The following is a 144,179-nucleotide window of genomic DNA, read 5'->3' on the forward strand; positions in this document are numbered from 1 at the left end:
AAAAAAAGGGGATACTTCATGGTTGATTTCTAAGTTTTCATTGCAATGGGATAAGTTGTTTTAGGCTAAGATTCGAAAAAAGCTATACTTCTAGACTTTAAAATCAAAATTACTCTTGTTATAATGACTCTTTGATTTAAGTTTGCATTTTTAAAGTTTTTTTAGTCATATATTTGGTCCATAATGCCATGTTTGAAATATGTTAAAAACTTAAGGTAATTTATAGTCATGGTATTGGGTTTTTAATTCCATAGTTGAAAAATGTCAAAATTTTAAGTTTTTTCGAAGCCATGATATTTTATCTTTAACAACATAGTTGAAAACAATTAGAATTATAAGGATTTTCAGAGTCATAATATTTTATCTTTAACGGGCATGGCTGAAAATTATTAGAATTTTTAGTTTTTTAAGAGTCATGACATTTTATCTTTAACGTCATGGTTGAAAATTGTTGGAAATTCAAGGTTTCTCAAAGTCAATATATTTTATCTTTAACGCCATTGCTAAACAATGTTGGAATTTTAACTTGAAAAAGAAGGGTGTTGATGCAACATCAACACTTTCATTTTTAGAGTGTTTTTCATGTTATTTGCACACAAAAAATTTGGTTTTTATTGCCATTGCTAAAAAAAAATGAAATTTTTACCTCAAATAATAATAATAATAATGATAAAAACATTGATGCAACATTGACATTTTTCGTTTTCAGGGCGCTTTTTCATGTTTTTTGCGCAAAATGATTCGTAAACTGTCCTAGATATTCCACTGGATAGTGCATCACAACAAATCTGATAACAATATATTAAAAAATATTGTATTTTTGCACTATTATAGCTTTATTTAAATTCTAGATCTAATGATTTTACTGTAATTAGTGCAGGCATGTCAATGGAAATTATGCAGAAAAATAGAGAACGACAAAATAAACTCATACACACATAAGACACAAGATATGCTATCTGGGAAACCCTTTCGGGAGAAAACCCAATTGGAAGGTGAGCTGGCTTCGCTCTCTTTCTCTGTTTGGAAGGATGGCTGCAAGTACAAAAAAGTAATGTATGTGTCCCATGGGCTGCTATAGTGCACAAATCCTCTCTGTGTGCCCTACCTCCTATCTCTCTTGGCTATCTTTGCTTAGCTATGGAACAAAATGTTCTCGAAATAATGACATGCCTCTTCCTCCTAGTGGCTTGGTTATAACACAACCTGATAACTTACTAGTGGTTAAGTTTGACTACATCAACTCTTAACTAGAGTTAAAAAATAGTCTTTTACATCACAAACACGTGAATAATTTTTTTTCCATAAATAATGGGGGCTGACACAACATCTTCCCGAACTATTGGTGTGAAAATAGGAAGGTCAACTTCTAAGTGGCATAACTTTTGCATACAGATTTTGATTGACGTGCTTCTTGTGTCGTTGGAAATGTCTTTGTGTGTAGAATAGCATGAAAAGTTGTTGCACCAAAGCGCCAAAGTTTTACCCCCAATAAATGTCGTTTGATGCCTCAAAACGCTCTCGGAAGGCTTCAGACCCTATTTCGCCAAATTGGGTCCCGCCGATAAAAATGGCCCCGTGAGATGATTCCTCCACTTTTTCCACTCCAAATGCATCAATATGGATGAAAAAAAATATAAAGATCCAATTCGGATCACAAAAATAGGGTATTTTTGGGCTAGAGTTCTCGTTTTGATGTAACAATTTTCATTAAGTTGGTAACTTTGTTCTAGTATAAGGCTTTCCTTGACAATAATCATGAGGAGATATAATATAGTGATTCTACCACCTCTTTGCTCCTCAAGTTTTATCACATATGTCCATAAGGGTGTGAATGAACCTTTTCCACCTTTATGACCCTCTTCAACCCCTTCCCTTTAAAAACCCTTCTCCATCATCATACATTGGGTCACTATCAGTGTGACCACTATCCTCTTCTTCCATTTCTCCCCTTCGATGTTTATTCCTCATTAACACCATGAGATCCAAAATTGGAATGATAAACAACACAAACACCATTTTTTTCAAATCTTAAAAATGAAGAAATTGCAATAAAATGAAAGAGAAGAAGGAATGGGAAACAATAGGAGAAGAGAAAAAATACCACAAACAAAGAATACAAGGAAAGGAGGGAGTTGGGATTTGCACATGAGGTCACCACTTAGTCAACCTATGTAATAGTATCTATGTTCACGGGATATTTAAAAATACCTCAAATCTCACTAGATATAGATAAAAGCCACCCAAAATCCTTTTGTTGAAACGCCTCCCAATACATCTTTCTAATAAAAATAACCCTTATTTTTAATAGATATCCCATATTTTTATTGAATATCCCTTTTTATATCCACCAATACCTATAATTCCCCCCTACCTCACATCCACGCACCCCAATACCTACAAGATATTGACTATATTTTTCACAATTACAAAACCCCCTTTATGAATGAACGTGGTAAGATATTGGCTAGCAAGGTGAACCCCTCGTGGGTTTGCACTTACCTCTTAAACTTGAGAAGTGAAAATAGATGAAAGCCTCTGTTATCTCCTTCAAGCTCCTCTTTCTTCACTCCTCCAAGCTCTCCTTCGCTTTCTCCTCAAAGCTCTCACAAATCTGCCCTAAAAAATCTGCCCTCTCCTTCACTCTATCCTCCAAGCTCAAGCAAACAAGATGAAAGAATGAGGAAAAAAAAGGGGAAGAGGTGTTTTAATCTCATCCTTACTTTTCTCTCAACCCTAAACTACCTTGAATTCAACCTCCACTCAAAAATTAGGAAAAAAAATTTAAAGTATTTTGAGTTATGTGTGGAAGTGTCTAACTGGTTGAGGTAGCACATGGGGGGCATGGCCAGAGAATGTAGAGAGTGTGAGCCCAGCACTTGCAAGTATTTTGGGAGTGTGAAAGTTTCGATTTGGAAAGGAGCATGGTTTTCAAAGCCAAAGTGTACTCCCAGGGGCATTCCCTAAGTGCTCCCACTCAAAACACAGTTCCAAGGCCAAAGCGAGGGGGTTGAGGGTGCTTCATACAACTACCATATTTCTTTTGCCAACTTCATGAAACTTTAACCCAATGTTACTTGGGAGCGGGAGCGGAAGCGGGGAGCGGGAGCGGAAGCGGGAGCGGGAGCGACCATTTTCAGAAGCTCCCGGTTTGGGAGCGAATCCCGGAGCGATTTTTTAAAAATATATATATTTTTTATATTTTTTAATTTTTGATACATATATGTCAACAAAAACATGTAGAATGATGAATTAGATATAAAAAACATAAAAAAGCATAGATTGAACCATATAACAACAATCATCTAGAAGTTATAATCTTCATCAACCACGTCCGCAAGTTAGTAACATAGTAACATACAACATATTGAGTCTCATGATTCATCAATCTTAAAGTTTCAAGCTTTCAAAATTCAATATATAACATTTATCATCATTGATCACCAAAGTTGTACTTGTAAGCTAAGTGTAACCATTACAACAAATAATATCTAACATGAAATGAAATGTTATAAAATAAATTGAAATGAAACAACTTTCAACTTTCATGAAGCATCATATTCATAATTCATTACTAATGAGTTATAATTGCCAACTTCAAACTTAAATTGTCATATATTGTTTAAAAAAATATCATAATAAATATGAAAGAGTCAATAGTTATAAAAGCTATTAGAAACTAGAGAAGAGAAGTAAATCTATTATCTATTTCTTATGCTTGGGCCTCTTCCCACCACGAGAAATGTCTAATTTTTTAGTCTTGTTGCAAAATCAGGATCTTTGTCATTAATATCACCCTCCAAGCATTAATATCCAGAGGTATCTTTGTCATTACCTTTGTATCTGTATAGGGATCTTTGTCATTAATATCACCCTCTAAGCATTAACATAAGATAGAAAAAGCATAGCATGTCAAGTCAAGATTTTGTTTGAGTGATGCGTACATTTTTAGAAGGGTCATGATAGAGGAGTTCGACAACCAATGTCACTAACATCAAGGTACATAGAGGGATTGGTACTCTTGATTAAATATGAGTTCCATACCCTAATACATGACAAAATTCAATGGAAACATTGCAATCCCCCAATCCTGAAAAACTGATAAGTCTGCTGGATTTTGAATGAAATCTAAAATTCTACTTTCTCCATATGAAATCCAATGAGGACGAAACCACTCTCAAACATCCTGAGTCATTTCATGGTAATGTTAAAAATTTAAGTAAAAGGATGAAAATGAAAATTAAAGAAAATGTCACTTTTACTTTAAGAATTTAACATTACCATGAATAGCATATCAATACTAGGGCCTAGACTTGATCATTAAGTTGCTCCACTCAAAAACTATTTGTTTCTTTCAAAAAAAATTGCATTTCGAACATTACTACAAAAAAAAAATGCAAAAAAGGCAAAACGCTCCCGAAAAGGCAGGGAGCGAATTTTTTTTTAGGGAGCGCGCTCCCGAAATCGGGAGCGATTTTGGGAGCGCGCTCCCGACCCGCTCCCGCCCGGAGCGCGGATCGGGAGCGGGAGCGAGGGGGGGGGGCGCTCCCCCGCAACACTGCTTTAACCTAACTCTTCCTTGGCCATATAAGATTGGGATATACTCTTTGGAATTTTCTATGTTTCTTTTTCCTTTTAAAATTAAACATACAACGAAAGAAAAAATCCACTAAAGCTCACATACCAACTTGCGGCAATCATGTAACCCAATGGAGTGATTACTTTGATAGAAATGGAAAAAAAATAATAATAACAAAATATAAGCAAAAATACAATGGGAGCATTTGTACATACAAGGTTGGATTGCACCTAGAAATTTAATTAACAAAGGAATAAGTATCCAACATGATGAACTAGTGGTTTGTATTGATAAAATAATAGAGATACATCTGAGAGTGGGGAACCCCTATTTGTACCCATAGAGGCAAAACCCCTAATAAAAACCTAACTTAACTTTAGAACTTTAGACTTCGTCACTAACAAAGTCATTAGGCCCTTATTATATTTTTTTTTTAATGAGTGTTGCATTTGAAACATTGCCAAACTCAGCTAATAAATTAATGTCCAAGGCTCTATGTCATTTAAGGTTTGAACCTGGGTCTCAAGTATGGTGAGGGTCTCAAGTATGGTCAGGTCCCATCTGAAATACAAGATCACAACCCAACAGAGGCCTCAACCAATGGATCACAGCCCAATAGACTAGATCCTTGTTATAGTAATGTGGTATTTCTACAAATATAACAGTATTACTAAATCACGAGCTTATGCACAAAATGGCTTGTGTACATAAAGTCTAATACCTAGAATGGATGTTGTGATTACATATACAACACAATGGTGGTCCATTTTAAAATATGGTCATCATCTCTTCTGAAAATTGAACTTGCTTATCGATATACAAAACAAGAGTGCAAAGAAGACAGGGAAGATCACCAAGACTGCAGCCACAACACCCAAGAAGTCACGTTCAAATCCAAAATGATCCTTCAAGAAGTCTGCAATTGCTTGCTGAGGTTTGCCATCAATACTAATTTGCTTTCTGATATCTCCATACTGAGAAGTCATGAGACCGTTCAGTGTCCAGGCTGAAGGGCAAATCCAATAGTACCACACCCACCAACCTGGGAGTTGCTGCAACAATTTTTTCCCATGAATTTATCATCAATTAAATAACCTTGAAAATATCCTATTGCATGAAAACCTAGTTGTCCATATAAAAATTATTTTGCATATCTTTAGCTCATTCAATATCATGCATTTAAGATTTAGTACACTCACAGGTCTTGTTATGAGGAAGCCGGAAAAAAGAATGAAGATCGAATAAAACACAGATGCAATTGCAGCTGCAAATTGAGCATTTGGACTGATTGCTACTGTCAGCATCCCATAGTAAGTGTAGTAGAGGGAAGTGCAGAAAGTAACAAAGATGTACCAAAAGAATTTATCCACAGACCAATGGTAACCTATCATTGAGTATGTCATAAATCCATATAGAATTGTTTGGAAAAGTGTATATGGGAGTTCTATCACTACCTGCAGCATATACAAAACCACAATAGAAAATCTCGTTACATATAATAGTCTTTTTGGTTTGTCAAATTTGTTATTGAATATAATTATCAGTGATCAACCATTTTGAAATATATTAGAATATGAACTTAGAATGAGCATATGCATCCTCGTGCCCAGAGATAAAAATATTCTTCTATTCATGGCTCTAAGCCCAACAAATTTGTTGTAAGCTTCTATGGAAAATTGAGATATGCTAAAAATGTGCAAAATTAGGAGAAAAGAATCCAACAAAGACTGAATATTCTTCAGGTCACTTTCAATAAAACCTTCGACTTCTTACCTGTGCCAAAGCGTATACGATTGCAGAATACATCCTAGCTTCTTTTTCTCTACAAAAAACCTGGCGTTCCACATCAAGGAACGTTTGAACAGAGGAGCAATTATTAATTCCTATAAACAAAATGGCAACATACATGGCCCCCATCATCTTGAGCAGGTCTTCTTGGTCATTTCTGTTGCAAAGAAGCTAACAATGTAAATTCTCTTCATTTGCTTGCCGGTACTGACTTATGTGAAAATTCAAGAAATATAGATTTAAAAATCAACGGTCAGCACAGATGTCTTTCACTATCGGGTAATTCTGCATTCAATATCAGATGGCCCTAATTAAAAATTTAGAAGTTCTAGATTGTAGAGTGAACAGATAAAAATATGTTCCAGGATGCAACAAATTAGCTTACATTCTTGTCCCTTGTTTCCAATAGATAGTGCCAAAGAGCAATGCAGTAAGAAAACTGAAGGATAACCGCACTAGATTATAACCAGGACTTCGCCAATATGCCCAAAACTGTTTCCATAGGCACGTTGTGAATTGCTTCCAAGCACGCTGTGCATAGACAGATGGAGAATAAATGTCCTTGGCATCTGGAGCCGGGGTAGATAACTCCTGAACAAGTTTGTTGTTTTTCCTTAACAGAATGAGATTTATCAGTATTTCAGAAATAATTGAAAAGACAGAATTTACTGGTGTGTAAGATCCAAAAGGGTTTAGAAATGTATTGGTTCCAGGGCCTTGCCCTGTACTCACCGAAAAAGAGTTGACTCTTTATAGATCTGAGCAAAGTCTATACCAAGGTGCTGCTCAGAACCCATAGAGCTGACCTCTAACATCCATGTTGCTGGATTCTGCGTGTCCTTTATCTTGGGCACACCTGGAATAGCCTATAGAGGAAATTGAAGAAAAGCATTATTACATAAACTTCCCTTCAGGCTTGATCTCTCAGGCAACAAACCAAATTGTCCTCGTACAACCAAAAATACATAGTAGCAGGTCTTGATTTTCTACCTCAAAATACTTGATAACATTTTTTGAATGGTGACCCAATGCACCAGCATAAATGATTTCACCTCCCTTCTTCATTAGCAGTAACTGTAACCAGTCAAAGTGCACCCAAGCCAGACAGCATAAATGCATCAATCATGCCAAACAAATATATCAGGCTTTTTAATATTAAGTAATAGTCCTTCAAAATATATATTCACTAAATCTACCTCATCAAATGATTCAAAAATGTCAATACTTGGCTGACTAACAGTGCAAACTAGAGTCCTTCCCGTGTCCACTATATTCCGCACTGCCCGCATTACTATAGCAGCAGCACGTGCATCTAAACATGAGGTGGGCTCATCCATGAATATGATAGAAGGATTTGTGACAAGCTCTACTGCAATTGTCAATCTTTTGCGTTGCTCAGCAGATAAACCACTAACACCAGGAATGCCCACTAGAGCATCTTTCAGACCATCTAATTCAAGCAGCTGCATGACTTCACTTACAAAATGCTGTAGAAGGAAAACTCAATGTTAGCAAAGTATCCCATGCTGCTATCAGAAACAGAAGAGAAACAAGATGAAATTTGTGTATCCATTAACAGTAGTAGTATTGTGCTGAGGGACTCATTTGCATAGGTCACCTTCTTGATCTTTGAATCTATTTCAGGTGCAAGGCGTAACCAACAAGAATAAAGCAGAGACTCGTGGACAGTAAGTTGTGGAGAATGTATGTCATTTTGCTCGCAGTAACCTAAAATTCGGGCAAATGTTTCTTGGACCTTTGGGAAGCCTGAGATTCGTACATCTCCCTCAATATGACCGCAAGTCTTTCTTCCAGCAAGAACATCAATCAGTGTCGTCTTTCCAGCTCCACTGACACCCATTAAAGCTGTCAAAACACCTGGCCTGAAAGCGCCCGTAATATCTTTCAGGAGGTAAGGTCTCTTCTCTGTCACTCCCTGCCTTTTCATTCCCTGCCGCAAAACAAATTAGATCATTTTATTAAGACACAAAAACACTACACAGTTCAATCACACAAGGAATGACTTCACGGAGATTCAGCTAAGAATGACTTCAGGAGGTTCAGCTAAAGGATTACCATAGGCATGTCCACAAAATACTGGATATTTTGGAAAGAAATTGCCAATGGCTGGAAAGGTAATATCAGTCCGCCTTTTCCACCTAGTAGCATGGCAGAATTAGAGCCTTTGCAAAATCTTTTCTCTCTTGTTGCAGGGGTGAAATCATGTAGCTGCAGTTGAGCTGTAAAATAAACATAAGATAAATAGATTTATGCACTTGCCAAATAGAATTCAAGTAATAGATATGTTAGTTATCAAATGATGCATTTATTTTTTATTGGCATCTCACATTAGTGATGCAAGAATATTTCTATTCAACAGTGAATGTAAATCAGTCAGAAAGCTTGGGTGTTCACTGTTAACCAACGTAGTAACAGCAAGATTGGCAATTTGTTTTGTGCATGCACAAGTCACAATGTTCAAATGGAATAGGTAGATGTTGAAGTTGACAATTAGGGCCAAATTCCACTTTCGACGGCTTATTTGATGAAGACAACTATTGCATTGAATTTCTCTTTTTGAGAGGACCAAAATTGACCTAAAGATCACTGAATTTGGATAAGGAGAAACATGTCTCTGAAGCTCACACATGTGCAATTTGTCAAGGTTGGCTTGGGGTCTAATTGGAAAATTTGAGCCCCTCTCCATCTCATATAAATAGAAGTGATCTCCAACCTGTTTTGGGTGAACATATTTGTCTCTTGCAGGGCCGAGAGCTACAGGTAGGCAGCCGCAGGCTTCAGGGAAGTTTAGAAGGTATGCTGGGGCTGTTTTGTGTGGGATCTCTCTTCTACAGGTGGGCGGCAACGCTAGGAGGCTAATTCAGGAAGGCCGCACACCTAAAAGAGCTTGGACAGGGGACTGAAAGGGTAAGGAACAGCCCAGGTAGGCCGCAGATCTTATCATATGGAAGCAGGTGGATCTTGAGGTAAGTTTTAGGGCTGGAATTACCCCAGATCAGCCTAGAAGAGTGGACAGAATTGCTAGAAGGGAGGCCACGGCCCTTGAGGGAGGTCTGGAGGAGAGAAAAGGAGTTGTTGCAGTGAACTAAGAAGCTCTAACCAGAATTCAGATGTGCAGCTAGAAGTCTCCAGCCCTTGATGACATAAGGTATGTATGTTTGAGATGTATGCTAGGCGGATGAGGGTCCAGGTTGGACAGTTTGGGAGATCTGTTGACAGTGAAAAGGAAGAGTAACCTAGGTGGTTGGATGCTCTAACCAGTGGGCAGATGCTACAGAAGTTGGTTGAGCCCAGATTTGTTATCAAAGGGCAGCATTCTCATAGCTCTAGATCAAGCCTAGTTTGGATGATGTGTGAGCAGTATTGCAGAGTTGACTGGGCTGTTTCATTGACATTTGAACAGTGATATTGATCATCAAATTGGCAAGTCAATTTTGACCTTGACTTTGCACTATTGTACTCTTTCTCTGCTGAACATTTGATATTTGATAATAAGAAGAATTGATCAAAGGTTTTCCCATCTTGGAGTTTTTCCCTGGCTTGAGCCAAATTTTTGTGTTCTCTAGTCTTGGCTTGTCTTCTGCATTTATTGTTTATGTTCTTTCTACAATTACTGTCAATGTGAAAATGGTTTATATGATTGCTAATGGAAATGAAGTGGAATTGTAAATGGGCTAATATGGAACATTGAAGTGATTGTCCTAAGCAAAGAACATGTTCACCAAAATTAATTGTAAATTTCTGATAAAAAGTCAATAGAAAATGGCACAAAGATTTTGAGTGGTTCTACTTGCATCTATAAACTATAGCATGTTGCTTATCACATAAAAATATTAGGTGACAACCAAGATGGTCACCTTCCCCTGCAGAAAATTTAGTGGTGCTCAAGATGCCACTTTTAATCAAACCAAAAGTATTGATAGTGTTAGCTTTGGTTGCTACGAAAGTGTTTTTACCTAGCTAGGGGAGCCCTTCATGTGATGTGGAGAGATTGTGGTCCTCTAGCCCCTTTGTTGTATTTTGGCTGACTTAAATTTGGAGAGACGAGTGGGTGTATCTTGGGATTAGTGTTATGGGAGGTCACATCTTTATGTGGTATTTGACATGCATATGGGTGGTTTGACATCTTATATAATGGCTTTCTCCTTGAGGAGGATGGGCATTTAGGACATCCGGAGTAACCACTTTGGAGGAAGTCATTTTGCACTTGGAGGCTGGCAATGGATCGCCATGAGAATTGGAGCTACCCTGCACATATGTCGAGGAGGAGCACTCACGTTGAGGAGCCATTTTTGGAGGAGACACTATCTTGCTCTAGAGGAGTGGTTGACATGTGGACACCTAGACTTGGGGTGTGCACCACTTTGGGGTTTGTACAAACCCTATAATGCCGCATGGCATTCATGCTTAGTGTAGCACTCCACTTGAGGCTTTGTTGTCAACTTAACCTAGTGTTTAGTTGTGCACTTGGTTCATGTATTGTTGGTCTCCCTCACCTAATCATATATAAGGGCGGAGAGTATTTTTGTTATAACTTGCATTGTGCCTTAGGGATGTGATTAATGGTGTAATATTACTTGTTGAAGGATATTGGAAGAACAATATTTAGTCTTGTAACAAGGCTAGTGCTTGCAAGAGGCATGTACTAAGGTTCCTTGGCTTGTGTGATGCAAGTGAAGAGAGAAATTTGTGAGATGCAAGAATGGCTGAAGGGTTGGATAGTTGGCATGATGTTAACTTCCTGTTGAACTCTTGGAGTGGCTACTATAGCTTTGTGGAATGCTCTACTAGGTCTTGTTTTTGTTGGTTAGATTTTGCAGTAATTATGGATGCCCTAGCTAGGCTTTTGGGAATCTTTGGAAAAGTCCTCTCTTGGGATAAAGTGGAAGGACTTGATGTACTAGCTTTGGCAAAGTTGAGGTATTGTACTTTATCTCAATCTACTGGTCAAGACACTTTGTGTTAGTTTCTGTAGCATCGGATGTGTTCTAGCCACGAAATTCGCTAGAGAGGCTAGAATGCCTGAGATCTTCAAAACCTAGAAATCGTTTCTGGAAATTCCACCTCGATATGACTTAATTAGATTATTAACCTATTTTTTAATATTTCATAAGTCTAAACTTAGGAAAATTGGTTTATTAATCATAATTAATTAAGTCAAGGTGAGAATAGTCTAGAAACTCACACAGATCGATCCAAAAATTATCTGAGCCATCAATAAAAATTTAATCTTGGCCATTAGAGTCCCAACAGGAAGTTATAAGAAGGGATCGATGTGGTAATGTAGAAGACACTTTTGTAGTTTGATTTGCTTGGAAGATCGATTTCCAGAGAGCAACAACAGTTTTCGAAGAGCCAGAGATCGGAGCAGAGTCAATGAGGGGCAGAGACAGTGATCCAAAGGAAGTTTTCTAGATCCGGAGAGGCTGCAGCAAGGGGTCTAGTTATTCCCAATGAGGCAGCACAGAGGACTGTGTAGTTGCTTTAGAAAAGCAATTCGATTTGGCTAGAGGAAAAATCGATTCATCTTCCAAAGGGTCGAAGAATCAATTTCCTCAGTAGAGACAAACATAACGACTTCATTAGAGGTAGTTTCTGTAGAAATTCCCACTGTAGATCAACAGATTATGCAATATACTAAAGCAAAATACAAGATCTACTTCTACAACAAACTTGAGGAAGCTTAATTGATTTTGAGCAAGATCAAATAGAACACATATAACTGATAATGAGAAAGCAATCACACATGAACACAGAAGAATACTTTGGGGAAAGCCTCAACTAAAAACCCTGATCTCTGTATTATCATACAAGTGGAAATATGTCCGGATTACACAAAGCTTTAGCTCACAAGCTATCCAGCTCTCAGTACAATCCAACAATACAGCTCACAGACTAAATAGACACAACATATGCCTTCCCTCAGCCCTCCAAGCCTCCTATTTCCTTGCGCAGTTTCTCTTGGGGTCCAATGCTGCCACCTGTGTGAATTGGCCTCATCACACACTCATCAAACTCAAAAGTAACTGCGCAATCTCCAAGGAATGAATTCCTTCTGCATGCAAGAGATATCCTCCATGGAATATTCCTGCAACTGATAGTACACTGTCCCATCATCTGATCTCAACTGGGTTTGTGACTGAACTGACATGCATGAGTTATTTATGAGAGAATATTCAGTTATCTGAAGTGCAAAAGTTAGATGCATGCATGCATTAAATAACTGAACTCACAATTAGTTCAACAAATTGTTTGAACTAATCTAACTGGACTTAACTCAGTTAACTGAGCTAACTAATTACAACTCAAAGTACAACTCATCCTGATCTCCTTTAATCAAGGGATAACTTCCTCAATCAATGGAGAAACTATTGCATGTCTTCACATAGACTTCATGTTTGATTTCCTACAACTAAATTAACTCAAGATGATTTAATTAATTATTTTACAAATAGTTGCTAAGATCAAATTCAAATTTTAGTTCTCAATTTTAGTTTAGGGACTAACTAAAATTGGAATGTATCCCGAAATGCTATTTATAGCAGTGCTATTTTTAGCATTTCTTGTTGCTATTTTCAACACTCCCTCTCAACAAGAAAGGTATTATCAGTCACCCCAATCCTGTCTCTATGGAACTCGAACTTGCATTTTGACAATGCCTTAGTCAAAATATCTGCATCCTGTTCCTCGGTCGAAACATACAACAACAACATGATCCTCTTCACCACACAGTCTCAAAGATGATGGTACCGGATATCGATGTGCTTGGACCTGTCATGAAATACTGGATTCTCAGAGAAATTGATACAACTTTGATTATCGCAGTAGATCACAGTTGGATCTATCCTCTGACCAAACAATCCCACTAGAATCTTCCGCATCCAAATAGCCTTGCATGCTGCCTGATTGGCAACCATGTATTCACCCTCTGCTGAGCTAAATGCAACTGACCTCTGTTTCATGTTGTACCAGGAAACTGCAGCTGAACCAAGGTTGAAGATTCCTCCAAAAGTGCTCTTCTGGTCTGATGGACTCCCTGCCCAATCTGCATCTGTGAAGCCTTGAAGCTTCACTCCCTCTGTCCATCTGTACCACAATCCATACTGAGATGTGCCTTTGAGGTATCTCAACACATGCTTCGCTGCCTTCCAAAACAGCTTGGTAGGCTAAACCATAGCTTGACTCAGCTGGTTCACCGCAAAGCATAAGTCTGGTCGTGTGTTCACTAGATACATTAGTGAACCCACAAGCTACTGATAAATAGTAGCAGCTACTACCTCACCTGAAGTAGCATCCTCCTTCCTCTAGTTACCAACTAGAGGAGTCTGCATGGGCTTGCACTTCTCCATGTGGAACCGCCTAAGTATCTCATTGGCATCCTTGAGACACAAACACTTCCCCATCCTTTTGCCACACTTCCATGCCTAGAAAGTAGTGCATAAGACCCATGTCTTTCATCTCGAACTCTCTTGCAAGGTCCTCCTTGCAAGACTTGATCAACTGATCATCACCTATCAAAATCAGATCATCCACATAAAGAACAATGATCAATGGCTTACCTTCTACCATGATGTGGTAAAGGTTCGCATCTACTTCACTCTTGGTGAAGCCCAACCCAGTGAAATAGCTATCGATCCTGGTGTACCAAGCACGAGGTGCTTGCTTCAGCCCATACAAAGCCCTCTTGAGTCGGCACACATGAAACTCATGATCGAAGGTCTCAAAACGTTCCAACTGCTCAATGTACACCTCTTCCTCAATCTTCCCGAGGAACGTTGCCTTCGCATCCATCTAATGGATCTTCCAACCCATCTGAGCTGATAGTGCCAACATCGATCTGATAGATGAATACCTTGCTACAGGAGCAAAGGTCTCCTCGTAGTCAATCCCCTCGACCTGTGAGAAACCACGGGCAACAATCCTTGCCTTATGTTTCTCAACACTGCCATCAATTGCCTGCTTTACCTTGTAAAGCCATCGGGAACTCACCACAAACTTGTCCTGAGGTCTTTGGACAACATCTCATACACTGTTCCGAATGATATAGTCATACTACTCTAACATTGCATCAACCCAGACTAGTTGCTGCACTGCTTCCTTGAAAGAAGAAGGTTCAGACTCTACACACTCCCCAACCAGTGTACCACTCGGGTGACCTCCTCTGTCTGCGTTGAGAAGATGGTTGTCCCACATTCTCTCGCGCATCCAGCATCAACCTGTCAGCTTCCCTTGAGTGTTTCCACCCATCTCTGGAAGACTCAGCATGAGTGGATGTCTCCACTCCCGAATCCTCTACATGCAGCTGCTCCGCATCAATCTGAGGCTCCTCCTCCTTAGGAACTGAAAGTTCCTCCTTTGCATGCAACTTGAGCTCCCTCTCAAGTGATACTCGCATGGCTTTCTTCTCGTCGAACTTCAGATCTCTGCATACCACTGTCCTCTGACTGGTAGGCAGGAACACCCGATAGTTGTGGGGTGTATCAGTGTACCCCACAAGTATCCCCAACTCAGCTATTGGATCTAGCTTCTTCCAAGCATCTTTGGTCACATGGAAATAAATCGATGACCCAAAGATCATGAAGTGACTCACATCTGGTCGCTTCCCAGAAAAGGCCTCCATAGGTGTCTTCATTCCCATTATATGGTGCAGGCTTCTGTTCTACAAGTATACTGCTGTATTGCATGCCTCAACCCACAAATGAAGTGGTAGGCTTTGGTCATGCAACATCGCTCGAGCTGCTCCCATAATCGATCTGTTCTTCCTTTCGACCACCCCATTCTGCGGTGGGTTATGGGGTGCGGTCAACTCCCGTTTAATTCCTTCTGCAGCGTAGAAGTCCTTAAACTGTTGGGAGACATACTCTCCACCATTGTCGCTACGCAAGGCCCTTAGTTTCTTTCCAGATTCTTTCTCTGCCAAGGCTTTAAACTCACAAAACCTCAAGAAGGTCTGATCCTTCATTTGCATAAAGTAGATCCAACATCTACGAGAAAAATCATCAATAAAAATAACACAGTACCTTTGTTTAGCGGTGGAGGCTATAGAGAATGGTCCACAAACATTTGTGTGAACTCTCTCCAGCATTGCTCCAGCTCTACTGTCTCAATCCTGAAAGAAAGATTTCGCATACTTACCCAAGGTACAACCTTTGCATGTATCCATCTGCTCCAGTTTTCCCTTAGGAAGTCCGGTAGAAATCTGTTGCATGATCTTCAAGGCCCCATGGTGCAAGTGGCCCAACTTTCTATGCCATAGCTCGCCAACATCTTGGCTTTGCACCACCTCTGCTTTGTAACTCAATGCAACACAGTGATTTACCTCTAGCTTGTAGAGATTCTTTACTCGAATCCCAATCCTCTTGGTCTGTCCAGTACCGATATGCCTCAGGAATACCTTTCCTTTACTAAAGACTACATCATAGCCTTTGTCTTCTAGCATAGCGATAGACACAAGATTCTTCTTCAGACCCGATAAATACTTTACATCAGTCAGGGTGAAAGGAGCTCCATGCTCTCTCTGAAACACAACCTTACCTTCACCTGAAACACGGTACTTTCCATCATCGCCCATCTCAATCCGCATCTAGAGATCCTTCTCCTCCAGGGTACTGAAAATATTCTTGTCGCCAGACATGTGGAAAGAGGCTCCACTGTCCAGGTACCAAACACATCCCACCATGGATGAAACCATGCATGCGATGAGAGAGAAATCCAATTCAAACTGTGAGGCCAATGCCTCACCATCTGATCCCTTCGAGGATCCCTTCTTGGATTTCTTTTGTGGACAATTCGTAGCATAATGGCCCACCTCATGACAATGAAAGCATCGCACTTTCGATTTTTCAAACTTCTTCCCACCATGGGAAGAACTGGATTTGGAATGGAACGCCTTCCTTTTCTCTTTCCTCACCTTACTCGCTAAGGTTAGATTTTCTTCATCATCTTGCTTTGATGAAAATCCATCTCTAGTGCTTCTTCTTATCTCCTCCTGCATCAGATCCGACCAAAGTCGTTCCCAATCTGGCAGTTTCTCTCTTCCATTTACCAAGTCTGAGTAGCTATGCCAGCTCTTAGGAAGACCGAGGAGAGCAAGACTCACTATGTCACCATCAGTTGTTGTGATCCCTACACTTTCAAGTTCATTCCTACAGGTGATGAGCTTGTTCAGATATGTAGAGATCGTGTCGCCCTTTTCACACTTGATTTTCCGAAGCTTGTCTTTTAGCGCCAGCTTCCTCTGATCGTTGTTGTTCTGATAGATCTTTCAATGTTTTCCACATTGAAAATGGTGTCTCCTTCCCATGGAGGCTCAAGATAATGTGATCTCGAACTCCCTCCAAGAGGATTCTCCTCGCTCTAGCCACACATTTCTTCAATTCCACCAATTCTGTAGCATTAGTCGCTGCTGGCTTGGGGACTTCTTGATCAATGAAGTCATTTAGACCGTTGTCCTCTAATACTGCTTCCATGCGATCCTTCCAGGCTATATAATTTGAGCTGCCATCAAGGGCATACTCGAGTCTTAAACCATTGAACGCCATTGGTGAAATTTGAGATGTGATAAGAATTCGAATTCTATAATCAGGAACTTGAAACTTCGAAATTCTCCCTTCTTTGTATACTATTCTTCGCTTTGATCACCTTTGCTCTGATACCATGTAGAAATTCCCACTGTAGATCAACAAATTATGCAATATACTAAAGCAAAATACAAGATCTACTTCTACAACAAACTTGCGGAAGCTTAATCGATTTTGAGCAAGATCAAATAGAACACATATAACTGAGAATGAGAAAGAAATCACACATGAACACAGAAGAATACTCTAGGGAAAGCCTCAGCTAAAAACCCGATCTCTGTATTATCATACAAGTTGAAATATGTCCGGATTACACAAAGCTTTAGCTCACAAGCTATCTAGCTCTCAGTACAATTCAACAATATAGCTCACAGACTAAATAGACACAACATATGCCTTCCCTCAGACCTCCAAGCCTCCTATTTCCTTTTGCAGTTTCTCTTGGGGTCCAATGCTGCCACCTGTGTGAATTGGCCTCATCACACACTCATCAAACTCAAAAGTAACTACGCAATCTCCAAGGAATGAATTCCTTCTACATGCAAGAGATATCCTCCATGGAATATTCCTGCAACTGATAGTACATTGTCCCATCATCTGATCTCAATTGGGTCTCTGACTGAACTGACATGCATGAGTTATTTATGAGAGAATATTCATTTATCTGAAGTGCAGCAGTTACATGCATGCATGCATTAACTAACTGAACTCACAATCAATTCAACAAACTATTTGAACTAATCTAACTGGACTTAACTCAGTTAACTAAGCTAACTAATTACAACTCAAAGTTCAACTCATCATGATCTCCTTTAATCAAGGGATAACTTCCTCAATCAATGGAGAAACTGTTGCATGTCTTCACATAGACTTCATGTTTGATTTCCTACAACTAATTAACTCAAGATGAATTAATTAATTATTTTACAAACAGCTGCTAAGATCAAATTCGAATTTTAATTCTCAATTTTAGTTTAGGGACTAAGTAAAATTGGAATGTATCCCGAAATGCTATTTTTAGCATTTCTTGTTGCTATTTTCAACAGTTTCAGGCTTAGACGTCCAAGGGTTTGCACAAGCACTGTGCAGAAGCTAATGCAGAGGGTCCAGGAGGACGAGTTTTCTGAAGGAAAGTTCTGTCGAGGTTGCTTGTGGAGGAAAGGAAATTCCCTTAGGTAATTTTGGCCAGATTTACTTGCTGTTTGGATTGCCAATTGGGCATCCATAGATTGTACTCAGATTTCACTACTGCATAATAATAAAACCCTCATTTGTTGCACCGACTTTCCCAAGTTGGTTTTTTTCCGGGGACATTTGTCCAAAAATAACAATATCATTTTTATATGTGTGTGCTAGATTTTCTCAGATTCCATCACTATTTTCTTCCGCAATTTATTTGTGAAAATTGTAGTAGAGAATTATTTGTTGTTTGTATGGGCAAATAAATTGTTAAATTAAATTAGCAATTAGAAGAATAATTTACAATTGCTGCAACAGACGAAATTTTCACACTTTGGTACGTCCACTTATTTTAATATCTTGAAATTATTTTTTGATTAAGTCTCTGTGAAAACATCAAGGACACCGATGGAGTTGCTAAAAAGTATCCTCTTCTTATTTCTAAAAAAATGTTGATGTGGGCCACAAATAAACCATTATTTGTCACAGAGGCACAATCTTTGAGGAGAGATCTATTCTCAATGATCTATGATTGTGTTGATTGATTGTTGGTTCTAAAAAGAGCACTTCCTTTCCTTTTTCCCTAACCCATAATGCAAAGGGGCATAGTTTCGATGCATATAAGATTAGGTGGGAGAAAAGGTTTATTCCTTCCATGAAGAATGCGTAAATATATCCTTCAAGAAGCAGGACAGCTCATCATAAGAGGTGATCAAGGATATGTGGAGTTTTTTATCGATGAGTAAACATACATGTTGTCGCGAAATCTAGCAGGTCTTGTAGAGGGGTACCCTACAGGCTACAAGGCTCATTCATTCCTCTCATCGTCACATGGATTGGATTAGTATCTCTTGAGAGATTTTCGCATTTGTTTCAGGGAGGAAATTTAGGAGTTTCTTTATGCACTCTGATGTTTGGATCTTCGCTATTGTCTTTGGAACTTCTTTCCAATGTGAAGTTGATGAATGGATATACTCTCTCTCTCATGTAAGTAAAATTTTAATGTTATTCTTGTTATCTTACTTGTTTAATGCATGGTGTTGTTATCATTATTCTTGTATGGGTTAAAGTAATGCAAAATTCTTCTGGAAACCTTGAATAAATGATTTAATGCATGCGTTGCACTTTGAGGGATGGGTGAATGTTCCTAGAGGCACCTCATAGATTGAAAGACCTCAAAACTTCATCTCCTTTGTAAATTTGAAGTATAAAACCCTAATGACCTTGTTGTTGCACCTTGAACGGCTAACGAAAGTCATCTAGGGCCCCTTAGCATATAAAAAATCTCGATCTAAGTGATCTTGACTCCATTAAGCCCAAGAAACAAGGCATTGATCCTCGTATCCTTTGGTGGTCAAAATTACCCCTCTTTTTCTCGTTTCTTCCAATTCTATGCCTAAGTCTAGTAGGTCACCTAGGGCATCAAGCGAAATCTTTTGTAACCATCCAAATCCCTTAATTTCGGTCCACTACTGCGCTGGGATTTTCTCAAGAGGTCCTTCAAGTTTGAGGCAAATCCGATAGTGGAATTCCGAGATATAGCAAGCCCTAGCCATAAGACCATTTCTTTCCCTAGGTTGATTTGGGATAGTGTCCTCACTTGGATCATTGCACTTAAAATTCAAAAGAGAATTTGTCCTTTGATCCTATTCTCCTCCCTAAACAGGTCAAGCCCCTCTAGTGTTGATCAACTCCAAACCTAGGCTTAAGTATCCTCGTAGCCCTTCCAAGAGAGCCCATCACCTTGCTTCTTAACCAAGTAAGCCATTTAATTGACTCTCTCTTGTGAGTAGGTTCTAGGAATCACTCTCCACCCATTTATTGATCTAATCCCTGTCATTCCTCTTATATCGGGTCTCCTCCCATCGATGAAAGTATGTAAAGAGTAGGGAGCTATAGTTGAGGTGACAGTGGACTATTGCTCCATTATTGCCCCTTGACCTAGTAGTTGCTCTATAGGATCCCTTCCTAGAGGCTAGGACCCCTTCTATTTTGAGTAGTAATAGTCCCAAAAAACAGTTGCAACACAACAAGGGGTCCCCATGGGTCTCCAACTGCTCATAATATCCATGTCTGCTCCAGAGTTGAGTACTTTCTAGGTGCACTAGTCCTCCCATGTCTCTGAAGGTGAGACCATCCTCATCTGGTCCCTAGAGTAGCAACTATCCTTCATATGGTGCTAAGGCCCGCCTGGGGGCATGTTGGGTCCAAGTGTATCATCTTGAAGAGTCATCAAATGTAATGCAAAGTGGCAGAACATCCTGGGTGGAAGAGTTGTCCAGGGTCATATGTGATGTGCTACTATTGCTCAGAGGCCCAAGGTTCTCAACGCTTCATCTTTGAGTGCCAAGATACTTCTCTGATGGTCTGGGTTCCTATGGGTAAGGTGCCTAGGACATGGGTTGAACCACCTAACAATCACAACATAAAGTCTAGTGAAAGCAACCAGTCATTAGGGACAATAATCATTATTGCATCTAAGTGAACCAAACTTGAATGTAATGGGATATTTAATACTTCAAATAAGGATTCCCTTCCAAAATCAAGGCCTTGAGCTCGCAATGGTGTTTTCTCCCTAGGTAGGAGTGGCTAAAGGACAACCCTATTAGGTGTTTCCAACCCCTAAGGGGAAGTAACATTTCCTCAGTCCACTCTTCAATTGATAGTGTTAGTGAATAATAATGATGGTATGGAGGGGAGAAGACTTCATGGGCAAGTACCATGGTCAAAGGGACTAGCATGATGAGGATCCACATCCTGAGTGTATAATGTGAGCAGGGAGCAATCGTGAATGCATGTGCTACCAACTTGGCCCTTGTTTTTCCACCCCTCTTGTGCGTTTTTTGCTTGATTTTTCTTTGTATTACTACTCGTAGCTCAAAGGGTTATAGCTTTCTTTGAATGATAGTGCAATTGTTTTACCCCTTAAGGATGAGTCACTTCATTTCTCATCGAGGTTGGGACATGCAAGGGTTCCTTTTATGATGTAAGGGAGAAACATGTGCATAGGAACTGGGTGATGGCCATAATGAGTGAGGTAGAGCTCATGCTAGGCTTTTTCCCACATGCTAATTTGTATGTCCTGACCATCTTCTGCATTTTGATATTCTTTTCTTTTGATTTTGTTTTGTGGCCATAATATGCTCTTTCCTTTTCCTTTAGTTGCATCAACCTCCTTGGGCAATGTTCTAGGCCCTACCTAGGTATTTGGAAGTATGGGATTGTAATGTATGATGGAAAGTGGTAAGTATGGAATTCGGATAGATGGAACTATGTTATCGCAATCAGGGTTTCCCAAGTAGTGCCCCTCTACCCATTGGGCCATTAACGGAGGTCCCACGAGACTAGGATTGAAAATTAACTCCTCATTTAATGTGAGAGAACAAGATCACAATAAAAACACCTTCCAGTTCACCCCATAATCCATATCAAATGCCCAAATACAAAAAAGCATAAGCACCCAATTGCAAAATGAATAAAGTACCTTTTGATCGGAAGCCCACCTTTCTCCATGTTCTCTTGCCGAATGGGTGAAAAGTATATGGTTGATGCAAATGGTAGAGATATAATGGCACATCATCAACTAGTGGTGGCTATCAAGGGTTGCATGGCTAGCCGAATAGATGTGAAGAATAGGAGAAAAAAATTCTCCTATAGGGTTACCCAATTTGGTGGGTAACAATACCTAAATCTGAAACAAAAAATTCCACTATTATTTGCTCATATTTTAAGAAGGCCACATCTAAAGGGATAGTTGTAACAAATGTTAACCATTCATGCACATGGATCCATGCTAGATCCACCATTTAATGGCTTAGCTACTACCATGAATGAAGGAGCGTCCTAAGACGTAAAATTTCCAATGGTAATCATGGAGAATTCCTTAGGAAAAGAAAGCAAAAATAGAAATTATATCTGGTTTTAATGCATATTTTGTGGCATTGTTTGGTCAAACAACCAATAGAAGGTTGGAAAATGGACCACTTATCACACATCCTATTTTGAGAAGGCTTACTTGGTCCACATTATGGAGCGTCCATATGCTCCACTTAGTGTGGTTTCTTGCACATTTATTGAGGACTATTAGTAGGCTAAAATTTTCTTCAAGGCGTTGTGGAGGTCATTGGAATTATGGCATGTTACCACGAAATCTAGTAGACCTTGGAAAGGGAAACCCTACAAGACTAATATCTAGACTAAGTGCTAACAATGGGATAGCGGCCCACTATCACAACAACCAAGGTCCCCTGCTCTTTACGAACTTTCACCGATGGGAGGAGTCTCGGAAGGAAGGAGATCACTTACAATAGATATGCTAGGCATAGGGAACGGAGTGATCAAGCTAGAGCTCATTCAAGAGAGATGCTCAATAATGGTTCAAGACTTCAAATAAGCAACAATGTTCTCAAAGAAAATCTCAAGAAAAGGAGGCTCAAGGCCTTGGGTTTTGAGATTTTTGATGGTGATAGGTATTCACTGTAGGAATTTACAGGGTAAGTTCCTCAGACAAAACACCAAAGGACACCGCTCACACACAGATCACAGATCAATACATCAGTATTTTGATGTGGTTAAAACCCTCAAAGAGGGAAACAGTTCACGGCCTGAGCCAACACGGCCACTTCAGGCAATTTATTAATAAAAGAATGAAAATTTACATAAGCTTCTCTCATGGACAGTTAACCTACAAATGACCCTCCATGCTCTTTAAATAGAGATCATGGACCAATCAGGTGTTAAGCCACGGATCAAGTGTCAGTAATACCTAGGAGAGAATGAACCATCAGATCACTACATATCGTGACCGTCGGATTGTAAGTTACAAAATGTACATAGTAAAGAAACACACTTTACCTAACTCTATACTAGACCAAGTTATACTTAACTATTTCCTATATGTCGGAATATCCTAACATCCCCCCTTAAGAACAACTTGGGATAGGATTGAACGATTTACAAATATGACACAATAGGAGAAGGAAGGAGGCACTAGAGCCTATCTCCCCTTAGTGACAGCTTCCTGAACTCCAACCATAAATCGAAGTTTAGTGAACTTCGCCTCTGTGAGAGCCTTTGTAAAGATGTCTGCAACTTGATCATCTGTTGAATAATATTGCACTTCAAGAACATGGTCGTGGATGAGCTTTCTGATGAAGTGCATGTGCAGTTCAATGTGTTTGCTGCGCTGATGTTGGACTGGATCTTTGCATAGTTGAATGGCACTTTGATTATCACACCAAAGTGTAGTCGGATGTTGCTGCTGAAAGTCAAACTCTGCAGGATCTGACGAAGCCACAAGGCTTCCTTACTAGCTTCTACGGCACCACGATATTCTGCTTCTGCTGAAGAAAGAGAAATGGCACCTTGTTTCTTGCAAGCCCATGTAATAGGTCCTGAACCAAGAGTGAACACATAACCTGCAGTAGAATTCCGATCATCAGGGTCACCAGCCCAATCGGAATCAGTGAAACCAACCAATAGAGGAGATGCTTCGGCACTGTAATGAATCCCAAACTGAACTGTACCTCGAACATAACGAAGTATTCTTTTAGCTGCTTTCCAATGACTTTCACGTGGGTTTTGCATAAACCGAGCAAAAAGGCCAACAACAAAGGAAAGGTCAGGACGAGTATCGGTTAGATAGAAAAGTTTTCCTACAAGTTGACGGTATAAGGTAGCATCAACTTCAGGAAAAGTACAAGTGACTGAAAGTTTGACTCCAGACTGAAAGGGAGAAGGGGCTGGCTTACAGTCTTCCATGTGAAAATGGCGCAGAATATCACAAGCATACTTGGACTGGGAAAGGGAAATACCTTCCTTGGATTGCAAGACTTGAAGACCAAGAAAATAATGTAAGTGTCCTAAGTCTATCATTTCAAACTTCCTTTTAAGGCTAGACTTCACATGGTTTATGAGGTTAGGATCACTACCAGTCAGGATAAGATCATCAACATAAAGAACAAGAATGATAAGAGACTTGCCCACTTTCTTGGTGTAGACATTATTGTCAGAATGACACCTAGAAAAGCCATTTTCTAAAAGAAAGTTATCCATTTTGGCATACCAAGCTCGAGGAGCTTGCTTGAGACCATAAAGGGATATCTTTAGCCGACATACAAGGCTGGAGTCTGTTTGTATAAAGCCAATAGGTTGTTCCATATAGATTTCTTCATGCAAGTCCCCATGCAAGAAAGCAAATTTAACATCCATCTGATGGACTTCCCATTTGAAAGAGGCAGCAAGAGAAAGAACAAGGCGGATAGAGTTCATTTTGGCAATAGGGGAGAAGGTTTCAGTGTAGTCAATGCCTTCAACTTGTGAAAAACCCTTAGCAACAAGACGAGCTTTATGTTTATCAACTTTCCCATCTGGTCCATACTTGGTTCTATAAACCCATTTGCATCTAACAAGTTTTCGTCCCTTTGGTAGAGGAACAAGATCCCATGTATCATTTGCCAATAATAAATGATATTCTTCATTCATAGCTGCTTCCCAATCTGGATGGCCTAAAGCTTCTGCAAAGGTGTCAGGATCATAATTCACTGAAGCTTGATCCAGTAAAGAAGAGGCTCTCTCTAACTGAGAATGTGTACGTCGCTGATCTGTAGGATCACCGGCAAGATCACCTGCTGCATCCCGAGTAGCACGGACCCATTTTGGAAGCTGAGGAGCTGAAGGAGGATCCTGAGAAGGTGGGGGAGGATTGTCATCCTCGCTTGCATCATCTGAAGAAGAAATATTTTCAAAAGTAGAAGAGATAGGAAGAGGTGGCACATCCGCCGAACTAGGCTCGTAGGCCGATATATTTTCAGCAAACTTTACATCTCTTCTAATGACAACATTCTTGGACTTAAGTGGAATAAGTCTATATCCTTTGACATCTTCAGAATATCCAACAAAAATACATTTTTCACTCTTAGGTTCTAAAGCTTTATGTTTCTCATCTGGAATATGGGCCCATGCTTCACTTCCAAAAACATGAAAGTGACTTACATCTGGTTTAATTGAGCTCCATGCTTCTTCTGGAGTGATCTTCTTTAAAACCTTAGTAGGAGTGCGATTTATTATGTAATTTGCACAGTTAATTGCTTCTGCCCAATAATTAAGACTAAGTCCTTTAGATTGAAGCATACAATTAGCCATTTCCTTTAAGGTGCGATTCTTCCTTTCAGCTACCCCATTTTGTTGTGGAGTATATGGAACAGTATGTTGCATTTGAATTCCATGCTCAATGCAAAAGTTGATGAAGTTGTTTTTAACATATTCTCCGCCATTATCAGATCTTAGCTTAAGAATTTGATGTCCAGATTGTTTTTCAACAAAGGCCTTAAAGGCCAAGAACATGTTAAATACTTCACTCTTGAGTTTTAAGAAGTATACCCAAGTGCATCTGGAGAAATCATCAATGAAAGTTAAGAAATACTTGTAGCCAGAGAAGGAAACAACTGGAAGTGGACCAAATAAATCACTATGCACAAGCTGTAAAGGCGCTGAGGCATGCCAAGAGGCACGTTTTTGAAAACTGTCCCGATGATGTTTTCCGAGTACACATCCGGAACAAACACCATCTCTGCAAGATACCATTGGAAGACCTGTCACCATATTTTCTTTACATAGATTCTGAAGAGAGCGATAGTTTAAGTGACCAAATCGCTCATGCCAAAGTTTGCTCACTTCATCATTATGAGCAACAAATACTGAGGGAAGATTTGATGACCCAAAGTTGTGAAACTTATACAACCTTGTAGAATCATCAGCAATGCCAGTAGCTAAAATCTGTCTAGGATATCTTAGGTCCTTAATTACAACATCGTGAGGTGAAAATTCAACGATTTTACCTTCACCTGAATGGGTTATCTGATATACAGATAGAAGGTTGCAGGATAAGGTTGGAACACATAATACATCATTAAACCGACCATTGTCTATATGAACAGTTCCAATCCCTACAACACTAAGAGATCTATCATCACCAACATATATATTTTTGGTGTTACAATCATTTAAAGAAGAAAACATGGCTTTGTTTTTGGCCATGTGATAAGAAGCTCCAGAATCAATGAGCCACTCATTAGAATGAGAAGAAGAAGATACATTTAGTGCATAGCTAGACCGAGATGCTTGACAACCACATGCAGAAAGTGTCATTCCTGAAGATGAAGTTGAAGTTGAAGAGTGTTCCAAATGGATGTTATGCTTCTTCATTGCTGCTTCCAAGGCTTCCATCTTCTTAAAGCATTTGTATTCTAAGTGGCCATATTGATTACAAAAGTTGCAATGTCTATCAGTCTTCTTCCCTTTGTTTTCATTTGTCTTATCATTTTGTTGAAATGATTTTTCATTTTGAGGCTAAGATTGCTTAGGACCCTTGTTTGGTTTAGGACCATTCTTTTTAGGATACAACTTCTTAGGATTCTTTGGATTTGGTTGTTGTTGGGCGGCTAACGCTTTCTTAGAAGAGTTTCCAAGATTAAAAAGACAGAGGTGTAAGAGTTTTTCTTGTTCTCTTATTAAAGAATCACAAAAAGAATCAAAGGAAGGGGACTTGTAGTCTTGTCCTTGAGAAATGAAGGCTTCTCTTGTAGAATGGAAGGTGGAAACAAACACAGAGTAGGCTGGTCCCAACTTAGTAAGAATGGAATATATAAGGTTACTATCTTCTTTCTTAACCATAACACCTTCCAAGAGAAGTCTAAGGGTCTTGAACTTGGACAAAAAATCTTCAATGCAAGAAAAATTATTGGGGTCCAATGTAAGCAACTCATTTTCAAGTTGATGGACTCTAAGTTCATTTTTAATTCCAAAGACTTTAGTAATCTGTTTCATTGCTTCATCAGGAGTATCAAGTTCTGCAATATGGAATCTAAGATCTGAAGAAATAGACATCCCTATCAACCCACGTGCTTGATCTTGCCTATTTTCCCATTTAGCTGCCTTATCTTCATCTTTCGGTTTGGTTTCTTGGCCTGTGGCCATTCTCTAGAGACCTTTACTTCTAAGTAAATCCACAATGTAGGACTACCATTGGAAGTAGTTGGTGCTGTCAAGAATAACTTGGCATGGACTTTCCATTTTAACAGAAACTGAAGCTATAGATGCTGAAACTAAATATTCCAATGGAAAGATCTCGAAAAATTAGGCTGTTTAAAAAAAACGGTTCTGAAAACGGCTTCCAGATGAAGAAGTTATGGCTTTTTGAAAAAAAATTGATGGAGTCGCCGACGAAGTGCGGGAATGTGCGGAAATGAAAAATCCGCCCCAACAAAAAGGAGACTTGAACTCAAGACCTCTACTCTCATAAATTAGCTTTGAACCAAGTGAGCTATACAAAAAGTTTGAGAGAGAGAGGGGGGGGTTGAAGCTTTGGGTTGCGTGCTTGCTTTGAGAAAGCTCTTTTTCCCTACAAAACAAAAAACACAAAACCCAACACGGACATACAAAAAAAACGAACCTTGCAGCTCGAAGTTAGCTTTAGCCGGAAACTAAATATTTTCCTCAATGTTTTTGATTTTCCGAGATCACACTAAGGCGCAGCGGAAAAGAGCATATGCATGAGAAAAATCCTTCCTTTCTGTTTCTGATTTGCCCAGATCGCACAAAGTCGCGGGGCAAAGAGCATACGCAGAAATGAAAGGTATAGATCCGGTAACAAAAAAGGCTAAATAAACTGAAACCGAAATAAACAGAGAGAAAATAACTGTAAACTGCAAATAAACACTGTATACCTCCAGATCTTAAAAATGACGCAGCTAGGGCTACCGGAAACCTTTTTGCGTGAAACGAAAGGGGTTCCTCACTGGAACAGATTCTCCCAACACAATAGAGTAGTCCTCTCGGCCCGAAAGCAGTCAGAAACAGTAGATCTAGGAAACGGTAGTCGGATGCAATTCTATCGGCTTTAGATTTGGGTCACCAACGAACGCGGCCCTCAAATAGCTCTAATACCATGTAGGAATTTACAGGGTAAGTTCCTCAGACAAAACACCAAAGGACACCGCTCACACACAGATCACAAATCAATACACCAGTATTTTGACGTGGTTAAAACCCTCAAAGAGGGAAACAGTCCACGGCCTGAGCCAACGCGACCACTTCAGGCAATTTATTAATAAAAGAATGAAAATTTACATAAGCTTCTCTCATGGACGGTTAACCTACAAATGACCCTCCATGCTCTTTAAATAGAGATCATGGACCAATCGGGTGTTAAGCCACGGATCAAGTGTCGGTAATACCGAGGAGAGAATGAACCGTCGGATCACTACATATCGTCACCGTCGGATTGTAAGTTACAAAATGTACATAGTAAAGAAACACACTTTACCTAACTCTATACTAGACCAAGTTATACTTAACTATTTCCTATGTGTCGAAATATCCTAACATTCACAAGGTCAAGGCCTAAGAGAAACGACTTCTTATGCTCTACTTCAACAAGTACTAAGCTTATACAACCTTCAAGGAAGTCCTCAAGTTGGCGGGAAAAGAACTAGGGTTTCTCTCTTGGAGCAACACCTAGGTCAAGAGATTTTATGGATGAAATTTGAGTGGATGCCCACCAAACTGGGAGAACATGTAGTGTAGACCCTAAGCTTGATGTTTTGGCTCTCAAATCACCAAAAGGACTCCTCCCAAAAATTTCGCTACAAGCCCTAGATTTTCATCCTATACTTAGAAGGACTGAATTTAGAGGAGAAAATTTAGGATTGATCACCAGTGACTTGGACTAGTGCCTTTTCCTTTTGGCATATGGAGTTAAGAATGAAATAGATAAGCTAGATCCTTTCTAAGGAGACTAAAAATTGATGTTGTAGGTATCAACTTTTAGCATTTACCCACTTCAAAAGAAAATGGAGTTTGACGGAGAGATTAAATATTTCCTCCACTAGGAACATTCATTACATGTTGTACAATGAATAACATGTGCAATACTCCACTAGATAGCCTTTCAAAATTAATTTTCAACAATTAGGGCACAAAATAACATAACCTAAAAGCAACAATTCCATACATTAGACAATTTCAAGATAGAAAATATTCAGCAATAAGCACTTACAAGACAACATGTAGCCTAAGTCACCTGACACGGGGATTCAAAATTCATAGGATACGGGGATTCGAGAGTTGGATTCAGACACGTTGACCCCCCATAACAAAACACCTAGGATTCGTTATATATTATTTAATTAATATATATATATATATATATATATATTAAAAATTAGATATTTCTTACACAAATTCTCATTAATGATACAAATTTATTTTTTATTTGCCATCCTTCATGTCTTTTTACCAAATTTTTGTTTAATTTGACATCCTACATATCTTTTTACATTCAGTTAAAATCGTTGTCAAACAAAAGATAATGATACTGGGAAATCATTATATTTTCTCTTAGAATTATATTTTAGTTAACCACCTTCAAAATTCCAAATTCCATGATGACATCATTTTTTCTGAAGATTATCTTTACTAAATTTGCCTAAATACTATTGTTGAACTCAGCACACAATTGAAAATGCATATATTTGTGAACGGATCGACCAAACTTGTTCCAAAACATTTCTCATGTACAAGAGGCATAGAGTTTAGGCACACATTCATTTTCAAATAACATATAAATGGGGCTCTCTAATGTAACAAGCATAAAATGTGAGCTGGATAAAACATGGTAATTTATCACAAAATTTCCAAGCAGATGACCCAGAGATACCAGATTAATAAAGATTCATTAACAAATGTTCCCCAATGTGCAAACTCATCTAGATTCTACCATTGGAAACCTATATTGTGCAACTGTATCTCAATAAACAACAATTGTCACCATTATATCAATATGCAGTTGCCAGTAACACTCACCATTAAAACACACTGAAATATGAAGGTGAAATTTACATATTCTCTAAATAGCAATTGTGACCATTATCTCAATAGGTAGTAATAGTCACCATTAAAACCACACCTTGAAATTTAAGAATTCTCTAAATGGAAATGTCATTATTATCTCAATGCAGTTATAGTAGCCATTAAAACCACACCTAAAGAATGCAAACTGAGTTGGTAAAAACTCTCTACAACAACCCACACAAGAATGTACTTAAAAAATTGGTAAATGCTTCAGACCTTTAGTGACACTTTGGAAAAAGAAATCCATGGGATAGTTATGCCTCATATATGAATAGCCCCATCTGTCATAAAAAAAACCCACACGAGAATGAACTCAAAAAATTGGTAAAAGCTCCAGACCATTGGGATTTGAATCCCAAAATCGGGACACGTTGTGACCTAACGGGACACGACCGAGATTCGATAGTGTCCCGTTAGGACACGACGTGTCCCATTTTGGGATTCGAATCTCCAACAAATCGTGTCCAATTCGTGGGATTCGGACGCGTTAGGTAGTTTGAGCGAATCCGGTTTCATAGCATGTAGCATACCCATCCATTATCCAAAGAAATAGTTCCAAAGACTGTCAAAAATAGCTTCCATAAATCGAAATGTAGCCAATAGATCTCCAATAGCCAAGAAGGAAAAAGTGAAAACATCCTTTAAGAGGTCGAATTCCAAGTGTGATGATGATGAGAGAATAAATGAGGTCTCTCATATTTATAAATGTCCAATCAAGTCTAATTTTAGCCTAAATACCCTCTTAGTTGTCAAATGGAGGGCAAAAACTAATCATGGTTACAAGCCAACCATATAGCCAATGTGAAATCATAAAAATTAACCCACAAGAGGGTCGAAACATTGACGTCATCACTATGTGGGCCTCTTGGAGGCATGCATTGAGCTCCCTTGGTGCCAAATTGAGTCAAGAGGGCTCCAAAAATCATCCTCTAGGGGTTGGCCCCTAGATATCCATGCATCATGTGGACCCCAACTTTGTGTTTGGGGCACAAAATGGGTCTCATGGGTCTCCCGGTGATCAAATAACCTAGATCTGCTCCACCATTGAGGGCTCGGAAATGGTGTTAGGCCTCCCAAGCCTTGAAGGGTGAGACAAACCTCATCTGGGCCTCGAATCAACTGCCAAACCATAGGTGCACTACTAAGTCGGCTGGGGGCATACTAGTCCAAGTGCATCATCTCATGAATAATGTGGGGCAAAACATAGACTGTTGTGGTGTTGTAGGTGCCCATGGAATGGAATGATGATGCTCTACAAGTAACAAGAGTCCCATGGCTCAACGCTTCACCTGGAGGGTGTCATATGCTCCTTTGGTGGACTCAGGGCCCTAGGTAGGAGTAGTTAATAAACAATCATATCAGGTGTTCCCAACACCTAAGGGAAAAGACAGGTCCCTGGTACATCCTTCAATTAATAGGTGGCATGTGAATGATGATGAAATGGATGGGGCATCGTGGTCTTAAGGCCAAATGCCATGGGTACAAGGATAGCAATGATGAAGGATGTCCACATATTGGGCATACATATGTGGGGAGGGAGCAATCATGGTTACATGAGTTACCCAAGCCTTTGTTTTTCCACCCCTCTTTACTTGCCTTTTGTTTTATTTATTTATTTTTCTTTGTATTACTATTCGAAGCTCCAGAGAATGAGAGCATGTTGCGAATGATGTAAAGCAGTTATTACCCCCTTAAGGTGGGGTAGTTCATCGCCCACTAAGGGTTGGGACATGCAAGGGTTCCTTTAATGATGTGGGGGCACTCATGGGCCCTAGGAACTAGGGTGATGGCCATAATGATAAGGGGTAGAGCTCATGTTTGGCTTTTGCCCACGTGCTATATCAAATGTCCCAACCATCTTTTGCATTTTATGATCTTTTTCTTTTGTTTCTTGCTTGTGGCCATGATATGCTTTTAACTTTATTTTAGCTGCATCAACCTCCGGGGCCACATTTCCAGGCCTAACCTAGATATGCAAACAAGGGGAGGGGGTTGTACCAGTGCCTTGTGGACCCAAATATTGCCCTTCCTAAATCGACAGGCCAATAAGGGAGATCCCACAAGACTAGGATTGAATATTAACCCCCCATTTAAGGTGACAGAACATAACCACAGTCAAAGCCCTTCCTTCTTCCAAGTTACCAAATAATCCAAGCCCAAAATGCCCAAATGAAAAACAAGCATAAGCACCCAATTGCAAAATGAAAAACATAACTTTTGGGTTGGATTGCCCACCTTCTAACATATGCTCTCAACAAATGGGCGACGAAACATACAACTGATGCAGGAAGCAAAGATAAAGTGACACATCACATCGGCTAGAAGATTGCTATCAGAGGTTGTTGGTTGCCGACTGGAAGAAGATGAATAGGAGGAAAGCTCTCCTTGGGGTACCCACTTTTGGTGGGAAACATGGCCCACTTACTCATGCTTCTAGGTAGACGTTGGAGTAGTTTGACATGATCTACTACCTTGGAGAAGTTGCATAACTAACCAACTCCATTATTCTAATATTGTTTGACTTATCTCATTGAGCTGGTTACGAGGATACCAATGTATTGTTTTTCCTTGGATATATTTTATTGTTTCTTCTTGGAGGAGAAAGGGGATCTCATTACCTATTCCTATATTTATTGAGGGAGTTTTTTAGGAGGTTTGGATTATAATATTTTGTTGTACTCCTTAGAGAGATTAGCGGATCTATTTTAAATAGTTCATAGTTTATTGTAAAAGGAGATGGAGCCAAGAGCCTATAAAAGGCCTACTTTTCTCCTTCATTGTCATAGTTGAATATGTGGAGAAATACCATGGAGCCTAATTGAAGATTTATTGGATGTGTTACCGCACTGTTTAGTAGGTTGTTGAAGATCCTATACAACCTGCTATGGCTGGCAGCCTGGCACACAGTCCACTATCACTTCAGCCTAAGTCCCCACTCTTTAAGCCCAAATCCTACCAAAAATGTCTATAGTAGGCTTCCCCTAAATGACTTTGTCCAACCACTACAAGACTAGTGCCTTATAATGGTTTCAAATGGCTAAAATGGAGGAGTTTTCATTGTCGTCGTGTTGTTCTACTATAACATTCTGTGTAAAACACACTCAAACAGCAAGTACACCAAATACTAACAAGATATATTGTGCTAGTATAATTTTATATGCACAAAATATACTAACCAAATCTATAATTATTTCTATGATTTCTCACCTGGTTAGAGGAGTTACTATATAAAATTGTTTGTTGTCTTGTTTTGACAGGTTTGCAATTTCTACAAATAACACTAAAAAAACAAGCAAAAGACGCTCAAACTTCATTAAATATAGCATGTGAATATTCAAATTTGGTGGACAAAAAATAGGCTAACCAAATATACAAATATTTCTATGAACAAATACTTGTTTAGGGGGGTGTTGTGTAAAACAACTTGCTTCTTTGTTTTTACAAGACTGTAATTTCTGCAGGAAATGCGGAAATCAGCAAACCAATCTCTTGAGAATTCACTCAAAAGTGCCTAGACATTTTTAGATCTTGGATCTAGTGGTGGGGAGGTTGAAAGGTAGAAGTTTGGCCTATCACACCACTTCTAAGCCTTTAGACATCCAATAAAGGAATTTGTAGCAAGCTGGAAATTTAGATTATGAGCTCTTAGGGTCAAAGTCCCCTGCGTACACAACCCATAAATTTATTTCACCTACTACTTACACTTTTAAATGTTGAAATAAGTAAAATTAAACTACATATTTTAAGACACATACTATAAAAACAAATATGAACTAATAATATATATGGCAAAAACAAAGGTACTTGTAAAATGGATCCTTGTTAGGTGAAAATCTGTAAATGAAAGTTAGGTGCATGTAGTGCCCTGAATTCGATCTTACAGTAAACAGATAACACTCATATGAAAATTTGAAAACAGTAATACATAAAACTGTAAGCTGCACCTACCTGTACTGCTGGCTGAACTCCGATGCTGCTGCTGAACTAGCAATTCTGAACTGTTGGCTAATTTGATCCAATTTCGGGATGGCCAATACCACCCTACCAGACAGAGCAACCTGGTTGCTCGATCCAGAGAAGCTCTCCACAGAGGCTCTCTGTCCCTCCGTGCCCAGAACTCAGATCACTCAAAACTCTGCCATTTCAAGTTTACTTCTCCTGTTTTTGCTGATCAATTCTCAATCCTCTCCGGTTTTTCTCCCCCTGCTCCCGGGTCAGGCTGCTGTTATAAATATCCCCCCTGCCTGGCGGTGGCCGCCCTCCCACTTGCAGCCACCGCCCCTCAGCATTGAAGTTCCTCCGCGATATTTCTTGCAATCAATTTTCAGTAGGTAGGGGTAGTCTTTATTAGCTCAGATATTTTGTTTATACGACCCATTATATGTGATATATATATATTGTGATTGACATCCCTGTTGTCACGTTATGGCTTAAGTTCATAACTTTAGCTTATATTTATGTATATGCATGACTGTTCTTTAATACATAGTTTAACTTTAATGATATTTCTTATAACATTTTATTTAATATAATTTACAAACATTAAATGTTTTCACTTATAACATTTTATCAAGTATCTGCTATAATTATTTAATGATGTATATATATACTTATAACATTTCAAAATATGTTATAATCTTTTAATGATATATATATTTTTATTAAATGCTATTTGTAAAGTCTAACTATATATACCATAAATTTAATGTATATATATATAGATATATTCATATATTATAAAGTTTAACATTTTAATTAATGGGTCAATTAGATGGGTTGTTACATACATTCCCCCTTCTGAAAACTTCGTCCCGAAGTTAGAGCTTTAGGTTCAAGGTTTTAACGGTCATACCCTTTTCTATCCCGGTCCCCGAGCTATTCAAAACTCATCCTATCCTCCCTAATCTCTTCTGCTCCCATCCTATCCGTCCTCTACTAAAGTATGCCATGGCGTCAATTTATTGACCTAACCATTCATAACACAAAGGTAACAGCGTCGGCTATACCGACCTGATTCCCAGTAGGCATCCGGCAGTCATCATCACACGTCTAGGGGAGCGTGACTCGCACAGTCTTCCCATGACTCCAGGTTTTGGAGGATAAACGGTGGGTAACACCTCCACCCCTCCAGTAGCACCAGGGTTACTACCCTATCAAAGAATCACTTTGAGCTTTAACTGATCTGAGTTTTGTCATCACGTGGTCATCTCGAAAATTGGATCAATTATCTGCAATCGTAGTTTATCTGCAAGTTTACCTGCAATCTTATACTTACCCAGCATTTGTAAGATGTGCATCAACATATTCGTAATAACTTATGTATTATCTATATATAACAGATTTTTGTTTATTTTCTCATGCATGTATTCTAACTTCTCTATAGGATGTATTCACTTCCTGTCTTTTATTTCAGTTGCTCGTTTTGACATGCATAAAATAAAATAGATTTATATTGTTCAATTTCTACCAGAAGTAAATACATTTGACGGTCTTAATCTTTACTTCAACATTTATAATTGAGTAATATAATCACATATATTGTTTTGGTATCCATGTACCAGCAGGAATTAAACCTATATTATTATGCCGCAAAGTTTCATGTTTATCACTAATCATTCAAATGTTTTTGGTTCTCTGACAGAGGTGAAGTAAATATATATACTAAACATAGCGTAGTTCTTCAAAATGGACATAAACTAGGGTATCTCTGACATATGTCCTCTGTATCCTCCCAAGTCGCTGACCCAGGACTATACTTGTCCCACTGGACCTTAACTTGGTCCACCAGGCGGTTCCTCAGCTGTCGAACTCTACGTTCCAGGATACGTAACGGTTCGACCGTTATGACTCCCTCGTCCGAAACCTGCAATTCTTTCCACTGGATGTTATGAGATAGATCAGCTACATAATGTCTTAATACAGAAACATGAAATACATTATGAATTCTATGCAGGTGGGATGGCAGGGCAAGACGATAGGCAACAGATCCAACTCTTTCCACGATTTTAAACGGTCCTATAAATCGGGGTGATAACTTTGTCCCTTTCCCGAATCGAATAGTACTTTTGTTTGGTTTGATGCGGACGAAGACCTGGTCCCCTACTTCATACCTCCTATCAGATCGGCGGGCGTCAGCATAACTCTTTTGTCTATCCTGGGCTTCCTTTAATCGCTGTCTAATCTGTCTGACCTGCGCTTCCATTTCATGGATTAATTCTGGTCCTATTATCACTCGGTCTTCTAACCTGTCCCAACTTAACGGAGTTCTGCAAGGTCTGCCATATAAAGCTTCAAATGGAGGCATCCCAATTGAACTGTGATAACTGTTGTTGTAAGCGAATTCAACCAAGGGTAAATACTTTTCCCAGTGGGATTGCTGATCCATTACATACATCCGCAACATGTCTTCAAGTACTTGATTTACTCTTTCAGTCTGGCCATCAGTTTCAGGATGGTAAGCCGTGCTTAAATTTAGCTGAGTACCTAAGGCTGTCTGCATGCACGTCCAGAATCTGGAAGTGAATCGCGAATCTCTATCGGATATAATCTTCTTAGGTACTCCATGATATCTGATAATCTCGTTTATGAATACTCGAGCCACGTCAGCAACATCATAAGTATCTCTTACCGGAATAAAATGGGCGCTTTTTGTTAATTTATCCACCACTACCAGAATGGCATTGTGTCTTTGAGAAGTAAGAGGTAGTCCAGTGATAAAATCCATAGAGATGGTCTCCCATTTAGACATAGGAATGTCGTGGGGCTGTAAGAGACCTGCTGGGTGACAATGATCTGCCTTTACCTGCTGACATTCCAAACATTTTGCAACAAATTGAGTGATATCCCGCTTCATGCCTGCCCAAAAGAAGAGTTTCTTGATATCCGCATACATTTTTCCTACTCCAGGATGAGCACAATATACGGCTTTGTGAGCTTCCCTGAGGATGGTATCTCGGAGATCTTTATCATCAGGAATGTACATCCTTCCATGGAATCGCAAGATCCCATCGCTTTCTAATTCATAACCCTCGAACTTAGATTCTTTCGCCTTAATCCCCTCAAGACTTGCCCTCACTTTTAAATACCAGCTGTCTTTTATAAGGTGATCCCGCACTCGCTGTCTTAAGTCCACCTTAATGGGTATGAGAGAAAATATCCGGGGTCTCCTGCTTAAGGCATCGGCTACCACATTTTCCTTTCCCTTAATATATGATATTCCGAAGTCATACTCACTTAGGAATTCACTCCATCGCCTTTGCCTGGCATTTAAGTCTCTTTGGGTGAACAAATACTGTAGACTTTGATGGTCGCTTTTAAGTGTAAACCTTCGTCCTACCAAATAGTGTCTCCAGATCTTTAAAGCTAGCATCACAGCGGCCAATTCTAGATCGTGAGTAGCATAGAGTTCTTCATGAGGTTTTAGCTTTCTGGAAGCATAAGCTATCACTCCCCTATCCTGCATCAATACTGCACCCAGCCCTTGCTTGGATGCATCAGTACATACTGTAAAGTCTTTGCCCATATCAGGGACTCTTAGGATTGGTGCGCTGGTGAGTAGTCTTTTGAGTTCAGAGAATGCATTATTACATTCCTCGGTCCACTCATACTTAACACCTTTACGCTGGAGAGTTGTGATTGGCTTCGCGATTTTGGAGAACCCTTCCACAAATCTCCGGTAATAACCAGCTAAGCCCATAAAGCTTCGTATCTCATGTGCATTTCTCGGTATTGGCCAATCCATGATCGCTTTTACCTTCTCAGGATCTACTGAGATTCCTTCACCTGATATGATGTGACCCAAATAATGAATCTTTTCCTGAAAGAAGGAACACTTGGACAGTTTTCCATATAACTGACGTTCTCTAAGGCAGGACAATACTAACCGCAAATGCTCCTTATGCTCTTCTTCATTCTTGGAATAGATGAGAATATCATCTAAAAAGACTTGTACAAATTTATCAAGATACTGACGGAAAACACTGTTCATAAGATTCATGAATACGGCTGGCGCATTTGTTAACCCAAATGGTACCACAGTAAATTCATAGTGCCCAAAACGTGTCCGGAATGCTGTCTTAGAGATATCATTTTCAGAAATCCTTAGCTGATGATATCCTGATCGAAGATCAATTTTTGAGAAGACAGAGGCTCCTTTCATTTGATCGAAAAGATCATCGATCCGCGGCATAGGGTATTGATTCTTTACTGTAGCGCGATTCAAGTCCCGATAGTCTATGCATAATCTTAAGGATCCATCTTTCTTCTTCACAAAAATTACAGGAGCGCCCCAAGGTGAGGTACTGGGTCGAATAAGCCCTATATCGAGTAGTTCCTTCAACTGGATTTGTAATTCCTGAAGTTCTGGAGCTGTCATTCTATAAGGCGTTTTAGAGATCGGTTGGGTACCTGGCTTTAATTCAATAGTGAGATCCAATTCTCTGACCGGGGGTAATCCTGGTAGTTCCTTTGGAAATACATCCGGGAACTCGGCTAACACCGGATATTGTTCTAAGGACGGTCCCTTTTCCTGGCTTACTTCGTGAATTGCATAAGCCTGACAACCCTTCCTTAAACAACGCTTCACCTGCATTGCCGAAATGTAGCGTAAAGAGATTTCTCTCTTAATTCCTTGAATTTGGATTACTTCTCCCTCATCATTTAAGCCCAAAATCCTTTTTCCATAACAATCTACCCACGCTTGGTGAGCTTCCAGCCAATCCATACCTATGATAAGGTCATACGTCCCTAGGGCGGTAACGTACACTTTTAGTTTAGTCGAACAGACCCCTAGGTCAATTTTGCATTGATCCACACTCAAGCCCACGGTTTGGAGTTCTCCTGAGGCCATTTCCATGGTGGAAATCATTTTGTCTACGAGCTGCCAGCCCACATTTGTTTAATGCATATGACGAAATGAAACTATCTGTGGCACCAGTATCAAATAAGATTTTGAGTTTTACACCATTGATAATACCTGATGATTCCACTACAGTGGATTGATGGGCTGCTTGGTCGTGGTTGACTACTGCATGAATTCTATGATTACTTCGCTTGGCTGATATCGGCTCCCTCCCGGTGCTTTGCAATATGTCCGATGACGCTTCTGGGCAGTTACGCTGGAAATGCGGCCCCCCACATCCCCAACAATTGAGCTGCGCTGGTCCTCTTGAATTAAGGTGTGAGTTTCTAGAGAACGAGCCGCGTCCTCCCATGCTGGTTCCTCTCGCACCCCTTCCTCTGCCGGTAGTCCCTCGCGATGCCCATGGTCTGGTGCTGGACGATTCTGCAGCTATAGTGTTTACCGCCATGGGAACTCTTGTCCCCATACCTGGGGTATACCTGCTACTGTAAGGTGGCCTCGAGCTACCTCCTCTGAAAAAGTTCCGGGGAGCCTTCCCTGGGAGTCCTGATTGTAAAGGCCCTGCTGGCCCTATATCCTTTTTGATTCCAAGGTGCTCTTCTGCATAACGGCTACATTCGACTGCCTCGGCTACCGATGATGGTTTCCACATACTTACCAAGGCTCTGATGCGGGGGTTTAACCCAAATATGAAACGTTCAGCTTGACGTTCATCAGAGTCTAAGTAGGGAATGTATTTTACCAGCTCCATAAACCTTATTTCGTACTCTTCCACCGTTTTACTCCCCTGAATTAGTGTATGAAAGGCTCTGGCTTGCTGTTGTTGAAAATATGGGGGTAAATACTTCGCTCGGAACCTTTCCTCGAACAGATCCCAAGGAACGTTGTCTGATGTAAGGTGTAGCTGCTTTTCCAGGTTTCCCCACCAAATCAGGGCACTTTCCTTTAGTTGAAACACGGCAATTTTTGTCTTTGCTGAAGGCGAATATTCTCTTAACCTAAAGCACCGGTTCATCCCTTCCAGCCATGCCTCAGCGCGTTCACCAGCTCGACCTCCCGAAAATTCTGGGAGTCTAATTTTCTGAAGCTCTCTAGAGATGTCTTCTCTCGATCCTCTGGGCTCCAAATTATGTGGTTCCGCTGAACTGGTGGCTGCATGCTGAGATTCCTCTTTGTTTTTAGCCTTAGTTGATTCCTTTAATGTTTCCAACAAGGCCTGCAAAGAGTTCATTATCACAGCCAACTCTGGCGCTTGAGCGTTTGATGTTGACTGCTGCCTTGGTGGTGACGAGGGTGAGGGGGATGGCGACGGTGGCGGTGGCGATGGCGACGGTGGCGGCATTAATGGTGATGATGCTGCCTGGTCACGTCGTCGTCGCTCATACGTCTTTACCATCGTAATGGTCCCTGAACACAAATAAAATGTATATAAATATAAAAATATGGGCGGATAACCGAATTTTAACACACCAATTTCCTTGCAACTTCACATTTTAAAACGGGTATAGTTTTGCTATTTTACCCGCTAGGCGGATCTTACTGGTACCGAGGTCAAGGAGGGTGGCCACGCGACCTCCTTGTCCTAATGCAGGGTTTTCTAAAAATGAAAATGAATAATGCAGAAGTGTATGGTTATTTATTCCCTAAGGTAAGACATCCAAATTCGTTTCTTGAATGGCATCTGATGTTCACTATTTTAATGTATATCTGATCTACTGGTACGATTAAAAATTCCCCTGATTCATCTACTTCAAATTATCACGGTTCCTCTAATGGTTTGAAAATAAACTTCAACATTTTGTTATGGTCAATGAGTTGTAGTTGGCTCTCTTAAAAATTTAAGAGGCCTTAACACTCTTTGTTCTGCAGAATTGACCAGAACTCTAGTGTTTACACGGTCATTGTAAACATAGTGTCTTTAAAAATCTAGATGGCAAGGCGCATATATATATATATATATATTTTTGTTATTCTGAAATTCAAAAGTAATTTAACCCATGCCATTGTCATTGCTTTCAGGTTATCTACGGTCAACTGGTAATGATATCATTAAAGACATTTTATAGCCATTTATTTAGGAAGTATGCTGCTATTTCCCAGTAGTTTTGATCTGGAAATTTATGAGAGTTTGACAAATTGTCTCCAGAGTCCTTTTTACCTTTTAGATTATTGGCCACATAGGGTTTCTAGGGATGAATTAAGAAACTTGAAAATGTTGAATAATAAAACTATTAAACCAACATTCTCTCAAGGTTCAGCCAAGGTATTGTTGATGGGTCCCCATGCAAGTGGAGACTATTTTTAGAGGTCCCTTGATTCCTTAATTTCTCAAATAATGCAATGAACTGGTTCAGTCTATACCCCCATATAAAGTATTATTAATTTATTTTATGAAAGAACAAATTCATTTAAGGGAGTGCCACCGACACATTCGGAGTTTGAATAATCATATCACAAGCCGTTCATTGGGAAATAAATTGAAATTGAAATTTGTATTAATGTCCACAGAGTCTAAAAGTCAAAGGGACTAGTGGCTATAACCAGTAATGATAACCAAGCAAAAGAGGCAACAGACACCTTGGGAAACTGTGTAAGGGCTTGTCCCAAAATAAAAGAAAAATGCAGGAACAACCACATATGGGACAACTGGGTGTGCATTTTTGCACACAGTGCACACCTTCATCCAATCATCCTCAAGGGGATGGTTGTGTGCATTTAAAAAAATATTTACTATCATTATTTATCCCTAAACTCTGGCAATGATTGGTAAATGCCATTTCAAATACTTTATAATGCAAAGCAATTGAAAGAAAAATTAGCAAACACAGAGCAACATAGCAAATTTGAAAACAACAAGCTGCTTCCAAAGGAGATCAAACCAACTAAATTGAAGTTAATTCAAACAAAATGATACTCCACCAATGGTAAAATAGTATGATTTATGGGAGCTTAAGCTGAAGACAAAAGGATGCAAAAAGGTAAATTAAAACAATATCGGCATTCTCTGTTCTGGATTTCTGGAACAATTGGGCATTCTGTTCGTAGGCTCTACAAATTCATAAACCAAGTATGTGTTTTGGAACAGTCAACTAGGCATCGTTGAGAAAATGAGTACGTCGTTATTTCATTCATGTCTTCGTTGCCTCTGCCTTCCAAAGGCTCCCTACAGTTGCATTATACATTATATTTTCTTTATAGACGAAAAAGCTTTCCTGCTTTAATTTAACCAGAGGAATCTGAATGGATGTACCATTATAAAATGCTTGAAATCCAATCATGAAAAAAAGAATAAATGTCAAAATGATTACTTTTACAAAATAAAGTTTGGTTGAAAAGGAGCCTCTAACAAAACGAACATGATAAATGGATTGTAAAATCGATATTGCAAATAGACAAAGGAGATTGAAAAAAAAATGACGATCAACCATAAGAGCACAACATAAATTCTCCATAGTGGATTTTGGAATAGAAACTAAATAATTTCGTTGTCCCATTAACCAAGGATTTAAATCAACTACAAATTATGATTCTATTCGTCAATGAACTTCAGAAAATTTGTCTACTAAAGCTCTACATATATAACCTTTATGTAGAGTTATAAATCAGCTTGAATCAGCCTTGACAAAATTTGATAAATTATGAAGCATTTCAATCTTTTCATCGGTAAGTTCTGAAATAAGAATGAAATTTGAACAACATAATAATAAACAATAAACCAAAACCCCGATTTCTAACTGAATTATTTCGATTGACTCGATAATGGGAAAGATCACTGCCAACATTGCACCGCCTTCACCAACGAATTCCATCTCTCCTAGCGATACTTATCAAATCCGTTGTCTTTGGAATAAGAGCGAACGCACTGTCGGCAACAATTAAGACCATATTTCCTAATCAAGCCATGTGGATTGCCACACACCCGACAGGTGCGGGAACCGGGCCCATATTTCTTGGGATGAGAATTCCAGACTGCGGAGTGAGGCATCTTCGATCAAAAAAAAATAACCAAATTCGACCTCGCAACCTCGTATTAACTGGTATGACTTCGCTCCTTCCTCGCCCTGCCGCTCCTTCTACTTCGCTCCGTTGTATGCAACACTGGATTGTCTTCAAACCCTAATGTAAGTATATGAAGGATGCTCCAACTATTAGGACGCGTTTTATTCCACTTTCACGTCCGCAAAAGCCCTAACTTGGTGTCGTTGCCCCAATCGTAAAAATCGGCAATAGACACCGTGGGGTTGGGTGATCGAATCACACCCCTTCCACCATTCCGCCTTAACCAACAGGCCAACACCATTTTCACTACCAATGTGCCACAACGACATTGTTTGACGCTTTTATCCGTAACTGTGAATATGATTTAAAGTTCCAGCTGACTATACCATTAAATAAAAGTCACAAAAAGATTAAGAAATTCAATCCTGTCTTTCGAACGGGTAATTTAAAACATGGATATTTGGATATTACTACACTACAAAACCGGGTATGGCAACCGGTGGGGAAAACACTGATAAAACATTGTGTTAGCTGAGATTTTGAGTATGCTATCATCAAACCTACGAATGCGGTGATATGTAAGAACCGCCAAAAACGCAGCTATCCTATAACTACCAGAAACACAGCTATATAAACCAGGACCGCAACAGTATGCTGGTGGAATGAATTCTTGGTTGATAAAGGAAACCTTAGAGGGTTTAAGAGCCTGCGGTTGCATAATCCAACAGAACAAAAGCTATTAAAGAGAATTAAATCACAGCGCACAGGAGCGTAGGGTTGGGAGGTCCGAAGGTTTGAACAGGGCTCTGATACCATGTGTAGTGCCCTGAATTCGAACTTACAGTAAACAGATAACACTCATATGAAAATTTGAAAACAGTAATACATAAAACTGTAAGCTGCACCTACCTGTACTGCTGGCTGACCTCCGATGCTGCTGCTGAACTAGCAATTCTGAACTGCTGGCTAATTTGATCCAATTTCGGGATGGCCAATACCACCCTACCAGACAGAGCAACCTGGTTGCTCGATCCAGAGAAGCTCTCCACAGAGGCTCTCTGTCCCTCCGTGCCCAGAACTCAGATCACTCAAAACTCTGCCATTTCAAGTTTACTTCTCCTGTTTTTGCTGATCAATTCTCAATCCTCTCCGGTTTTTCTCCCCCTGCTCCCGGGTCAGGCTGCTGTTATAAATATCCCCCCTGCCTGGCGGTGGCCGCCCTCCCACTTGCAGCCACCGCCCCTCAGCATTGAAGTTCCTCCGCGATATTTCTTGCAATCAATTTTCAGTAGGTAGGGGTAGTCTTTATTAGCTCAGATATTTTGTTTATACGACCCATTATATGTGATATATATATATTGTGATTGACATCCCTGTTGTCACGTTATGGCTTAAGTTCATAACTTTAGCTTATATTTATGTATATGCATGACTGTTCTTTAATACATAGTTTAACTTTAATGATATTTCTTATAACATTTTATTTAATATAATTTACAAACATTAAATGTTTTCACTTATAACATTTTATCAAGTATCTGCTATAATTATTTAATGATGTATATATATACTTATAACATTTCAAAATATGTTATAATCTTTTAATGATATATATATTTTTATTAAATGCTATTTGTAAAGTCTAACTATATATACCATAAATTTAATGTATATATATATAGATATATTCATATATTATAAAGTTTAACATTTTAATTAATGGGTCAATTAGATGGGTTGTTACAGTGCAACTATAGCTTCCTACAGATCTGCACACATAAACTAGACATACCCTTGTAAAATGTGGAAAAATAAACTCAAAAAACAGAAATATTAATTTCTTGGTTATGATAAAATTTTAAGCACTTTTTCTCCAATGCTACTAGCTATATATGATAAGAAAATTGCAATAAGCCAGAAATAGAAAAAAGGGAAAAAATTATAATTTTTAAATAATGATATGGTTTGAAGAGTGAGGTTTTACTTTTTCCTTTTAAGCTTATCGATTTGCAAAGTTGCAATCACAACCCTTTCTTTATCAATTTTTCTTTTGAGACTAGAGATGAGTAGGGAGTTGGAGGTGAAAATATCACACTCTTCGCCTTCAACAAACTGTAAATAAATTCACCCTCACTAGGAGGATCTACTCCATTGAGATGCCTCAATTATAGCAGAAATAATAGTTTCAATAGTCCATAATTCCGGATAGAGATTCCCCTAGAGGGCTTGTCCAACACTTAGAAAAGTGTATTTTTGGCTAGTAGCAAAGAGTGATGTGAAGGATTGGACCTTGATATCTCCTTCCGTGTGACTATTTATCCCTCAAAGGATCACTATAGTAGTCTTCTGATAACTGAAGTATACAATTTAGTTCTTAAAAGCACAATGGAAAAATCAAGAAGAAAAAGCATATAAGATCAACTCAATACACGAGAGTATTTTTTAAAATAGTTTCTTTGTGTTATGGCATAAAAATGATCTCACAATCAACAACCTCAAAAGGGAGAAGGAACTAGCAATGCATAATTTTCATTGCTAATTAGCTAGTTTTCTCCTTCCATTAAAATAATAATAACTTGACTTGTCATCCACAATAATTTTGGAGACTAAGTCGACTCGAGAAAATTAGTATTTTATTATAATGAGTTTTCTCACATAGGTGGGTCAAATTGACTCTTACACACAAATCAATTCAACACTCTGCTTGCTAAGGGTCCAAAAGGTCAACAAATGAAGAATAGTAGTCATATCCCCCCCAACATTCTTCTTGAAGCCTCCAATGTCCACCTCCATAACTCGACTTGGCTTGGGAATTAGCTTGATCACTTTGGGAATTCATACCACTTGAAGAAGAGTAATCACTTGACTTTGAAACAAATACTTTTTGTCCTTATCTTCTCAATAATAGACACCTCCAATGGCTGGTTTGAATTTTCCAACAACTATTTCAGCTCTGACTTGCATTTTCCATGCATAGTAGGTCGAAATCACCACCATTCTCTCTTGCTCCAATGCCCTTCCTTACTTGGTCAAGTGTTCCACTAAAATAGATACTATTTTCCACATCATGCCCTATAGTATGACCTGTTAGATCCAAAATTCCACAATGTTGCCACATAAGCTTGGTCAAACCCCATAAATCATGGTCAAACTAAGGATTTCCAATGCCCTTGAAGAAGTGCAAAAACCAAGACATGGGTTTTGTTCCTCTGATTACTTAAACCACTTTAGATGTAATGCATGTCCAAAACACTTCAACAGTTCACCTGCTTTTCCCCTGTAAATTTGCACAACCTGTTTGACAAACTTGGACTAGTCACTAGACATATCTTGAGTATTCTTTCTTTGATTGGAAAAATTCCACATGTCATGTTATCCTCTCATTGAATTGAACAATCTAAGACGATGTTGAATTTTTTACTTTTGGGACCACTTTGCATTGGGAAACATGAACTACTTTGGGAAACATGAAATGTCACTAATTGTGACACTACCATGTCTGAGAAACATTTGAGGATACTAAATCAAATCCAAGGCCACCTACAGACTCAATAGATTCATAACCATGTCGAAAGACATAGGTGCATTGGACTGGCCCCTACACTAGTGATCACCCCTACAAAGCAAGGCTTCTCTAAACTATGCGTCCTCATAAAAACCCATCCAAGGTCCTCCAATCCTATCTAGGACATAAGGCACAGTGACCAAATCAAAGGGACTAGCCATGGTCTAACCGACAAGGTCTAGGATACCTGATACCTATGTCATAGGGTTCGACGAATTCAAACTGAGGTTCGAAATTCTGTGAAGCTCGGAAAAAAATTCAAGTTCATTCAGGTTCCTTGAACTTGAACACCAAATCTAAACGCAGGATCCAACAAACTCAAAGTATGCCTGGCTAAAAAACCCTCAGTCACTCTAGTTCTTTCCATATTGGCACCAGAGGTTCACCCAAACTTCAACAAACTCGAAGTACAGTTGGCTACAAATAAAGAAAAAACCCATGCACTGGTTTATTCAATCAAGCCATCGGCATCTAACCCATTCTTCAAATAGCTTTTTGTTAGAAAATCAAAGGTGAAGTAGATTTTCTTTATTGGTAATTACTTGTGAGAGTTAATATTATTTTTTTCTTCTTCATCAAGCAATTACACAAACTATTCTTCCAAGATCACAAAGAAGTAAAGGACACAGAAATTTCGGATTTCAAGCCACAGCGAAACCCCTCAAAAAGGGAAAACCCAACAATCCTCTTCTTATTGAATCAATTCAAAATGAGATATCCAACCCAAGTCCAAAGACTTCCTCCAAGTCAGCCCTCCTCCCAAGTTATGGTATCCTTGCTAAAAGATATAGCATTTAAACAATTTTATTTCTTTCAAGCATGTCTTGACAAAATCTATCACCGTATTATTCTACTTTTCTGTGATAAATTAATAATTACCATAATTTATGAGAAATCTTCTTATCTAATTATTATATTGTTTTAATTGCATCTTATACATGCATGGTCACAAACCTTATTTTTTGTCCTAAGAGTCGTGATCAAATGCTGTGTTTATAGTAACTGTATCGAGATTTCATACACAAGGGTTTTATTCCCTTATTTTATATTCTGAGTTTCCTCCCCTTTTTTCCTATATTGTGGCAATATAAAGCAGAAAGTCGTTACCATGGTATTCCCTGCGTTGTTCCTCTTGTATAATTTGAGTATTTGAGATATTTCAGAAACTTTCTATTTAGTTGATAAAGGTATTTTCATTGTGGCTCTACTTATATTGGTCATTTGGTGAGAATAAATACGATAATTTGGTTGACCTACAAATTAATTTAGCCCAACTTCCAAAGGGAAAAGGGTAATAAATGCCAAATGGAATTGACGGTGTAAGTTTCAGCTGCATGGGAGGTTTCTTGATGGCCATATTCAGATGGCTTATCACCACTATCATAATAGTAACTCGGTGCATTTACACGCTAGCCCCGAGTGGAAGCTGTTTTTAAGAATGTTTTCAGGTACAAGAAGAAAAATACATAACAGGCAATATATTTTCAATATCAAAAATCCATAAAAGCCTGCCTGCTTTCATTCTAGTTCTCCCAATATGAGGAATAAGTTATACCAAGTTTTTGTTTGATAAGGGATCTTAGGATAATAGGGTCAAACAATTAAACCTGACATGGAAAGCTTCCCTTAACTGAATTCATTCATTCAATTACTTGTTCTTTATATGAAAAACCATGGTAACTAATTCATCTTAAATCCTAAACAATATATTGAAAAGTATATGGTATTTTCCTTAACAATAATGTTGAATGGCCAAAAATAAGTAGAACGCTCTGACCCATCCTCAAAAATAGATTTCAAAAAGAAGCATTAAATCCTTACCCATACTTTTTACTTCTGTGCTTGATACTGAACGATGTGTACATAACATTATGTTTGATTTAGCATGCATATCAAAAATAGTATCTTCTTGACCATCTTGGATTTTAGCTAGCTTTTCCAGAGAAGTTACAGCTTGGGACTTGCTGATTGCTGTTTATATCATAACGATTTCATCAAATAATTAGATTGATAAAGTATTTCATTAGGAGAATTTTGAGGTCTAAAATGGGCTTTCTAGGGAAAATAATAAAATAATTGCAAAAATATTAAAGAAGAGTTATGAATTTTGGAGGCAAAAGAAAGAAAACTACTTTCTTTAATTGTAATTTCAACTTATCTCCTTATAGGTTTACTCAAATATTAAGTGTGAACATTCGTAATTGCAAAATTAATAAAGAAGAGGAATGAATTTTGGAGGAAAAAGAAAGAAAACTACTTCTTTAATCATATTTTTGACTTATCTCCTTATAGGTTTACTCAAATTTCAAGTGTGAGCACTACAAGTGTCCACGCTTGATATAAAAAGATAAATAAAAAATATGATTAAAGAAAATAGCTTTCTTTCTTTTCTCTCCAAAATATTTTACCCATCGGGATGATATCATCATATTAAATACTATTGGTTCTTTTAAAAATGATTTTGTTATTACATTTTTCATTTTGTGACCCATTTTTTACCTCAAAATTCCCTTAATGCTCCATCAATTGTGTCAAAATCCATAACTATTGCACTTTCCTCATCAAAACATAACTTTGACATGCATAATCTATCCTGTTTGACTAAATGATACATACGGTTTAAATATGTTAAAGCAAGAGTGTATCCAAGGTTGAATAGTAATGTAAATCCAATCAAACTTCCAAGACCTATCCAATAGAAGTAGCCTTCATGGAAAAGCCCACGACTCTCGAGCACCTGTACACCAAGACTGGTGTTTTGAGGAGTCATCTGCCATCACAGAAGAAAATACAACTAATTATGCACAGCGTCATTTTGTAATAACTAATAAAGCCCATTGTATCAACTGCAAACATTTGTGTTGAGTTACAATATAGAGTAGCATAAACATGCCTCGCTACAGATTGTCTTGGGAAGTCAACGACTTTCATACACATATCTAAATCACATTGGTGCATTAACTAGGAAGAAAAGACATATTTGGCAAAAAGTCATGATGCAATTAAAACAAGATTCTCAACAGTGCGTAGAATCCACCTCACTTGCCAAGCACAATGGCATTAAGTGCCAATAATACAGATTTGGAATAATCCTCTTGCCAAATAATAACAAATAATAATATTAGAACCAGTCCAGTCTTTATAATGAAAGCTAATGGAAACAGGAATAAAATAATAATACATATGCTTTTATGCACTACCTTTCTCCACCGTGGAGCAAGGAACTCATTGACTGTAATTGCAGTTTCCCCATAAGACAAAGGTGAGATCCAGCATCCCCATTGCCACCATTTTGGAACTGAAGCTGTAAGCCAAAACATCATCAACACATCCAATTCATTTTGTAATGTACTCACACGGAAAAATGTTGCTGACCTTAACAAACTCGTACAGTGGACCAATTCAGTTAATTCTCAAAGACATAACATGTCTTAAGAAAAGAATGGACTTACATCGTGGGATGAGGAATCCGCTAAATACCACAACCATCAGTGTTGCCAAACAACCTCCAGCGTTGGCAATAACTATGCTTCGACAAACTCCAGCTATTGCACGGAATAGTGCAGTTGCCATTTGACTCATAGCAAAGAAGACAAGAAATTGACGAAAAAACCTAAGGATCAGATTCACAAACACTAAACTTCAGTTCATATCAACATGGCATTTCAATGCTTAGAACTTATCTTTTCTTCCATGCAAAGAAAGAGTGAAAAAAATGGAGGGAGCAACTGGTTGACTTGTTCCCCGCCTTTGAACACACAATAAAAACATTACACAACCAATTTGTATAACCATTGAGCAATTTTAATTAGTGTTATTATTAACGTTTTACCATGAGAGAGTATATAAAAATTCAAAATAAAAAGAAGATACTAAAGAGCACTTTAGGCATAACAACATGAAACTTTGTAAAGTCTTTTATTGGAGAATTACACCCTTGTTAACCATTTGCATGGATCAACTAAATATTCTATCTGCATTATGCTTAACTAGAGGAATATTAACTTTCACGACCATGCTACACTTCCTACAAAGCTAAACCATAATAATTGGTTAGGTCTTTTATTCACCTTAGAAAATGGCTCATACTCACATTGGTTGCGAAAATTGGATTTTGGAATAAATGCGCAGGGGTCAAAAAGTCAGACTGGAGAAAAACTCAAGAAAAATTGGATTCATGAAAAAATGCAACAGTATTTTATTTTTTAATATTTTCTTTTTCTGTTTTATTGACATTTTTTTCTTGCTAGCGATTTTTTTAAACCATATCTTTCAATGAACTGTGAATTTTTCTATTTCTCAAAGAATTACATGTTTTTTCCCTCAGATTTCTCATTTCACAAATAACTTGGCACAAAAATGGCCAGAAATCAATGGTTTTTGCAACTCTAAAAAGTACAAGATGTCCATCATCATCCTTTGCCTATAATAAGAATCTCAAAATCTTTAAAAAAAATCGTAAATACTTCTTAACATCCTGCTAACATTAAATGCTACTAAACTGGCACTATAATACGCTTCAAAAGTGTCCAACCATCTCTTCTGATTTTGATTGAAAACCACGCATCAGTTGGAAGTGCTAACGTCAAATGATCATCCCTTTGATCTCCCTGCAAATCATCATTCAATGGCCCTATAAATATGCATATACACTAGCAAAAACCACAAGAGGTTATTACCGAGTGCGTTTCTCCGCAAAGAAGAAACAGATTAACCGCCTTTATAACAGCATTTGAAATATGTGAGGACACTGGCAGAGACTATCGGCCAATCATATGGACGTGCAGGTATTGGAACAAGGTACAGATATAGCTACGAACAAGCTAGGAAGGACAATCGTAGGTAGAATAGTAGGTATAATCCATGCGGGTACAACAATAGGCAGAGATGCACAGGAAAGGAATGAGCAAGTACAGCATTAAGAAAGGAAGTCTTACAGCTGGTCATGCAATTGATGGAAATTCCTATTTCCACCTCTATAGGAAAGTTAATGCACCCTGACATGCAAGGGGAATAGTGGGTGCCTTGCATTTATATTTCTGCCAAAGTTGACTTTGGCATGTTAGCAGCAAGGCATCCACTATTCCCCTTGCATGTCAGGGTGCATTAACTTTCCTATAGAGGTGGAAATAGGAGTTTCCTGCAATTGATGCGCAATCTTTTGAATCACCTGCACAAGGCAGTCATACGGTAGGGCAGCCAAGGCAAACTGGAGTTGAGCAGATTTTTCCAAGGACAAAGCTCGGGGTTTTGTTGGGGCAGGGGCAATGTTTACTGGGGCAAAGTAAATATAGGAAGCATTCTCCTCTGAAATACAATGCCCTCAATTGTTCTAATAGTGATGGTCCATGTGAGCAGTGGTCAAATCTCTGAATGCCAAGTTTTCAAGAGCTAGGGTTTCCAGTTTGAACAAGTACAAGAATTATTGGTCTCCCCTTCCCAAAATGGGGAATTTGTCTCCATAAAGGAAGAGTTTGTTGTGGTCTTAAGCGCAGACATGGATGTAATGGGTGTAGAGTCTAGAGCACACACCTAGCCTCCAGAAGCCTACCAAGGGCTCATTTTCATCCACAAAATCAGCAGGTACAATCTCCAAATGTCCTCCAAAGTGGAAAAGTGAGCTTCCAAATAAGTGTTTCAGCCTTCATGTCACCATCCAAAGTGGGCATTCTAGTCTTACAATGCACATCTGTCCCCACAAAACTGAGTAACAAACACTCAAACAAGGGAGATCCCCTTCAAGACAGCTCCTAATGTGCAACATCCAGCTTCCAAAGGCTCTCCAACAGTATGCCTTCTCCATAAGCCACACACATAATGCATCCAAGTGTCTTGCTTCAGGTTGGCTCAGGAAGGTCTCCATATGCTTAGGTCAGCCCTAATCCTTATTCAAATTAACCCGATATAAGCGCTAGTTAATCATCTCCAAGGCTGAAACTTATATAGGAGCGCTTCTTCAAGGTCTGAAACAAGGCTCTAAGGCCTGCTGTGCAGTGTGTACACAATATACATTGTATCTGAACACATGACGCCAACAACTCCCCTGTCACCCGATATTTGAGCAGATCCCTTGCATGTGATTCATCTTGGCCTCAACAGTTCCATTCCGTCACAGATAGATACTGCATATCTGTTTTGTTCTGACCCTAGTGTGGGTTCATTCAATTGTTTCTTATAAGATTGAACAGGTTGCACACAGTCGGCACTTTGACTTGCATATCCAATTTGAGAAGTGATACTACTGCCAATATGAGTTCTCACATTTTCTTTGAGAAAAATCTGATCAGAAACCTATGGGCCGCCAAATAAATTTAATCGTCAAATGTGACCAATGAACTGAGTCAAAACCTTAGGATGGATTTCAGTAGCTTCCACTCGATTTTTTTCAGCCTCTGGGTCTTGACCGATTGCATTATCACAAACACAAGCTTGAATGCCACAGAATTTCCAAAAAGAAACAATTTATCTTGCTTCTTGTCTCCCAAAGAACACTCAACAACATGGTGTTGGGAGGAAACTCTCATGTCTGTAATCTGAAAGTCAAACCACCTCCAAGAATTACCAGCACTTTGTCTATTCCCTTTCTAAACTCACCATCTACTTCTTTCAAATCATGTCCAACAAAATTTCCCCTAGAAATATGTATCTCTCAGTTCTGAAAAACAAACGATAACGCATCTACAGGACACATGATGGAGACTCCAGAAACTGTACAGCTGACAGCTTCTAACAAAGCTTGTTTCATTAGTGTGAGAGAAGTGCATTGATCCCTACGAACAGACGACTACATTGTGATTTTAAAGGGCTTCACCAATGGGACGGGTTTACTTTCAGGCTTGTTTTCCAGTAGCACAACCACATTCTCTACCTTCAGGTAAGCATTTCTTCCAACTTGTTCATGCCCTGTGCCGACATTGCATTCTGGAGAACAAGTTAAGTTTAATCATTCGTCAAACACGCCAAACCACGCCTTTTAAAAGCATAGAATGGCAAAGCAAGTAATGGTCAGCCAGTAGATGCAGAGTAATAATCTTTCCAGATTCCAATGGATTCTCCAATATAAAACCACTGACCCATAATAAAAGGATGTGTTTGAAAATCCCTAGTATAAAACAACCACCCTGGTGAAATCATGGCTACCATTATCCCAGGGCAACACAAGGTAATAGTCCTTTGAAAATCCCCAGAAGGTTTTTATCATTCCATGGAGCTTGAAACCTGTTAAGTTTTGTATAACAGTTTCGAATATGAAGAATAACTTTGCAATTTTTCAACATCAGTAGAAGGATACCCAACTCCTGAGGCATATCCTATGATATAGATTAGTGGATAACATTACCAAGATGTAACCATATTGAAAAAAATTGGACAGTGAGCATTTCATCTGCACCTTTTAGCATCCTCTAGAATTTCATTAGCATACAAAAGTATTCATGGGAATAAGTGTGTAGAAGAAACAAAGTTGCAGAAAATGTGCCCCCCACCTCCAATTTCCATGCCTAAAATGTTTTGAAACAGGAAAATATTTTGAAACAGCCTAAAACACCCCAAAATATTTCAAGGGGCATCTTGCCATTTGGCAATGTGCCCCGAAACCCAAGCCTGTGTTCCAATCACATTTCTGCCCAAAAAGCACATGTATCAGGCCCAATAATTCACTTGAATGGTTCACCAAACCGCAAAAAACATAGAACAGAGTGGGAATAACAATAACATTAATAATAGGGGAGGAAATAATGATATTAACGATAATAATAAAAATAATATTTACGATAATAATAATAATAATAAGGTGTATGATATAGAACAGAGTTTGAATAATAATAACATTAATAATAGGGGAGGAAATAATGATATTAATGATAATATTAATATCGATGAAAATAATAATAATAAGGTGTACGATATAGAACAGAATTTTAATAATGATAATAATAATATAGGAGGAAATTATAATATTAATAATAACATTAATATCGTTAATAATTATAATAATAATAATAACCTTGATCCGGGGAGTAATTCTCACCCTCTACCCCCCAGCAATAAGGTGATCAATCTCTCTAGCTTTTCCTTTCCCCCGTCTGTTTTTAGTCTCTTAAGTAAGGGTCTTAATTTTGCCTTAGCTCCGAAGAAAATTCCAGTTGAAGACATCATCTGCAGTGTAGAATTTGGTATTAAGAGCCTTCCGGATAAAACTAAGGACACGATTAGGCAAGATTGTGCCGTGGCCCTTAGGAAGGCAAAACCGCCCCGTAGTAATATCAGCAAAGCTGAGTTTGAGGCTCTAAAAACCTTAAACCAAAATCGCAATATTGTTGTCCTAAAAGCCGATAAAGGTGGGGCAGCAGTCATCCTTAACAAGGATGATTACCGATCCAAGATGTTGGATCATCTTAACAATAGTGGAAGTTACAAAAAGCTGTCCAGGAATCCTTTAAAGAAGGTTTCAAAGGCAGTTGCTCTTGCTATCAAGTCCTGTAATTTTACTGATTCTTTTTCCCAGAGGCTCATAAAAAGCAACCCCATCACCCCTAGGATCTATGGCCTTCCAAAGATCCACAAAGAAGGGGTTCCCTTAAGACCTATTGTCAATATCATCAGTGGTCCTACTTACCTTCTTGCAAAATTCCTTGCCTTAAAGCTTAGACCATTGGTTGGTTGCACAAAGTCCTTCGTAAAAGACTCTGCGTCATTTGTTGATGATCTTAAGAAGGTGAAGCTTGACCCGGATGATATTCTAGTGAGTTTCGACGTAGTCTCCCTTTATACTTGTATTCCCATCAATGAGGCCATGGAAGTTATCAATAGGCTCACTGACCCTGATATCGCTCAGTTAGTTGAGTTATGTCTTACTTCCACCTTTTTTAGCTTCGAAGGAGAGTTCTATGAGCAAACTTGTGGGGTGGCCATGGGCTCCTCCTATCCCCAGTCGTTGCAAATCTTTTTATGGAAGATTTCCAATCCAGAGCTTTGTCCTCGACCCGTCTCTTGCCAAAGCTTTGGAAGAGGTTTGTAGATGACACTGGTATCGTTTGGTCTCATGGTCATGATGAGTTGGATCTCTTCTTCCGTCATCTCAATGAACAATCCTCCGCCATTAAGTTCACTATGGAAAAAGAAGTCAACAGTTGCCTTCCCTTCCTGGATGTTCTCATCTCAAAGAATATTGATGGTTCCTTCTCCCACCAAGTCTTTTGAAAAAGGACTCACGCCGACCAATATCTCCATGCCAGCTCTCATCATTTCCCTGCTCAGAAGTTAGGCGTTCTCAACACGTTGGCTACTCGTGCATTAAGAATATCTGATGAGAAAAACTTAGCGAAGGAGAAGGCTCATCTCCTGGATGTCTTCGTTAAAAATGATTACAGTAGACACCTAGGTCAAAAAGCCTTCCTCAAGGCCTGGAAGGAGCCCTCTGTCCAAAAAGATCCTAAAGACTGGATCCTTGGTGTACACCTCCCCTACATCCAAGGAACCACTGATAGGATCGCTAGGATTCTTAAGAGGCATAATATCCCCTCGACCTTTAGACCTCTTAACACCATTCGTAGCTCGTTGAGATCTGTTAAAGATCCTGTCGACCCTAAAGACATGAAAGGGGTCTATGTCATTCCCTGTTCCTGCGGGGCCCCATACATTGGTGAAACTGGTCGCTCAATTAATCAAAGGATCAGTGAGCATGCAGCAGACTTGAGGCATGGTAGGGCCAAGTCCTCAGCCCTTGCTGAGCATGCCGAGAAAACTAAACATCAAGTCTGTATCGAAGAGGCTCAAGTTATCGCAAGAGTGGCGCAATTTCACCATCGTAAATTGAGGGAAGCCCTTGAGATTGGGAAAAGACCTCTGAATCTCAATAGGGATGACGACTGTAAGATTAGTAGGTGTTGGATCCCAACCCTTTTACCTTAGCCTCTTCTTCGCGTGACTCCTCTCTGTTTGTTTAGCTGGTCATTGTTTTCTCTTGATATCATTGGTTTAGTAATAGTAATATCACCCTTTTAATTATTCACCCTAGACCTGGATTATTAATAATTAACTATTGCAATTTTATTCATTTCACTCATATATTAAAAAAATAATAATAATAATAAACAAATAAAAATTAAAATAATAATAATTTTACCTGAGACTAATATTATTAATATTAATTGGAAATTAACATTATAATATTAGCTTGGAGTTAATCTTATAATATTACTAAAGGTTATTACAATAATATTACTATTAATGACAACAATTTAATAATTTGATATAAAAATAAAAATAATAATTAATAATAATAATAATAAATAAATAAATAAAAATTAATAATAATAATAATAATAGAATATAAAAATAAAACATAAATTACCCTAATATATTATTGATAATAATATTCAAAAATGTTAATTTAAAATTAATATAGTAATATTAGCTTGAGCTTAATAAAATACAATAATATTAGTGTAAATAAATAATTAATTAATTAATAATAATAACTAAAATAATAAATATATATTTATATTTATATATTATAACCGTTAAAGGACTTTTTAACCGTTGCCTGTTCATATAGCCGTTTATATAGCCGTTGAAAGACCTGCATACTCTATTTAACGGATCGCTATTAGCCTATTTGTACCTCAACTTGTCCTGACGATGAACCACACTAGTTGGTTCGACGATGAACCACACTAGTTGGTTCGAAACGCGTCGACAAATGATTCTCTATGTGATTTTGCTGAAATCTCTAACAATCAAGAAATTGTCCTCTCTGAAATTTTCATTAATTTTTTATCTTAAATTAGTAATTAATTTTATCTATCTTAATGTTGATATTTACCTTTATTACATTTTACTATCATTGACTTCAATGTTATTGTTAAAGGCTAAAGTGGGACCTCCATTTAAGGTTGTTTGATGGTAGAATCAGAGAAATTGAACCTCATGTGAAGAAGATAGAAATGAGGATTCTTTTTTCAGCTTTCAACACACTTAACAGTTTTTCCACCATTCCAACATGTATTTAAAGCAGAACCCTGTACCTCTTTCTCCTACTCTCTTTGAGCTAGGAAGTGGGTGGTTCTGATATTGAAGCCTACAAGGATAATAAGCTACTCAATGGTGCCAATTAAGCGAAACCTTTATGCTGCCGAATGACAAATTAACACTAACATCATTCTTACTAAATTATCATTTATGTCTATTATTTTAATTTTTAATTTTCTTGATCCTTTTATTCCAATTTTCATGATAACGTACTATATAAAGAAAAAGGAAAAAATTATTTTTTCTGAAATACTTATATTTTTGTATTTTTCAATGTTGTATTCCCCCATTTCAAAATTTTTGGGAGGACATCTTTTCTTGTCATACCTATTTTGGAAATTCGTACCCATTTCCATGTTCTGTGAAACTTAAAGTGAAACATGCAAAAGCTCAAATGCAGCTTAGTTTTCTACAGAAAGGATGGGATCAAGCAATATTCTTAATAGTGAAACTAAATACAGACCTGCCAGCTTCAGGGGAGTACCCAATCCCATAGTAAGTAATTGAGGTCCAAATAAGTGAATCAAACAATGAATGTGGAATCTTCAGAAGAAATCCTGAAAGAGTGTATGCCCATGCTGGGTAGAAGTAAAGGTCCCTTTGTCTGAAGAACACTGGAAGTCGTCTAACTGTCATCACTAGCTCTGGAATGCCAATGAAGATCATGATCATGAGGGAGAAGAATAGAGAGGCAAGATAATAACGTCCATGCTCAAGGTCAACGCGCATGTGTGACCGGAAGAACAGTGTCATTGCAATAAATGCAACTGCAGAAAGCTGCAATGAAGGATTGAGGCATACCTGAGTTAGTTATAAATAATACTGCTCTGGTGATCACTTAGATAATCAGGACAAGTTAAAATACCTGTGCTTCCTTGATGACATAAACAAATGAGTTTCTCTTCATAAGTAGCCACTCTCGATCAAAACATGCTTTGAACAAATCCCATTTTTTAAGTGAGTACTTGCTGAAAGACAGGGAAGCTCTGTGGCCTTCGGACTTATCAAAAGGTTTAGAAAGTTCTTTTGCCAACTTCTGGCCAACATAAAACTGTTTGAATTTCTGAGAAAACTTCTCTGTTGAAATGTATCTATACGGCTTTTCCTTGTCCTCCCAATACTGTTCTTGACCCTTTCTAGAGGTAACCTGCACCATGTCATCAAAAGATGTAAGACAATTAAATCTCATTCCAAATCACAAAAGGAAAATGGAGATAGCTCTATATTTACCTCCTGCAGAAAGTCTGCAATGCCCTTACGCTTTGGACACTTGAAGCCACAAAACTCAAAAAACTCAAGAACATGATCACGGGGCCCATGGTAAACTATCTGTCCTTCTGACATTATAATGATATCATCAAAGAGATCGAATGTCTCAGGTGTTGGCTGAAGAAGTGAGATGACTATAGTAGCTTGCCTAATGTGCGCAAACTGTTGAAGACACTTAACAATCTGAAAAGTAGTGGAGCTGTCCAAGCCAGTAAATATCTCATCCATGAAAAGAGTTTTCATTGATGACACAATCATTTCCCCTGCAGAAAGAATGAATACCACTGATTCTTATTCAAAAGTAAACGAAACTTGAACTTCCAAAGATTGATACACAGACAAAATAAGCCATTACCAATTGTCACTTTTTTTCTCTGCCCACCAGAAATTCCTTTTATCATGGCATTACCAATTACAGTGTCTGCACAAATATCCAGACCAAGGATCTACAACAGTAACACACAGGCAATAAAAGAAAAGAATTGGAACTTGGCAGAGAACAACACCACAAACATGAAAAAAATGTAACATGCATGACAGAGCAAAGATAGCTATCAGACCAGTTAAAAAAATCTAAATACCAAGAATTTAAGATCTAGAACATAACATAGTAATGATTCCCCATGAATGAAGTACAGTGGATGTAAGAGCTCTTTACCTTCAAAATATAATCTGTTTGAAGACTCCCTTTCAACCCCTCAATTGCAGTGGCCTGGAAACAAAAGGGGGAAGATGTCAATAATCAAATTACAGAAAGAAAACCAACAGTAAATTTTATATATAACCATTGGGGGGATGCACCATGCATTATGAGCTGAGTGACTCTAGGTTCCTTTCATGCTCTAACTGCCAGATCTCAACAGTCACAGAGAAAAGGCAGCCAACGCCAGCATCGTGTTGGCCAGGTTGTCAGGGAGTGAAAGGAATGCTGCCTCAGCTGGCCACAGTCCTCCCATGTGGCCATTAAATGATAGAGTTCCTACATTTACTTTGGCAATCTCAGAATACAAAAAAGCAGCAGGAGAATGATGGCTGGAAAATTGGTATCCCTGAGCTTGAGCTCCAGAATGAGGAGTTGGAAGACCACCAGAGAATGACAAAGATAACATGTCCAACTTGGGCCTGATACTACATGCAACTTAATATTTATTTCATTGTTATCATCGATGCAGCCTTTATGGCATATTAATCCTGGACTCTAATTTTGCTAATGATAACCAAGTGGTGATATCTTGCATTTAGCTGCTCTAGGGCGATTTCCAGTCTTTAATGGTATGTATTGCCTTTTTCTTGTGCCTGTGCTTGTGGTGCCAATATGGTGGCCTAAGTTTTTTGTGAAAAATTTCCTATTTGTAAATAATCCTTTCCATCCGATTCAGGACTTCAGGGTATCGTATTAAATCTCTCTTAGCTATGAGATGACTATGCTCCCTCCCTGAGAGGATCTTCCTGGACACTGACCTCAAAAGATCCAAATTGATAGAACTCAAGCAATGTAGGGTATAGATTATGGCAAGTTATGGGAGGCACGTTCTACAACTTGGGGAACCTCATAATATTTTCCTCCTTTATGTTGTTCCATGCTACTCAAGCTTAGTGCACTTCACATGCTTCCCTTACAGCAGTGGAACAAGTGTGGTCGACTATGTCTTGGCCAACAAGGAGCTACTCCCACACATTTAGCACTTTACAGTCTCTCCTCTTTCCCATCCCATGTGCTCCACGCACTACTATCCTCTTTGACAAGATGTCAACTCCCACACCACTTACATTTAACAATTGCTTCCTCCAGTACCCTATTTCTCATCCCACGAGACAATCTCAATGAAACGCCAGTTGTTGCATGATAACTTCAAATATTGTTCTCAACTCATACCCCCATTCCACCCACTAGTCCACCTATGGCCCTATTATCTTTCAGACACTTCCTGAAGGAAAAGTCCAACCTTACTCAAGGGGAAGCCTAAGGATACTATCTAGTGAACCATTGTCTATCACCTATGTGATTAACTCCACTCTTTAGGCTAGGGAAACCAAGCCAAGGGGGAATCCCTAAATCAAATCCTAAGTTTGATCATTGATGTAGGGAAGAAATTTATCCTAGGATTAGTGCACTCAAATAATTCAAAGGTGCAAGTCCTAAAATCTTGGCAGCAAGAAAATTTTCCAAAGGGAAAGCCCAGAACACAAATGGATAATGTATATAAGAGTGTTAGTGTTGTTAAGTTGTTAACAACCCATGTGAGTGAACCCTAGGAGAAAATTTGTCTCCTGATGTTTTAACTCGCTAGTCATCAGCCCTATCATGATCCACAAGTAGCTAGCTCAAATGACTCTCATCCATTTTCCGATCAGTGCTTTGTTGATATATCCTACCCACCCAATAAAGGTGGGACATCAAATATGAGGTACATTAACCATTTTTGTATTAAAGTCTTTTCATTTAATGTTTTAAGGGCATTCTAGTATGGATCAAAGGCTGAATTGGATAATAGACCGCATTTGATTTTACATCTATTCCCTTGCTTCACCTTGGTGGTTATTAGTTGCCCATAGTCTAGTGTGACCTTCCATGAGGCCTTTCTTTCACTATCTAAAAGGGGCATGTTACCGCAAATTCTAGCATTTTAGTGAAAACCTCACAAAGCACCCAAGGTTAAGGGAAACAATGGGATCAGCCACCATTGTCACCTCAATAGTTGTTCCCCTACTACTCTGTGGATAGCTATTATCCCCAAAAGAGAGGCTTTCCTAGTAGATCTCAAGATTAGGTATCCCAAGAATTACAAAGCTAAATACCCTCCAAGGATTCTACTAAATAAACACCCAAGGATATTATTCAATGAAATAGGGCTCCGGGTGAGATGAGGTAATGAGTTCAAATAACCTATGGCTAAATCTAGAGGGCTTGGAAAGTCTTGGAGATGCTCAAATAGATCTAAAACACATATTACCTTGAAAGTAATGGTTGTTATAAATTAGGTTTTTTTAATAAGCACACTTTACAACATGCAAAATTTATAACAGCAATAACAAAACAACCTATAATTAATGATAAATAATAAATAAGCAAGGCTATTGAATGAGTAAACAAAGGAAAAGGTTGCAACAATTTTCTAATGGCTGAAAATGCATAAAACAGCTACAAAACCCTAGATGCCAGCCCTAAAAAGGTGGCTAAAATTTGCATATAAAATGATATTTTGCTTTTTCAATCTAATAGATGCAAAGCCTAAGCCTAGGAATATGATATCCAAGATATTTTATGTTATTTAATGCATATTTTTCTATAACCTAACCATAATTTCCTCTAGAAAAATAAAAATAATAAATAGGATTTTATCTTTTTTAATAAGGATTGACACACTAAATAGACTAGCATCTTTCTCAATCCTTGGGAATATGGAGTCAAAGGGCAAGGTCTATGGCAGAATACTTGATTCGATCAAGTTATGAGAAGGAAAATCTCCCCACGAAAACCCTAGTGACTTTCAATCAACTGAAGATTTAAGAGAAAGGAAGTTATAGTAATGTTGCTTGATGGGAACTTGGTGATAATTTTGTTAAAGCATATGTTAGAGCCATAAAAGATCCAATACATGAAGATAAAAAATTTAGTGAAACCCTAATTCTACAACATTTGCAAAATGAAAAAAGATTACTCAATAAATTTGCACAAATCGCCATACAATCACTTCATCAACTTAAAGAGAAAAATCCCTACAAGGATAATATCCTCCCCAAGACAATTCACCATATCAATGCTCCATTGCATCCAAGAGAAAAAAAGAACTAGTGTTCACTCTCTCAAATGAGTAATGAGTATGTGTGACAATGATCCAACCTAAATCGAATTTCCTTTATTTATATAAGGGCAACAAAACCTATTGAGTCCAATATTTGCATAAAATCCCTAAAAGTAATAAATTAATTGATTACAAGTTAAGTAGGTCACAAGCCGACCTAAAAGATAGTTATCTCGATAATAAAACATAACAAAAGCCCTCTTTTTAGCCCAAAACATGTGAACAAAAGGCCCTCCAATGGTGATACTGTCCTCTAAAGGTGAATATCTCCGTAAAAATGCACCCACGGATGGGTAAAAAAAGTGCTTCTCATTCAAAGGCCATCTCCTCATCAACGAGGTGTCCACTATTCAAATGTGTAGCAAATATAACCATTCAAAATGCACCAAAAGTACATGATATGAAAGATGAGATAATTAGCAACTTAGGAAATAAAATTCAGCAACTTGGTTCAAGTAGCTCATGAATGCAATTTAAATCATGACGTCATCCCTAAAAAAATGCAGAAAATTGAATGAAAAACATGGATTTTTCTTCTCCAATGCAATAAAATTGACTTTACACCATAGGACATACATGAAAGATCATTATTAAACCAGTAGACACATTCTAGGTGAAATCTATCCCCAATACCAAGGCAATTAAATAAAATAGGAATTATAATTAAAACTAGGGTTTTGCACAATTAACATAAAATTCAAAACCTATCTACTAGATGAAAGAAACTAGTGTCTTCTCCACCTAGGGTAATGGAATCCAGGTTATAAACCAAACCTAGGGCAATCTAAAAGGGGAAACTCTAATTCCAACACATTAGGGAAAATTAACTATGTTCCTTAGGGTTTAAATTAGGGTTCTCAATTTTCTATAACAAGGGAGAAGAATTAAACTACTCTACTCAAATCTTTAAAAATTGGGGACAAATTCAACAAGGGACAAGCACACAAATGCCAAATTAACCTACTTAACAAGAGTAGCAACAATTCTCGTGAAAATATCCAAGTATAGCAAATAAGCCAACTTACAATGCATGCAAGATCCAAGATTCACCATGAAAAATCCTTGAGAAGAGCTCAATCCACCAAGAGAAAAACCCTAGGTCTAGTCACTCAACTAGGCCTCCATTGCACACTAGTACAAGAGATTTCAAGAGAAAAGAATGAATTTGTTGTGTTATGATCCAAGAATGAAAACAACTCACCTATTTCTACAAGCATGGGGTGAGTCAAGGCTCAATTCAATCTAAAATTGGCTAAAAAGCCCTTAAATGCAAGTAATCCACGTAATATGGTGATAACGTCACATGCCAACCAACATAATATCCATCTTAACTCAAAAACATAATAAAATGCCTTTATTTATCCCACACGTGTGAGTAATAAGGCCAAATGGGATGATGTCATCCTCCAAATGAGCTTCTCTCTCATGAAAAAGTGCAAGGGTCACCTACAAATGTGCTAATCATCAACAAGTCATCTCCATGGTCCAAAAAGGTGCTCCATCATCAAGAAGCCACGACTAGCATCAAGTGGTCCATTCGTCACATTTGAAGCTCTAAAATGATGACACCATGTGTCCAAAGGCAACATCCTTAGTCTACAAGGTGTACAAGACCTTCCAAAGGGGTTCCAGTAACTAACTATAATCAAATCATCACCCACAAGGCAACATCCATCAAGTAGGGTACAAAGCCAGTTTGGGGGTGCCTTGCAGGATGAAGGGTCCTGGGGTTCATCATCTGTGGAGGCAACATCCCAACTCTAACGCTCAAGACCCAAGGTGCTAGAGGAAGAGGATGACGTGCTCTATTTTGTCAAATCATCACATGGCCCAATGTTCCTCAAAAAATGTGCAATGACCTGCGTAGAAGATCTCTGGTGGAGTCATATATGGGTTGGTCGTTCTTTCTAAAATGAAAAAGAAGCATTCTCTGATCCCTCAAGGGATGGCCATTGAAACCTAGAGGAATCACCTAACACAACTCATGGAATCAAGTGAGATCATCATTAAAGGTAACAAAAACCATAAATGTATCAGAGTGGGCCATATTTAATGGAACAAGGCATTAAAGTACATCACACAAGCCTCATTCTCAAACGTTTTTCTAGCCTAAGAGTTATAAAGAAGTTACTGTACATAAGTATGGGAGGGTTATCAATGGGCGCTATTAGGTGCTTCCAACCTCAAGGAGAGGAATAGTTCCTAGGTTGACCCATCAATTAGAAGGTGTAAACGAAAGAGTGAAATGGTTTAGGGTTTGACTTCATGGAAGATCCTATTTTGGTGTACCATCTATGCAACCAATGTCTTTTGAGTAATATGATATGAAGAGGGAGCAATCGTGGAACCAAATTTGCCCCTTTCATCATCCTATTTTTACCACCCATCAAGTGTGCCTTTTCTTCAATAATATTATTTTTTTTGTATGGATTGCTTAGGTTACAAGCTTCAAAAGATGTATCAAATACCCCTTTAAGATGAAGTGGTTAATTATTTACTAGGATTGGGACATTCAAAATTTCCTTTTATTTAGATAGATCATGATATGCTAGGAACTAGGGAAGGGCTAATGAGGGGGTAGATCTCAGGTCAGGATTTTGTCCACACACATTCATTTTATCCCAGCCATCTTTTTCCTTTTAAAATTTTTCTTTCAATGTGGCTGCATAGGATTTAATCATTCTTTCAACTACATCAACCTCTTAGTGCCAAGTATCTAGGCCCTTACTCAAAGACATGGCACACAGGAGAAGCCAAGGACTGTGAACAGTAAGAAATCAACGCAGCGAGGGGAGATTGGACAAGGGAAAGGGCCGAAAGTGGTAATTATGGATTAGCATGGACATGCAACATCGATCAAGGCCTCCCATTTGTTCCCCTCCTAGATAGTGGAAAGAAAGACCTCAAGGAGGGGTACACTAGACTAGGGGTAAGGGATGACCACCAAGGTGAAGTAGGGGAATGAGGATATAGTCTAAAGCAGTCAATCATCTAATTTGACCCATGATCCACCCTAGAATTCCTCAATCCACTAAATGAAAGCACTTGATACAAAAATGGTTAGTGTACCTCATATTTGAAGACCCACCTTCAACGGGTTAACTTGCTAGATGAAAAAAATGACTAATCGGAGAGCAGCTGGGAGGCAACTGAGATTGCCAATCTGTGCATCAAAGCAGGGTTGTTGGCTGGCAAGCTGGATCAAAAGGGGAAATTTTTTCCCTTGGGGGTTACTCTCAGGCTTGTGAGTAATAGGCAAGAAGCATTGAAATCATTTCATCAGATGAAGGTCACAGGAATCAAACTTAATCAGGTTGCCATTGCATGTGTTTTGTCAGCATGTGCTCACCTGGAAGATCTGCAGCAGGGCAAGCATGTCCGCGATTACATCATTACTACTGGATTCAAGTCAGGCATCAGTGTAAGTGAAAAGGATTTTATTTTATGGAATACAATGATTGCAAGTTATACCTTGAATGGCCATTCTGAGGAGGCAATCAAGCTTTTCTGAAAAAATGCAGCTTGCCAATGAAACATCTAACTCCATTACCATCACAAGTGTTCTTCCTGCTTTTGCCTGCTGATCCATGGCTATATAATCAGAAGAGGATTTGAGTTAGATGTTAGTGTAGGGAGTTACCTTTCAGATATGTATGGAAAGCTACAGGAAATGGGGCAGTACGGTGAAGAACAAGGCAGTAAGAAGGAATATGTTTCATTGTCTAAATGCCATATTCTTTTGTTGAATGAACCTATAAATCACTTAGATGTGCAATGTACTGATGCATTGGGAGAGGTATTAGAAGACATTCTTGTCACGGGAAAGGGAAGGATCAATAATAAAAAGCAGAATATTAGAATAAAAAGATTGGCGGCCCTGGTGGGGGAAGTTTGCAAATATTATATGAACCAAGAATTTAAAAGAAATTGTACTAGATTAGACCACATTTGTCATATTTTGGATAAGCATGCTGTCAGTCCTAAGGTTTAGAAAAGAAATATCAGTGGCAACTTTCCACATTTTGCTGAAGACAAGTCCTTTTGAAAAGGATGATGAGCAGGTTATGCCTTTTGATGAATAAAATGAAACGATTTGGTGGATTGTAGATTTTAGTACAACTGAACGGTATGCTGATCTTAAACGGAGATTTATAGATGCATGGTTCAGGTTGTATAAGGAAGCAAAACCAGAAAAAAGTGCATTACATTTCCACACAAAAATTGAAAAGCTTGGATAGTGTTGGTCTTAACGATAGTGCAATGAAATATGAACATGGAAACTGTGACTTCACAGCTGATTTGTGTAAAGCTGAAGTTAAGCATGAAGTAATGGTAAATGATGAAGTCCTTGGTAATGTAATTCTGTAAGCTCATTCAACTGAAGTACAGGAGATTTGTTTTAGAGCACTTGAAGAAGAATCCCATACAAATTTTCATTTTCTAGGATTCCAGCCATTTCTATTGGACAGAATACACTCACAGCTCTTCAAGAAGCATCGTTATAAGACATGGAAATCTTATGAATCTCATTATGTAATGCTATGTTCCACCAAGTTTTTGGGATAGAGGAGCACAAAACTAGGGAGACACACAAGAGGGACATGTATGATGTGGGAGCACCCCCAATTTTTTGGAAAACTCAGGGGGAATGTCAAGATCCATAGCACAGGGATCCTCATCTCTAAAATTATAAAATACAAAAATGACAATGATAAAATCCCAACAATAACAATCCATCTCATGCAAATTCATCATTGTGCAATAGTGGAAAGGATATAATCCTACCAATCCTAAAATTCTGAAAACTGTTCAGTCTGTTGAATCTTGAATGGGATATGAAATTTTACTTTCTCTATATGAAGTCTGATGAAGTTAGAACCACTCTGAAACATCCTGAAACAACCAATCATAATCTTAAAAAAAATTAAATAAAAGGATAAAAAAGTAAGATAAAGTTTTTCTCCTTTATCTTGCCTTTTCTATCCTTTTACTTTAAGAATTTAATATTATCATTAATTACGAAGGTCCTAGACTCCTCAAAACTCTGTCCCTTATTATCTTTCTATATTCATGAGTTGTTAAACAAAATATCTGGGGGGGAGTGCCTAGGTATCCCCCTTCTAGGAGAGGGGAGCACTCAAACATCCCCTTTTGGGAAAATACTCCCCCCATAGTGGGGGAACTAAGGGAACTTCCTGTAGAAGGTTCTGAGGATTCTAGAAAAACTCCTTCGAGTTTGATGTCACTTAACCGAATTCTAGAATTTACAGCTAGGAGGCATTTGTTCCAAAACTATGTTGGGAATATCTATGGAGATCTTAGCATTGGAAAACAGCATACCTAGTAAAATTTTGAACCGGGTATAGTTGTGGACAAATGTATAAAGAAAATTGAAAATTCCTCTTAGGATGATTGAGTATTACAGTCAAAGGATATTGATCAAAACCCTACCTTCATCAAATCCGTTTACTCATGAATGCACTCAAACTCGATGACCCTCCAGATTTTCAGCTGAGGCAGAATCACATTCGTTGGCATATTTATTAAGGCTAACGGTTGTGGGAACATATTCATCATATTTTGGGCACGTTATCGAAGTATGTGTCCAGCATTGCAAACCTTGTTTCCCATCTTAATACTTTAAGAAGAGAAATAACAAAGGTGATTACAGGATGCCTCCAATGAAAATATTACTTGCTCCCTTGAATAATTCTGACTTCAGGTCAGCAAATATCTTTTCTGCTCTCAAGTCGGGCTGTTATAAAAGTAAGAAAATTGACAAATCAGCTATTAAACGTTGTACGTATGAGCACACTTTGTGACAGTGGTACCTTTGGTTAGAGTTCAGGCTGTATCTACGAAGTCTAGAGCACTAAATCCACCTTCTACAACCTCTTCTGCCCAGCAGACCAAAAACAATTTGGAAGAATAAGTCACTATATATATGTGTGTGTGCGCGTGCGCGACAATAGACCTATGTATTAAAGTTGACTAGGCTGGTTTCTGCATGAGAGACTTACAGCCCACCTGTACAAGTTTAAATTATGATGTGGTCTGAAGGGGCCGAAATTCGAATCATTTGAAAAGTCTTACGTGTGACACTAAGGCTGAACAGTTCTCTTTAGAAGCCCTTTGCATCCACCTTAAGGTTTGGCTTACACATTCAGAGGTTGGGCATTGCATGTTGAGAATTGTGTCCCCGTTTGAGTCTTCTCCTCTTCCTTGTGGATCTTTATCCATGGCTTTGATGGGATATTGTTACCCTATTTCAGCAGGGGTACTATATAACTTTTTGGCCATGCCATATAAGCCCAAAGGATGTGCCTTATAGCCTTGTAAATCCACGTGGTGTGTTATCTTGTGAAAGTGACTCTTAGATCCCCGTTGGTGTGGATGGCCATGGCTACTCTCAATACTATTTGTTTCATGATATGTTTGCCTTTGTGGCATTGTTGACTTCCCTCTAGTGGGCGGTAACTCCCTGCCTTGATGGGTATTCTCATACCCCGGGATGTTGTGCGGGCTTCATGGAGTAGGCATTACTAGGACTCATGGTTTAAGGGAGCACTTGCATCAATAAAGCCTTGTAAGGGTGATCACCATATGTACTTTTCCATGACAATATCCCTTCCAATCCTAGTGCACCCCCTACCCCACATGTGCCATGTGTCTTATGTATTTTGCACTCCCCTTTGGCCTTGGCTTTGCATCCTAATAGTCTCACAGTTCCCAATGCATTTGTGTCTCCTGAGGCATCATGCTACGTCCTTTGAGGCAAAGAAGGTGTCCATTTGATTCTCTATGTCAAGATGAACCACTTGTCTTTCGAAGCAATCAAAATACCCTCACTGGTTGTTGATTTCTAGTAGCATTGGATGTGCTCTAAGTCTCAAATTTTGCAAGGAGGCTTGGGCACATGTATTCCAGAGAACCCAGAAAGCGTTTTGGGAAATTCCATCCAGAAACGGTTTTATTAAAATAATTAATTATTTTTAATGGGACCCTCAGTCTAAACTTAGGAAAATAAAATAATCAAAGGGTATTAATATAAACTGTGGGTGTAACTTCTAGAAGAAGACGAGGATCAAGCAGAAATGATCTTAGCCATTGATTAGCTTCTAATCTGGGCCGTTGAATGTCAACGAGGAAATTCTTTAAGGAGGCTTGAGGGTCACTTGGAAAAACATACGGAGAGTTCAAAGAATCGATTTTCTAAAGCAGAGCAGTTGCCAGGAGATTTTCGATAGTGGGCTATTGCAGTTAAGGGCAGGGATAGTTGGGTTGGAGTATCTTCTCCAAGACCCAGGATACGTAGCAGAGAGGCAAAGAGACACTAGGAGGACGCAGTGCAGACCCAGGAGGGGTTGACGTTGGGCCAGAAGGGTCCACGCAGAGCTTGACGCTGAGCCAGGAGGGCTCACACAGAAACTGTGTTGTCTTCAGTGCAGAAGTCCGAGTTTGTTGAGGGAGCTGGCATTTCTGAGCAGGGAGGGCTGAAAACTGCTTTAGAGGGCAAATGTTTCCCAGTTGAGCTGACGCAGAGCCTTTTGAAGTTGACGCAGAGCCTTTTGAAGTTGACGCAGAGCCTTTTGAACCTGACTCAGGGCTAGCGTAGAGACAGACGGGGATAGTTGGTTCAACTGCCAGAACAACAGGGAATTGTCGGGTAGAGTGAGGTAATCTCACTGAGTTTTTACTGCCAGTTTATTTTCATTGTAACTAGATTGTCGGAATGGCATCCAGAGTTGTATTCAAAAACTACTGCTTAATAATATAAAACCTGAGCTGCTGCATCGGTTTTCCCACATTGGATTTTTCCAAGGACATTTGTCCAAAAAATACTGTCACTTTTCTGGATTTTTTTCTATTGTTGTGTTCTTGTTTTGGGCAAATTAATTAACTAAGTGAAGGCTATAGTTGTATTAGCTTCGATATTTGTTGTAGGAAGCAGTAGATAATTTGCTTCAGTAATTAACAAATAGGAGAAGTTTAATCAATTGCTGCAGTAGTAGATTCGAGTGGGATTCTTGAATTTTCACATGGAATCAAAGCTAGTGCAGGTAAAGCAAGAAAAATAGCGCCAGAGAAACCCGTGCAGAGCAGAAGAGGGAGATTGAAAAAGCTGCAGGAAACAGCAGTTCAAAACTCCAGAGGGTTTGCGCAGTGCTGAACAACGCAAAGCAGAGTTGGCAGTAGTGCAGATGGCATAGAGCAAAGGTCAGCAACAATGCAAAAGATTCAGAGGGTCAGCACAAAGACTAGCAACAGTCGAGTTCTAGCATTCACATGGTATGATACTGAACACAGTTAGTTCAGTAATTTGGGATGTTTTTCCATTGCTGATGTAGTAGCAGCAGCGGTTTGCAGTGCATAGACAGTTGGCAGTGGCAGTGGCAGTGCTAGCAGTAGCATGAATGCATAATTTCAGAGGGAGTTGTAGTACGGATGCAATGTTGACAATGGCAGGGTCAACAGCAGTACAGATGCAACATTTGCACAGTGGTTGGTGGACAACATGTCAGACATCAGCAACGCAGAGGACGATGTTATGAATTCAGGGTGATGCTTCAGTGGGAGGCATTGCTAGAGCACATTTCTCGCTAAGAGGGAGTGTTGATTTTTGGTGGCATCGGATGTGCTCTAAGTCTCAAAGTTTGCAGGGAGGCTTGGGGACATGTATTCCAAAGAACCCAGAAAGCGTTTTGGGAAATTCCACCCAGAAACAATTTTATTAAAATAATTAATTATTTTTAATTGGACCCTAAGTGTAAACTTAGGAAAATAAAATAATTAAAGGGTGTTAATATAAACTATGGGTGTAACTTCAAGAAGAAGACGAGGATCAAGCAGAAATGATCTTAGCCATTGATTAACTTCCAATCTGGGTCATTGAATGTCAACGAGGAGATTATTTAAGGAGGCTTGAGAGTCACTTGGAAAAACATACAAAGAGTTTAGAGAATCGATTTTCTAAAGCAGAGCAACTACTGGGAGATTTTCGATAGTGGGCTATTGCAGTGACGGGCAGGGGTAGTTGGGTTGGAGTATCTCCTCCAGGACCCAAGATACGTAGCAAAGAGGCAGAGAGACACTAGGAGGAGGCAGCGTAGAACCAAGAGGGGTTGGCGCTGGGCCAGAAGGGTCCACGCAAAGCTTGACGCTGAGCTAGGAGAGATCACACAGAAGTTGTGTTGTATTCAACGCAAAAGTATGAGATTGCTGAGGGAGCTGACATTTCTGACCTCAAAGGGATGGAAACTGCTCCAGGGGAAAAACGTTTCCCAATTGAGCTGGCGCAGAGCCTTTTGAGGCTAACCCAGGGACAACGCAGAGACAGTCAAGGACAGTTGGTTCAGCTACCGGAACAGTCGGGAATCGCCAAGTAGAGTGAGGTAATCTCACTAAGTTTTTCTGCCAATTTATTTTCTTTGTACCTGGATTGCCGAGAGGGCATCCAGAGTTGTATTCAGAAACTACTGCTTAATAATATAAAACCCTCAGAGTTGTTGCCCCGGTTTTCCCACATTGGGTTTTTTCGGGGACATTTGTCCAAAAAAACTGTCGCTTGTGTGGATTTTTCTCTATTGTTTTGTTCTTGTTTTGGGAAAATTAATTAATTAAGTGAAGGTTGCAGTTGTATTAGCTTCGATATTTGTTGTAGGAAGCAATAGATAATTTGTTTCAGTAATTAACAAATAGGAGAAGTTTAATCAGTTGTTGCAGTAGTAGATTTGGGTGGGATTCTCGAATTTTCACACAAATATCTAGTTACAACAATGGACCCACTTTTAGAGCAAGAGGGTTTTCCATGTGGAATTTCAACCAACAATATTTGAAGGCAAATGATGAGGTGGAAAAAGAGAAAAGGTCAGCAAGTATCATCCCCAAGCCAAATCAGCTCAAAGCTCAAGCAAAGTGACATCAAATCAAGCCTTTTTAAGCATTTGTACCACATTTGGGGCATGACTTCATCCTCTTTTGGGTCGTTGGATGGAGTAAAACGAAAATGTTGAATGTTGAAGTCTAAATTTGCTAATTGAAGCCCCCAAGGGCTAATTAGCCAAGTGTCAACTTAAAATTACTTCATGAAATGGTCAAAGGGCTTCAAGTCATCCTAGCCGTTAGCATTTCAAGGAAGAAAGGGAGTCTGAATTCTTCAAGAAAGCAAAAGAAGCATCTCCAAGCAAGACATTGAGGGAAGAAATGGAGAAGCAAGCCCCCAAGGGCCAAAGGAAGTAAAGTAAAGTCAAATCAAATGTCAAATTGAAGTATTTTCTTTCAAGAAAAGGTAGCCATGGCAATTATTGGACCAAAGGAGGTCAAGCTCTCCTAGGGAGTGAATCAAGCAAGTTAAGCAAGGCCAAGGAGGTTATACAAGATTCCAAACATCCCTAAAATTATTTCAAGCCAAATCAAGAGAGAATCCAAGGAAATGTTGCATCCTCAAGACAAACTTATTTCTTCCATGCTTTACGTCACTTTATTTATTGAGTGCTTTATGACCAATTTTTAAGCTTTCAAAGTCATTCCAATGCTTCATAGAAGTGCCTTGACTTATAGTATAGGAATGGGCCTTCATTGAAGGAATAATTTGTAGGATAATAAGCATTATTTGAGCTATTTTTTGAAGAGCTGTCCACCTTTTTCCTAGTCATTGGAGGTTCAAAAGAAGGTCAAATCAACTCATTGGACCACCAATGAAGAGCTGATTTTACAAGGAAGCCAACCATGCAATTACAAGTGGAATGTTTGGTCATTTAGAGTCAAAACGACCCCTTTTGGCCTCATCCATGTAGCATTTTGCCTCTTTTTAGGGTTTAGTCAATGTAAAGCTAAATAATTAAATTTTTTAACTTAGCCTCCAAGTATTTTGTGGATGGAAAGTTACTTATATTGTGGGAAACCAAGGAGGAAAATTTTTAAGAGCCTAATCTATAAATATAGGCCTTCTCCTCATTGGAAAATCATTATAAACCTATTGACAACTATCAAAAATGTGAATTCATTTCATGAGACAAAAGGGTGTACACGTAAATTTGCTTCTTTTGTTTGGCTAATCAATGTACACGTCAATTTGCTTCTTTTGTTTGGCTGATCAAATATTTTCAAAGGAAATTTTTTGGAGTAGCACAAATTTACTACAAGGCTAAGCTAAATGATCCAAGGAATCTTGGAGGAGGAGGTCTAGGGTTTATCTCACATCTTCTTCTAATTCATTGAAGGTATTGTTGGTCTCTATTGGGACATGATTCAATCTCCCTTTTAGAGGAAAATAACCTTATCTTCAACAATTGTTAGTTGTTTGGTTGGAGAATTCTTTTCTTGGAATGCCCTCCTAGTAGGATTTTGGTTCCAATTCTGGTCTTGTTTTGATATTGGGGTTGTATCCATTGTGTTCCACCTAGCATTCCAAAACCTCAAGTCTTGAGATACCAAGTCAAAAGAGGTTCCATGTCCTTGACTCTTGTGGAGGAAAGATCATATCCTTATTCCAACAATTTGCAATTACCTTATTCACAAAATTATATTTCAATTTTTCTTATATATTTTGTAAATTTTTAGTTAGCCCTGAATAGAAAAAGCCCTTAGAAAATTTATATTTCAAAAAATTAAAAATATATATTCTATAAAAAAATCCAAAAAATATCAGCCCCCGGGGGTAGCTCAATTGGCAATGGCTGTGAAAATTACGTGTTATGTGTGAGGATATTTGAGGTTCAAATCCCCCTAATTCACTTGTATCTGTGGAAGGGACATACATAGCCACCTAGAGGTTATAGTGGCAGCGGTCAGAATCAACCCTGTGTCATGCGAATACAAGACCAACCAGTTGTCAATTCCTCTAGATACAAAAAAAAAAATCCAAAAAATATCTAATAGTGAATTTCTTCATTCAATTGTGGTTATATTGCATTTATTGGTTATATATTTGGTAAAATCACCACAAAACTCGTGATTCAAGGAAGCCCTAAGCCCTAAGGCTTAATATCCTCCCTCCATTTACATTATATTGTTGTTCTAATCATATTTCCAAGTGTTTTGAGGCTAATTACAGGTGCTAGAAATAATATACAGCGATCGGAAGTATTTGGAGGCAAACCCTTTCCTTGGGATGTTTGTTTTTGAGGTACTAGCAGACATGTATTCTAGTCTCTATGGTGTCTAAGAGGCTAAGGAACACGAGATCTCCAAAACCCAAAAAGGGTTTCACGAGAAAAGCCTTAGAAACACCTCAATTAGATTAATTAGCATATAATTAAATATTTCTTAAGTCTAACTTAAGAAAAGTGGTTAATTAAATCAAATTAATTGAGGGAGGTTGATTTTGCTCTAGAAACTTCCAGAAAGTTATTTGACGAAGTCAAGATGATCATAGCCATCAATTGAGATGTGATCATGGTTGTTGGTTCCCTAACTGAATATTATAAGAGCAAGGTTGATGGGGTTTGGAGAACACATCGAGTGAGCTCAAGCAATTCGACTTACCCAGTTGCAGTGATTCAGCGTGGGCACAGTTGAAGCTAGGGAGACACCAGTAGCGAGGTATTCAGCAGTGAAAATTTCCAGAGAAATTCTCGAGAGGTTTCTAGTTTTTCTTAGGAGGAAAGGAGGCCGAGTTATTTCCAACAGAGGAGGTTGAGTTGAGACAGTGCGAGTTGTAGTGCAAGCTTTCCATTCAATCCAATGTGTGCTTCAGGGTTAGAAGTGTGTGTGCCAGTACTAGAATAGGTTTCAGAGGTAGAGCGAGTTGCCTAGGAGTGAAGTAGCCAACAGTACGAGTTCCGGGAAGAGATTCCAAAGGCAAGTGCAAGTTACCTAGAGTAGAACTGCGCATTCTAGAGAGGATTGCGAATTGCCAAAAGGAAGGTCGAGTTAATAGCTGCGGGGTAAAAGGATTTTCCCAGTATATTTGATAGAGGAGAAAATTGTAAGTTGGAGCTTTGCTAGTGAAACAAAAAAGAATTTGTAATCATCTATTTTGCTGAATAATAAATAAACCCTCATATGCTGCATTGGTTTTCCCTTCGAGGTTTTTCTAGGACAATTGTCCAAAAATAATGGTGTCAAAATTATTTTGTGTGTGCATTATTTTCTCAGTTCTGTATTTTATTTTCCATAGAATTTTTATTTGTGAAGATTGCACTAGTGAGTTATTCGTTTTTTGTCATAAGTTAATTACAGAAGGAAAATAAACTGCATAAGTTAGGAGAATAATATCCAGTAGCTGCAATCGTGGAAATTTCACATGGTATCGGAGCAGAGTAATAGCATGGTGGACAATGATTGCCAAAGATTTTTCTTCAGTAGAGATTTGAGAGGAAATTTTCCTAAGAAATTTTTCATAGTGATTTCCAGTTTCCAGGGGCAAGAAGGAGATTGATTCAGTCTGCAGAGAAGGAGGCCGATTTAGTAGTGCAAATTGTATAGTTAGCCAATACGTGTTGCAAATGCTACAGATCATGTGCCAGTGCCGGAAGGTGATCCAGAGGAAGAGTGAGTAGCTTCAATGAGCAACAAGAGGCAGAGTGACTGCTAGAAAGGGTTTTAGGAGGTAAGATCAAATTTCCCAAGGTAGTACTGTGCAGTCCAGTTAGCTAGTGTGAGTTGCAAGCAGGAATGCGAGTAGCCGGGTGCAGGCCGAGTTGATTTGCTAGAAGGAAAAGAGATTTCCCAATTATTTTTTAATGGGAAATAGAGACTCACTATTGTAGTGATAACAGCAACGGAGACGAAGTGCAGGGGCATCGACAATGTGATATTAGAGTAGTGCAGTGGAATCACAAATTGGTTCAGCTATAGTATGTAGCAAGTGAATCAGAGTAGAGCAGTAGCATGGTGGGTAGTGATTGCTGGAGATTTTTCATCGCAAAGATTTCTAGCTTCTCAGTGATAGAGGGATATATATTTGGAGAGGGAGGATGCAGTTTCTACAGTAGTGCAATTTTACTAAGGCAAAGGGAGTTGCCGAGGCAATAAGGTGCTTTGCTAGTCAGATCAATTTGCAGAGGAGAAGCAATTCCCAGTTTGGCAGTTTGATTTCCAGTGGAGATCTAGTTATTTTCTCCAATAGTGCGAGTTTCCCAAAGATTGCAGGAACGCAGTTGCAGATGTCGATTCAATGTCTCAGATGGAGACTGAATTGATTTGGAGAGGCCAAGTAGCTTCCAGCATGTCAGATTAGCTAGCATAAGTGAAGGAATAAATTAACTGGGGGTTTGCTAATTTATGGCAACTAGTTGTATTACAGATGTCAGACACCAGCAACGTGGATCAATTTAGCTATGGCATCCCCACAAATCAGGAGGTCGTTGATATACTCATGAAGGTGTTGGACAGGAACAATTTTGTATTCTTCAGGTAGAAAATGGAAGTAGTAGGGAACATCTTCCTCGCTAAGAGGGAGTGTTAGTTTTTAAGGTAGCAGTGGACAAGTGTTCTAGCCTCTATTGTGTCTAAGAGGCTAAGGAACATGAGATCTCCAAAACTTAGAAAAGGTTTCATGAGAAAAGCCTTAGAAACACCTCAATTAGATTAATTAGCCTATAATTAAATATTCCCTAAGTCTAACCTAGGAAAAGTGGTTAATTAAATCAGATTAATTGAGGGAGGTCGATTTTGCTCTAGAGACTTCTGGAAAAGTTAATTGATGGAGTCAAGATGATTATAGCCATCGATTGAGATATGATCATGGTCGTTGGTTTCCCAACAGAAGATTCTAAGAGCAGGGTTTATGGAGTTTGGACAACATATCAAGTGAGTTCAAGTAGTTCCACTTTCCCAATTGCAGTTATTCAGAAAGGGCGTAGTTGAAGTTAGGGAGACACCAACAACGAGGTATTCAGTAGTGAGAATTTCCAGAGAAATTCTCATGAGGCTTCCAGTTTTCCGAAGGAGGAAAGGAGGTCGAGTTATTTCCAACATAGGAAAGCAAGTTGAGGCAGTATGAGCTTGCCAGTCGAGCTAGTGCATGCTTCAGGGTCAACAGTGCCTGTGCCAATACTGGAATAGATTCTGGAGGTACATCGAGCTGCCTAGGAGTGAAGTAGCAGGAAATATGAATTCTGGGAAAATATTCCATAGTAAAGTGTGAGTTACCCAAAGCATAATTGCACATTCTAGAGACGAATGTAAGTTGCCAGAAGGAAGGCTGAGTTAATAGCTAGAGGAAAAAGGGTTTTCCCAGTATATTTGACAAAGGAGAAAATTGTAAGCTGGAGCTTTTCCAGTGAAACGGAAAAGCAGTCGTAATTCTCTATTTCCCTGAATAATAATAAAACCCTCATTTGCTGCACTTTTTTCCCTTTGGGGTTTTTCTAGGAATAATTGTCCAAAAATAACGGTGTTAAAATTATTGTGTGTGTGTGTATTATTTTTTCAGTTATGTAATTTATTTTCCGCAATGTTTTTACTTGTGAAGATTGCAATAGTGAGTTATTCGTTATTTGTCGTAAGTTAATTACAGAAAACAAATAAATTGCATAAGTTAGGAGAATAATATCCAATAGCTGCAATTGTGGAAATTTCACATGGGATACGTGAAAGACAAAGCTAAATATTTTTGTGTCCATTAGATTGGCCTAAACAAGCTTTTAATTCACTAATTATTTCTATTATATCATATATTGGCTGTCCAAAGTGATTTGTAGATATAATATTCATTTTTGGTCAAGTCAATTTTCAACCCTCACGGTTGTGGGCTCAATTCTGGGTAGTCATATTGCAGATTTAATATCTTTCAAACTACTTACCCAAATTGAGTGTTCTTGTTCTCATTGGAAATCTCTTTGATAGTATTAACATCTTTAACAAAGCTCCTTGAAAGTGGCCCTATGCTTGTTGGCCTGCTGCACTCTTGAGAAATATTAAAAGTATAGATATGAACAGTAAGCATATTTTCTTATTATAGCCACATAGAACAGGTATAACATCTCTATTTATCATTCTATTGTGGTAAGAAGCCATTATACTCAATTTTTGGTGTTTCTAACTCATATTTCTAACATATTGAGTATTTTTCCATTGCTGGTATGTGTTATCAATTGGCTATCATGTCATAGATCAGATCAAATTTTGTCTTCATACTAACTCCTACTCTTTCCATCTACTGGATTAAGCATTGGTATACTTATTTGTTGGTTGAGTTGTTGTATGAAAGGATACTACCGTGACTTTTAGTGGGAATTGGCCTAAAATGAGAGAAATATGATGAGGTGGCCTTGAGCGTATTTGTAATAGTGCTTACCATGTAGCAGTCTTGGTAGAACCTTGCCAACAGTGTTAAATTGAGTGGTAACAGATCTGACCCTTATATGCACATTTGAGAGGAGAGTCAGATTGCACTTGCATAATTGGTAGAAGAAGCTATACTTTAGAATGGCCTTTGGAGGGCTAGAGTTGTCCACTTGGACAACACCCTGGAGGTTGAAGCATGGATTTTGAAACCACTTGCCCACTTTCGAGAATGATTGGATATGGTATTTATTGATTTGATAGAGGAAAAGGAGCATTGAAAGGCCTTTGGAGGTTGAATGCTACAAGTTTAAGCCCTTATTTGACAAAAATGTACCTCTATGGGGATTTTGATGTATATTTTGTACATGTGGCATGAATTACCCCTTATTTTATGTAATTTGATTAGTTAATTGGTGAAGAGGGCCTTTTGCCCCTCCATAGGTTAGATTAGGGGTTTTTAGCATAGAAAATTAATATTTTAATGTAAAGGAAGTTGAACATCTCTTCTATAAATAGAGATGCACTTCTTCTCATTTTTCATAGTTTGATTGGGGGAAAATCCCTTAGCAATTCTCAAATTTCTGAAACTTTTTGGAGTTATTTTGTCATGGAGTTGGTTCTTTTGATGGAAGACTAAGGTGCCTCATTGATTAGACTAATTGTGGACGCCTTTTCAAGTTTGATGGATGATTCATGGCAAGGGTTTATTGGATGTATTATGTGCAAGTGTGCTTATCAAGTGGTGAAGGAACATTTTCCTTGTATTGTTCCTAAATAGATCTTATCTTGTAAACCGTAGGAAGGTTTCTAGTGGAGAACCTTCCCTTGATATTGTCTTAAAAGCTTGTTAAAGGAAATAGGAGGATCTTCTAGGGTTAGTAGTGGACAACCCTAGTTATCACCCCAGAGTGTGATATCCTAATGATATTAATGATCAACCTTAGGTATCACCCAATATCCATTCTTTGTATTCTTCAAGAGAGACATATTTGACCCCATATTTCCCAATGAAAAGACATTAGATTTCGGTCCTCCCATCACACTTAATACTCTAATTTTTTTCAAAACACTTTGTTGTGTTTAATCTTCATATCACCTTGAGCTTCATTGTGTTAAAACCTTGGCAATATTAACCTAGGGAAGCCCCTTTTGAGCCAAAGGAGAGTTGGCTTGAAGTGTAGAAGAGGGTTGGTAAGTGTTAGTTTCTATAGCATCGGAGGTGTTCTAGTCTCTAAACTTTGTGGAGAAGATAAAACACATGAGTTCTCCATAACCCATAAATCATTTTAGGAAATTCCACCTAGAAGTTTCTCAATTAGATTATTAGCCTATTTTTAATTATTTCTTAAGTCTAAACTTAGGAAAAGGGGTTAATTAATCAGAATTAATTGAGATAACGTGTGAATCATCTAGAAAATCACATGGATCAACACAGAATTAATCTGGGCCCTTCATTAAGTTTTAATCTTGACTGTTGGAGGTCCAATAGAGGATTATAAGAAGTCGATGGGTAGATGGAGAACACATTTGTGAGAATCACAAAGAGTTTGATTTCCTTGGAGAGTTCGATTTTTCCAAAAAGCCAATAGTGTTGGAATAGTTCGAGTTTCAGAAGGAAGCAGAGACAAAAAGGGGTAGAGACAGTGAGGCCAGAGAAAGCCTTCCAGATCTAGCAAGTACATTTGCAGAGAAGCAGAGATAGCTACAGTGAAGCTGACGCAGGGGTTACGCATAAGCCTCTAGAGGCAGTTCGATTTTGCTAGGGAAAAATCGAGTTTCAATTCCATAGGCCAAAAAGCCATTCCAGAGGTCAGGAGAGACGTTTTCCTAGTCAGCAACATACTAGATGGCTTGAAGAGCAGTTGATTCAGGTTGAGCGTAGAAGGGACTGCGTTAGAGTGACACAGGCATGCACAAAAGCAATTTGGACAGCTCACTTGGAGTTGTAATCAAAGCCCGTATTTTCCTGTGGGGTGAGGAAAATTCCTCACTAGATTTTTGCCAGTATTTTTCACTCTAGGATAGCCAAATTCGACATCCTATTGTACACAAAATTTCTCCCTGTTGCATAATAATAAAAACCCTCAGTTTTTGCACTGATTTTCCCAAGTTGGGTTTTTCTGGGGACATTTGTCCAAATATGTTAATTTTGATGTCTGTGTACTAGCATTTCTCAGTTTCCAGTGCTATTATTTTCTGTAGTTTTATTTGTGAAGGTTGCAATGTGAATTATTTGGTATTTGTCGTAGTAGATAAATTGTTAAATTAATCAAAAATTAGAAAAATAATTTCCAGTAGCTGCAATAGGATTTCAGACTTGAAATTTTCACAGTAAGGTGAAGGTGACCCCTCTTAGTTTCACTCACATCATACTTGAGCTTTCAAACTTTAATTCTATAAGTGTGATTTTATGTGATAACAAACCCTAATTGTGATTTATCCTAAATTGTTTATTGCAAGCATATATATTTTATTTGGGGTCATTTTTATTTATCATAGAAAATCTAGAATCTAACTTTGCATAAATCGGATCCAAGTTAAATTTTTTTTTTTTTTTTGGCCGCAGAAAAATCAAACTTTTTACTAAGAAAATAAAAAGTTACAACTGTAGATACCAGAGGCATTACTGACCATGTGTGATCAAAAAGAAAATCACAGAGTGGCTGAGTAGTCACAATCATTAACCATGAGCATATGCAATACTCTGAAATATCTAGTAAAAAGACACATCAAAATCGAGCCTCTCCATATACTGGAGAAAACAACCCAGATAAAGTGTTGTTAAAAAATAATCATTGTATCATATAGTATCCATGATAAAGAAAATAATACAAGTTGTATCAGCTAAAAACATTGATATACTTGTATCCATCAACCTGAGAAATAGTGAAAATAATAAAAACATGCATATGAAACATCATCTGTTGAAAGGTTGTTGATCGGTTCCCTGAATCCTTCCTTCTTCAATTTCTCTTATATTCCATCTATCCAAAGCCTATTGTATGCCCTCCTTAGAAAGGAGGTTCGCCTCAATATTGCATTCCCTATATATGTGGCACACAAAAATATAGTCAAAACCCTGTTTTAAATGTAAATTTTCTTCAAGGAGAGGAAGCAAAGTGTGATTTTGACATCTCTGAAGTTCATTAAACCAGTTTATCACATTTAAGGAGTCACCAAATATTTGAACTAAAATAATCCCAATTTCCCAGATCCAACATAATAATAGTTTCAAGGACAAAAGTTCTGCATAATTGTATGTCCCATTCCCAAGGCCAACCAAAGCTTTTAAATTCCTTTGGTTGTTGATGTGTAAAACCAAACCTGCCCCACATATGTTCTGAGTATCCGAGGCGCCATCAAAATAAGCCCACAAGATTTGAAGATTTATATGTTTCTCTCTGATGATTCGAGAAGGAGGGGCTGCAGATGAGGAGGGGATGAGAGAGAGAATAGTATCACACTAAATAGCAATGAGGTAGGGATGAAGGAATGGCACAGTTAATATCTTTGTTTCTAGCCAACCAAACTCCCCATGAGATCATTGGTGGGATATTTCTCAAATTTTCATCATGCACCGAATTCCACCAATCTTGCCAAGCCTTGGCTATGTTTGCTCCTCTCCAGTTCAAACTAAGACCCCAGAGTCTCAGGGTGTCCTCCCAAAATTTTAAAGTAAAAGGGCAGCTTAAGAACAAATGGTTTACTGATTTATCTAAGATTTTACTTAGCGTACACCAACCCGGGCCATGCTTGTTTCTTTTTTGTAGATTATCCCATGTTGGCACCTTGTTTCTAATGATGCACCAGAAAAATAATCTTGCCTTTGCTGGGCATTTCAGTTTCCATAGTAATTTCCACCATCATGTCTGCTCCCCCTGTACCTGTCTATCCATTTGATAGAGGTATCCAAATTTAGGAGAATAATTACTTGTAGGCGCATAGACCCATCTAAGATCATCTGCTCGATCCCTTATTCTGACCTAAGTTCATTGCAGTTTTCCAGTGTAGTTTTCCCAATCAGCTACCCATTAAGGGTCTAAGTGAAGGTCTACGACTGGTTTCCAACCTTGATGCCACACCAAGGATGCCTCAACATCTGCCACCTGATTCAAGAAAAATATACCTTGGTTGATGAGAAAAACAGATAAGTCCCTTGGAAGCTCATATCCTTCATTGCATCCAACCCACAGATCTATACCAATTCTAAATTTCTCCCATTCCCATTATGCCAAGCAAGTCCGGCTTTTATAACCCTAAAGGAGTCCACAGTCGCTTTCCAGATAGCCAAAGCATTTTATGATTTTTTATCTATACTGCGTATCCATTCCTCAAAAGGAATGGGGTCAATATATTTCCTTTTTGCTGCTGCAGTCCAGAGATTATCCTTTGATAAGATATACCACCCAGATTTTGCTACCGGATCTTTTAAAAATAGAGGGAGGTCCTTTATTCCCCAACCTCCCCATGCATTTGGGAGAGCTATTTTATCCCAAGCCACCCATGGAAGAACTCCTTCCTCCTTTGCGTCCACCCATAAAAATTGACCACACAATTTCCTGATCTAGGAAAGGATTCCTTTGGGGACCCAGGTGAGCACAAGCTAATAAACCGAAATTGCAATTATGACCGATTTAATTAAAACCAGCTTGCCAGCCCTCGAGAGGCATTTATAACTCCAGTGTTTTATTCGCTTTTCCATTTTGGCCAGCAACCACATCCAGTCATGTTTTTTATATGAATCTGGCTTGAGATGGAAGCCAAGGTATTTGAAACTGTCCTTCATAGGTTTAACTTCAAATGGAAGGAAAGTATGAATTCTAGTAATTTCTTCAAATGAGAAACCTTCATGAACTAGTGACGATTTATGATCATTTATGCACATACCTGTAGCTTTGAGAAACAGGTCGAGTGATGCTTTCAAATGCTAAATATCACCTCTAGATCCATCTCTAAATAGGAGAATATCGTCAACAAATAGTAGATGAGTTACAAACATATTTGTAGCTACTTCAATCCCTTTGAGGTTTCCCCTTCGTTTTTCTATAAGAATCAAGTGGCTCAGTCCTTTAGCCGCCAGTAAAAAGAGGAGTGGTGATAGGGGGCACCCCTATCTAAGCTCTCTCTGATTGTGGAAAAGGGGGGATGCAGCTCCATTGATTAAAACGACAAAACTAACATTAGTAATGCATCCCATCACCCAATTGATAAAGCCAATGTCAAAACCCAGATGATTAAGAAAAAGACGAAGATAGATCCGACTTATTCTATCATATTCCTTTGATATGTCGATTTTTACTATCAATCCTTTCCTTTTGCTCTTTTTGATACTATCCATAGTCTCCTGAGTGACACCTATGGCTTCATGAATTTGTCTACCATCTAAAAACCCAAATCATTAGCAACATTTTTTTAAAGAATTGGTTTTAGCCGAACAACAATTTCTTTTGCAATTATTTTGTAGATACAATTACAAAGAGAGATTGGTCTGAATTCCTCAAATGATTTTGGGTCATCATTTTTTGGAATTAGAGCCAGAAAAGTAGAGTTGAAAGGCTCATAAACCTGTCCTTTTAATCTGGATTCCTCCACCACCAAAGTGAGTTCATCTCCCAGACTGTCAAAGAAATGTTGGAAGAATTCCATCATCCAACCATCCAACCCCGGACTCCTATCTCTCCGCATAGATTTTAAGACTCCTTCGACTTCTCCTTTTGTGATTGGAGCTATGAGCGTTTCATTTTCTTCTTCCTCCGGAAATCTAGGGAAAAGTTGGGTGACCTTAATGACTTCAGCTATCAGCGCTTTTTCAGGATCTCTAAAAATGTTTTGAAATGGCCTCTCCCTAGAGATGCTATCTCATGGAAATATTTTCCAGTGCTTCCATATTCTTTTTTCATTTCTCATATAGTGTTAGAATTCTTTCTGCCTTCTGCATAATTTTGAAAAAACTTAGAGTTTTCGTCCCCTGATGCTAGCCAAATGGATTTGCTTTTGAGTCTCCACTGATCTTCTTTATCTTTTAGGATCTTTCTTTTAGAGGTTTCTAGTTGCTTTATCCTTTCCTTTGATTCTTCTGTCACATAACCTTCTCCCTCCGAACATTCTAGTTTTTCTATGGATTCCTCAATGATTTTTAGTTCAGAATCTTCCCTTATCCTTTTTTCCTTTGCCCAAAGAATAGTTGCTTGATTCCTTCTTTTTAGATTTTCCATAAACAGATGTGCAAAGGAATGGTCCAGGTCAGGGGCTAAAGGAACCCAAGCGACCTTTACCAGCTCATTGAAACCAATTTCTTTAAGCCAAGCTGGATTGAACTTAAAAGGAGAACCAGGCTTCCTATTGATCCCCTTCAATTCCAAGAAAATAGGGAAATGGTCCAAATCTCCACCCGCCCCTACCCATTGTTATGCTCTTAACCTGCAAAACGATACCCAAATATAGAATATGCGAAGAGAAGATACCCAGAACACATAACAACAATGATTTTATTATTCAGAGAGTAATGTTCACTTGCCTCTTCGAGGGGGCAACCTCCGATAGAGCAGAGCTGGATTACAAAATAAGACACCATGCTCCTCGCGGGGAGTCTCTATCCTTTATATATGACTCATACATGCAATACCACGGACCAATACCGTGGGTTTTATTAATACCATCTATCTAATACTACGGCCCATTTGCAACTAACTGTGGTCCCGTCATTAATTGCGGGTTAACCACTTACAATTATTAATATGGGCTTTATTGACTCGTGACTATGACGTGATCCCATTACATAAATAAGGGGGTTAGGGTGGGACCCTAACACCCATTGTCTAAAAAGGGTGATGTTGTTTATTAGATCTTCCTTCATCAGAAAATGATCCAGCCTTTTTGCCACCCTAGCCTCACCCGAGGGCCTATTTCTCCAAGTAGGCCCATTTTTTATTAAGTTAATGTCAATAAGATTACAACCCATCAATTTGTTCACAAATAAATTTTCAAGTAGGTCAGCTTGTGCTTGTGACCCCCAAGTTTCAGACAAACCCAGAGAGAAGTTGAAGTCCCCTCCCACCAAGTTTGAGACATTCATGAAGGATTTTGAATTTTGGAAAACCACCCTGTCATGACATGACCCACAAATGTTTATAAAAGATAGTTCCATACAAAGATTCGAGGAATAGATCTCATCCCCCAGGACCATATATGATCCCCGTGAGTTTAATAGCCTCAAGCTACTATCTTTAAACCCCATAGCTAACCCCCTCAGATCTTCCCTTCGCGTCCAAGGTCACAAAAGACCAGCTCGACATCAATTTGTTGAGTGATACCAGGACAAATTCACCATTTCCCAGGGTTTATTGAAGCATAATTACATTTGGGTTTGAATTTCTGAAGAGATATTTCAGTGCTAGCTTCTTTCGGGTGCTAGAAAACCCCATACAGTTTAAGATGATACCATCATTTTGTAACCACCATAGGGGATTGCGTTGCTTTAAGCGCCGCTTTCGGAGAGAATTGTTTACCATCTGCTATATCTAGCTTTTCTTTGATTTGAGCCTTAGATATGTTTGATTTCCTACCTCTAGGCTTCCCTAATTTGGGGGGCTCATGTAAAACTCCTAGGCCTCCAAAGGATAAAGAAGGGAGGTCCTTCTTGTCACGAGGTCGCAAATTATAGTGGAAAGCCAATGCAGATGAAACAAGGGGAGGATATGGATCCGGGTTGGTCGGTGTAGACACAGATAAATTCAAAGCAAGGATAGATGTGATGATACTGTCCAAACCATAAGAAAAACTAAAAACAAGAGGCGTTTCAGAAGATTAATGCCTGGAGGGACCAGGCCTAGGATAATTATCAAGTAAAGAGTGAAAAGATGAGGATAAAGAGGAAGGGGGGTCAATACTCGCAGTCTAGGAAGGAGGGTCGATGATTTGAATGGCTTCTAAGGCCTCTAGCTATCGGTATTCCTCCACCGCTTCTTGTCATTCATGCACTGGGACCGGGATGTCTTCAACCTCCATCTATTCTGGATCATCAACCCTTTGCTCCCCATCTTCCTGATTTTGATTTAAATCTTCCTCCTTTGCAATTACTGGACCTTCATTCCTAAGAGCTCCCCCATGCCTTCTTCTTCTCTGAAACCCCAGAGGGAAATCACGCGCCAAATGACCATGTTTATGGCATTTGTGGCATCAGAAGGGTAGTTCCTCATAGTCAATAAGTTGGGTATGTGTGTAACCCTGGAGCTAGAGTTCTATTTTTTCCTCGAGACCCTCCTAGGATCGATCTTTACTAGGAATTGGGCTACGATCCTGCACTTTGTTTCGTTGAAAGACATATCTGCTCCAAGAAAGATCTCGAGTTTGTTCCCTATCGCCTTAAACACATCTTCCGTTAATAACTGAGGAGGCAACACTGGTAACCAGACCCAGACCGATATTTCCTCGAGCTTTTCTCTTTGTGCATCAAACAACGGCGTCCATCGCTTAAAGAGAATTGGAGAAATCCCAAACGACCAATTTCTCTCAAGGACCCATTCAAGGGCTTCATTTTTGTTGAATCTTACCATAAACCATCCCTGCGCCAAGGTGATCACCTCAGCATGGTTCTTTGGTGCTCCCTTCCACGCCTTTGAAATCCATTCAGAGATGTAGTTGGCCAAATAATTCCTGCCCTTCGCTCTCCCGAATATGATGAGTTTTGATGCTTCCATTGCCTTATCAATTTGAATGTCAACCCCAAGGACAAGGTTCAGGATCTCTGCCTTCTTTCTTATACATTTACCTTTTTTCCTTTTCAACCCAGAGGACTGGCCTTTCTCCTTCTCAATAGCCGCATGTTGGGTCTGATCTCCCTATGAAGTATTAGGATCTTCGGGTCTCCGCTCAAAAGCTTCATCTGTCAACACCCTATGTATAGTAATCTCCCCTGTTTCTGCATTCTGCCTTTCCTTATCTGACCTGAAATTCAAACCCTCCACCGATGACCCTGGGAACCTGAAACCTAGTCCTCCACCATACTCAACTCCAGTGACTTCTTGGTTGTTTACAAGTCCTTGAAACTGCTTTACCTCTGCATGGGGTTCGTGGATTTCTCCGTCCTTTCACTCTGGATTACCCAAACCTTCTTCAACCCTCTGCTTCAGCAAAAATTTAATGGCTAGGGTTCTATCAACCCTCTGTGGCGAGCCCTTATCTTTTACATACAAGTTATTGATCAAGCATGATTTAAGCCCTTCACTTCCCCATTGCCCACAACTCTGGACAATATCTTCAAGACCTCCCGTGAAAACTACCACACCATAAATATCCAAAGGGGGTTTGGGGCTTACCAGGAGATTCACCAACTGCCTTGTGGAGAACTCCATTGCATTCGCTCGAGCTAATTGACCATCCTTAAACCCTTTGTCAAAGTCCCAGAATGCTGCAATGGAAGGAAAACTCTTGTCTTCATCCAGGAATCCTAATCCTCTTTCAGGTTTCCTCACCTACCGGGGAAAATCCATATTGCCGGTTGGAGATCGTGCTGGAAGCCTTACCTTGTCCAAATTCTGCTAAGTTGGCTCAACCCCCCATATTGATAAGATATCTTCTAGCTCAAGCTCCAAGTCGACGAAGTCTCACGGGCTGACCATTTCCCCAGCCTAAGAGAGTAATAATAAAAATAAAATGTTGTCTAGTTTCTTGCCCTGGTAAAAACCCTCGAGTTGGTGATTTGACTATAAAAAGACCATAGGAAAATTAACCTCCTTTCTGTTACCCGCCCATTAACCCAAACACCTCCTGTATGCACGATAAACCAAGAAAAAAATGTCAATGCCATGTGTGCTCCAAATGTACAAAGATTGTTGTCCATGGTCGCCATCCGTGCAGCTATGGCTGCCTTCCAACAGTGATCCCTAGACGAACAAACCCTGAAACCCTAGTTGTCACCATCATCATTCGACCATCCACACATCATCTGTCGTTTACATGCCTTCATCACTCTTATTTGTTAACACTACTCAGCTGCAATTTAATTAATTCTAGTGCTTTGACATAATCATAATCACATCCTAGACTTATCTTTTAATTCACAATTTAGAATCATATTTCAAGGTTCATATATCAAATATCTAATTGTGATTTTCCTTAAGCTTTGCATTTCAAGATTTCCCTTTCACTAAAGGCTATTTTTATTCATTAAAGAAAATCTAAAATTTTCTCTTGCATAATGCAAATCAAAGTTGTAATTGTCGATCAAGTCTAGTCACTTTGACATAGTTGTAGTCACATTCTAGACTTGTCTCTTAAATCATAATTTGAAGTTATTTCAGGTTTTACATATTTAAAACCAAATTGTGATTTAACCTAAGTTTGTTCTTCAATAATTCATCATTTTACTTGGGAGCTTGATTATTTACACAAATCTAGAATTTCGTTTTGCATACCATTAATTAGATTTGTAATCCAACTCTTCAACCTTAGTTTCATAATTGCAAGAGTTTGAGCAAGTGGTTCTCACCCACTAGGCTCAAATCTGGAAATTTCCCTCATTAAGTAACATAAACCAGATTTGAGTTTGATCTACATAATTCTTAATTGCTTTATATCTAAGTGGAGATATGTGATGTATGCTTGTTTCGATTAACGCTAAATCAACTTGTATGAAGCACCACATCACTAAGCATAGAATCTTTCGACTTTGAAAGTTATAGTTTTATCGATTTCAATTCTTTATCATCAGAATAACTCTTTTTGTTTGTGGTTAATCATCTTAAACATTTACTTGCTTGCACTCTCATAATCAATCACATAATTTAGGGATACCCCCCTTGGCCTTAGAGAACCGGCCCAGATTGAAGAGGAGGTTGTATTGAGGTGACAATGATACAACTCCTAATAGTTGCCTTAAAGTTGCATCCATGGATTAGGGTTTTTTCACTTGGTGCAAGATGAAAATTAACATGGCCTTTTGTTAGACATTAAAAAAGTTATCTTATCTATTAATAGTAGAAACCTAAGTACTTTTTTTGCAAAAAAAGGAAAAGATCATACATAACCTTTTACAGGTTTCATGATATTGAAATACAACAGCTCCTGGTAACTCACCTTCATATACATGTCTATATCTGTTTCTGGAAGAATGCCAGCTTCTCTTTCTCTTTTTCTTATTTCCAACAGCAAATCTACATATAGGCCAGAAAATGAATTCTCAGACATTCCATGGAATGAAATTTCAGCTCAACATTATTCATACACGATACAAGCAGCAGGTTAAAAGTATGACAACAAAGATTAAATCAAATGAAAAATCATCTATGGAAGATCACACACCGTGCCTAGTACCCACTCCTTGGCAACGAACTGCGAAATCAAATGTTTCCCTAACCTTCATCTCTGCAATATGCAGATCATGTTGGCTGATATAAGCTGATGTCTTCTGGGCAACAAACTCGTTGAGTTGAAATCCATTGTATGAGACATGGCCCCTTCTCTATCAGAATATGAGGTTATAAAATTGGTATAAGTCTTTAAATAAAATGCAAAGTTGGTATATTTATGAATATGACCATTAAACATGCTAAAATTTCTAATAGTAGTCTGCAACCAAGACCATCAGCATAAAGCATGAAAATTTTCAAGTAATAACCTTCAATATAGGGTCTAATTGTCCTGCAAGAGCCAAGAGCAAGGTTGTCTTCCCACACCCAGGTGGTCCCAGCAGAAGAGTAACCCTGCATCATGTCCATGATTCAAAATAAGTTATCATAAAATATATTCTTTGTATAAATTAGTTGGATGTCGAAAACAGCATGAAGTTCAACATAGCCCATATTTTGTCTATGACAACTTATATTATGTAACGTTTGCATGAGATCCAAGTTTGTATGTGATAGAAGAATAAATAGAATAGGAAGTTTAATTAGAATGTGAATACTAGGATGTGTTAGACCTCGAGAACCACTAACAACAGTTAAATAGTTGAAAGATTTAAATGTTGACCAGGACAACAATTTGCATTATTTACAATTAAAACATACTAGTAAATTTTCGAATATTTGACAGAAATTTGAAATTTCCCAATATCTAAAATAACTTCTAAAACTTGCAGTATTGACAAGACTTTAAATTATACATACTAGATTTATTTGAAAGGATAAATTACCAACATTTTAAAATAAGAGTCTCACCTTAACATCAAGATATATAGTAAAACAGAGGTTAGGGCACCATAAAACACTCACAATACTATGTCCATAACCAAGACTTAGTCAAAAATAAAAGGCCACTTCATTGATTTCAAATATATTGGAAATGGTATTCAAAAGATCAAAATGTCAGTAAGAAGAAAAATGCCAATAAGCAAGCAACACTACATAATACCCCTTGCATTGCATGAATATTCGCCTTGTGATTTCATCACACTTGACAGATATTAACAAATGACACTTACGGATTATTGACAGATACAAGGGCGTTATTATGGATGCACACTTTTTCTCTAGCACTTCCCTTATGGCTTGCTCCAACCATTGCCTCAAAGGTGAGTGTATGGTATCAAGAGCAAAGGGGTAGTTCCATAAACAGATATTTTTTCCAATGTTGAAAACATCGCGATCAAGAATAAATCGGCGAGGGGAAAAAATTGGAAAAATCAGGAAAATTTTGGAAAAATCAGGAAAAAATCAGCAAATACAAAAATATTCATTTTTTTCAATTTTTTGAATATCTAAAGCATCTACAACCTAAAATAAATACATTGACACATAAATATGATAAAAGAACTAATATATAAGATGTGTAATATCATTTTTAGTGCTACATCACACATAATAGTGAATCATGTCCTGAATAGTAAGTCCTGACTCCTGAGTCCCAAATCAGCCTCAAAATATCAACAAAAAATATAATAATGTATCTCATATCATGAGTCATAATGTCATATACAATGAAATGAACCAAATAACTAATACTATTGATTGCCTCTGCCCCTCTTGCAAGAAAATGCAATAGTTTTCCCTCTAGATGTAGATGCCAGTGGAGTTGGAATCTGTTGTGCTCTAGACGCTGAAGAACTAGGAGCTACATGAGGTAGACCACGTCCTCTACTGGTGACAGGGGTAGCCTGGGTAGGTGGTGTCACCTCCTCCTCCTGTTGCTCCTCCTACTCCTCCTTCTCCTCTCCCTCTATCCCCTCCACTACCTCCTGCTCTAACTAATCATCGATAGACTCCATGAGAGGCCTCTCGGCCTCAACCCTCCATGCAGCAGTGGTGTCAATCCCAACCAATGAGATGGCCTCCATATCAGGTGTCGTCTCAAATTGCCTCACCCACAATCGAAGATTGTAGTAGACGTAGACCATGTCATTAAGTCGTTGGGACTCCAACTTGTACAAAGGTCATAAAATTATAGTTATAAAAAAAATATTATTTAATGAATTCAAAAAATTAATTGGAAATTTGGAATATTTTAAGTTTTAAGTTTAACCTATTGCGCTTCTTGGTGTGTATTTTTTCAAATACACTTGAGTTGTGCTCGCATCATGAGAAGCTACATGTTTGGCTGAGGATTCGAATGGCAAGCTATCACAGATGGGGTACTCTAGCACCATAGCTTCTCCACCATGCATCTACAACAAAATTACAAATAAGATAAACATAAGAAAAAAATGAAAGTTGAAAGTTGAAGCAAAGTATGAAGTTATGAACTTGAAGAGACAATGAAATTTGAAACAAACTAAAAAATACCTGGCATTTTAGTCTTCCTATCACAGCCATTTCAAAGCTAAATATGCCACCTGCCATCCTGTATCTCCATTTCTTTGGAGATTTCTGCACATTCTGCTAGAGATGGCACCATCCTCTGAACACAATTGAAGAATCCATCCATGACCTCGACATCAAAAAGAACCCACAGGGGTAAGCAAATGCAGGTTGCAGGCAGATCCCTGCAGCATGAATGGAACGATGGAGTGTTGTTCCATCGTTCATCAATCATTGCCCATAGGAGGAGTTGTTTCTGAAACCCCTCATCTCCCTTATCATCATAGTAGGTCCGAATGGATTCTTTGGCCTTGTCCATGGCCTCATACAAGCAGCCCTTTGCGGGCTCGTCACCATCAACTAATCGAAGAACCTTTACCAAAGGTTCAGTAATGCTGCACACCTCCCACACTCCCGCCCAGAAGCTTTCCTGTATGAAACTAATCTGCATATGGCCTCTCCCTCTAGTTTGTGGCTAAATGCTAAAGCACACCATTGATCTGAAAGAAACATTCTCTTCACATCCCACATAGAATTCAAGAGGGATTGAAGAGATATGAAACTGGTGGCAAACTGTGGAATGGAGGGGCGCACTCCTTGTTTTTGGTGAATGTTCTCATCAAATGAAGCACAGATGCATGATTATATATAAATTTTGTAATGCTTTTTGATGAGTCAACAATATCTTTGACAAAAGAATTTTTTCCTATGTCCTCCAACATCAAATCAATGCAATGTGCAGCACAAGGTGTCCAAAATAAAGTAGGATGCCTCTCCATAAGCATCTTGCCAGCAACAACATAATTTGCAGCATTGTTCGTTATGACTTGGACAACATGTTCTGGACCCACCTCCAAAATAAACACATCCAGCAAATCACATAATAATTTTGCATCTTTGATATGTGCAGATGCATCAACAGATTTCATAAACATTGTCCCCTTAGGACAATTAACCAAGAAGTTTATAAGGCTTCTCCCCTTTTGATCGGTCCAACCATCTAACATCGCAGTGCATCTTGTGTGTGCCCATGGTTCCCTAAACTCCTCCAATCTTTTGGTGCAGACATCTTGAAGAATGCGGCCTTTGAAGTCATCATAAGAAGGGACTTTTTTGGTGGCCTGGGTGCAGGCGATATAGACAACCTCACAAATCTGGCAACAATTTCTTCAATATCTAGCCAAATTCCTCCTTCTCCACTTATTGGCATATCAGTCATTTATTGTTAAACTAACAGCCTCATGGGTTTTCCTCTAGAACCCCAATCCTTGTTATCAACGCAACCTTATTATGCAAAGTCCCTTATCCTCTACCGGGACTATAATTCCAAAGGAATTATAAAAATTTACTATTGCACGCTTTTTGAACGGGACTAGCGCAAATAGTTTTAAATACACTATCGGCATTAAAACCCAAGGGAAGATGCGTTTAATGCAAATAACACAATCGGTGCTTTAATACACTACCGGTGCATTAACATGGGTAATTCCCCAATGTGATATGCCTCGTGGTTGTTGGCAATCGCTATCGGCAGTGCCGAAATTCCACATAGTAGGCTCCTTCTACTCCGACTGTGTGATGTGACAATCCTTGTGGACCCGAAAACTTATCCAACCTGCTATATAATATTTCGGGTCCGAGCTTATCGGGGTTTTGAACTTCGGTGGTTCCACAGGTCTCTTCCGCTCCACTTATGGTTCTGCGATGTGATGAAGGGTTCAGACCCGATGAGGATATAAACCAGACTTAATAATATTTCAGGTTCGGAAACTCATTCTAGCTAAGTATTTTCATGATTTCTCTGTGTAAACTGAGTTTCTGCTTGGAAGCTCAATAACGTTTGTAATGGAAACCTTGCGTGCCAATATAAAGGAAAAACACATTAACGAGCTTTAAGTAATTATCAAGAGATAAAACTGAGCTGAATCACCATTAACAAGGGTTCAGAAGTAAATAAGCGCATACAAATTCCAATTGACAGAGAATAATAAATGCACAGAGAGAGTTTCAATATGACAATGTCTCCGGGATCGACTAACTCAGAGAGTCCTGTTATTTCCTATTTAAAACAATAGATAAGCCCTCTCGGCCCTTATCCATACAAAAGCATGCTTTTACATAGAGTGATTTAAAACGTAAAGCTTGTTACAGCTTATCCATAAGCAATTATTTTAGCATGATTTATTCTTAATTCTATTCTTATCTTAAACTAGGAAAGCATGGAAACTGCTGGCTAAAGGACCCCACTCCTTTGCCTGTAGATTTTTTTGGATTTTTGGAATAAGTTTGAAGATTTTCCCTCCAAGTCACATGCTCCTGCATCAGACTCCTAAGGACAAAATTCTTCATGGGCTCCTGTCCATGAGTTCATCTACAAAACTGCCCAGTTTTTGTAGCATGTCTTCTGTAACCCAAGTAGCTTCAACGGTTGGCTGGTCCTTCCATTTTACCAAATACTAGAAGTACTCTTGTCCCCTTGTTTTCTTAAACACCTTCTTGTCCAGAATTCTTTCTGGCTGCAAATTCTTTGTTGTGGGTAACTGTTTTACCCAGTCAATCTCTTGGGTCTCTTGATCTTGTGTTGTATCATCTGCAGTTTCACCTTCATACTTGTACAAATCTGCAACATTAAAAATTGGTGATATTCCAACATCAGGGGGTAACTCAATCTCATAGGCATTTGCAGAAAATTTCCTCAATACTCTGCACGGTCCAATTTTTTTGAACTTCAATTTGTTATACTCCCTCTTTGGAAACCTCTCCTTTCTGAGATGTGCTAAAACCAGATCTCCAACTTCAAAGTTCACCTCTCTTCTTCTCATGTCTGCTCTGGTTTTATACTTGATGTTGCTATCCTATAGCTTCTGTTTCACTTGTTCATGTATTGCTTGCATTTCTGAAGCAAAATCTTCACCCTCTGCACTTCTCATTTCTTCTTTTCCCAAGTTTCTTAACTCAGTTACTCCTCTTGGATGCATTCCATAAACAATATGGAATGGACTTTGTCCTGTACTCCTTTTAGGTGAGTCATTATATGCATATTCAGCTTGTGTGAATACTTGATCCCACTACTTTGGATGTTCTACAATAAGGCTCCTTAAAAGATTGCCCAAACTCCTGTTCACAACTTCAGTTTGTCCATCAGTTTGTGGATGATAGGCAGAGCTGAAACTTAGTTTAGTTCCCAGCTTCTTCCATAATGTCCTCCAGAAATGTCCAACAAATTTGGAATCCCTGTCTGAGACAATACTCTTAGGCAACCCATGCAATCTTACAACCTCCTTAAAAAACAAATTAGCAATGTGAGAAGCATCACTAGTCTTATAACATGGAATAAAATGTGCCATTTTTGACAATCTGTCCACTACAACAAAAATTGAATCATTACCTCTTTGAGTCTTTGGTAAGCCCAACACAAAATCCATACTTACCATATCCCAAGGCCTATCCGAAATTGGTAATGGGATATACAAACATGTGTTTTGGCTCCTTCCCTTTGCATATTGACAGATTTTGCAAGTTCTCACATACTTCTCCACTTCAAATTTCATTTTGGGCCAAAAATAAAATCTATTTAACTGCTCATAAGTCTTCTCTACAACAAAATGTCCTGCAAGTCCTCCACTATGTTTTTCTTTGATTAAATTCTCCCTCATTGAACAGTTTGGTATGCACAGCTGATTTTTTTTAAACAACAGTCCATCTTGTAAGAAGTAATCCAACCATTTACTCCTATCCATCAAAATAAGATTTTTACAAGTCTCAAATGCCTCTTTAAAATCTGGATCTTTTCATACAATTCTTTAAGAAAATCAAAACCCAACACTTGGATTTGACTCTCTTCAAATAATACATTCCTCCTATTTAAGGCATCTGCAACTTTGTTTGATTGGCCATTTATATGCTTCAAAACAAAATGGAAACCTTGAAGATATTCTACCCATTTAGCATGTTTCTGACTAAGCTTTGGCTGCTGCATAATATATTGTAGTGCATGGTTATATGAATAAAGTATGAACTCCTTTGACATTAGATAATGCCTCCATTTCTTTAATGACTGCACAACTGCATAGAACTCCTTATCATAAGAAGAATACTTCCTTTTTGAATCATTCAACTTTTCACTAAAATAGGCTATTGGTCTATCTTCCTGGCTTAAAACACCTCCAATTGCTTCTCCGCTGGCATCACACTTCACTTGGAAAGGCTTACTAAAATCAGGTAGAACCAAAATAGGCTTTTCAGTGATTTTCTTCTTTAACAGCTAAATTTTTTTTTCTGCTTCAGCAATCCATCTAAATGGTTATTTGTCCTTCTTTATGGTCTCAATAATAGGTGCATTAATCTTACTAAAATTCTTGATGAATTTTCTATAAAAGCTAGCAAGACCATGAAAACTTCTTACCTCAAAAACACTCTTGGGTGAAGGCCACTCCATGATTGCCTTGATCTTCTCTGGATCCATCTTCAGCCCTTCAGCAGAAATAACAAAACCCAAGTACACTAGTTCCTCTTTCATGAATGAACACTTCTTCAAATTCAACAATAATTTCTCCTGCTGCAGCCTTTGTAAGACATAATTCAAATGCCTCATATGCTCCTCCTTAGACCTGTTGTAAACTAATATATCGTCCAAATATACTATTACAAATTTACCAATAAAATCTTTAAAAACTTCATTCATGAGTCTCATAAACGTACTTGGTGCATTTGACAACCCAAAAGGCATTACTCTCCATTCATACAATCCCTCATTTGTCTTAAAAGCGGTTTTCCACTCATCTCCTTCTCTTATCCTTATTTGATGATACCCACTTTTAAGATCTAGTTTTGAAAAATACTTTGCTCCACTCAAGCAATCCATTAAATCTTCAATTCTAGGCAAAGGAAATCTGTACCTGATTGTGATTTTATTGATGGCTCTTGAATCTGTACACATTCTCCAGCCTCCATCTTTCTTTGGACTCAACACTGTTGGCACTGCACAAGGACTCAAGCTTTCTCTGATCAGCCCTTTGTCAAGCAATTCTTGCACCTGCTTTCTAACCTCTTCATTTTCTATAGGAGTCATTCTGTAAGTTGCTTTGTTAGGTAGACTTGCTCCAGGAATCAAATCTATATGATGGCTAATTCTTCTAATGGGTGGTAACTCATTTGGCAAATCATCAACAATAATATCACAATATTTCTCCAACATTTCTTGAATTTCAATGGGTAAATCAGAAATTTTAGTAGAAGTCATTATTACCTTGGGCTTGCAAATTACAGCAAAATTTACCTCATTCTCTTCAATCTGCTTCAAGTATTCCTTTCCTCCTAGTAACAGAGTTTTTGGATTAGTCTTCTTTCCTGATACATCTTCTTCTTGCAGAGGTAGCAACGTATGATTGACACCATCCTTTCCAAACTTGTAGGTGTTTCTTTTTCCATCATGCATGGCTCCTCTGTCATATTGCCAAGGTCTTCCAAGCAATATGTGACACACATCCATTGGCATCACATCACATACAATTTTATCTTTATACTTGCCCACCTGAAATTCCACTTCACACTATTCATTTACTAACAGTTGATGTCCCTTTTGTAGCCATGACACCTTGTAAGGTGTTGGATGTTTCATTGTCTTCAGCTTCAATTTCTCCACCACTTCTGTAGAGACCAAATTATCAATGTTGCCACTATCAATGATCATCTGACAACATTTCCCTTGAACTTTACACACTGTCCTGAATAAAGTCTTTCTTTGTGATGGTTCAACTATCTCCTTTGTTGGCTTGAGCAAAACTTTATTAATTACCAAATATTCTCCTCTCTCTGGTATATTTTCTTCTTCTGCCACTGCTGTTGCTGGTGCTTCTCCCTCAACTGGAGCAACAATTGCATTCCTCTGGCCTGTTCCTGCATTCTCTGGGCACTCAAAAGCTCTGTGTCCTAGCTGGTTACATCTGTAACACCTTACTTCTCTTCCTCTTCCTCTACCTCCTCTTTTTCTAGAAAAACTCCCTCTGCCTCTTGCATCACCTCCTGTGGGTGCATGTTGGGTTGAGCTGTTGTTAGCTCCATCTTTAGGTGTTGTAGATCTCCCTCTACCACCTTGACTTCCCCTTCCTCGGAAAGTACCTCTCCCTCTGGCAGACTGCTTCCTCATGAGTTTTTCTTCAGCTTTCAGTGCTATCTGATAAGCTTCTTCTACTGTTTTAGGAGACAGTAGACTTATCTCATCTTGAATGTCCATCCTAAGGCCATTCACATATCTAGCCACCTTCTCATCTGTATCTTGGGCTTCTCCAGCTCTTATGCTTACCTTGTAGAATTCCTCTATGTATTCTTTCATTGTCAAAGACCTCTGTCTAAGATTCTGCATCTGTTTGAACAAGGTTTGCTGATAATTACTTGGTAAAAACTTACCTCTTAGCTTTGCTACCATCCTGCTCCAATTCTTGATAGGTTGCTTGCCAAGTCTCTTCCTTTCTGCCTGCACACCATCCCACCAAAGCGCTGCATGGCCTTTTAACTTGGTGACAGCAAACTTGACTTTCTTCTCATCTTCTGTTTCTTCATAATCGAAGAATTTCTCCATGCCATTAATCCAATCTATCAATTCTTCTGGATTCAGTCGTCCTTCATATATTGGAACCTCGGTCTTTGGCCTAGTTGTGGATCTCAACAATGACTGAAAGAATCTCATCTCAGAGGTAACTGCTATAGCTTCCTCCTCTGCAACTTCAACCTTAGTTTCACTAACATCTCCATCATTTATACTTCTGCCTGTTTTTAATGCATCCAATCTAGCTTGCATCTATTGCACAACTTCCATTACTTCAGCGTTTGCAACAGGTTGTCCTCTTCCACCACGTCCTTGTCCTCTTCCAAAATGAAAGCCATAGTAACTTTCCTTCTCCTGCTTCTGAGATTCAATTCAGTGTTAACTGGTTGCTCTGATACCACTAATGGTGGCCTGCATGCAGGCGATATAGACAACCTCACAAATCTGGCGTATCGGTCATTTACTGTTAAACTGACAGCCTCATGGGTTTTCCTCTAGAACCCCAATCCTTGTTATCGGCACAACCTTGTTACGCAAAGTCCCTTATCCTCTACCGGGACTATAATTCCAAAGGAATTATAAAAATACACTACCGCAGGCTTTTCGAATGGGACTAACGCAAATAGCGTTAAATACACTATCAACGTTAAAACCCAATGGAAGATGCGTTTAATGAAAATAACACAATCGACGCTTTAATACACTATCGACGCTTTAACATGGGTAATTCCCCGATGCAATATGCCTCGTGGTTGTTGGCAATCGCTATCGGCGGTGCCGAAAGTCCACACAATAGGCTCCTTCTGCTCCGACTGTGCGATGCGACAATCCTTGTGGACCCAAAAACTTATCCAACCCACTATATAATATTTCGGGTCCAAGCTTATCGAGGTTTCGGACTTCGGCAGTTCCACAGGTCTCTTCTGCTCCACTTATGGTTCTGCTATGTGATAAAGGGTTCGGACCCGATGAGGATATAAACCAGATTTAATAATATTTCAGGTCCGGAAACTCATTCCGGCTAAGTATTTTCACAATTTCTCTGTGTAAACAGAGTTTCCGCTTGGAAGCTCAACAACATTTGTAATGGAAACCTTGCATGCCAATATAAAGGAAAAACACATTAACGAGCTTAAAGCAATTATCAAGAGATTAAACTAAGCCAAATAACCACTAACAAGGGTTCAGAAGTAAATAAGCGCATACAAATTCCAACTGACGGAGAATCATAAATGCACAGAGAGAGTTTCAATATGACAATGTCTCCGGGATCGACTAACTCAGAGAGTCCTGTTATTTCCTATTTAAAACAATAGATAAGCCCTCTCGGTCCTTATCCATACAAAAGCATGCTTTTACATAGAGTGATTTAAAGCATAAAGCTTGTTACAACTTATCCATAAGCGATTATTTTAGCATGATTTATTCTTAATTCTATTCTTATCTTAAACTAGGAAAGCATGGAAACTGCTGGCTAAAGGACCCCACTCCTTTGCCTGTAGTTTTTTTGGATTTTTGGAATAAGTTTGAAGATTTTCCCTACAAGTCACATGCTCCTGCATCATTTGTACCCTGGGCCAACAATTGCAATAGCATCAACAACAGGTTGGAAAAATGGATTATTCCTTGCAATGCTGAAAGGAATATCACTCCAAAGAAGAAACTTGCCCAACAACTTGTCAGCTTCTTCTTTCTCCTTTTTTTAAGTATTGAAGAGATAGATGGTTGTGAACCAACCGTGGTTCTAGGAACAAAATATGATGAGGTAGCTACAGGGTTGGTTGTAGATATTGATGCTGAAGTAGAACCAGTGCCACTCTCATATTCACCTCCTAACACTCTATTCCCTGCTAGTTGACTCCTCAGAGTTGACTTGGACTGTTTGGTTTGCTCTATTTCTTCCAATGATCTGAGGGCTCTTCGGATGATTTCCGGATTTGTATTGGTGCAAGGCCCTACCTCATGTCCAGGGATTTGTGCAAGGTGATACTTCAATCTATACACCCCCTATCATACGATGCCCACACAATTTGCAAGACAAGTTTGCTTTGTCAAACCCTCCATCAGGTTCACCAAATTCCCACAAAGGGTCCGATTTCCTTGGCATGTTTGTAACTTGGTTGAACTCTTGAGTTTTAATGTAAGATGAATTTTGAAGTTGAACCTAGGGCACAAGATGAATTGCAAGTTAAAAAAATAAAAATAAAATTTACATAAAACACATTGAATTTTGACAAACAAACAAAAAACCACAACTCAATGCAACAATAATAGGAAAAATGCACATTCAAACCCAAACAAAAATGATGCAAAAAAATAGAGCACAAGAAGAAATTAAACTAATAAATCTAACAATCAAGTTTTTGCATTTTTGACCAAAATGAACCCTCTCCACTCTATGCAACAAAAATGAAAAAAAAAACACAATCAAATCCACTCAAAAATCATTGATAATCAATGGGTTATAGAAACCCAAGCAAAAACAAAAAAAAATGGCCAAATTTGGTGCCCATACCTGGAAACCACGCTTTGTCAAAGAAATTTGGTCCAAACTCGAATTTGTCTTGCTTGGGATGCTAAAATATTTCATTTTTCTCCTCCTCTGCCCTTGTAGTCGACTTCCTCTCCTCCTCAGCTCTCAAACAAGCCCGTTGTCTACAAAAAATGACAAACAAAAACCCAAAAATCGCTTTAAAAACACGTTGTTTCGAGCACCCACGATTTTTTCACATCGACTCGCAATTTTTTCGCGATTTTTTGAAAATAAAAAAAATTGCCAAAAGCATTGGCGATTAAATCGTTCGAGCTAAAAAATCGTGATTTTTTCATAAAATCATGATGTTCGCAACACTAGTTTAAATAGCTTTGGGGGGCGGGGGTAGATTAGGTTTAAAAAATAAAGAAACTAATAAAATAAAATAAAATCGAATTTTTTAATTGCCTGGCCGCGCGGCCGTGAGACCCGCGGACTGACGGAACCAGTCACTGAACTGGTCCGGACTGGTTCAGGCTAGTTTTGCCTCCAAACCGATTGGTTTTGCCCGAACCGGTTTAGTTTCGATAACACTGCCAGGAACATCAGGGCTCCCACAAATTGTCTATATTCAGAAGGGTTTTCCAATTCGGCCTGCAACACATCCACATAGCTCCTTGAAGTTGAGTTCCATTGGAGGAGACACAAACTTGCATTCCACCATCCCACATATTTCTAGCAGTTTCACAATGTATTTTCCTTGAGAAAGGAAAATCTCACAAGGCTTTTGCCAGACCTCCAGGCCTAGAAAGTAATGCATCAGTCCTAGGTCCTTCATCTCGAACTTGAAAGTCAACTCCCTCTTGCATTGATAAATGAGAGGGTCCGCAAAAGTCATAAAGAGATCATCAACATAAAGGACCAAAATAAGAGGCATGGAATTTTCAACCATGAAGTATAGGTTTGGATCAGCATAGCTCCTTGTAAATCCTAGCTTCATAAGATAACTATCAATCCTTTCGTACCAAACCCCATGGGCTTGCTTCAACCCATAGAGGGATTTATTCAACTTGTAGACATGTGTCCTCCTATCTTGTACTTCAAACCTCGGTATTTGTTCCAATTATACTTTCTCCTTAAGCGAGCCATGCAAGAAATCAGTCCTAACATCCATTTGATGTAGGCTCCATCCTTGATTGGCAGTGAGAGCAATAATAGATTAGATAGTGGTGTATCGAGCAACCGATGCAAATATTTCATCATAGTCCACTCCTTCCTTTTGAGAGAAACGACAAGCAATGAACCTGGCCTTTAATTTTTCAACACTTCCATCAACTCCATGTTTAATTTTGTAAATCCATTTTGAGGTGACCACAGATTTGTCCTTAGGTCTAGGCACCACATCCCAGACATATTTCTTCATGATAGATTCATATTTCTCATTCATCGCATCCTTCCATACTTGGTGTTTTATGACTTCTTCGAACGTGCATGGTTCAGCTTGAACAATAGAACTCATAGCAGCCAGATACCCTTGATACCTGTTTAGCTTCTTACTTTCGCAAAATGTCCCTCTTGGAGCAGTATGTCTTTTAGAATCTTCGAGAGTATCCTTGAGCCATAGAGGTCTTTTCCTTGAGATAGAGGGATCACCAGGAGGTGGATCAATAGGATCCATCATGCCATCAACATTGAGCATTGGCTCATCTGTTGGAGGTTTATCTTGTTTTTCAGCAGCATCATCATCGTCCTTCTTTGAGATGGGGAGATATCTGGCTTTCCCAAGGGCAGTATTTTCATCAAAGGTGACATCACAGCTTACTTCCACATCTCTTTGACTAGGTACATAGATTCTATATGCTTTTGAATTTTCACTGTAGTCAACGAATATACCTTTATTTCCAGAAGCTTCCAATTTATTCCTTTTGTCTTTAGGCACATGAAAGTATACCGGACAACCAAATATTCTAAAATGAGAAACATCAGGTTTCTTACCAGTGAAAACTTCCTCTGGTGTATTGAAATCCAATGCTTGATGCAAACTCTTATTTTGAACATATACAACAGTGTCGGCAGCTTCTCCCCATAAGAATTTTGGTAGACCTTGATCATAGATCATAGCTCGGGTGGCTTCCATAATTGTTTGATTTTTTCTTTCAGCAACGCCATTCTACTCAGGAGTGTATGGAACAATTGTCTCCCTCTTGATGCCAGCCTCTCTACAAAAGTCATTGAATTCATTTGATTCATATTCTGTTCCATTGTCGGTCCTCAACATCTTGATCTTCTTCCCTGTTTCATTTTCCACCAATGCTTTGAAAGAACTGAACCATTTGAACATTTCATCCCTCCTCTTCAAGAAATAGATCCATGTGTTTGTGTGAGTAGTCATCCACAAATATTGCATAATATGAGTATCCTCCTAATGATGTTACCAGCAAGATACCAGATAGGTCAGAATGGACCAATTGAAGAATATCAGTAGTCTTTCTTTCACTAGAAGGTAATGGTCCCTTTGTATGTTTCCCAACTGCACAACCCTAACAAACACCTTCATGATTCATGTTAAACTCGGGCATACTTGTGACCATCTTTGTTACCCCAGGTAAGGCTTTGTAATGCAAGTGGGCAAATCTCTGATGCCATAATTCACATTGAAGAGAAGTATCACTTGCCAAAGCTCCCAAAGGACTTCCTCCAACTTGATAGAGACCATCAACCCTAAATCCAAGAGTAAATGCATCTTTAGGGTTTCTATGCCAAATACGTACCTTTCCATCAATGAATGCTACCTTGAAGCCTTTATCTTCCATTGCAGAAATAGACTCCAAGTTCTTCTTCAAATTGGGCACATACAACACTTCTTTTAGATGGTTGGTTTGGCCTTGATTCAAGTGAAAAGTGGCAGTACCTATACCTTTCATGGGGTAGGTGGCATTATCTCCAAGTATGATCATTAGATTAGTTTTATTTTCAACCAAATTTGAGAAGGCCTCCTTGTATCTAGTGAAGTTCCTTGAGGTCGAAGTGCATAGTGGTTGAACCTGTTGCAATTGTAGCGCCTTCCTTTCTTCCTTCTTTGAATCCCTTCTTAGATCCTTGACCCTACCTCCTTCGACCAACATTATTCTTCCTTTTTGCATGAGCAAAGAATGCAGTAGACTCATTTCCATTAGAGGGCTTATCTCTCTCCATCATCCTTGTCTCCTCTTGAGTGCATCTAGCCAAAAATTCATCGAAACCAGGTATCCTATCATTGTTGAGAATGGTGGTCATAAATACATCTCATCGTCTTGAAAGACCTCCAAGTGCAATGAGAGTGAGCTCCTTGTTACCAATAACTTCTCCAATAGATAGTAGGTCATTCTTGATTTGTGTTATTCTCATGAAGTAGGATGGGATAGACTCCCCTTTATCCATCTTGATATCCTTCGACTTGTTCTTGAGAAAGAGGATTTGACTTGCATTGTTCAGTTTGAACATCCCAACCATCTTATCATATATTTCCTTAGAAGTTCCCAAATCAGAAATTTAGGCAACCAAATCCTTTTGAATGGAGTCTAAAAAATTTCTTAGATTTGACCTCACCTTTTCTATACTTCGTTTTAGCAACAACTAGCGCATTCGAAGGAGGATTCACCACTTTTCCTTGCACATAGTCCAATACTTCATGCTCCTCCAAAGTTAGGTCCAAAGTCATCTTCTATGCATGATAGTCAAAATTGTCATTGTCCTCAGACTTGAAGTAGGATGTAGAAGCCATTGAGACTTGTCCACTAATCTTATCCAACATATCTCTTAGTGATTGGTTTTCTCTCTTTCTTGGGCTTTGTCTTCACTGGGCTCTGATACCATGTTAATTTTAGATAACAATGGTATGTTCTATGCTTGCAACAATTAATTCAATGTCCTTTTATCAGCCCAATGACAATATCCACTTAATTTCCAATAGCAATCACGTTAATCATTGATCCTATTGGCAGTAGTTGTAGATAGAACATAAACAATAAATGTAGAATACAAGCCAAGACAAGTGAATGCCAGGGAAAAACCCCAAGATGGGGAAAACCCTTTCATCAACTCTTCTTATTATTATATCAAATGTTCAACAGAGAGAGAGTACAATAATACAAAGTCAAAGTCAAAATTGAATTGCCAAATCACTGTCCAAAACATCCCTGTCAAATTTGCAATTCTGCCTTCAGTCAACAATAGTGAAATCAGCCCTAACCAAAAAGTCAATAGCAGTCAAAGTCTGCTCAGACTTCCCCAAAACAACTCATTCAAAGGAGAGAGGAACTCGGCCTCTCTTGTTGGTCAAAGTCAGCCCAAAACAATCAACAAATCTGCAGCCAAATTCGGTCAACCTAAAGTCAACTCTACAGTCAAACAGACCTGTGATCAATGTAGGTCAAAGTGCCTAGATCACCTTAGTATTTGTGCCAATAAATGCGGCCTGTTGAGACAGAGATTCTCCCAGAAAATCGAAGTCAAAAGATGCCCAGAAAGTCAAAGTCAACACTTGTCAAACTACATTAAAATTTCATATTTTCGGCCCTGTAATTTTTGTCCTCCTTTCTGCCACACATGTGAGAAAAATCAGTTGCCCAATAGTTGTATGAACCAATCAGATGAGGAGAGAGAAGGATGTGTGAGTTTATGAAGTGCCAAATGAGGTTTGAGGTCATCCTTATTTATACAAGTCGTTGAGGGTCAAAAGACATGTCTATTGGGCTTCATGAGCCTACATGATGATGTGGCCGACCTTGAAAATTTACACATGTGTGGGCTTGACCTCAAAATCATATTTTTCATTGTCCAAATTTAGTGATATTTAGGTCGATTTTGGTCCTCTCGAAAATATGAATTCAATGCAATAATTATCTCCATCAAATGAGATGTCCAAAGTGGAATTTGGCCCTAGTTGCCAATTTTAACATAAGGCAATCATGGTAATTTTAAAAGTTTATGGTTAGGCCCTTATCTGATTAATGAAGTTGCAGGTAACAATTATTTTCATCTTAGCCATCTGGATGGAGAAAGACTACCCTAGAAAGTAAATGGGCAAGCTTTAAAGGTATACTTCCAAGGTAATATCCGATGCCTAAAGAGCATAATTGTAATATAGTAAGTTTCTCCTAGCTTGCTTTGTGTGATTTCATTTGATCGCATTTTCTTTTATATTTTAGATTAGAGGTCACTTTCCTTTCATTCATGATTTATTAGTCATGTCAAGAATGAATAAGGCATTTGTGCCCAGCCCTCCCTAGTATTTGATATTTGTTTTGTGAGATTGATGTAGGTCACTAGTTAATGGAGATTTTGGGGTTCTTAAGCACTCTTCAGAAGAACACATGTCCCACAAGTGGATCTAGATGTTATCCATATTTCAGCAGGGGTACCCCAAAATAATTTTGAGAGGACCACGCCAATTGTAAGCCCAAATGTCTGCAATCTATGGCCCTATAGTCCATGTCGGATGAAACATAAAAGTGTGTCCTAGCTCCCCTTGGTTGGACGGTCATGACTGGTCTTCTTAGTTCATCTTAATGGTGCATGGTTTTATGGCTTTGCTAATTTCTCACTAGTGGGTGGTAACTCCATACCTTGATGGACATTCTTATGCACTAGGTTGGTATTCAAACATCATGGTAGTGGTCTATTAGGACACATGGCTTAAAGAAGCACTTGTTGTATCAACCCTGTAAGGTGACTGCACTATGTAAGGGTGGAAACACCCATCTTATTATTATACTAGTGCACCTATCCTTGTTCCCCACATGGACCATTTCTCTTATGTATGCACACCTCTTTGGCCATGCCCATCATTCTTCATGGAAGTCTCAATATTCGCAATGATTTTGCACTTCATGAGATATCATTGCATTTCTCCTACTGTAGCCATGATGGTTAAACGAGACAATGCGGCACCCATTTTGAGACAAGTAAAAATCACATCAAGTAAAGATCACTCCAATGGACCAAGATCAATACATAAGCAAGCAAGTCAAGTCTTAAATCACTAAAACAAGAAAGCATTGGACCAAAAGCAAGATTTCGTCCACATTTTTCTAGTTTTTGGGAGGTCAAAGGTCAAATTAAGGGAATGTTTTCAGGAGAACATTGATTCTTCCTTGCCTTTCTAATTTTACTCCAAATCAATTCAATCAAGTTTTGAGGGGAATGTTGGAATTTCTAAGCAAATCGGCCTCCTTTATAAGCAAATCAAGCCTCTTTCAAGAGGATATCACCTCTTTAGGAGGTTTTTAAGATATGTAAATTAACTTTTTGTAATGACTTAGTCTCCAAGACAATTGTGGATGACAAGTCAATTCTTTTTTGGGTTTTCTTAGACTTTTTCTAAGGATAAAAAGGAGGAGAGATGTTGAGAGACTCATCTATAAATAGAGAGATCACTCTCCTCTCAAACCATTGTGAATTTTTGAAATCATTTTTGCCAGAATGTAACTATTTTCATAACTTTTGGCGTCAACTTTGAAGTGTCTTTTCTCTTGACTATTCTACCTATTTTCAAAGCCAAATTTGTGTTAATTCAAGACTAGTACAAGGATATCAAGATCGCTCCATTTGAAGGGCAACTTTGTCACTTGGAGGCAGTTGTCTAGGGTAAATCTCTCACTTATCCTTTGTTGGTGTGAGGTGAGCATTTATTCTTCTTTGGGCCATAACTAGAGGTTCCTCAACAAGGATTTTGATTTTATTACATCTCATAATTGATATTATGGTTGAAGGCTTTCCCCATAGAGGCATCCCTTCTATTAGGGCTTGGTTTCATAACTTGTCTTCATGAGACAAAGAGGTAAATTAACTTCTAGGGTTCTACCTCTTGCCCTAGTCCACAAACATTGAATAACCAACTTAAGAGGGGCACTCATCTTGACCCCAATCACACTAGTGGAAATACGGCGCCTAAGCCATAATCCAAGATGGGTGCACGGGCGTCTTGGAGTGGATCTACTAAGATGTGTGACATAGATAACCCCAAGTTTTTTTCACTTTACCCTTATGTAAAAGTGTCGCTCATATATTGTAAAGGTTGGTATGCCTAGAAAACACACTTATTTTATGCCTGAGCATGGATCTTCTTATGTGTTAGTCACACTTTGGCCTCAAGTGATCATGTCCCTAATACTTTGGAGACTCATGAAATGTATATATCATGTTAGGTCACTCTACCTATTTTCATGTAGAGACGCATCCCTTGATGCACTTTCACAAATCCTAACGAAGTTTAGAACAACTTAGGAAGCTTCACAACTCTTGAGGCACTAGTCACAATGCCCAGGCTTTCAGACTACCCATGCCATGGCACTCATGAATCTTTGAGTGCTCAGCTTTTTCGCAGATTTGGAGACACATGTCACATAGTTTGATGAAGCATCCACCTTCGATGATGCATTACTTAGTGGTTGGGGCATTTATTTGACAGGCATGGACCTTGTTGGGCCTCCTTTGACTTGAGGATGTTGTTGACATTATTTGAGGAGGAGACCATGCATTAGAGACATTCGATATCACTGTTGGAGTTGATTTTAACTTTTAAGTGAGCCTTCCATGTCCCCCACGTGTGTCTTTCTCATCTTCAGCATAGTCATTGGCATATTTGGTGGATCTATCTTCATGGGAGACATATCTTGAGGAGGTTTCCTTGCATTATGGAGGGAAGTTTGGCTCTTTAACTTCACATTGACCATTTTGGTGAGATGTCCATCTCCCTTGGGGTAATATTGTACATGTGGGACATCTACCTTTATATTTTATGTATTATTTAACTTTGTCTTCATAATTAATAAGAAGACAAGTATATTGTGATATCTCCTAGGGTATATCTAAGGAGATGAAAATATTATTGTAATAAGAGTATTGTTGAAGCCTCATCTATAAAAGAGGCTCCTCTCCCCTCACATTTCTAGTTGTTGTTGTTGGCTATTGAGAATACAATTTTGTTGAATATCTACCCATTAAGGCATTTTGTATAAATTCTTCAAGATATTCTATCTTGGTTATTATTTGGTGGCTAAAGTTTGATTGTGAATGCTCGAGTGTTCTACAAGCTAACAAGGTTGATCCATTGAAGAGGAAAGTATACCACTTGGAAGGAAGATGTTTTCGAGTTCTCCTCTCCTTCTTTCTTTCTTAATTTCAAAAGTATCTAATTCCTTGCTTTGTCTATCCATTCCTAGAAAGGGTATTGATTACATTTATCAAGCTATAGTTGATCTTGCTAGTGAAGGTGCTCCCTTGAGCACCCTTTCTTGCATGGTTTTGATCTTCAATGTTTATCTTGAATAGATAGGAAACCATGTGTCCTTTGGCCCTAGTTTCCTCATCCTAATCCTTATATAAAATATGCCACCTTTAAAGAGGTTTTTTCTTATTGACCCCATAAGCCCTAGTTGGATAAGGCATTTTCCCTCTCCCATCAACCATCAAAAAGTACAAAATACTAAAATCCTTTTTCTTTTTGTTCATAAAGAAATCAAGGAAAATATTGAAAGTCTTAAATCAGATATCTTTCCTGGTCTAGCATCAAGTTAATTGCTTATTTTATTTTTCTAGACTAGCTTGAGTTAGGGTTTGATCTTAATTTTTCTATCTGAAAACCCTAAGAGGTAAATTGGCCCCAGGACTATGCATCTAAAGTCCATTTACCTTTCTTTGAGATGATTTAATTTTTATATAGATCTGTAAATTCAAAATTGCATAAAAAGATAAAAAACAAAATTCCATAAACCCTAAGTCTAGGTTTAATGCATCTAAAGAACATTTAGCACTAGACTTGGAACTGATTTAACATACAAGAATGTTTTTGTTAAGATTTATCGTATTTTCTAGTTGTGGAATCATCTTTGAGATGGTATTACTTGCATATTGCACTCTTAAAGGTATTTTTAGTAAATTCTAAGCTATTATTGATAAACCCTAAGGCAAATTTACCTTGTGATTCAAGTTCTTCTTATTTTACATTGGTTTACTTATTGTGGAATTGATTCGAAGCAATTTGGGTTGTTATTTTGTTGGATATCATAAAACCCTAGCTCATAATCCAAGATGTCTTGCTTTAAGCTGATAATCTATCTCTTGGGTTGATATTTATCTAAATCTCAAATATGGAATTCTGTATAGAATTTTCAATCACTCATAAAACAGATTTGGATATTAAAGACAATCCAAGTTTCACTTTCGACTTGCCCTCAACTAAGCACATAGTTGGTTTTCTCTTAAAATCACATCATATATAAGGTCAATTTGTGTTGAACAATTATATCTCTTGTGGTTTCATCTAGATTAGAGTTGTTTGTTTTACCAGTTTACTTCTTCTCAGTAATTATTAGCTTGAGATGGTAATCAAACCATCCAAAATCTGAATTCTCTTTCTTGCATACTTTATAAATTAGAGTTGATACAAATCCCTTAATTTTTAACACATAAAATATCTAAGTGGATCAATGTGATTTATGTTTTTTATCTTGAAGTCTTATCTTAAAGCATTGAATCACTTATTTCTTGAAATCCTTATCTTTGCTATATATTTTGTGGGATTCATAAAATGAAGTAAATATTTGCTCTCATTGATTAAATCACTAATTAAAGATTTACTTAATCTCTATCATAAATAGACTAAGGATACCCCTTGGCCTTTGAGAGCCAACTAAAAGTGAAAGGTAAATTGCGTTGAAGTGACAGTGACACAATTCCCATCTAATTACCCCAAGGTGGCATCCGTGGTTAGGCTTTCCATTTGGATACCAATTTAGACATTAACCAGATCATTACACTTGTCATTATCAACATTACTTGGTGCAATGATTAATAAGTTCTCCTAACTTCAAATATTGGCATGGTCATCATCTTTGTCCTTTTTGAGTTGAAGGCTACTCTATAGAACTATCTTATAAATTTTGTGTAGGGATGTCTTGTTACCATAGATCAGCTATATTCATGCTTGACTATTTCTTTATAGTGTATGTTGTTGAATGGCCTTTCCCTCGTTTGATGTTTTGGTGTGCACTAACATTTACATATAGAAAGATTGGAGTTTGTTTCCCTTTAGATCCTCTAGCATGTTTATGTCTTAAAAGCTCACTTCCTTGTGGAAGATGCACGCTTCTTCAATGGAATCTAACGGTGCCTCGCTAAAGACCTTGGTTCTCATTTTTGTGTGGGCTTAATCTTTGTAAGTAATTAAAGGACAATTCATGATAACATCCGCGGTGTTCATAAAGTGTATATTCAATGGACTTGCATTGACAAGTACAAAGATTAAGGTTCTTTGTTGGTAGTTAATGGGTAACTCATGACAATGTCCACTGTGTTCATAATAATGCAAGTAGGCATTAAAAAATCTAGTCAATAGACCTAGTTCACGAAAATGCAAAAGGACCAGTTAATGGACATACTCCTGAAGTACAAATTCCCCCTACTCAATTAGAACATAGTCTTTCATATTTTTAAAAAGAACACTCGTGAATCATGAGATAGACCTAGACACTGATTGATATGTAGAGAATTCCATACACACATACACATAAGCAACTGAGGCACAAAATTGCAAAGTTTTGGGTGTAAAGTTATTTCCCTACTTTTTCAAGTCAACACCCTCTTTTTAGATGGAAGGAATATGAAATTTTGTTTCATGTCAATGTCCACGAATCAATTAAAACAACAGCATAAGCCCGATCCTTTTTGGTTGCTATAACCCAACCCATTATTGGGAAGTGCATGCCAATTGGGATTTAAACTTGTGTAATGGCCGTGGTAAGTTCCCCCACTTACAACTGACAACAGCCTAATGAATAAAGTATTTGTGTAAGTTTTTGAAGCTTCACATCATTCAAACTTTTCCATGGGGACGTTTTGGTGCCACTTAGCAGATAGCCAGCAATGCCTAATCAAATCTCAACATTGAAGATATAAATTAAGAAAATCAAACCTGATTAAGTAGTATGTTCTTAATTGGAAACATTCATATCACTTGAGTACAGAGCATAAGTAGAGCTCCTAAAACAAATGAATGAATGAATCGAGAGGAGGGATTATAATGACGTCCACGAGACCAAGCGGTCTAAAGGACCTAGGATTCCAACACATCACAACTTCAAACTTTTTTCTAAGTTTACTCTCTTGTCATGAATTTTGACCAAGAATCTCGCAGTTTTGATAAGCCTCGCTTCCTCGAACAGCTTGTTCAAACAATCCATTGTCCAACTTCAAAATGCTACTAAACTGATTAAGAATATCTTCATGATCCGGATAATCCATGATGTAGTATCATTCTGTTTCAACCTCTCCTTTCCTACAAAAGATGCATATTCTTTCTTCCCACTCTTCTTTTGGAGTTGTCCATCTACTTGTTTCACATCTGAGATGATGAGACCGGATCCTCAAGTGTGTTATTAATAATCTAGTCTTTCTTATGATTTTGACACCCAAATATATCTTCTCATCATGAAACTGTGTCTGGTTGAAATCTTTGACATATAGACATTTTTTTCGATCAATCTGCTTTTCCCACATGGGAGTCCTGAATTTTTCAAGCACCCATTTTTTTATCTCCTCTTTAGAGTTAGGACACCCTGCCACTTAATGCCCCGCTTACCCAGCCACTTTTCATTTTGTTTCCTCCAAGTTTTCTTCCTTCTTTTTAACTCCTCTGCAGCAACTATTTTAGGCCAACGATGTCCTTCCATGCCTTCAACCTTTTTGAAGTAACTTAACAAGCTAAAGACCGCCTCAGCCTCCATCCGAAGAAACAAATTAACCTCAGCTAACAAGATCTCTTAAGGGACCATTGATTTGACTTTGAAATTATTAGTGATTAAGTACTTTTGAATTCTTTCTAATTGTCTCCGCTTGTGATTTGACATACTGCTCCTCAAATTTCACATCCATAGAGTACAACTAGTGTAACCAATAACCCAAAAAAAACTTTCCTCGATCTTCCAATTCTATGCTTTCCTGCATCTGTTCTGTTGAACATAGCACTCTCTCTTTATAAACAACATCATATGATTTCATTCCCTCACCGTAAATGCTGTAGACCCGCTACCTGACTTGCTTGAGTACCGCCCTCAATTCCATGAAGTTTTACACGTGAATTATCTAATAGGGATGTCCGAAGATAGGGCATGTGGGTATCGACAAAGCTCTTGCATGACTTGGGTAGATTTTCAGAATACTGATTGAATTTCGAAGACTTATTACGAATCAATATTTTTTTATTCATCTCCCAAAGGTTATAAATAAATATTTTCATCAATTATATTCAAATTTAGTATTATTTTGTTAGTTTTGTTTGAATTTGAATTTATACATTTTAAATATTTTGAGTTTTTTTTTAAATATTGAATTTATTTTATAAATTTAAACATATATTTTAAATAACAAAAATATATCCTATTGCAAAAAAATTATCACTAAATTACCGCAAAAATAAAAAATTTGGTTGAATTATTTTCTGCTGAACCAATGCATTGGCTTTATGTTCTCAAAAATAACAAAAATTTCGTTTGGATTCATTTTAAAAGATTAGGAAAGTAAATCTCAGTTTTATGATTATAAACTAAATTTTTATATGGAAATTCTCATTTCGTGTGGATTCATTTAAAAAGGTTAGGAAAATAAATCTCAGTATTATGATTATAAACTAAATTTTTATATGGAAAATAAGAAAGTTCATTTGCGATTCAATATGGAGTAATATGGTTTTACATTTAAAAATTAAATAAATAATACATAATAATATTTTAAAAATTTATTACATCAAAAATAATAATATGTTTTTCAATTTAATATAATAGAATGGAGAAATTATTTAACATAATATTATATTAAAAATTAAATAAAAAAAAGCAATTATTATATATATCTATAAAATAATAGAAACTCTATCATAATAGAGTGATAAAATTATATTAATAAAGAATATCATTATTCAATTTTATCTACAAATATCAAATAATTTATTATTGTTGCGGGAAACAAAATCACATCATTTAAAATAATATAAATTATTTAATTTGACAAAAACATTTTCAAATCATATTTTACAACCAATATATATATATATATATATATATATATATATATAAAATTACATCCATCTAAATTTTCCCCCACACACATATAGGTGCAGTCTAATTTATAGATGAAAAAAAAAATTTACAAGAATTTGGTCATACAATCTCAAGCAAGATTGTGATTTTTTGTTATTTAAAATACATTTTTGGATGCATAAATAAATTCAACACCCTAAAAAACCCTATGACACTAAAATTCTATAGAATAAACAACCTAATCTCAAGTTTTTAAAAATCTCTATCCTATTTTAATTCAAATTAACCAAAAAAATACTTGAAAAAAATCATTTAATTATATAAATTAAACTTAATAATTATTAAATTTTATTTTAAAATATTAATTTATAAAATATCTTTCCTAACAATTATTATTATATTATTTAAAATTATTTATTTATTATTTTAAAATTATTATAAATGTTATATACTTAGATGTGTTTGGAAAGTCTTACTAAATTTAATTTTCTATATATTATATAAATTTTAAGAAAAAACTTCACATAAATCTATACAATCTAAAATAAATTTTACTAGAAATATTTTATTAATAAATATCAAATACCAAACCCAACTTGTTTGCAAGATACTCACTACTAATTAATTTATGATCATATTTGCAAAATACTTGCTATATTTTATTAATAAATATCAAATACCAAATCCAACTTGTTTGCAAGATACTCCCTAGTAATTAATTTATGATCATGCTTTGCAAAAAACTTGCTATTATTTAATTTGTGATTATTTAGATATATTATAAAATAATAATCACAGTTAATGTGTAATAAAACTGAATTGTGATTATTTAGATATAATAAAAAAAATAATCACATTTTAATTGTAAAAAATAACTTTAATAAAAACATTTTCATTTTTGTTCAAAAATAAAAATAAAAATTTATAATAAATATTTTTATATTTAATTATCATAATTTTTTTTTTATAAAAATTATAATAATATTTATATTAAAACAAAAATTACCCTAAATTTTGGTGAAATAATACTATAAATTGAAAAACCTAATCTAAATTCATTTTTATAATATAAAAAAACATAATCTTCCAATCAAACATATAAAATCTTTTAAATATAAATAAATCACCGCTGGTTTAAATAAATAATAACGAATGCTTTCATTTTGCTGACATTTGTTTTCCTTAAGACTCTTACCTTGAAGGCTGGATGATACCATTCACATCTTTCAATATGCTAAACTCAGTTTTTTTGGCTGTAGAAATGTGCAGAGCCTCCAGGATACCCTGCAATTCAGAATTCAAACTATAATTGCCAATACACAGTAGCAAGGAAATCAAAATCAACAGAGAAGCAAATTATTAAAATACTCTGTTTCACAAATGCAGAGTTAGAAACTTAACAGATCAGAAATAGACATGAAATCTAGTTCAGTAAAATCCCCTGGAAAATATGGAAATCAGCCACCATACCTCGAAAATATTTCTTGCAACATTCCGAAGGGTTGGGAGAGCTCTGCCACCAATGTGGCACTGTGCATCCACATTCAAGTTTTGATATCTCACTTGCACAGTTGGCAATTCTATTACCTTGCCATCATCTTTATCAGACTCATAATCCTTGAGTACTGAAGCTCCCATTCTCTTATCACCATCATTTGCATTCACCCCTTCTTCTTCTCCTCTAAACGGAGACGATGCAGGGCAGAAGATATCAGTGGTATCATTCCCCATGCTGCTTCTCAAGCCTGGGCTCATATTTCCCATGCTGCTTCTCAAGCCTGGGCTCATATTTCCCATGCTGCTCTCCACTTCAGCTATTTCTTCTCTGAATAACTCAGTACCTTCTGTAGCTACCCCCTGAGCCATTTTGATCTGTGTGGATGTGTATCACACTGTTTATACTTTGTGCAAACAGAAAATTTGTACCTCCCATACAAACTGTAATTGCATTAATGGTGTTGGGACTCCATATTTATAGAATAACAGGATGAGGTTGTGAGTGGGATCCGGTTGATTTTCTTAAGAAAATCTCTGTGGTTGTTGGGATGTATTAATTAAAAATAAAAATACTTTTTATTGATTTTGATCAATGTTTTTTTATAGAATAAAGTCGACTTAGAATTAAGTAAAACTTTACCCATCATCATTCTAAAATTTTAACCAATAAATTTCTTCCACAACTCCATTAGCAGACTCGAATCAAAAAGCTTTAGCATGCGATTTTTGCGTGATCTCGTGAAACGGAATTCAAAATACAGACAGAGCGTGGATCTCGGGAAAAACAAAATTCAAACAGACGGCGTGCGTCAAAAGGAGACCCCAATAATTCTGTGACTCGTTTTTAGCTTTCACAGCAATTTCACGGAAAGTTCGGTTACAGTAATAATAGCTTTCTTCGTAGCAAGGACCGAACCTTCCACATGTGTGATTACTTCATATTGATATCGTCACCTTGTTTCGTCACGAACGATGAAAGCGGCTAAGCACGTTACAGCAACATTGAAAGCGCGGCACGAACCTTCCACATTGAAAGCAGGGAGAATATTTTGGGAGGAACGCTGAAAACGTGGGCATTCAATAGGTAATAGGTGGGCTGTAAATGTTCATAGTTGGATAACTGATTTGCCAAAATGTAACGCAAGGTATTTGATGCCGGCTCATTTAGTGTTTATTGGCAAGATATTTATTTTCAGTCTATATTTTTGACAGGTTTCAATATACGTTCATAGTTGGATAACTGATTTGCCAAAATGTAACGCAAGGTATTTGATGCCGGCTCATTTAGTGTCTATTGGCAAGATATTTATTTTCAGTCTATATTTTTGACAGGTTTCAATATATATCGAGTAAAATTAAGTATTTTGCCTAATTTGCTTTTTTATCTATTTAAAGTGGATATGATCATGATTTGTTTTCCTAATTTAAATAAGACAAATTACTTTAATAAATTATCAATTTATTATAATCAAAAATAAATACTTTTCACATCAACTTATTTTTATAGGTGGAGAATCAACAGTTCTAAATTTCTTTTTATATACATAATACAATTTGTGGAATGTGAATGCAATATGTGGAATGTCAATTTTATTAGTGTTTTTCTATATGAATAGTACAATTTGTGGAATGTGAAAGTAGTGTGTGGATTGCCACATTATTAGTGTTGATCAATATGGTCCATGTGAAAAATGAATGCATAGTAAAATTTGTGGAATATGAATGCAATATGTGGATTGTCAATTTTATTAGTGTTTTTCTATATGAATGGTACAATTTGTGGAATGTGAAAGTAGTATGTGGATTATCAAATTTATTAGTGTTGGTCAATATGGTCCATGTTAAAAAAGTAAGTAGTAGTTTAGTTTTATTAGTGTTGGTGAATGTGGTCCATATTTTTATACAAGAATTAGTATAATGTTATTAATGTTATTAGCATTTGTTAATGTGGTCCATATTTTTTTAATATAAGAAGTAGTTTAATTTTTTATTTTTTTCATAAGAATCTGAAAAGATTATAAATTTTCATTTATTTAATTTGCATTTTTTAATATATAAATGGATTCAGAGTCTTTAAATTTTTTGAAAAATATTTAGATTAGGCAAAAAATATAAATCGAATCTATAATTCTTACAAATGCCAAATATGGACAAATTTATCAAATATAAGTGATGTATTTAAATATTTTTGAAAGGTGGTTCAGAAATCTTATATACCCATTTTTTTTTAGATTTGATTGTAATTAATATTTAAATATTTAAATTTGAAAAAATAAATATTTTTATTTTATTGTAATGATATTTGAAATTTAATTAAGCATTATTTAAAAATTGAAAATTTTAAACGCAAAATTAAATCATTATGGTTTATGATAATTCTTGTGTTTGTTATTTATTATAACGCACTCTTCTCAGATCTATCGAAGTAACCGATCAACCGGATAAACATGCAGTGAGAAATTACTATGATATGATTTGACCTCCTAAGTCACGTTAAGGAAGTGGAACCGACAGAAACACACCATACAAACCTTCATCATCAACAATAGGACTCCTAGGAACCATCCCAACCTTTATGCCCCTAAGTCCCGTTGAGCATTTAAGCTATTAAACCTCTGGATGCTCCCATGCTATGGGCATGTTAGCGTCTAGAGAGCTTTGAATGCTCCCACAAGTTTGCATGCCTGCTTCTAGGGACTATTTCCAACAGACCTGTGCCAAAGTTCAGGGAATTTAAGACACTTTTCAAGCCTAAAATTCTGGCTACTACCTAGAACTTGTTGTAACTTCCAGACTCCATTAAACACATGATGACAAGACTAATAAAACAAAAACTAACTCCAGTACTAAGCTTGATCACCCCCAACATGGACAGACATTATGTAAAACACTTGGCATCAATTCAATCTACAGGTGTAAATGACATATCTAAGCATAGCGGTCTCATACTTATCTGAGATTCACTATGAGAGATTATTTCCTTATCAATTTAGTTGTAGTTTCATCCATCATACCATAGATACATTATTCATTCATTTACAAGTGAAAACATGATAAGATCCACACATAACAACTATCATAATACATATTCATAACCAACATAATAACAACAAAAATACCAAGGCAATAACAACCATATAATCCACATATAAACCAATACAATACTCACAAATTAAAAAGGAGAAATATACCTCATATTAATGATGCAAAATCCAACCCGATATGGGACTACTACATTCCACCCGACCGTAGAATGGTTAAGCCAAATCTCTCTTCAGTCATTCACCCTCGTGCCATATTCCAAGCATGAATGTGGGATCTCATAAAACACATCAATCAAAAACCATCCAAATCTTCCAAAGGCCATCCACCTCAACCCATCAAACAGTGATTCCACCTCATAGTCAGGCATCACAAAACCATCACCAGATTGGTCTCTACCTAAGCCTTCCAAGGATCTAGAGCGTTTGCTCCAACTCGACTTCCAAGACTAGTAACTCAACTCACAGTTGTCGCCAGGCTTCCAGAGTGTTTGTCCAACCAAGGCTTCCAGGACTAGTAACTCAACCCACATCTGTCGTCGAGCTTTTAGAGCGTTTGTCCAACCAAGGCTTCTAGGACTATTAAATCAACCCACAAAGGGCTTCCAAAGCATTTTTCCAACCAAGGCTTCTAGGACTAGTAATTCAACCCACCAAGGATTTCCATAGCATTTGTTCAACCAAGGCTTACAGGACTAGTAACTCAACCCAAGTTGGTATAGGGCTTTCAGAGCGTGCGTCCAACCAAGGTCTCCAAGAGTAGTAACTCAACCCAAGCTATTACGAGGCTTCCAGAGCATTTGTCCAACCAAGGCTCTATGAACTAATAACTCAACCCAAGCTAAAGGAAACTTGAGAACCAACCAGAAAAAAACAAATAAATAAACCCACAACACCATGGCTATCTAGGAAATGGCAAGGCTAGGCAAATACATTGTCAATCCAGGCAATCCTCGATGCTAATGACAAATCATAACCAAGAAACCACATGCATGTGCTACACATGCCAAAACTAGTAAGGAAAACATACATGCAACTCGGTACCTGCAAGAAAAACTTGTTGTAGTTGTTGATCCCAATGATCTCTTGCACTTTCCTTCTCTTCCTTTTCTTTCTTGTTCCAAAACTCCAAGTATGCCACACTCTTCAAGAGTGCTCCAAGAAAAATCTAAGTATCTAAGAGTATGAGAGAGAGAAATAGAGAGAGAGCTCCAAAACTGAATTGACCAAGCTTATATTGACTAAGTTTTCCCACTGATACTCAAAAGCCTTGTTATCAATGAGGCCTCTATTTTCTTCATTTTCCATTATTTTCCTTCCATTTCCTCCTCACATGCAACCTGTGACCTTTCACCTCCCTTTTCTCCTAATTTCCTTTATTTTCATAAATAAAATGTCAACTAATGACTCATGTCTTTCCAAATCTTTTGCCAATTTCCTTAGCCATAATATCTGAGTGAACACCCACTAGGATGTTTTGCCCACCATTCAACTTAGAATATGCGTCTCATGACAGTGGTCTTATATATTTTTACATGAATTTTTAACGAGGGTTGTTACATTTATTTTTGTTAAAATTTATATTTAATAATGTATAGATTTTTTAAAAATAAATTATATATGATATAAACTTTTTATAAATAAATTATGTGTGATATATTAAATGATAAAAGGATGAATAAAGTTGAAATAATAAATTAAAAAAAATGATGGAATCAAATTTATATCAAGTAAGAATGTCTTCCGGATTAATTCGAAAGCCATTCTTATTTGCAATATGGATCACACAAGTCTAAAATCCATGAAATTTATATCATTAAAAAATAAAGGAATTGTGAATTATAATTCAAATTCAGAAAGTTGTTTTAAAAATGATAAATAAATTATTTAAAAATAATAAAGTTTACTAATTTAAAAATCAAAACATAAAGGAAGAGATACAAGTAAAATTGATATATTAAAAAAAACTTATTTTAAAAGAAAGGAAACATCTAAATAGGGGAAATAATGTGTAATGTTAAAAATGGATTAAATGGGATGAGAAGCATCAATGATAGGTGGAAAATAGAAATAAAAATAATAAATAAATAAATAAGGTTAATGACCAAGAAGATGAATAGATGAATAGTAGACTTCCAAGCTTAGCTAAGTTTATAGTTATATTCCAAATATAGAAAGTTTCACCCATTGACCATTATCCTATCACTTGTTGTCCATTATCTTATCATCTTCATTTATAAAGTTGGTTTTAAAATTGTGAAAATTCAAGTTATTGTTTCATAGTAAGGTGGGGAGAGGTATTTTTTAATTGAAAAGGAAGAGAAGGAGTGTGCACAAGGTGGGTAAAGTTAATGGGTATAATGAAGTTGTTATTGCTATTAGGTGATTACTTGTTGGGAAATAAATCAATGCACAATCAATGATGGTGAAACTCTTGGGAAAGTAGAAATTGATAATGACGTTATACCTTCACCCCTTATTGAGATTATCCAAATCCTTCATATGGAAAAGAAGATTGAGAATTGCATCACATGTGTTGCATATCTTTGTATGTGATTGAGAGTCACAACCCCTTTGTTGCATATATTTGTATGTGGTTGAGAGTCGCAGCCCTTGTGTTGCATCAATGGTTCTTAGCTCGAGTGGTTAAGATGGTGGTTTGTCATCCCATCCACTTGGCAGCAACAAGGCCCTTCATAATAAGGTTGAAAGGACAGGCATCTGATTGGAGTCTTGGATCCCAACTCTAGTTTTCGGTGATTTCTAGACATCCCAATCTTAGGCTAAACTATGAGTTTATGATATATGTGGCTTGTGGGTTGTTGCATATATTTGGGAAGAGTGTTATCCCCCCCGCAAAGCACAAAGAAAAAAAAAACGATATTCAGCCCCCCTTTTATCTATATTTATGCATGTAAGGCTCTGTCCTTTTTTGTATGGTTTAATTTGTTTTAGGTTAGTTCTATGCATTCATTAATTCTCATATTTAAGGACAATATTGTTTGCTAGTTCAAGGGGATCTCTTTCAAACACTGGCTTTTCATTATCTGTAACTCTCTTTGAGTGTGTGATTTCAATTAGGAGAAGAGGGTTTTTAGATTTTTATAACAATGGGGAAGTCAATATCACCACACAACAAACATGATCCCTCCATACAGTGTTATGGGGATGTGTATAGTTTCCTTTTTCATTACATGTCAATGTTATTGAGCTCTGCCAACCAATTAGGTCCCATATTTGGAAGACCGGGCCCAAGCCCTCAGATGCAAATATTATTTTCATGTTAAGTTTGACCTTAATCATAATATATGAAAAGATGAGTACAAGTAAGAAATGATTTATTTATACCAAAAGTACAATGAGAATTACCCTACGATAGATTAAGCCCAAGGATCACAATCTCTTACATCTCACTTAATGAGAGTACCTTTCAATCTAAATGGTAAGAAAATATGAATCAATTATGGGATAAGATGACTTGTATAAAATATAATGCAAAGGCAAGATTGATAGATAGATGTCTATTTTTTTTAAAATGTCCACGAGATAAGAAATATAAAGTGGTTACAACTTGAGGCAACTCACCTTTTTCATTCTACAAATAGTTATCCAAATACATAAACCCCTTCCTCGATGAATGCATGACCATGTATTAAACTGTACATAGGGGTGAACCTATTATAATGCCAAAACCTTAAACCCAATGATAACTTATTATAGTAGTATATGCCTTTGTAGTTGTTTTCCTTTCCCCTTTTTTGTTATTTTTGTGATTTTTTAGCTATAGGAATGTTGTCTTTTTGTTAGAGAATGTAGTAGGGCAGCTATTAAAACAAATTCTCCTTAACATTAATAATTGCTTGTGAATTTTAGTTATCTTCTATGTCTCTTTATTAGATCTTTTCATCAAAAAAGTTATCAAGAGCGAAAAAAATAAAGATAATGGACATAAATATAGGCCGCAAGTCAAGGAAAAACTTCTCTAAGGGGAAAACTAAAAAACATTCTCTTCTCTTCTTTAGATTTTCCTTCAAATGAGAAAACCAAGACCCAAAACCTTAGACCAAGTCCTCCTCCAAGCACTAAGCCAGCCCTCAAAAAAATCCCTTGCAATTAGTCAAAGCCTTCCAAAGTCAAAAAAGAGAACATCCTTCAAATTAACCCTAATCCAACTCTTGTAATTTGGATCTACAACTCTTTGGCCCTGCAACAACACAAAAACCCTAATTCACTTTGCATATGTGAGCAGAAAAGTCCAGATTTTATCCTTTTGCCTTTGTTATGGCTTCTTCCTTGACTTCTTGCTTCTTCGCTCTATATTTCTTCTTGTTTCCAACTTCAAATCAATCTTTTTTTTTGGTGATCAAATTGGTGACAAAAGATGATCTAGAAGGATCCCAAAAGGCCAATTTTTTTAAGTTTTCAAATCTTAGCAAAACATATCTCAAATCAAATAGCTCTTCATTCTAAATCCAATAATGCAAATGACACCTTGATCTAACACCGTATGCAAAAGTTATGGCTTGTTGAAGTTTTCGACAAACAACTAAATATTTTTTGCAGTCATAACAATCCTACAGGTTGCCACGTGGTAGTTGATATCATCAGTACAAATGGTATTAGAAGGGAATATTTCATACCAATCCTAAGCTAACATATGGTAGGCCTATATTGGCCACATGAGGCCCAATCCAAGGGCATCACTTGGCTTAATCATAAGGTGCCATGTGGCACCCCATGACTAGTTGGTGGGCCTGGTTAGGGCCAACTGTGGAAGAGCACCTAGAGAAAAAGTTGGTCATGGTCGTTAATTCTAGCGGAAGTTTTAGTAGAAATCACTAATTATGGTGGCAGGTTGCCAAGTAGGTGGACTCGCCAAACCCTAAGGTTATATTTGACGGCAGAAAGCAGTGGTCAGTATTCCAATTCTGGTGAACGGTTAACAACGACGGTTAAACCCGCAGAGGGTTAAATATTATTTTAATTAAAATATATATAACAAAGCGAGTTTGTCAGGGGTTAACCCCACGACTGGCAGGTGATCAACGGCCCCACAGGGACCTCTCTATCAATGTGCCAAGTGGCACTCCATTGAAAATACTTCCTCTGAAATGTTATTTAACCACTCATTCACACATCAATGGGAGGAGGTCTCGTGTCATAGCGTTAGAGGGTTGAGGTCATTTTGCAAAGGAACCAACAGCTAGAACTGCACACGGGTGGGCTCGTTTTTCAAGAGAATTGAAGGGAATATGTTGTAGGAATATTACCAAAATATTCTTGTAAGGAATCTTGTAGGGAATATTTAGATTCTCTAGAGCCCCAAAGGTCACAGTGACAAAAACCTATCAACTTTATACTCAAATTTCACGAAATTTCACCATGAATCCAATGGTGCAATCTATTTTTCGACGCATTTCGAGCCATCCCTAGCATTGGAGGTATACGGTGTAATCTTTCCATGTATGTTTTTTTATTTTTGCTAAGATTAATGAAGAGGCCTCCTCACTTTGAGTAGGGCCTGGAGATGTAGTCCACCTTGGACGAACTCTGTTATCAAGTTTGTGTGTATCCCTTGTCTTTATGGTTTCCTTTGATTTCCCTCCCGTTTAAAGTGTATGCACATGTAATTTTCATGCTCTTATTACAAGTAATTCTAAATACATCCATGAAGTAAATAATATGGATCAAGTTTGGTATTAGAGTAGGTATTCTTGATGGGAATTGCATGAGTGAATGTTAACTAGGAACAAGCTCTAAAGGGTGAAGGTGAACTTAAGTCCTTTGATCCAGAAGCAGGGCGTGCAGAACGAAGAAGGAAAATCACATATTAGGATGCTCGTGAGGAGGAAGAGCAAGATTTTCGCAAAGCTTTTTACACCATGGCCAACAAAGTTGAAAAATTGTTTGCATAGTATGAGAAGACAATGGTAAAGAAGGAGAAGAAAAAAGAACGAGTAGAAGATCATGCTTCGGTAAATCAAGGAGAAGGAGGAGAGCCTCTTGAACCCCCATCTCCATCTTCCAGTGAATTCTCTTCTTCTTCATCTTCTCACTCTCATAATTCTAACAGGTGACATAAGGATGCTTCTAAAAATCCTTTTTCTAAGTTAGATGTAAAGTTTGATTTTCCCATGTTTAACGAAGAATGTACTGTAGGTCAAACAATTGGATCAGATATATTGAATTATATTGTTGGATTTAGCATATCACAGAAGATGAGGCTAAGATCCATTTAGCATCTCTTCGACTGAGTGGCACCGCTCTCATATGGTGGGAGAGCAAGCTTCAAAAAGGTAGTAAACATGTGGGTAAACTCCTTTCTTCCTAGTATGAATTTGTTTCTGCATTGAATGACCAATTTAGTCCTTTGGTCTATCGACAAAAGGCCATGATCGAATGACAATATTTGAGACAGGGCAGGGGCCAGATTGTGCAAAGCTTCACAAAATGATTTATAAAACAAGATTTAACATTGGGCATTCCTTTAGATTCACCTAAGACTCTGATAACGTATATTGGTGCATGACATAGTTATATCAGACATTCTATATTTTTGTTTGAACCTACTACTATTGATGTGGCCAGTGTGAAGGCCATCCCTATTGAAAGCAAGGGTAAGCATGACAAGGAGGATCATCCCGAGAAATCATCATCAAAACCTCATAATGGAAAATTCAAAGGAAAAGGAAAGGGAAAGGACAAGAAGGTAGTTACAACCAATATAGAAGAAGGAGGAAAACCATCTTGTACACATTGAAAAAATGAAGGCCATGATGATGAACATTGTTAAAAGTTGCATCCAAAATTGAAGCCAAAGAGATTTTGTGGAAAGGGCAAGCAAAATACAGATGCAACTATGCAACAAGACCTTGGATCTGACTCTGGTGACGTGATGCAGATTACAACAATGGGCATACAAGGTAATAATTCTCTTCATGTTAATTCTAGCTTTGAAATTCATGCAAGTTCAAGTTCTACAAATGAATCTCTTGTTGATGAACATAAGAGGAGTGAATTGTTCCATATTAGGGTTGTGGTGAAACATACTAAAGTGGAAACATTATTTGACTCGGGCTCTCAAGTAAACTTGATTTCAGAATCCATAGTTAAAAAGTTGGGATTGGAGACCAAGCCTCATCCAAAACCCTACCCTCTTGGTTGGGTATGTGACAAAGCAAAACTTCATGTAACCAAGCAATGTAGGGTTAGGTTTGTTATTGCATCAAAACTTCTAGATGAGGTTGATCTGGATGTTGTACCATTGGATATATGTGGCATTGTTTTGGGGAGTCTGTATTTGTATGACAAGAAAGAAATCTTCTTCTGGCATGAAAACAAATACCATCTCATGAAAGATGAGGTGGAGTATATTGTCAGAGCCCATCATGTGAAGATCAGTGCAAATCTTGCTAGTGCAGGTAAAATGAAGAGGCTTATTAACTCCAGCAAAGGTTTCATGGGTAATATATATATATATATATATATCTTGTAGAAATTTTGAATAATTTAACACATATTCACAGAGATTATCCTGATCATACAATTATAAGCGGAACATGTATAATACATAATCTCCTCTACGTTGATCATCAATTTACAGAAGCAGAAACATTCACAGGCACACATAGAAGCATCAATCAAACTCATTAACACAGTATGTATCCCAGGGAAAGCATCTCGCCAAAAACCCCACACTATCTGTATATTATATTGATTGAATCATGTAACATTACAAAGTACAATGCTTATCACAAGCAATCCAGTACCAGCTCCACCTGTTACACACAATATAGCTCAGATCTGATCTCCAAATCTATTCCACTGCTTTCCTGCCTCCACTGCTCAATACTTGCTCAAGAACTGATGAGAATGGCTTCCCAAACTCGTATTTCACCTCAAAATAATCACTCACACTTTGTTGGATGTGAGCAAAGGCTACAATACTGGGCAAATACGTGAGCAAACTCATTGGAATCCTCAATCCCTTGATTGTGAAAGATCCGGTGTATAGTCACAACTGATAGCAATCTGATTCTCTACCACCTGTCCCTGTTGAACTGAACATGCACTGACATGCAACTGAGTTAACTGATGTATTCTATAGTTGCATTATGAGTTAATAACTTGTGAATTAATTAATAACTAATTCACCCAACTCATCTCTAGTCTATTGATCAGTTAGACTAAATACAACTAGTTTAACAAAGCTAAACTGAACACAACTCCATCAATTGCACCTCTAGTCCACTAAACTCAACTCACTTGAGTTCTAACTGAAGTCATGCATGCAACAACTCAACTGACTCATAACAAAAGCGTATTTCCTTCTGACAGTTGCATGTGCCACCTCTGTAGCTCAAACTAAAGTGCTCCAAGAGAATAAGATCAAGTTTATAGTCCAAATATTATTATGAGACAATAATATTTGACTTTTCTATTTTTGACAGTCAGTCTAAAAATAAACTTTGATCACTCACACTGTGATCACTCACACTTTGATAAAAAATAGAAGTCCATCTATTTTTCCCAACTTGACCAATCATCCATAAACAACAACCTGCAATCCATAGACATGATCCATATGTCTAAAAATATACATAGTCTAAAAATAGACTTGCGCCAAAAATAGCCTGCGGGCCCACTTAGTGAAGGCGACTCTTTTCACTAAGCTCCATCATCTTGTTGCAATATCAACAAGCATTTCTTGTTGCACACTTTTCAACACTCCCTCTCAACAAGAAAGGCTTCCTCTCAAACCCGATCCTGTAACTCTGGAATGTTCTCCATGCAACACATCTAGCTGGTCCACTTGCTCTGTCATCAAAGTCTCTGACTGCTATTGCCTCTGTCGACTGAAACTCTGCATCTCTGTGCTCTTCAGTATCTGACTACTCTAGCCTCTGTCACTTTGATCTCTGACTGCATCCGTGCTGCTGCTGGTTCTCCCTCCCAGCATTGCATCCGCACTGCACCTCCCAACTGACCTCCCTGTTGGGATAGAAACATCCTCTGATGCTGAAGCTCTACCTGCTGCTGACAAGTGCTCCCTCTCTGACATATGTGCTACTGCAACATCTCCATGCATCTCGCACCATTGCACACCTCTCTGTGCCACCTAGCACCGTGCAAAACACTTGTGCCTCTCGCATTGTTACAGCCTGCTAGCTATGCGCTGTCCTGGGATTCCCTGCACTGTCGCTCTCTCTGCCGCTCCATCTGCATCTGTCTCTACCCAATCAGTCAGTTCCTGCTACTACACATCGGGGCTCCCGTAGCAAGGTCTCATCCAAGAGGTTGGGTACCTCAAGGATCATGCCCCTCCTCCTTGGGACAATCAATCCACATCACCCCACCTCCTACCTGGAGGTATGGCTGCATGCGATCCCTCAACCCACCTGGCTTGAAGTTTCCCCCTACTAGAGGTCTCTGGATGAGTAGATGTCTCTACTCTAACTCCTCTCAGCTTCCCTTGTTGTGGCTCCTCCACAACCTCCTGAAGCTGCTGCACCAATCGTGGCTCCTCCATAATCGTCTGAGACTTCTTCTGGCTCTGCATGTTGAGAGGTAATATACGCTCCCTCTCAACCACCAAGTCTCCGTCAATTGCCTCGCTGCTCAAGGCTTCGCATGCATCTTGAACCTCAAGAGCATACAGGTTCTTGACCTGTGAACCAATCTCATGACAACGAAAGCATCTCACCTTCGACTTGTCAACCTTCTTCCCATCACTGGAAGAACAAGATTCGGAAAGAGAAACCTTCTCCCTCCCCTTCTTCGCCTTACTCGCTAAGGCACAATTCTCCTCATCCTGCATGGATGAAGAACCGTCTCTGGTGCTCCGTCTAATCTCCTCCTGCATCAAATCCGACCATGGTCGTTCCCAATTTGGCAGTTTCTCCCTTCCATTCACCGAGTCCTGGTAGTTATGCCAACTCTTAGGAAGGTCAAGGAGTGCTAGACTCACCATCCTCATCCGACAGTCACCCCCACACTTCCCAGCTCATCCCAGCATTGGGTGAACTTCGTGAGATACTGGGGCATACTGTCTTCATTCTCACACTGAATGTTTCTGAGTTTCTCTCTTGCTTTGAAATTAAATTCGAATTCCACCAGCTCAAAACTCAACCGCTTCCAATCTAAAATTCGTGAGAACAAAGTATTTCTTGTACAGAGATTGATTGTCTGGGCATTCACCGGATATCTCACCTTCCAAAAGAAGGATGAATCCAGAGGCTACCTGGCCCGATTACAGACTCTGCCTAAAGAAATAAAATGTAAACACTTTCTAAATAATAGATCCGATGATCAATCCTCGCTTGATATCCTGTAAAAATCTCTTCTACAAATCAAGCAGCTCCGATACCATGTAGAAATTTTGAATAATTTAACACATATTCACAGAGATTATCCTGATCATACAATTATAAGCGGAACATGTATAATACATAATCTCCTCTACGTTGATCATCAATTTACAGAAGCAGAAACATTCACAGGCACACATAGAAGCATCAATCAAACTCATTAACACAGTATGTATCCCATGGAAAGCATCTCGCTAAAAACCCTACACTATCTGTATATTATATTGATTGAATCATGTAACATTACAAAGTACAATGCTTATCACAAGAAATCCAGTACCAGCTCCACCTGTTACACACAATACAGCTCAAATCTGATCTCCAAATCTATTCCACTGCTTGCCTGCCTCCACTGCTCAATACCTGCTCAAGAACTGATGAGAATGGCTTCCCAAACTCGTATTTCACCTCAAAATAATCACTCACACTTTGTTGGATGTGAGAAAAGGCTACAATACTAGGAAAATACGTGAGCAAACTCATTGGCATCCTCAATCCCTTGATTGTACAAGATCTGGTGCACAACTATAGTCACAACTGATAGCAATCTGATTCTCTACCACCTGTCCCTGTTGAACTGAACATGCATTGACATGCAACTGAGTTAACTGATGTATTCTATAGTTGCATTATGAGTTAATAACTTGTGAATTAATTAATAACTAATTCACCCAACTCATCTCTAGTCTATTGATCAGTTAGACTAAATACAACTAGTTTAACAAAGCTAAACTGAACACAACTCCATCAACTGCACCTCCAGTCCACTAAACTCAACTCACTTGAGTTCTAACTGAATTCATGCATGCAACAACTCAACTGACTCATAAGAAAAGCGTATTTCCTTCTGACAACTGCATGTGCCACCTCTGTAGCTCAAACTGGAGTGCTCCAAGAGAATAAGATCAATTTTATAGTCCAAATATTATTATGAGACAATAATATTTGACTTTTCTATTTTTGACAACCAATCTAAAAATAGACTTTGATCACTCACACTGTGATCACTCACACTTTGATCAAAAATAGAAGTCCATCTATTTTTCCCAACTTGACCAATCATCCATAAATAGCAACCTGCAATCCATAGACATGATCCATATGTCTAAAAATAGACATAGCCTAAAAATAGACTTGCGCCAAAAATAGCCTGCGGGCCCACTAGTGAAGGCGACTCTTTTCACTAAGCTCCATCATCTTGTTGCAATCTCAACAAGCATTTCTTGTTGCACACTTTTCAACATATCTATCTATATATATATATATATATATATATATATGTAAGACCAAGGTGATGGGACACGTATTCCAAGCTGAATGTTGGGAAAACATCTTAGTGGATGTCACTTTCTGTTTATTATAGCTAAGGAAATTAGTAAAGGAATTGGAAATGACAAAGAGGCATCAATTGGCATTTATTTATGAAAATAAAGGAAAATAGGAGAAAAGGAAGATGAAGAGACACAGATTTGCATGCTAAGGAAATTGAAGGAAAATGAAGAAAATAGAAGCCTCAATGATAAAAAGGCTTATGAGAATCAGTTGACAGACTTTTGGTCAGTTCATTCTTTGGCTCTCTCACTCATTCTATCATTCTCTCATACTCTTGTAGACTTAGAGTATTCTTGGAGAATTCTTGGATCACTTTGGCATACTTTGGATTTGGAGAAAGGAGGTTAGGGAAAGTAGGAAAGCACAAGGGAACAGGTGGATCAACAACTACATCTAGATTTCTTTGCAGGTAACAGGTTGCATGTGTGATTTCCCCATTGATTTATGGATGCATGGTATATGCATGCCATTTTCTGGTTATGTGTTCTCATTGGCATGGAGATTTTCCTAGACTGATAATGGTTTTAGCCTTGCCTTTCCATTTCCTGGATAGCCATGGTGTTGTGGGTATTTCCACTTGTCATTTTTCTCAATTGGTGATCATGTTCCTTATGGTTGTGCATTGGAACAAAAGCTTTCTAAGCCATGGAATAACTTGGGTTGAGTTACTAGTCCTGTAGCCTAGGTTGGGACAAATGCTCTAGAGCCCTTGGTGGGTTGAGTTACTATTAGGTTCCTATAATACTAGTGATTCCCCCATTAATATTGTCATTGTATCCCTTATTGTTATTGTTGTGCCCCTATTGTCGCCATATTGTTATTATTGTGCCCCATAAAAGGCCACTATTGTTATTTTTGTGCCCTTATATTATTATTGTTATGTCAGTTTTGATTATATTGTGACCCCTTAGACTCCTATATATAGAAAGGAGGTTTTGTCATTTGTATAATCCAAGAATTATTCATTTGTGTAATGTAAAGGAGGTATCCCCTTGAAGTGGTTGATTTCGAGGCGTTTATCTATCTTTTCTATCTTTTTATGAGCTAGTTTTTTAATATTTGGTATCAGAGCTTTGGATTCTATGGTTTCGCTGCTCCAAACAGGTCATTGCGGAATTTTTTCTATAACGTTTTTTCTACGATGTTTCAGAAGCTAAAATTAAAACCCATTTGAGCCGAAATCTCAATGAACCAAGGGTCCAAAATTCATATCTTTTCTCACTATATATTCAGAGATATGATCCAAGGGAGTTATGGTTTTTGCAGGCTCCCGAATTACATCCCAAATAGGTGACCTTTGGAAAATCGTCATAACTTTCTCTCTGAGAATCAAATTAAAATTTTGTAAGAATTTATAGAACGATAACAGATTGCGGTTTTCTTTCTATCCTTTTTAGATCCGAAGGTTGAAATAGTAACACATGGAACTACATACAAGTTCTCTCTACTGAAAAAAAGTATATAATCCAGTCATATTGGGAGATTGGGCATAAACCTTTCTTGGAGAATTCATTTTCGATAAGACTGGTGGCATTGGAAAGAGGAATTAGAGGGCTACCACAAAATAAATTTCAGACCTTGGAGATCCGCAATTATAGATATACAACAGATTCAATATCGAGCTCCTACAAATTGAAAACAGGTGTGTAGCCTTTTTAAATTTTGCATAAGTTTGGGTTGAAAAATTAGTTTGAAGTGATTCAAAGGGAAAAATGAAGAATAATTATCATTAATTGATGCCCCAAAGAAAGAAAATGGAAACACATAGTAAGAAACCTGAAAGCTCTAGCATGACTCATCAAGAAGAGGAAGAAATGCAACATGATATATCAAAATTATGAAACCAAGTGCAACAAATTTCACTCTCACAAAAGGTAACAAAAGCTAATATGGATGATTTAAAGAAAGGCGTGGAAGCTAAGATGAATGGCGTGGAAGCTAATATGAATGGCGTGGAAGCTAATATGGATGGAATGGAAGCTAATGTGAATGGCGTGGAAGTTAAGATGGATGATGTGGAAGCTAAGATGAATGACGTGGACACTAAAATGGATGGTATAGAAGAAAAAATGAAAGGCAACATGGAAGATTTGAATATAGATTTGACAAAGTTGCTACAAGAAATGCTTACTAATGGCGAAAGGGTAGTAAAGGAAACTCATGATGAGAACAAAATAAATGTTAATCATGATTTCATGGACTCTAACATTGGATTGAAGACCCATCATGTTCCAAAGATCGATATGAGAAAGTTTGATGGCAAGGATCCCATAACATGGATACTACAAATAGAGAAATATTTCAATCTCCACAATGTGAAAAACATACAAAAGTTACACATTGCAACTTTATATTTGGAACCAAATCAGTTTGTATGGTATCGATGGCTTTGCTCTCGTAAACAAATTGTCACTTGGGAAATTTTTACGGAAGAAATGCTAGCACATTATTAGGATACAAAAAGAAACACCTTTTTTAGCCAATTCATAAATCTTAGACAAAAGGGTTCAATGTTGGAGCACATTGAGGACTTCCAAAAATGGAATATAAGGGTAAAAGATATTCTAGAGGAGCATAGGATTAATGTGCTCATAGGGACTTTAAAGGATAACATTCAACATGAGGTTTGCTTTTGGGAACCTTATTCATTGGAGAAGGCATTCAGGTTGGTAGGAAAAATGGAAAGCAAAATTATGGCAACAAGGAAGCCTACCACTCACAAATATAAATATGGAAGTGTTGTTTCCCCTAGCCTTCCATAACCTACAAGGTTGACACCACAACAATTGGAAGAAAAAAGAGCAAAAGGACTTTGTTACAGTTGTGGTGGCAAATACACTGGAGGTCATAAGTGTGCTAAGAAGAAATTATTTTACATAGATTATGAAGAGGAGGAAGAAAAGTAACAAGAAACGTCAAAAGAAGAGGAAAAAGAAGAGGATATACACAAGGAACAAACCCTAGAGAAATCAGAAATGAATCTGACCATATCTTGTAATGCATTGGCCGAAATTACCACTCCTCAAACTATCAAGATAGAATGACATATCAAGAAGAAAAAGGTAATAGTGTTGATTGATTTAGGTAGTACCCATAATTTTATTCATTGTAAGATAGCCAGGGATTTGAATTGCTTCCTATATCCAACACCAGAGTGTCAAATGATGGTTGCAAGTGGAGGAACCAAAAATTGCTCTGGAAAGTGCCATAATATCAAGATATCCATGGGAGAATATGTATTGAATAGCTCAATGCTTTCCATTCCAATGGGTGGTATCGATGTTGTACTAGGAGTCCAATGGCTACAATCTTTGGGTACATTAACTTTTAATTTTCAAGATATTTTCATGAATTTTTTTTCGGAAGGAAAGGAAGTTGAATTAAAGGGTATCACAGGGAAACTGAGAAAGATAATAAGCTCTAATGGAATGAAAAAGATTCTAAAGAAAGAACAACAAGGCGTAATTGCACAATTATGTTTGCTAGAGGTTCCCACATTGAAATCATCTATTTCTCCAGATCTCCAAAAAGTCTTGGACAATAATTCCAAGGTATTTGAGACTCCCAAAGGGCTCCCACCTATTCAAGATCATGATCATGCTATTCATTTGATTCCAGAAAGTTTTCCTCCAAACATCAGGGCTTACAGATATCCATATGCTTGAAAGAGTGAAATTGAACGTATGGTTGCAGAAATGCTATAGGATGGTATAATTCAACCTAGTCAAATTTCTTTCTTTACTCGAGTAGTATTGGTGCACAAGAAAGATGGATCATGGCGAATGTGTCCGCTTATAGGGAGCTCAAGAAGCTCACTATTAAAGATAAATTTCCCATTCCTATCATTGATGAATTATTGGAAGAATTGCATGGATCAATTTACTTCACCAAGTTGGATCTTCGTTCAGGATATCATCAAATCTGAATAAAGAATGAAGACATTCTGAAAACAACAATTAGAACTCATGAGGGTCATTATGAATTTTTGGTCTTGCCTTTTGGCCTTACCAATGCACCTTCTACATTTCAAGGTTTGATGAATTCCATTTTCAAACCCTTCCTTAGAAAATTTTTGTTAGTATTTTTTGATGATATAATAATCTACAACAAGTGTTGGAAGGATCATGTTCAACATGTTGACAGGGTGCTCAAACTATTGGATGAGAAACAATTATATGCAAAAAAATCCAAATTTTTCTTTGGAGTACAAGAGGTGGAATATCTGGGTCATATTGTATCTCATGCATGTATTAAGGTAGACCCTAGCAAAAATAAAGCCATTAAGGAATGGAAAATCCCCACATCCATAAAGCATCTGTGAGGATTTCTTGGGTTGATAGGGTAATATCACAAGTTTGTTAATAATTATGGGAGAATAGCAGCACCTCTAACAACATTATTGAAGAAAGATGCATTTTCATGTTATCTAGAAGCAACAAAGGCCTTTGAACATCTGAAAGAGGCAATGTGCCAAGCACTGGTCTTAGCTATGCAAGACTTTAAAAAAATGTTTATTGTGGAATGTGATGCCTTAGGAAATGGAATTGGTGTTGTTTTAGTGTAAGAAGAAAGACCCATTGCTTTCGAAACTCATCCAATCAAAGGAAAGTATTTACACAAAGCTATTTATGAGAAGGAAATGTTGGAAATACTACATGCACTTAAGAAATGGAAACCCTACCTAATGAGAAGACACTTCAAGGTAAAAACAGATCATGATAGTCTTAAATACTTTTTAGAAAAAATATTATCTTCAAAAGAGCAACAAAAATGGGTCACAAAGATGTTGGGTTATGACTTTGAAATCATCTACAAAAAAGGGAAGCAAAATGTTGTGGCATATGCACTCTCAAGAAAGGACGAGGATGTGGAAGCATTTCTTTGCACTATTTCTATTACCCAACCAGATTGGATAAACGAAGCAAGGGATGAATGGAAGAATGACAAAGAAGTGTGGGCACTAATTCAAAAGTTACAACAAGATCCCAGTATGTATGATACATTTAGTTGGAAAAATGATTTGTTATGGTACAAATATTGCTTATACCTATGTAATAATTCCCAGCTCAAACAAAAGATTCTTATGGAATTGCAAACCTCTCCCCTAGGAGGGCACTCAGGATTTTTAAAAACTTACCACAGGGTTAAGAAGGAATTTTTTTGGGATGGACTTAAATCTGATATTCAAAAGTTTGTGGCGGAATTTTTGGTTTTCCAACAAAATAAAGCTGAAACAATTAAGACCCCAGGTCTATTACAACCTTTATCCATTCCAAGTCAATGTTGGGAGGAGCTTTCAATGAAGTTTATCACAGGTTTACCCAAGTATGAAGGAAAGAGTGTCATCATGGTGGTATTTGACAAACTTACCAAGTATGCACACTTTTGTGCATTATCTCATCCCACAGTCCACCTATTGACTACAGCTAGCCTTCATAAAATCCCTCCAACCATACGCTACCTTATAGGGCTTCTTACCTTCTGAACACAACTCCTAAAAAGGTCTCCAACTGTTGGCTATTCTCTATGGCCTAGCCCAGTAGTGGACTGTATCTTTGATCCCTTTAAACAATGACCCAATCAGCCCTTAAACAACAGTTTCTTGCTACTCCTTTTAGCAGCTTCTACTACCCTGCAAATCGAGCTCAAGACCAACCTTATCATGCCTAAGCAACCTTGAATGAGACCACACTGTCACCTACAACAATGTGGTATTAACACAGAATCTTCACATTGTTGTAGTACTCCTTTCGTTGCGGCTAGGTCCACACTTCTAGCTGCACCGAAGGGTCCCTTTCAAGCTATGATAAGGACTCCTCTAATTGCGGCTTTAGGCCTTCATATGTTGTTGATTAGGGCCTCATAAACTATGGCTAGGAGAGCCGTGTATAAGGCCTTTTCATGACAGTAAATACGAGCCTCCCAAGACTGCGTATTGGTCTCTCTTGACAGTGGATTAGGGTTGTTGATTAGGTCTCCTGCTCTTGCATAATAAGGCCTATTGTTAGGGCATTAGGGAACCTCTAAGATAACGACCATACATCTTTAAGGCATGGCTAGATCTCCCTTTTGAACAGTGGCTACGCTTCCTCCATCAACTGTGTATAGAACCCTTCCTCCACTGCGTCTAGGACTTCTCCCTCTTGATCTCTCTAGCCACCAAACCCAAATGAGTGGAGAGAGATCTTAGGAGAAGTGTGTGTGCAAAATGACTTGAAGACCTTTTCTATTTATGATGAAATGTTGACGATAAGTTGGGGTAATTTGGTTGCTGGCCGACCTTGACAAATTGTCAAGTAACACAAATAAATTCATATCTCCATGAAGACATGTCGGAATTGGATGATATTTAGATCAAATCTACACCTCTTGATGAAAGGAATCCAAGAAAAATATAAGTTGCCATAATACCTGCATGGATTTTAGCCCTAGCTTCCAATTTTAACAGGTAAGCCATCCACCAATGTTTATGGCCAACCCCACCTGTATCATGATTTTCAAAGGAGTCAATATTGGTGAAAGTGTAATGTTCCTCTCTGAATGGTCACACCAAGGGAAATAAAAGATATAAAAAAAGACAACAGTGGAATTTTGATGATAAAAGAGAGATGAAGCTCACTCTTTGGGCATGCACAATCATTTTCTCGTAACAATTTGGAGAGCTCTTGTGGCTTTTGAGTGCTAAGGGTGAAACCCTTGAATGAATTAGTTTTGGTGGTGAAACAAATCCACCCTAGTTGATTAGAAGAAAAAAGACCACTCAGATATTTCACTGGTATTTATTGCTAAAGATTCATCTCATTGCCAGGTCATGGGTACCACCAGAGACTGTGGGATTTTTGGAGGTCATATTTTCCATCTGCAGTTCATGTAGGAAAAAGGGGGATGGTTCACTCATTGCCAAACTTTGGGATCACTTGAGGAGGTTGTACCAGTTATTATCAGTATGTTAATATTTTTTGTGGGTAGTTTCACCAAGATTTTCACTGACCTATCTAGCGCCAATTTTTTCTTAAAAGTTCAAGCCATCATTTTCCAGGCCATGGCATCAAAAGGGAGGGTCAAACTAGCCATCAAATATGCTCCAGTATAGTAATTCACAACATGTTCTTTGCTTAGGTTAGATACTTCATTTAACCATCAGATCATCAGAGCATTTTGGGAAATTGGTTAATGATGTGTGGATTCGGGAGGATTTTCCTGCACAAAATAACCAAATGTCTTCTATGTTCCATAAAATCAAATCTCTAAAAGTGGAAACAAGGCACTGGATTAAGGAAAAGAAGGAGGTGGAGACTAAAGAAATCATAGATATTGAGGCCATCCTTCAATACTACAATGATCCTGTGGATCCTCTTTTCTTCTCTAATGAATATAGAGCTTGGGTTATATATTTAGAAGGAAGGAGGAATGACATTCTCAAATCACAGGAAGAGGATATTAGGATGAATAGTAGGGCTACCTGGATCAAAATCCGGGACAAGAATTTGAGATTCTTCCATGTGCACTTTAATAGTCGAAAAATGGTCAATTCTATTCAGGATATTAAATATGGTTATGGAAAAACACATAAACTCAAGAGGAAATCGAGCAGGCAGTTGTCAAACATTTTAAAAGACAATTCTCGATGCAGCCACATCCGATTATGTCACTATTGGAATATATTACATTGCTTCCTGAAATGTTTTTTGTGGAGAATAATGAATATATGGGGTTAGCGATTATTGGTAAAGATTTTATAGAGGTTATGAATTTTGTGTTAAAGAAAAAAATTTAGGTTCAAACGATTGGGGAGCGGAGTTATTCTTGCATTTCAGGGAGCTGATGATCCCAGATTTATTAGTAGTTGTGGAAGAAGCGAGGATAGATGGGTATGTATCTAGGGCAATTAGTGCCACTTTCATAGCGATGATTCCCAAGAAGGAGAGACTTGAAACATTTCCAAATTATAGGTTGATATCCCTTTATAATTCGGTTTACAAAGTGATTTTGAAATTTATTGCTTATAGGATCAAGCTGATATTATCTAAAATTATTACGGAGGAACAATTAGGGATTTTAGAAGGGAGGCAGATACATGATGCTATTAGGATTGCTAAATAAATTATTCGCTCTAGAAAAAGTTGGAAACAGAATGCTTGCCTTCTCAAGGTTGATCTCATCAAGGCGTATGATTGTATTGGTTGGGAGTTTCTTAAAATTGTTTTGATCAAAATTGGTATGTCCATTTGGAATACCAATTGGATTATGGGATGTATCAAATCCACCAACTTTGCAGTTATAATCAATGGATTTCCAACCATGTTCTTTTAGGCATTTAGAGATTTGTGGCAGGGATATGCCCTTTCACCACTTCTCTTTTTGCTTGTTATAGATTGTCTGAGTAGGAAAATGAGAAGTGCCCGGGAGGAAGGACATATATATGGAGTTAGGATTTCCAGTAACATTTCCATTACACAGTTAATGTTTTTTTATAATCTATTGTTTGGAGGTCAATCATCTATCAAGGAATGGGAATTCATTTTAAGAATCATTATATCATTGAGACACGCCTCTGGGCTATGTATGAATGAGGGGAAACCATTTCTAATTGGGGTGGATAGAGAGGAATATAGGAGCAAGGAGATTTCAGAATTGTTTGGTGTTAACTATATTTGCATTGATGAGGGTTTTTCTTATTTGGGTTTTATTCTGAAACCTACAGGATACTGCAATTTGGACTGGGAATGGTTGATTGGTAGATTTCAAAAGAAACTTGGGAGTTGGAAACATAGATGGCTTTTGATGGGAGGAAGAATAGTTATGCTAAAATATGTTTTACAAAACCTGTCAGTTTTTTGGATGCATTTGTTCCTTTTTCCGAGGGAGATCATTCATAAGATTGATGCTATTATGGGACGCTTCTTGTGGGTAGGGACACATAATAAAAGGAAATTCCATTTGTTCAGTTGGATAGACGTAGCTCGTCCTATTGAAGACGATGGTTGGGGTATTATAGATACCTCGTCGTTTAATCGGGCTTTGATCATCAAAAACATGTGGAGATTCGTTTTGGGTGAGGGACTTTCGGCTCTTGTTATAAAAGATAAATATATCTACGAAGTGGATTTTTCTACTTTGATAGGTAGAGGAGTGAGGAAAAAATTTAACACTTCTTATATCTGGAGAAGTATGTTACATAATCTTAATTGGTTGTCGGGGTTTATTAAATGGGAGGCCTGTGATGGTTGAAGGATTCATATTGGTCTAGATGCTATTAAAGGGATGATTTGGAATCACACCCTATCAGAACAGTTTCTTAACATCATTCATCAGAAAGGAGTATTTTTATTGAGAAGGATTTATCAAACAGGGGTTGAGAGAATTGGTCGATGGTGATGGATCGAGACCACAGATCTTGGACTATATGACAATCTTATAGAAGAATGAGAGAGGTATATTAAAATTATTAGAAGCGCAGGGATCAGTTTAGAAGATCAGGGAAAAAAATATCAAATGGTATGGGGAGGCAACCTTAAGAAGGGTATGTTGAGGGTAAAAGACATTTATTTTCTCTTACCTATAACCGAGAAGAAACATGTTAGTCATGTATGGGCACAGATCATCTGGAAAGGAAACATCCCATATAAAATAAGAATCTTACGTTGGCTTGTTGTCAATGACAAAATATTGACATGGAATCATCTTCAAAAATGTGGTTTTGTTGGCCCAGGAATCTGTGATATGTATGAAGGGTTTGGAATGTCTGGTACATCTTTTGTTATCATGTTGTCATGCGAGGAAGGTTTGGGAAGGGTGTAGGGGATTACTAAAGTTAAAATTTGTGGGGAAACATATTTCTATCATTTCATGTATTAAGGTGTGGTATTACATTAACAAAAGGTTTATAAATCTACCCTATTATATCATGTGGACCATATGGAAAAGTAGAAACGCCCTTACCTTTGATCATAAACTAGAGAAGGCCAGGGAAGACATCATGAAGGCAATCACACTCTTCAATGATATGGGATCATTCACGAAGAACAACAAAATTCAGATGTGCAAATATAAAGATGTGTGGCAAACATTTCCAATAAGGCTCTTTGATGGGGCGAGTAAAAGGAGACTATGTGGGTGTGGGGTAGTTATAGTCATAGATGCCAGAAGATATTTCCACTTTTGGTGGGAGGGAGGACAGGGATCGAACAATAAGGCAGAGATTGTAGCTTTATGGGGAGTATTAATTGCAACAAAGTGGCTCAGAATAGATAAGATTAAGGTATTTGGAGATTCGAAAAAAATCATCGATTGGGTCAAAGACATACCAATTTATGTCCACTGATTTTAAACAATTGGATGAGGAGAATTAGAACTTTGGTAAGCACCTTTCAAAGTATACAATTTCAATACATTTATCGAGAGAAAAACTAGATGGTGGATCTGTTATCCAAGAGAGGGATTGCTATGGATCCAGGTAAGTTCTACTTCAATGAATTTGCATAGGGAAAGTTGATAAACGCTGGAAGTAGGAGGCAGAATTTAGATTCTGATTTCAAGACACAATTTTTTGTAAGGGATTTTGTTGCTTGATGAACTTAGTGTTATCTAGATGGGTTGGGTTTTATTTTTTGATCAGCTGAAAGTCAATTTTTGAACAGAAATGCAAAAAATTGTAATAGGAATAGGATAAATAAGATCTGAATTATAAAGTAATGTATAATATGTATATGCAGTATCCTTTTTATAATGAAAAGAGTAGTGTTTTTTTTATAATGAATGTGTGCTATCATTTTCAGTGTCACACTAATTTTTAATGGTGTTTCAAGATTTTAAGTGCCCCAAAAATTTTTAATAGTACTGAATCCATTTTCATTATAAAAAATAAGATTCAAGATTCCATCATTTTTCAAAGTAAAAGCTCTCTCAATAAACTAAAATAAACTAAAAATAAATAACATAATAAGTACAACTGTTAAAAAGAAAAAACGTTATGCCCATCAAAACGTACAAAATTATTTGCTTTCATCATTGGCCAAGAATACAAAAAAGAGATTAAATGCATCTTCTCACGATGAATCCCTGAACTAACGGAGATTGGCACGCCACCCAGATATTCGCTTCGAATGTTGTGAAGTCAAACACCTAAAAATATTTCTCGAGTCCCAACACTGCGTTTTCTTAATTTTAAATAGTTTCACATTATCTTAAAGTTCTTGAGTCCCAACACTCTCCAAAGAGTCACAGAATATGATTTAAAAGGGCGATCTTCTTTTTCATTCAGGACACTGCGTTTTCTTAATTTTGATTTAAATAGCTTCACATTATGCTGCTAAAGTCATATCTTAAAGCTCTTGACGTATGAGAATCCTATCTGGCAAATTTGGCCATGGAGAGAGCAGAAATAGTCTCAAAACTCCAGCGATGCTGTTTGCATCCACAGTCATATCTTAAAGCTGGTAAAGTTATATCTTACTTGTTAAAGCAAACGGTGCGTAGCTAAAATAAAAGACAAACATATACACAAATGACACAGTGGTTTAACGTGGTTTACCCAACCAATCTGGGTTACGTCCACCAAATATAGGCATCGGCAATCTTTATTATCAAACAGGGGATTACAAAATAATCAATTTCCTCACAAACTCTCACACCTTCCAATCTGTACGGACATCTATTTTATAGCTCAGAGAATCTAACTGTCTCATAAATTCTCTTACAACAAATATAGGATGTATTAACTCTCTCCAACAAAATAGAACTAATATAGCAACCAAATCTTATTGTTGTTACCTACTGAGATTTTTGCCTAATTTATGAAAACCGAAAATCTCAACAAGCTCTTGATCTCAGCGATGACGTATGAGAATCCTCTCTTTCAAATTTAGCATGGAGAGGGCAGAAATAGTCTCAAAACTTTAACCATGTTGCTTGCATCCACAGTGTTTTTACTTTTGGTCTATAAATACATACGGTGTCCCTGTACAATGAATGCACATTGAAGTTTATTTAAGTTTATGGAGTTTTAGTGTTTAGAATCAATTTGCAATAATGTCATTTGTATTTTTGAAATATAAACAGTAATATGGAAAAGGCAGAAATAGTCTCACAACTTCAATCATGAAGTTTGTATAGACAGTTTTACAGGTTATAGCTTTCCATGTATAATAATAGAGTGTGGTAACACTTTGGTTTCTGTTATTAATTTGATTTGTGTAATCATGTTGATGTGTGTTAGGTTTGGTAATTTTATTTTGATTTTGATAAAAAAATTCAGATTAATCGCATTATAATTTTACTTTAAATTTTAAATTACAAAATATAAAATATACTAAATACTATGCAATTTTCTCCATCTAAAAACATCAAATTTATATTATTTATTCAAACCTTTGAAGTGAGAGAATGCTAAACAAATTTAATGTCTTCATTGCATTTTTATTGAGCAAAAATATAATTTACTCTCGAATTTTGATGGCCCAGAAAGTTGAATTCCCGTCTCCGTTAATAAAATATAATTTTATTTTATTAACAGTAAGCGACAAACGGTTAATGTCTTAATTGCATTTTCAATGAGCATACATATAATTTACACTTTAATTTTGATGGCCCGGATTCCGGAACGTTGAATGGATGTGGCCTGCATTTTTTTAAAAATATAATTTTATTTCATTAATGGTACGCGATAAAGACAAAGGCTGAAATCTTTATAGTTGACTTGAAAGATTTTTTTTGGGTCATTATTAATAAATATTTTCCTTACTTTTATTTTATTTTAAACCATTCGAATATACGGAAAAAAAATCCTAACAGCAATATATTGTTCTCGAAAATATTCTTGAAATAAGAATAATTTAGTAAGTTTTAAAGTGAAATCTTGATAGTAATATGTTGTTTTTAGAAATATTCAGAATAAATTTAATAAGTTTTAAATTGAAATGAGATGTTAGAAGATTTCTAAAACATCTGGAATTAAATGAGTATGAAAATTATTTTTTTTAATTTTCTAATTTCTATTGGCATTACATTTAAATTTCAAAATATTTATATTTAATAAAAATTATATATATATATATATATATATATATATATATATTAAAAAAAAAATTAGCATAATTTAAAATACAATTTATAATATCAACATATTTAATTATTAAATGTGAAATATCTAAGCTTTTTCTTTTTATTAAGACTAAAGATGGTAGGTGTATTATGTTAAACAATTTTATAATAAGGAAATATATTACAAAACATAATCTAATTATAAAGAGTTTAAAACTTTATTATTGAATTTGTCATAGATTATATTTAGGT

At 37.7% G+C, this 144,179-nt stretch overlaps 1 protein-coding gene and 1 pseudogene across 3 annotated transcripts; both read right to left on the minus strand.

Moving 5' to 3' along the window:
* Positions 1-5,219: 5,219 nt before the first annotated feature.
* LOC149231503 (ABC transporter G family member 35-like) lies at positions 5,220-116,597 on the minus strand. Of its 3 annotated transcripts, XM_089379207.1 has the most exons (23): positions 116,120-116,591; positions 115,845-115,933; positions 90,438-90,522; positions 90,122-90,281; positions 89,897-89,973; positions 59,440-59,493; positions 59,137-59,227; positions 58,743-59,044; positions 58,378-58,659; positions 57,976-58,289; positions 49,934-50,094; positions 49,682-49,785; positions 49,098-49,251; positions 48,303-48,452; positions 8,444-8,607; positions 7,986-8,318; positions 7,564-7,854; positions 7,358-7,441; positions 7,100-7,233; positions 6,753-6,980; positions 6,353-6,524; positions 5,779-6,033; positions 5,220-5,631 (listed from the first exon to the last, which is right to left on the minus strand). In XM_089379207.1, exons 1-23 carry the CDS (start codon positions 116,513-116,515, stop codon positions 5,362-5,364), a joined length of 4,350 nt encoding a protein of 1,449 aa, XP_089235333.1. In that variant the 5' UTR covers positions 116,516-116,591; the 3' UTR covers positions 5,220-5,361. The 3 variants fall into 3 exon arrangements, with proteins under 3 accessions (XP_089235333.1, XP_089235334.1, XP_089235335.1); XM_089379208.1 differs by lacking the exon at positions 48,303-48,452 and having other exon boundaries at positions 116,120-116,589; XM_089379209.1 differs by lacking the exons at positions 5,220-5,631; positions 5,779-6,033 and having other exon boundaries at positions 6,466-6,652; positions 116,120-116,597.
* Positions 42,458-43,130, minus strand: LOC149231504 (small ribosomal subunit protein uS14z/uS14y/uS14x pseudogene; annotated as a pseudogene).
* Positions 116,598-144,179: the final 27,582 nt, after the last annotated feature.

This window comes from Pinus tabuliformis, chromosome J (genome assembly GCF_031772625.1).
Source record: "Pinus tabuliformis cultivar Carrire ecotype Pingquan chromosome J, CPIR1, whole genome shotgun sequence".
Taxonomy (NCBI): domain Eukaryota; kingdom Viridiplantae; phylum Streptophyta; class Pinopsida; order Pinales; family Pinaceae; genus Pinus; species Pinus tabuliformis.

Coding starts and splice junctions, on each gene's coding strand:
- LOC149231503 (XM_089379207.1), bottom strand. CDS start 116,515: ATGGCTCAGGGGGTAGCTACAGAAGGTACTGAGTTATTCAGAGAAGAA. Junction 89,974..90,121: donor AGGAGTGGGTACTAGGCACG/GTGTGTGATCTT, acceptor GCCTATATGTAG/ATTTGCTGTTGGAAATAAGA. Junction 49,786..49,933: donor CGGATTCCTCATCCCACGAT/GTAAGTCCATTC, acceptor TTTGGCTTACAG/CTTCAGTTCCAAAATGGTGG.